General features: G+C 42.7%; 1 protein-coding gene across 1 annotated transcript; it reads left to right on the forward strand.

Annotated features, from left to right (window-relative positions):
- Window positions 1-30,124: 30,124 nt before the first annotated feature.
- LOC146829778 (nicotinamide N-methyltransferase-like) lies at window positions 30,125-82,171 on the forward strand. The gene is made up of 3 exons (XM_085608490.1): window positions 30,125-30,288; window positions 43,655-43,862; window positions 81,472-82,171. Exons 1-3 carry the CDS (start codon window positions 30,141-30,143, stop codon window positions 81,905-81,907), a joined length of 792 nt encoding a protein of 263 aa, XP_085464616.1. The 5' UTR covers window positions 30,125-30,140; the 3' UTR covers window positions 81,908-82,171.
- The last annotated feature ends 62,008 nt before the right edge of the window (window positions 82,172-144,179 follow it).

The raw sequence follows: 144,179 nt of genomic DNA on the forward strand, positions 1-144,179 counted from the left end.
CCCCTGCCCTCCGATGTCTTTGTGTATGCCCCTGCTCCATCCTTTTTGCCCACCATGTTCCATGGACCTGAAACTCCTATCTACTCTGAGTGTTCTGTTGAGCTGCCAATCCCCTCCCACCTGCCTAGCATTGTCAGATGACTGTAACCTGTCCCTGCCACCTCCACCCTGCCTGTCCACATGCCATACCCCTATCCTCTTCCTCCTGTCCTACATGGTCCATTGTACTGCCACACCCTTCTGCCCTCCCTGGTCTGTTGTGCTGCAACTGCTCCTCCTGCCTGCCCCATGCAGTCTGTTGTGAGGCCCCTTCCCCTGAACTTTCTTGTCTGTGCACAGGTCCTGACCCTCCCTTCTATCCTCCATCGTCCTTTGTGCATGCCCCTGCACCCTCCTTCTTGCCCATCATAGCCATTGTGCTACCACTAACCCTCCCACTTGCCATGCATGGTCTTCTGTGCTGCCATGGCCCCTCCCACCTTCCCTGTGTGGTCAGTTAGCTGCCCCTGAACCCCTCCCACCTTCCCTCCATGGTCTGTGTGTATGCCATCACAGTCTCACTGTTGCTCTTCATGGTGTGTCTTGCTTCTAGTGCCCATCCTGCCTGACCTCGATGGCTATCTTGCTGCTCCTGCCCTGCCCCCTTGCCCCCAGCCCTCTGTGTACATGTGCAGACCCCTACTCCCTCCCTCCTGGCTTGTCTGTTCCATTGTAATGCCCCTGATCAATCCCTCCTGCCCTTTATGGTCTGTTATGCTGCAGCTTTCTCTCCTGTCTGTCCATTATGGTCCTGCCTCTTGCCCCTCTGTTCTCTGTTGTCCATGTGCATGGTCCTGTCCCCTCCCTCTTGCTTTCTATGGATTGTTGTGCTGCACTCCCGTCTCACATGCCCTGTGTGGTGTATTGTGCTGCTGCAAACCCTGATGCCTGCCCTGCAGGGTCAGTTTGATGCACCTCTCCTTGTCCCTCCTGTCCTCTGTTATCCAAGTCCATGTCCCTACCCCATTTCCTTCATGATCCAATGTACCATACTTGCGAACATTTTGAACTTGGTAAGAGGGAGATTTTGAAAAAAAACTGGGGTATTGATTTTCCCCTTTGAGTTACATTGAAAAAGAGGAGATTGTAGACAGGAGACAGATAAAATAAAGCCCATTTGAGCTTAAAAACATCGGAAGTTTCCTGGCTGTTGGCATGTATGGTTGTACTACCATTGCGTCTTCCTTCTGCCCACAATGGTCTATTACATTGCCACAGCCTCTCTTGCAAGTCCTGTATTGTTGCTTTGTTGCCCCTGCCACCCTTTCCACTGCCCTCCATAGTCTGTTGTGCTGCCACGGCCCTCCCTGCCTGCTCAGTGTGGTTAAATTGTTGCCTTTGCACCCTCCTACCTGCCTTCAATTTTCAGAGTCCGTGCCCCTGGCCTCTGCCTCTCAACAGTATCCTAATGAACAACTAGATTGCTAACATTCTATATTTATTACAAAAGTGTGGAACGCCTGACGTCATCTTGATGTAATCAAAACTGTAATACCTAGAGCATTTCCTTTAGAAATTACATATATGAGAGGGTCTTATTGGCATCAAAATGATGGTTAGTGCTCTAAATGACTAAAATAAGGACATATTTTCTGAGTTTTCAAATAGCGAGAAAGCACTTTTAAATTATTTGTTACCTTTATGTTTTTTTATCCAGTTGACCACTTGATTAAATGTTGCACTTAGGGGAGAGGATGTGATGTTACTTCCAGAACTGTAGACTTTGCAACTGGGGAACCAGGTTGGAGTTTCTGCTTCAGCTCGACATTCTGTGATTCTGGTCAAATCACTTAGTCTCCCCATGTCTACAACCAAAATGAATTTGTTCTTGTCTGATGTAACCAATGCTCATGTAAAGCACTCCAATACCTGACAAGTCTGCACTATATAACACTGCAAAAACACAAAATAATAAGTGTTTTGCACACTTCTGTCATTGGGCTATATTTGGGCTACATCTGGGTGATTTTGGGCTACATTTGGGCTCTTTTGTCTCCGGTGGCCATCTTGGGAGATTTATTTGTTATGAAGTTTCCTAATTTCCTCATGTACTGCAGTCTCCTCAGTAGGAAATGCATTCAGTTTTTTACTTTGATTCCATCATGAAGGTATTCAGATATGTCACACATTTGCCATAAATTCTGAAAGTTAGCACTCTAGTTGCTCATTAGATCACTGTAGTAAAACTACTGTTCACCATGGAGGTCTGCTCCTGGTAATAAAAGTGCATGTTTCAGTCTGCATGTCAGATTTTTAATGAAATAGAAGAGGATTTGAGAAGTCACTCAAAATGTGCCCTCATTTTCTTCAGCATTAATCATAATTTCTATGGCAAAATGAACCCCCTCATTGTGTTCCTTTTTAAATTAAATGTTTTAAGTGTTATCAGTTTATTCCAATCAAGATGGCTTCAGGTGTGCCATACTTTTGTCATAATGAAGACAGTAAGCGCTCTAGTTGTTTTTAAGAACACTCTGGGACATTCTGTCATTGGGCTATACTTGGGCTACATCTGGGTGATATTTGGGCTCTTTTGTCTCTGGTGGCCATCTTGGGAGACTTATTTGTTATGAAGTTTCCTAATTTCCTCATTTACTGCAGTCTCCTCAGTAGGAAATACTTTCAGTTTTTTACTTTGATTCCAAAGGCATTCAGATGTGTCACACATTTGCCATAAATTCAGAATGTTAGCACTCTTTTTGCTCATTAGATCACTGTAGTAAAGCTACTGCTCACCAGGGAAAACTGCTGCTGGTATTGAAAGTGCATGTTTCAGTCTGTATGTCAGAATTTTTTAATGAAATAGAAGAGGATTTGAGAAGTCACTCAAAATGTGCCCTCATTTTTCTTTCTGCAGCACTAATCATACTTTTTATGGAAAAATGAACCCCCTCATTTTGTTCCTTTTTAAATTAAATGTTTTAAGAGTTACCACTTTAATCCAAGCAAGATGGCTTCAGGTGTGCCATACGTTTATCATAAGTAGGACTGTTAGCGCTCTAGTTGTTCTTTGGAACACTCTGGGAAGCTGCAGTAGAACACAAAGGAATCAACTGACAGTCTCTGCCCTTGTTGGATGTACATGTTTTACTGAGAATGGCAGACTTCATTCTCACATGACTGAGAAAGATAATGTGAATTTACAGAAAATAAGCTCTCAGTTTAGCTTATAGATCACCTTCCAAACCTCTGTGGGAAAAGCATGAGAAAATATTTTTCTCTCAATCATGATATCCCAGCAGAAGGCTTTTTCACATGATGAAATCACCTTAGAACATACCACAATTCCTAAAATGAGTATGGTACCATCAACAAATGATTTATAATGTAACTAAAGTCTTAAAACCTTCTATTAACTGCAATGCTTTTTAATGAGGTGCTATCATGTATATTGGTCCCAAGATGGCTGCCAACACTTCTTGGATGAAGTGCTGACAGCCAATCAGATCTCAGGATGAGATGTGTGGTTAGGCTCTGCCCACATATATATATGATTTTACTTTTGATTTTCTCAGGAACTACTGAACAGATTGACACCAGACCTGCAAAAGGCACATCCCTGTCCTGAGGACTACCTCTCTGCCAAATTTCAAGTAATTCTGATCAGCCGTTCGGGCTGTACCATGGACTAAAGGTCCCTATGGAAAATTGCATGGGGAAAACGCGTTTTGGGACCCCCCTTTTATCTCAACTCCCGCTTGACGAATCCCCCCGGGACTTTCAGGGTAGGAGTGGAGCGGAGCGCCCCACCTATTTTGAAAATTTTGCGAGGATTCGTCAACCGGCGCCAAAGTTATTCCAAATAGAATGTTGCGGATTTCCTATGGAAACACGGTCCTAACTATAACTATATACTGGCGACCGCCAGTAGATAATATATATATATATATATTACCTACTGGCGGTCGCCAGTAGGTAGTTATAGTTAGGACCCCTTTTCCATAGGAAATCCGCAACATTCTATTTTGAATAACTTTGGCGCCGGTCGATGAATCCTCGCGAATTTCTCAAAATAGGTGGGGCGCTACGCTCCGCTCCTACCCTGAAAGTCTCGGGGGGATTCGTCAAGCGGGGGCTGAGATAAAAGGGGGGTCCCAAAACGCGTTTTTCCCATGCATTTTTCCATAGGACCTTTAGACAGAGCTACAGCCCAAACGGCTGAACAGAATTACTAGAAATTTGGCAGAGAGGTAGTCCCTATGTCAAGGAAGTGCCTTTTGTAGGTTTGGTGTAAATCTGTTCAGTAGATTCTGAGAAAATAGCCTTTAAATCAATATATATATCTGAGCCCGCTTACGGTACGCTTACCGTACGCTTACCGTACGCGTAAGGTGGCGTGCGCGAGAGCGATTCTGATTGGCTCTTAGATCTTAGTAAACATTCGAATCGGCCGAAACCAGGAAGCGGCGTCCGCCATTTTGTCTCTCGCACTGAGTGTTATTTATCAAACATGATGCCCAAAAACATGTTACGGGGCTGTTTTGACAACTCCCTCCCACATAGTCATGTTGAGGGAGTCCCCAAACATCCCCCAAGAACAAAAACGGTTTTATTTTTTTTTCGGCAATTTCGCCGAGTACGCTTACCGTACGCTTACCGTAAGCGTACGGTAAAAAATAGAAATAAAAAAAACACTATCCACACTTACCCCACCCCCTGTGCTTTTGGTGGCCGTAGGCCACCAAATGTACAGGGGTTATTACATCATTAAAAAAACTATATTTTGGCAACATGAAATTATAAAATCGAAATAAAAAAAACACTATCCACATTGACCCCACCCCCTGTGCTTTTGGTGGCCGAAGGCCACCAAATGTACAGGGCTTATTAAAGTTGATAAAAACCGTGCACGGAACGCACTGCGTTAAGTGGGCGCGCACGCCTCGAATGGCGTAAAGTAACTTAGCATTTAAAAAAACGTACAAATTCACTGAAAAAACCATAGGTTTCACACACGTTATAGTTAGGAATTAGCATTTAAAAAACCTTGCAAATTCACTGAAAAAACCATAGGTTTCACACATGTTATAGTTAGCGGAAATTTTACTGATAAAAAACCAATGAAATTGCCCCGTTATAGTTAGTGCTGGCAACTATAACTCACGCGACCGCAATCTTCTGCTGATGACATATGTGTCTTTATAAAAAAAAATATTTGTAATATATGTATAGCTAAAAATGTATGGAAGAAGACATGGGCAAATAAGTGTCTAAATACAGTATTAGCATCAGCAGAGGATTGCGGTCGCGTGAGTTATAGTTGCCAGCACTAACTATAACGGGGCAATTTCATTGGTTTTTTATCAGTAAAATTTCCGCTAACTATAACATGTGTGAAACCTATGGTTTTTTCAGTGAATATATATATATATATATATATATATATATATATATAATACCTACTGGCGGCCAGTAGATAATATATATATATATATATATATATATATATATATATATTACCTACTGGCGGTCGCCAGTAGGTAGTTATAGTTAGGACCCCTTTTCCATAGGAAATCCGCAACATTCTATTTTGAATAACTTTGGCGCCGGTCGATGAATCCTCGCGAATTTCTCAAAATAGGTGGGGCGCTACGCTCCGCTCCTACTCTGAAAGTCTCGGGGGGATTCGTCAAGCGGGGGCTGAGATAAAAGGGGGGTCCCAAAACGCGTTTTTCCCATGCATTTTTCCATAGGACCTTTAGACAGAGCTACAGCCCGAACGGCTGAACAGAATTACTAGAAATTTGGCAGAGAGGTAGTCCCTAGGTCAAGGAAGTGCCTTTTGTAGGTTTGGTGTAAATCTGTTCAGTAGATTCTGAGAAAATAGCCTTTAAATCAATATATATATCTGAGCCCGCTTACGGTACGCTTACGGTACGCTTACCGTACGCGTACGGTGGCGTGCGCGAGCGCGATTCTGATTGGCTGTTAGATCTTAGTAAACATTCGAATCGGCCGAAACCAGGAAGCGGCGGCCGCCATTTTGTGTGTTTCACTCAGAAAAAAAAAGAGTGAAAACAAGAAAAGGGGGCAAGGAGGAGAGTTACAGACCCCCTTACATTTGTGAGGGGGTCAAAGAAGGACTGTAAAGTACAAAGAAAACATTTATTGATTTTTTAAAAAATCACGGGGTACGCGTACGGTAAGCTTACGGTAAGCGTACGGAAGAAAAAATAAATTAAAAAAGAAATGAAATGCAGATTTAAGAGTTTAGATATTAGGGAGCTCTAAAAAGAGCTGTTGTGTTTATGAAGTCATTTTTTTAGTGGTACCTACAAGTAAGTACCGATGCAGAGTCTAAGGTTCAAGAGGAAGACTCTGTTCCCTTCATCATTGAAGTGCACACCATCTCCTCTATAAATGTCTTGCATGTCATAACGCAAGTTGTTGTGGTAAATGGCACCCATACCATAGTCACGGAGGAAAGCAGAAACAGATTTGTTGACGTGCTTTCTTGCTTTGTCAATCTGCGGACAGAAATGATTGGACCAGTTCCATTTTTGCCTTTGGCATATGTTGGAAAACACAAAGGCAGTTTTAGGGAAAAGTGAAAACAGTTGTGCAAAGGTGTCCTTCATAAGCATTTCCAGACCTACCCCAGTCAAAGTGCCTAGGTCATTGCCACCACAGTGCACTATTATGAGGTCAGGGTGTTGGATTTGCATGAAGGATTTCACCAATGGCATCAATTGGTGCCACTTTAACCCTCTCTGACCAATCCATTTAATGTCTACATTTGGCAAAGCAAGGTCTCTCACCATATCTGTTTTCTCTGCAAACTTTTCACTCCAGAAGACATAGCTGTGCCCTACAATCCACACTGTGAACATCTTCAAAGGAGAACTGGATGCACTCAGGAGGTGTCTTTCAGTAGAATGGCAATATGAAAAGAAAGACAGTTTGGAAATGGAGGCATACATATTTTTTTCAAAACAAAAAGAACTGATTGGCTGTTTCATACCATTCTAGAATAAAAACTAGGCTGTATGTGTAAATTAATAGAAGCATGTTTTGTATTGGTACAAAAAAATGTGTTACCAAAGAACAGTACTATGGATTTGCTGTTAGGTTTGAAAAGTCAAGCACTCTTGCTCTGTGGAATTGAAACATTGTGTGGCGAACTTCTGACCTAACTCCACACAGCAGTGTTCCATGAGCTGTTGCTATGGTAGCAGGCAGAAGTCAAGTTGGGGGAAGGGTACTAGGCAGAAGTCAAGTTGGGGAAGGGTACTTTTGGAAAAGGGTTGGTTTTCAACCAATAGAAATGTGTGATTACATTTGAAAAAAAGGGGGAAGCACTGAGATTTGAAACTTACATGTATATGTGTGGAAAAATAGAGGGAACGTTTGCCATTATCTGGTTCTGCTGAGAGGAGAGAGGTGAACAGAACAGAGATCCTGGCTCTGATAATCTGCTGTTTGAGTGCCACATTTCTTTCACAACTAACTAATTTTAAAGGTGAGGTTAGAGTTTGAGAGGAGATGTATATGGTAAATTAAGAAATGAATAATAGAAATGGAAATCCTTTTGTTGAAGTTGCGTTTATCATTTTCTGTTTTGGGAGAAATTTAAATGTGAGGAACATGTAAAATAATATGGACTATGTTTTCACGATAAATTAAGGTGTACTGGAAAAAAAAAGAATAGTTTAAGGGTTTGAGGTTGGACTCAGTAATGCAAATACATTCAGCATCACTAAGGCTGGTTGCCCTTGCTGGAATGTAGGCAGCCACCCAGGTTACACATGGTGGTGGTCTGAAAAAGCAGTTTGGACATGTGCATTTAAAAAAATCAAAAAAGTGGATTCATAATGTGTCAGTCTGTAAAAGTGATTTTCACTTGCCAAAAAAAAGAGCAGTAAGTGTGCTTTCAAATTGGCAAAGAAATTTCATTTTGGGACTAATGTGAAAACATGACTCTGTGTGGAAATAGGAATTACAGGCAGAGATTTATTGCGTTTTGCTCTGGTGATTTCACAGTTGCATTAGTAGGAAAAAGGGGGAGCGATTTTTTGGTGCAGAAGCAGACTCTTAGCACACACCCAGCTGCTTGCCATGTATAATCATGCACAGTATTTACAAGCGAGTGGGGTTTTCAGGTTTCAGTCTGTAATGCAAATACATTCAGCATCACTAAGGCTGGTTGCCCTTGCTGGAATGTAGGCAGCCACCCAGCAAAAATAAGGCAAAAATATTTTTTGAAAAATATGTAAATATGTGTACTGTATTATAAAATGTTTTAAAAATATTAATACTTTTTTCTTTTTTTTCAGATTGATATAGAAAAATTTCGAAAACTAGAACCATTTTTAAAGCAATTTTTGTTTAAAACAAATGAATAAATATTTTTTTGAGTGGGGATGGTAAGTCAATAATAATAATTGTAGTCTCTCTTGTACCTTGTAATGTGATAATTGATTTTAAGTGTTTTAAAAAAAAAAAAAAAAAAAAATTACGCATACGGTAATAAAAAAAAAAAAAAAGTTTTTAAAAACATATGTAAAAAAAAGATGAAAGATAAGGTTGGCTCTTAAAAGAACTGTTGTGTTCATGCAGGGACAGAGGAAAGAAAGAATGGGAAAATTAGTCAAAGCGACAAGTGTGCTGATCTATTTTGTTGTTCACTAGGGAAACACTGGTCTCCCTATGACAAATTAGATCATGACAAGAGGCGCATCGAATATCAACCCTCCGAAATCGAGGGTTAATTTCCAGAGGGCCAGCAAAAGGAGATGCTCCCCCCACAGATGAAGGGCTCACCTGACCTGCAGAAGAAGGAGTCAGCCCTGCAGATGATGGTCCAGGCTGAGCTGCTGTGGATGTACTTGGTTGTCTTTCTGAAGAGTTACCTCCAAAAAGATGACCATGTGTCCTTCTGTGTACATCCTTGAGGTGTCTCTTCATGGTATGATTCCCAAAGGAATACTTCCTGTCAGGATTACCTCTTGAAAGTACACGCTGACACAGCCTACAAGTTACTAAGGGCGCATTTACCTTTTGCTGGCCTTCAGGAAAAGTAAAATAATCCCATACATAAGAGGGCTTTTGTTTCCTCGCTCTCTGCCTCAAGGTAGTGCTGCTAGTGCTAGCCTCACTCTCAGAAGAGCTCTGCTGTTCTGCCATCGTATCACAAAGACAACCCAGCTCCTTCTCCTAAGGGATCACAAGCAGAAATGAGAGGAATGGGTGTGGTGTAGGAGAGTTCTAGAACTGAAAGTAGTTTCAACCAATCAAAAGTTGTGTTTCATGATCACATGACCTTCCGTACGCTTACGGTACGCTTACGGTACGCTTACGGCAAAAGTGCGCATGCGCGTAAAAAAGACACGCGCTTGCGCGCATGCGCATAACAGTCACTACCCGACACTTCCGCGTAACGTGCGCGTGTAGCGTACGCGCGCACGCGTCCCACGCGGAGTACGCGCGGCTACGCAAATTGCGTAACTATACGCAAGCAGCGTAGAAAAATTACGGGCGTTGCGTAAACCGTACGCTTACCGTAAGCTTACGGTACGCGTACTAAAAAAATAATAAAAAAAATAGAAAAAATGTCCTGCAAATAAATTTTACATGTTTAATTTAAAAAATATATTAAAAAAAAACATATTAAAGAATTTTAAAAATTTAACCATAGTCTTTATAAAAGGTAAGAAAATTAAAATAAAAATATGTTAAAAAAAATAGAAGAAAAAAAAAAAAAATTAGCATTTAAAAAACCTTGCAAATTCACTGAAAAAACCATGGGTTTCACACACGTTATAGTTAGGAATTAGCATTTAAAAAACCTTAGAAATTCAGTGAAAAAACCATAGGTTTCACACATGTTATAGTTAGCTGGACATTTTACTCGTAAAAAAACAATGAAATTCCCCCGTTATAGTTAGTTCAGCTAACTATAACTCGCGCGCCCGCAATGCACTGCTGATGACGTCACATATTACATCACTCATGACATGGTCAGTGACATCACTCATGACATCACTGATGTATATATATATATATATATATATTACCTACTGGCGGTCGCCAGTAGGTAGTTATAGTTAGGACCCCTTTTCCATAGGAAATCCGCAACATTCTATTTTGAATAACTTTGGCGCCGGTCGACGAATCCTCGCGAATTTTTCAAAATAGGTGGGGCGCTACGCTCCGCTCCTACCTTGAAAGTCTCGGGGGGATTCGTCAAGCGAGGGCTGAGATAAAAGGGGGGTCCCAAAACGCGTTTTTCCCATGCATTTTTCCATAGTACCTTTAGACACAGCTACAGCCCGAACGGCTGAACAGAATTACTTGAAATTTGGCAGAGAGGTAGTCCTCAGGTCAAGGAAGTGCCTTTTGTAGGTTTGGTGTAAATCTGTTCAGTAGATTCTGAGAAAATAGCATTTAAATCAATATATATATCTGTGGCAGCTTACCGTGCGCTTACGGTGCGCTTACGGTAAGCTTACCGTACGCGTACGGTGGCGTGCGCGAGCGCGATTCTGATTGGCTCTTAGATCTTAGTAAACATTCGAATCGGGCGAAACCAGGAAGCGGCGTCCGCCATTTTGTCTCTCGCACTGAGAGTGAGTTTTAAAATATAAAGCCCAAATACATGTAAAGGGGCTGTGTAGATAACTCCCACACACATAGCCATGTTGAGGGAGTCCCCAAAGATCCCCCAATGCCAAAAACGGAATTTTTATTTTTTCGGTAATTTCGCCGATTACGCTTACGGTACGCGTACGGTAAAAAAAAGGAAATAAAAAAACACTATCCACACTCACCCCACCCCCTGTGCTTTTGGTGGCCAAAGACCTCCAAATGTACAGGGCTTATCAGTGCTGACAAAAACTAAATATTGTAAACAAAAATAATAAAAGAAAAAAGTATCCACACTCTCTCCACCCCGTGTGGAAATGGTGCCCGAAGGGCACCATTTGTGCATGGCTTATAAAACTTACGAAAAATTAAAATATTACCGTGCACGGAACGAACTGCGTTAAGTGGGCGCGCACGCCACGAATGGCGTAAAGTAACTTAGCATTTAAAAAACCGTACAAATTCACTGAAAAAACCATAGGTTTCACACACGTTATAGTTAGGAATTAGCATTTAAAAAACCTTGCAAATTCACTGAAAAAACCATAGGTTTCACACATGTTATAGTTAGCGGAAATTTTACTGATAAAAAACCAGTGAAATTGCCCCGTTATAGTTAGTGCTGGCAACTATAACTCACGCGACCGCAATCTTCTGCTGATGACATATGTGTCTTTATGAAAAAAAAATATTTGTAATATATGTATAGCTAAAAATGTATGGAAGAAGACATGGGCAAATAAGTGTCTAAATACAGTATTAGCATCAGCAGAGGATTGCGGTCGCGTGAGTTATAGTTGCCAGCACTAACTATAACGGGGCAATTTCACTGGTTTTTTATCAGTAAAATTTCCGCTAACTATAACATGTGTGAAACCTATGTTTTTTTCAGTGAATATATATATATATATTATCTACTGGCGGTCGCCAGTAGATAGTTATAGTTAGGACCACGTTTCCATAGGAAATCCGCAACATTCTATTTGGAATAACTTTGGCGCCGGTCGACGAATCCTCGCGAAATTTTCAAAATAGGTGGGGCGCTACGCTCCGCTCCTACCCTAAAAGTCTCGGGGGATTCATGAAGCGGGGGCTGAGATAAAAGGGGGGTCCCAAAACGCGTTTTTCCCATGCATTTTTCCATAAGACCTTTATACACAGCTACAGCCCGAACGGCTGAACAGAGTTACTTGAAATTTGGCAGAGAGGTAGTCCTGAGGTCAAGGAAGTGCCTTTTGTAGGTCTGGTGTAAATCTGTTCAGTAGTTCCTGAGAAAATAGCCTTTAAATCAATATATATATCTGTGGCAGCTTACGGTGCGCTTACGGTGCGCTTACGGTGCGCTTACCGTACGCGCACGTTGCCGTGTGCGATTCTGATTGGCTGTTAGATCTTAGTAAACATTCGAATCGGTCGAAACCAGGAAGTGGCGGCCGCCATTTTCTCTCTCGCAGTCTGAGGGGGTGAAAAACAAAGGTGGATAACGTGAAAAGGGGGCAGGCTGGACAGTTCCTGACCCCCTAGCCTTTGTCAGGGGGTCTCAGAAGGACCCCCAAGGGCAAAAAATGTTTTTTTTTTAAAAAATAGCCGAATGCGCGGCGTAAACGGAGAAATTCCGCGAAATTCCGCGAAATTACGCGTACCGTACGCGCACGGTAAAAAAAATTTTTCGAAAAGGAAAGCTTAAAAAAAAAAAAAAATTGTGAGGTAAGGTTGGCTCTTAAAAGAGCCGTTGGGTTCATAGAGGGATGGAGGAAAGAAAGAATGGGAGTATTATGAGCGTCTACAAACGTGCTGGTCTATCTTATTGTTAATAAGGGAAACACTGGTCTCCCCAAAAACAATAAGACCACAACACGTTGTACACCTCATTGCAACCCTCCCAAATCGAGGGTTGACGTCCAGAGGAGCAGAAGAAGGTGATGCTCCCACCTCAGAGGAAGGGCTCAACTAAGCTGCCGATGATGTACTCGGCTGAGCTTCTGAGGCTGGGCTCTGGTGACTTACTGAAGAGTTTTCTCCAGTATGTCGAGCAAAGGTCCTGGGATGTCTTTCCTGCAGGTGTCTTTTCATAGAGTGATTTCCAAAGGATTATTTCTTCCTTGGATTTCCTCTAGATAAAACACGGCCACAAAGTGTGCAAGTGACCAGTGGAGCATTGACCTTTCTCTCCCCCTCTGGAAAAGTGAAATACTCACATACAAAAGAAGTCTTCTGTTTCCTCCTTCTCTGGATGATGGTGGTGCTGCTGGCCTCACTTTCAGAAGAGGTCTGCTGTTCTGCCATTGTATCCCAAAGACAATTTAGCTCCTGCTCCTAGAGAATCACAAGCAGTAATGAGGGGAATGGGTGTGGTGTGGGAAGATTCTGGAAGTGAAAGTAGTTTCAACCAATGAAAAGTGTTCTTTCAAGCAGTAATGAGGGGAATGGGTGTGGTGTGGGAAGTTTCTGGAAGTGAAAGTAATTTCAACAAATGAAAAGTGTTCTTTGTGGATCACATGACCTACTGTGCGCGCTCCGTGAGCTCACTGTACGCGCTCGTAAACAAGTGCGCATGCGCAAACTTGACGCTTACGGAGCGCTTACGGACCGCGTACGTCAGATGCACTCGCGCATGCGCATTACACGCCCCTGCGTAACCGCGACGTTGCTTCCGGGTGTATGCGTACGTCACGCACGTATCACGTAGGCGCGCTGTACTTATGACGTGCAGAGCGCGTAGCGTCAGCTTAGCGTATGCGTATCCTATTACGTATGCGCACCGTACTTATGACGTACGAAGCGCGTACCGTCAGCTTCGTACGGAAAAAAATGCATAAAAAAAAAAAACCTTTCCATAATGCAGGATATAGTACATATATTATTTTATACAAAGGTTTACAAAAAATGTCAAAAAAAATTTGCATTTAAAAAACCGTACAAATTCACTGAAAAAACCATGGGTTTCACACACGTTATAGTTAGGAGTTAGAATTTAAAACATCCTTGCAAATTCACTGAAAAAACCATAGGTTTCACACATGTTATAGTTAGCTGGAAATTTTACTGATAAAAAAACAATGAAATTCCCCCGTTATAGTTACTGTAGGCAACTATAACTCACGCGACCGTAATCCTCTGCTGATAACATATGTGTCTTTATGAAAAAAAAATATTTGTAATATATGTATAGCTAAAATTTAATGGAAGAAGACATGGGCAAATAATTGTCTAAATACAGTATTAGCATCAGCAGAGGATTGCGGTCGCGTGAGTTATAGTTGCCTACAGTAACTATAACGGGGGAATTTCATTGTTTTTTTATCAGTAACATTTCCAGCTAACTATAACATGTGTGAAACCTATGGTTTTTTAAGTGAATATATATATATATAGCCTTTTTTTCAGGCATAATCGGAGAAGACACTTCTGCTGACTCCGAGGGTTCCCTGCATGCTGAAGCTTCTGCCTAGCAGTTAACTCACATCCCCATGTCTGAAACAATAACAGGGTCAAACACTCATACCCACCAGTTAAAGTTGGTAGATCAAGGTGGTTTCTTGGTAGACCATACATTCACACCCTAGACACACAGGTTAGGGTTATCATTATAGGAGTACGCTAGACTGTTATAATATTTTATATGTACGCATGTATAAGATGTCTTAACAAGATGGTGGAACTCTTCATTTTATTCACTATTTTGACACTCATTATATCCTTTGTCTGCTTCGTTCTATTGATCATCGCTGCTCATATTTTTTATGCTAGAATCACTATGGTTCAATAAATATTTAAAAACGTCCCAGTCCGGATTTCGAGCCAACCACAGCACCGAGACCGCCCTCATCGCAGCCACCAACGACATCAGGACCCTGATGGACAACGGGGAGACAACCACCCTCATCCTCCTAGACCTCTCAGCAGCCTTTGATACCGTATGCCACCGCACCCTAACAACCCGCCTCTACAACACTGGGATCAAAGGAAAAGCCCTGGACTGGATCACCTCGTTCCTCTCCAACAGAACCCAGAGAGTCCGCCTCCCGCCGTTCCGCTCCGTGGCCACCAAGATCATCTGCGGCGTACCCCAAGGCTCCTCGCTCAGCCCAACCCTCTTCAATATCTACATGAGCCCCCTCGCCTCCATTCCATGCAAACACAACCTCAACATCATCTCCTACGCCGACGACACCCAGCTGATACTCTCCCTCACCAAAGACCCAGCCACCGCCAAAACCAACCTCCAGGAAGGAATGAAAGACGTCGCAGAATGGATGAAGCTCAGTCGGCTGAAACTGAACTCAGACAAGACGGAGGTCCTCATCCTCGGACAAACCCCATCCGCCTGGGACGACTCCTGGTGGCCCACAGCGCTGTGTACCGCACGGACACCCACGGACCACGCACGCAACCTGGGATTCATCCTGGACTCCTCCCTCACGATGACCAAACAAGTCAACGCCATCTCATCCTCATGCTTCAACATCCTGCGCCTGCTCCGAAAGATCTTCCGGTGGATCCCACCGAAACCAGAAAGACAGTCACCCAGGCCCTCGTCACCAGCCGACTAGACTACGGGAACACCCTTTACGCAGGAACCACAGCCAAACTTCAGAAGCGTCTTCAGCGCATACAGAATGCCTCCACACGACTCATCCTCGACATCCCTCGCCACAGCCACAAATCTGCCCACCTGAGAAACCTGCACTGGCTCCCCGTCAGCAAGAGGATCACGTTCAGGCTCCTCACCCACGCACACAAAGCACTCCACGACATGGGCCCCGAATACCTCAACAACCGCCTCTCATTCTACACTCCTACCCGCCAGCTCCGCTCCGCCAGCCTCGCCCTCGCCGCCATCCCACGTATTCGCAGAACCACCACGGGAGGAAGATCATTCTCCTACCTGGCCGCCAAGACATGGAACTCCCTCCCCGCACACCTACGACTGACCCAGGAACATCTCACCTTCAGGAAACACCTCAAGACCTGGCTATTCAAGCAGTAGCGGCCCCCCCTCCCTTCAGCGCCTTGAGACCCTCGCGGCTGAGTAGCACGCTTTATAAATGTATTGATTGATTGATTGATTGTGTATGCTTTGTATATTTCTCCGAGCAAAAGAGAGCATGAGTGACTGGGCAAAAAGTTCTGTCTATCTCCATGTTTCCTGTGGGAACAGAGTTGTCATGTGCAGTTGTTGTTGCTTGTTCCCTGTCCAGGTTAGGGGGGCTAACAGTGGCACAGTGCGCTAGCTGGTCCAAAGCACAACATATTCATCGGAGTGCATGGAATCAGTCTGGCACCATCCTAAATTTATGTTGCCATCACACTTGCAGTTCCTACTGATTAGTGGAAAGTTCATGCAAAGGCCATGGAATAAGTTTACAGCGCAGTGTAATGCAAGCAGTGATTTATGATGCGTTACCCCAGATTTATGAAGCTACTCAAAGCCACACAAGGTGGCCTTGCATGGCTTTATACATCACATGTTTTGCTTGTGTCGCACTTGCACCGCATTGTGTAGTAGAAGAGTGACACAATTCCGTTGTAAATATGACCCTCTGTTGCACTGCACTGTGGTGTGTGCAAAGGAAAGAGTATCAAAGTCTCAATATTAATGCATTCATCACATAAATGTAATGTTATTAGTCAGTCACAATTTATGAAGTCCAGTCAAGCCCTGCCAAGGTTCTCAGGTCCATGTTTGATGTGCTGCTCCAGTTCAGGTTGTGCTTTGAATCCTGAGATTTGCAGTGTGATGTACATTATTGACTAGACTACAACTCCCACAACACAGAGGAAAACCTAGACTGGAGCAATGCATCATGCATGGACCTTGTAAACTTGGCAGAAATACTAGTACCAAAGCATGTCCCCTTGCACCATGATGCAAGGGAGCTTGTCTTGGGGCTAGGCAGCCAAAAGTGGAATTTAATGTTGCTTAGCAGAGAGTCAACATGTCACCTCTGAGGGTATCCAGGTGCTGAGCATGTGCTCCAAGTAGGATAACTTGAAGAGCCAGGTGCACTGTAACTAACACATATCCACATTGCACGCAGTAGTCATGATGTGATGGGTCAGGTTTTCATAGGAGTTACCTGCAATGTAAGGGGCCACCCTACTGCCTGTTTTTCTCAGATGACGTTTGGGGTGGTGGTGAGTGCAAGCGATGCAAACCCGAGGCCCATGATTGTTTAGTGGAAGCATGGATGGTGTGTGAGCTATGTGGGTCCCTGCTAGTGAGAGAAACATTGAGAAACCAAATACTGAATACTGATTGTATTCTGAAACCTGCACTGGAATACTTATTCCAAAGGAAGTGCATACGGGTAGAGGGAGCAACCACACTGGGAGGCAACAGTCACGCACCAGAGAATTTGAGTACCCTCTATTATTGTGTAGTGTATAGCATTCATTGTTCTCTGTATTAACATACTTCTGTTTTCCAGAAATATGCAATGGGCTGGACAACATATTATTACAAACCTGGAAGTTTTTTGTGCTGATCCTCTTGTACCCTCAAACTTACTTGACACCACTATTATTGACCATTATTTGCTGAAGGAGCTGTATGGAGTCAAGTTTGAAGTGCGAAAGTATGATGGACCTTGGGACATCAGAAACCAATGTCTTAAGCCTCCTTGATTGTGACCCAGTAGCTCATACTTGAGCTGTGCCCCCCAATGAGGTCTCATCACAGTCCATCATAAAAATAGATAACTAAGCTTGTTCTCTCAATTAGATCCTGTTCTGTGTCTGCATATTGTTGTCTGGCTAGGCAGCCATACTACTGGTTGGAGGAGAAGTTTACTTTAGTCCTTCCCCAAACAACAGAATGCCAGGAGGCATGTTTGTAGAGTGGTGGAGAAAGGGGGCATGGCCTCCAACTCCTCTTGGCAATCCCATTATCTGGGACTTACTGAAGGTAACAGTAGGGATTCAAGGACCCCAGGGACCCTCCACATCTAAGGGGACTTCACCCCCTAACCACCACAGTACCAGGAGGCACATTTGCAGAGTGGTGTTATTTTTGTCCCTGGGGACTATTTCTCCTGGGGCAGGTCTTTTTTCAATGGGTGTGGTGGGGTGGCGCAGTCCCCCGGGTACCCCATCCCCTGTGGCCTGGCTTTTTACGGTGGGCACTCACTCTCCACTGGGACCGTGGAGGAGCCTGAAGGCCCCTTGGTCCCTGTTGGCTCCCTGCCTCCTGCAGGAGGCGGCATTGCTTTTAAACAACATGCAGCTCCCTGTGTGTTAAAGCAAATTGTGCTCTGCTTTGAGCAAGCAAGAGCAAAATATTATTGCTTACTAAAAGCAGAGCACTGTTTGCTATGGCTGCTTGGTAAGAGCGGGTCTCCCAGCAAGCCATAGGAAACTGTAATGTCCAGTGGATGGGCACCCCGAGACATTGCAGGAGACAGCCCTCGGGGTGGTGGTCCCAATGGCCATCTAGGGCTCTATTAGGGGGTCCTTGTTGTTCCCCTCCAATGCTAGTTTAACGCTGAAGATGTGTTGGTCCCTGGGGCTGTGGAGGGGGCATTTAAAGCTACAAAAGTCCCTGGAAAGTGGCAGACCTCAAGGCCCCCGCATTATATAAACACAGAGCCCGAGGCAGATGGTGGTCCCTGGGGCAAGGGGGTCAGAGTCCCACTATTTATAAAACAATAAGCCCCAAGGAGGTGGTGGTCCCCAGGGCAGTGGGGAGGTTGTACATTTAAAAAAAAGAAGCCCTGGAGAGGTGGTGGTCCTGGTGGCATTAGTAAGCAACAGGAGGGAAACCCATGCCCCCCTCCTATAATTACAAATGCCCTGGGACCTGGCTCACCCGTGGGCCTAAAATCAACCTAGTTTGGGAGCGTGCGCATAGTTTTAAAAAAAAATGCAGAGTGATTCACAGATCCCTCACCACTCCCGCTGAAATAAAAAAAAAAAGCTTTTTTGACCCCCAAGGCACCTAGTGTATCTACTCTGCCCTCTTTCCTTTTATTTTAACCTTTTTTCTGTGACCCAAGTCACAAGATGACTGTCAATACTTCCTGGTTTGAAGTATTGGCAGAAAATGAGATCTCAGCATGAGATCATGAAGGGTCGTGGATCCACCACATCCCTTTATATACAACTGGAAAAAAATATAATAACTCCAAACCTGCTGAATGGATTTACACCCTTTAACAAAAAGGTTCAACAGCCACCGTTCTGCAAATTTGGTGTAATTCTGTTCAGCAGTTCGGTCTCTAGACTTATCTAAAGTTCCTATGGAAATTAACAATGGGCAAAATAATTTTGGGACCCCCTTTTGCACACCCCTGCTCTTCCTATGTAAACTACATCCTAACTCTAACTACCTACTGGCGACTGTCAATAGATTGTACATGTATGTATATAGGTAATAGGTAGTTACAGTTAGGTCTTATATCTTTGCCACCACTTGGTGAATCTTCACAAAGTTTCCCCCCAAAAAATTGTGCTGTGATTCTTTTAGGGAATGGAAGGTTTTAAAGTGGGGGCCCAAAAAACGGGTGGGGCAAAAAATGTGCGTTTCCTATGTTAATTCCCATAGGAACCTCTTAGATAAGGCTATAGTTTGAACTGCTGAACGAAATTACACCAAATTTGGCAAGAAGGTAGATGTTGGGCCAGGAAAGGGCCCTTTTGTGATTTGCAGTAAAGTACTTTTTTAGATATTAACCAAAAACAAATTTGGATACATAGAGACGAGGATCTTCCCACGATCTGACAGTCCAGTCTGCAAATGTGATTGGTTGCCAACAGTTCAAACCAGGAAGTGTTGGCAGACATCTTGGGACATGGCTTCAGCTGAGTCCCTTAAAAAACATTTTTTAAAAAGGTGACAAGGTAGAAATACTCTAACCCCCTAGGCCTCTTGGGGGGCTCCCACAGGGACTCTGCAGTGCCAAAAAACATTTTATTTTTACATTTTCTGCAGGATCTGAGGATCCAACAGAAGAAAATACAGAAAATAGAGCACAGGCTCCCTTGCTTCTTTAGTAATCAGCACCAGGTGGGCCAGGCCCCTATGGCATTTTAAAAATAAAGAAGGGGGCACATGCCCCCTGCAGAGCTCATTAATGCCCCGGGAGACAGCCACCTCCCTGGGCCTCCCCCGCACTCATTTAGAAATGAATGTGAGGGAGGCCTGTACAGCCTCCCTTACTGCCTCAGGGACAACCACCTCCCCAGGCTTATTGATTTATAAATGGGGGTGCCTCTCAGATCCACTCAGCCCAAAAGATGCCACCTCCCTGGGGCTTTATCTTAAATCAATGTGGTGGGCCACACATAATCCCCCCTGTAGCCCCAGGAGCTGACCCTCTCTGGGTTTTTAAGTATAATGAATGTGGTGACACTGAGAGGAGCTTTTATAAATTAAATGTGGGGGTTCCGCACAGACCCCCTCACAGCCCTGGGGACCACCACCTCCCTAGTGCAAAATCTTTCAAATGAGGGGGCCATGCAGCTCCTGGAGCCATAGATGGACTTTGGAACCACCACCCCTCAGTGCCAGCTCCTGCTATGTTCCAGGGTGGCCTAGCCTGGGAAATTGCTGTTTGCTATGGGTTGTCAGGAGATTTACTGCACCTGCTCAGCCATAGCAAATGATCCACTTCTAGCAAGCAATAGAATAACAAATTCTCCTGCTTGCTTGAAGCAGAACAAATGTGCTTTCACAGAGAGGGAGCTGCATGTTCAGCAGCTCCGTCTCCATAAAATCAATGTTGACTCCCTCAGGAGTGTGGGAGCTAGCAGGGACAACAGGGGCCTTCAGGCTTCCCCCTCAGTCTCCAACAAATGTAAGTGGGTGTGCTTGGTGGGACCAGGGCTCCCACAATTGAGGCTAGACATGGGTGATATGGTCCCCAGGGCCAAAAGCAGCCCTCGAGGGAGGTTGCTTGGCAATCGCCATTCAATGTTCTAAAAAAATCCACAAAAAAGGCCTGGCCCCAGGGTATGGGGTCCCCTCCGTTCAAATCAGCCCAGAGAAGGAGTGCCACGTGGCACCCTCCCCATATGTAATAAAAATGACTGGCAAGTTGCCAATGGTCCCGCCCCCTTTCACCACCACTCTGCAACTGTGCCTCCTAGTGCACGACTAGTTGGGGGATGAAGTCCCCTTAGCTGCAGAGGGTCCTTGGGGGCCAACACCCCCTCCTGTTACATCCAGTAAGTCCCACACAGGGGAATTGCTGAGAGTTGGTCAGAGGCCCCACTCCCTTTCTCAATAACTTTATAAATGTACCTCCTAGTTCATTACTGGTTGGGGATGAGGTCCCTTTGGATGTGGATGGTCCTTGTGGTCTAGGAACCCCTTCTGTTATCTCCAGTAAGTCCAACACAGCAGGATTGCTGAAAGGTCTTTGGAAGCCACACCTCCTTTCTCCTCCACTCTGCAAACTCACCTCCTGGCACACTACTGGTTTGGGAATGAAGTCCACTTTACTCCTGATGGTCATTGGGGACAAATACTCCTCCTGTTATTAGGGAAGGATATGAGGGAATGAGAGTGGTTGTCAAAGGCCATTCCCCCTTACTCCACCACTCTGCAAACATGCCTCCTGGCACACAACTTGTTACAGGATGAATTACCTGTGGCTCTGTGGGTGTGTGGGGGCCAATTACCCCTCCTGTTATTCCAGTAAGTCCCATGCAGCTAGATTGGTGAGAGTTTGCCAGTGGCCTCGCCTCCTTTCTCCACCACTTTGCAAATGTACCTCCTGGCTCAAAACCGATTGGGGGATAAACTCTTTTTGGCAGTTGTGTGTGAATTACCCCTCCAGTAATCGCCAGTAAGTCCCATGTAGTGGGATTGCAGTGAGGTCTTTAGAGTGCACACCCCCTTGCCCCACCACTTTGCAAACGCACCCCTTGGTGCACTACTGGTTGGAACTTGAAGTCCTTTTGAATGCTGAGGGACCGTGGGGACCAAGAAGCCCTCCTTTTACCTCCAGTACGTCTTATAGAAGGGGGATACCTGAGAGCTGGTCGGGGGCCCCACTCCCTTTCTTTACCACTCTGCAAGCATGATTACTAGTTAAAAAAAAACACTTGAAAACCAAAGGTTACAGGGACATTAAAGATAGAAAATAGAATAACAGATTTCAATGGCTAAATTTGTCTCAGATGTTATGGAAAAGCAATATTTTTACCAACATTTCTTTTAGGAGAACTTTGATAATGGTGATGATTGGAAAACAATGTTAGCACATGATACTGTGTTTAACAGCTAGTTTTCTTCTTTGAACCGTAACATTTTATATTCAAGCTTGAGGATGAACTGTTCTCCTCTCGCCAGTGTAGCTGCATGCATGAGGAGAGTTAGGAGATGGCAGCTGAGTAGCCTGGAGTGCCCTGAATCAGTAGTTGCAGACCTGGGTGACAACGTGGGCCTGTCTCCCTGAGGGGTTGAGTGCAGGGATAGACAGCTGGTGCTGTATTTATGAAGCATGGTGCTTTCACTTCAAGATGATGCCAGAATTGAGGTTGTGGCAGCAGCAGATACCTGCCCAGAAGCCTTGGTTAGCTGAGCTTTGTGAGGGTGTCAGAGATTTGAACAGTGAGTCAATTTCTCCAGCACCTTACCCTCTGATTATGGGTGTGAGAAATTGCGTTGTTGGTTGACTTTGCAAAAATGCAGTCAGAGTTAATACAAATGTAATGTGTAAAGTATTTATGCAGCACGCAAGCAGTAATAAAGTGAAAACACAGCACTAGAAAAAGCTCACACCAATTTAAAAAAATAGACTTCATTTTAATGAATTATTTGTCACGAAACAAAATCCAATCAGTAGAGACAGAGTTATGAATTTAAAATGTTTTAGTACAAACTAGCACCTTAAAGAGCAAAGTACCTAATGAAGTCATCAAGTCGTGCTAGACCGGATCAAAGTAAGAAAATATGGCAAACCATGATGGACCATGGTTCGAATGCAAGAAGGGGAGAAAAATGAGGCGGTGCAGTCCAGTGGGGAAAGGTTGGAAGAGGAATCTGGGAAGGGAGAGTCATTGTCCAGAAGCCTTCGGTCGACGCCATGGTGAGGATATTCTTCATTCATACTCAGGGCCTAATTTAGATAACAGCTGACAGGTTACACCATAACAAGGATGACAGATACCCCAAGCACCGATATATAAATACATTTATATCCTACGGGATGTATATTTCGATAGATACCCCATCCACCGAAAATCTAAATCAGGCCCTAAGTCATTTTTATGGAAGTCAAAAATCTCCAGTGGGATGGGGCATGAGGATGTAGTCGAAGATAGTTCCAGAAGCTCGGATGCCATTTTGATGAAGACTCGCTGTAAAGGATTGGCTGCTGAGGAGAAGAACATAGAGTGAGTAGCAGCAACGTCAGACCGACCGGTTATGTGCCATGGCTAGATGGATGATCAAGTGGATCCGGATCTTCCCTCAGTTCTTAGAGTAGATTTTACCCCAACATTTTTAATGGTTCAATGATTTTTGTAACACAAAAAGTAAGGGTTCAGGACTGGTGGTACACCACTTGGGGTTCGGAGCTCACTCAGACTAGGTTTAGGTACAGGTTTAGAATCGCTGAAGCTTATGCCCTTGTGCCTCTTACCAGGAGGCAAGCAAACTAGGCCTTGGGTTCACTTTGGTTTAGGTGAAGATGCAGGGTTTAAAAAGCAGGGCTGGTCTATGATTATTAAGGCAGGCTCCAGGCAGTAAAGCAGTCCTTTCAGGTGCAGCAAAGCAGTCTTGTAGTGGACACACCAGGCCACAATAGGAGGCAGTTCTCTGAGAGTCCTTCTGTAGGTCTGGAAACTGAACTGAAGAGTGGGTCTAAGGGCCCTATTGTTTTATCTGGTGCTTCCTTTAAAGTTGGGAGATGTTTCTGGGGGCTTGAAACTTCCCAAATCCACCTTCCCTTGCTCAAAACTGGCAGCACAGACAGATTGGAGGTGACAAGTCCTTTGTGTGAAGACAGAGCACAGCCTTATTCCGTTGTAAGGGGGGCCGGGCCCAGCTCTGCCCCCATTCTGCCAGCAAATTTCCCAATCAGGCACGCCTAATTCCTCTATTGTGTGACTGTCTGAAAGGAATTTACAAAGTCTTACTGTCAGTTAAGCTCAGTCATGTAACCCAGGAGGCTGCAGGCACTAAATGTCTGATGGCAGGAAAATGCCAACTTTTTAAAACTAGCATTTTCAAAATTGTAATTTAAAATTCAACTTTACCATTGAAGAGAATTATTAATCACTATTTTGGAGATACCAAATATTAAATGCTTACTTGTCCCCAATCAAAATTTAGCACTTAATATCTGCAATAAGGCAAATCAATGTTAAAAACTTAAAGGTACATGCCTAACCTTTAAACTACAATGCACCATGCCCTAGGGGCTACCTATGATTTGCCTTATGGGTGACATATTAAAAAAAAAGAGCTTATATTGCCAAGTCAAATTATCAGTCTAGAACTGCATTCAGGATGCAATTTCAGGCCTGGGACATGTGTTAAAGTCTTTTTTAAGTGGGTGGCACAATACATGCTGCAGGAATACTGGTACCATTTAATTTACATGCCCTGGGTATATTTTTTATCACCCTACAAGGGTTGTATAAGTAAATTAAGGATGCCAATCAGGTGTAAACCAATTAAACCTTGTTTTAGGGCAGTGAGCACAAGCACATTAGGCTAGCACCGGTTAGCAGTGGTAGAGTCCGAATGCCAACAAAAACAAGTTTTAGCAGAGAAATCAAGGTAAGTAGGAAAAACGTTTGAGGGAAGAACATCCTTAGACTAATAGACCTAACAATGAGCATCTTTATTGTCAACATAGGTGGTATAGAATTAGATATGTCATTGCTTGGCTAGTTCACTGGGCCCATGTCTGCTCGGCAATATGCAGCTGCCATAGTCACACACAGAAAAGGTCATGCACTGGTGCAAAGCTTTGTGTTGGTGATTTGCCCAGAAATCTAGGCCTTCATTTGACTTGATGTAAGTCAGGGGCTGTGTGCCATACATCCCAACAGCACCATAACGAAGATGGTGCATCATCATGCTCAGCACATTAAATATGATACAATTCCCCTAATCACAAATGAAGTATTATGTGGTACATATCATTCCACAGGAACACCACACATAATCAGATAATTGGGCAAATGAAGTGAGGATGCAAGAGACCGACTCCCTTTAATTATTTTGGTCACATGACCTGGTGATGCCTGTTTAGGGATACAAATGCAAGTGTGTGACAGAAGAGGGGGCTGTCGAGAGGCTGTCGTTTTTGGACACACCAGCACAGGCAGACAACTGTAAATCTGACAGCTGCTGTAAACCACAACCTCATGATGATTCATACAGCATCGCAACTTAGTGAGACCCTCATTCTGAGTGGAATGGTAATCTTCTTGGGAAGCCTGCTGTGATAAATATTGTTATTAGTTGTGACGCCTGTGATTGCTTCATAAGCAATGGGTCTGTAATTGATTTCTTACTGGGCACCAAATAATTCAGTGTAGCACTTGGATCTCTCAGGATAGCAAGGAAGAGCTACTGAAAGGAGGCGTTGAGGGATAGTAACCTGAGCTCACTGTTACTCAAAAACAACACTAACTAATTCATTGGACAGTAAGTGTTTTTCTTTTGAAAAGAAAATGTACCGTTATTAGATACACAACTAAATACTGCACATTAAATTACAAATATGCACATCAGGCAGAGAAAAATACCTTTGGTGACAACCTCATACCACATTAAATGCCTAGTGAGTCCTACAACTGATAATCACAATACCCACAACTATAACACATGTAGCATCTGAAAAATAGGGGAGCCATTATCAATAAGGAAGACTGACTGGCTTTGTAAGTGTATCACCGCATCACCAAAAGCAGCTCCGTGTTACACATCAGCAATCTAACCCCTTGGAGTCAGGGGGGACAATATCAATAAGCAATTTATCTCATGATCCACTATTGAAGTAAATTGCATTCCAACAATAGATAGTGAAGATTATACTGATGTCCCCTTCACCGCTAAAGCTTTCCCACTACAATGCTGAGACTTTTTTTGCTATTTGGTTCAGTTGTGCTTACTCTTTCATAACTTTTTAGTTTTGACATAAAGTATCCTCACCAAATGAGTATGCTCTTTTCTACCATTTTGGGGATTCTAAAGATACCAACGGTTTGTGCTTTCCCTGGAGGGGACCTTGGAAATAGCTAAATATAGCTACATTTTCTTTGCGGAAATGGTAAAAAAAAAGGCGCTGAACAAGGAAGCAAAAGTTTAATTTTCCAAAATTGCATTAGGAAAATGTTTGCTGTACTCATACCTTCACCTTCCAAGCTTTTAGGAACAAGCACATTTGAATAATGGTGCAAACAGCTAGACGGAAAGTGGAGAACCAGCTGCACAATCACTGACAGTACTACCATAAGCAACTGAGAGACACCAAGAAAAGAACACCAGGTTAATGCATTAAAGGGAATGCCAACAGCTGAAAAGAAATGTTCTCAATCATCAAGGACTTCACTACACCCCCAGCCTTTAACAGTATCACCCCCCTCAAAAACACGGCAATGACCTATCAAACTGATTCCACAACAAAATCCCAAGCATCTACAGCAACTTTCCACACCAGCCAAATTCTGGCCATCTCATAGCCAGTCTGTGCATCACCAGCCTGTATACCAAAGGTATGGTTGTGTTATTAATGTTTGCATAAATAGTGTACATTTGTGCGGATAAATTGGAGAGTGGATTTAAAAGTACCATCCATCATCCAAATAGCACTATTCTCACGACTTACCAGGTTACGTGTGGTAAACAAGATTTTTTGTCTTTCTTTTAGGGTTTTCGGTATCATGCAGTAGAAACGTTTCATTACATAATTATAACATTGAGGAATGTTAATATCAGAAAAGGTCTGTGGGGTGACCTGTTGGGAACTACTTGCCTGTTTTCGCCTCTGTATCAACCTTCTAAGATTAGGTATTGCAGACATACTGGTAGTAAAATATTGCACATACCGTCAGTGACTCCTGACTCAGTCAATCTATCCTTTCAATAAAGGTAGCCACTATGTGTCAACAGTTAATTGCCCCTTCTTGACTTTACATACAAACCTTGTCTAGTTGCAGCCATGTTTGCGGATTCTTTGACAAAGAAGTAAGAGAAAAAAGTTAAGATAATGTGTTTTTACAATGTTTTTAGTTTTTGCTAATTGTTTGATGAATTCTGGCTTCCAAAAGCGAAACTACCAGGGTAGACAGATTGTTTGAAAATATAAAATTGCTTTGTTAATATGCACATAACATCCTAGAAAAATAATCCTAGAATAATAATGTTTAACTTTGAACCCCTCTCGGTGGAAGGCTTCCATACCTTGGTCATGGCCACTCCATCCGGTACCCTCACCTAGATATTCTACCAGTTAAAATCTGTAAGGATCATGCAGAAGTTCTGTTTCCCCTGTTCAAGCTAATTTGTTGTCAAACTTTACCATCAGGCATGATGCTCCCAAAGGGGGAACATACAGAACAATTTCACTCTTACCGTACCAGGACAAACAAGTCTAATACCTGGAAAACATCAATTACCTGGAAGAAGAGCAATTTGGGTTTAGGCCCCGGCACAAGAAGGAATCAACTCTGATTACAGCTATGGGTGAACTAAGGATGTGAGTCGATGAGGCGCAATCAGCGATGCTGATCTTACATGACCTCTCGGGCACAATCAATACTGTCCATCATACCAGGCTTTTAGATCATCTGGAGTCCGTTGAGTAGAGGTGGACAGTCTTGAATTTGTTCCTTTCCTGTCATTTGGCCAGATGTCAAGCGAGCACTCTTCCTCCATTCCGCTCCCAGGTCATATCTGTCAAACATGGAGTGCCACAAGGCTCCTCCATGAGCCCGATTTTGTTTAACATCTACATGGCTCTCCTGATTAGGATCATTACGTCCTACAAGGTGATATTGGTCAACTATGTTTACGTTACGTGACTCATTATTTATTTGGCAAACAATAAGCAACTTTCCATTTTTCATGACAGTATGAAGGATATCATACAGTGGCTCAATCTGAACTCCTCAAAATGTAATGGTGATAAGACTGAGCTGTTCTGCTGCTCCACCCAAAAAATTCCAGGTTGTACTTCTGTCATATTTGGGGCCTAGACAATTTGGGGGGCCAGCAGTTCTCATAAAATTGGTCTGAAATCCTGAAGTCATGTTTGATGACAAACTTAGTCTGGAGACTCACGTGAATAAAGTTGCAGGCACATGCCTCGTGCTCATGAGATCCTTGAGAAGATCTTCCCAGTACTTCTTTATTCCTCTAGTGTTTTAGTAGTCAATAGTGCCATTCTTAGTTGCCTGGACTATTGTAATGCCCTCCTGTTGGCTACAGCGGAGCACCTATTACATCGCTTGTCACGGGTTCAGGCAGCAACAGCTAAACTAGCCCTCAATAGACCTTGGAGAGCATCTACCACCCCAGCTCGAAAGGAGCTACATAGGCTACCACTCAAGAAAAGAATCTTGTTTAAATCTCTCTGCATTGTATTCAAACTATTTCAGGGGGTTGTCCTGCCCCTTTGCTTGAGAGGCTAAAAAGATATACTTCTAACAGAGCTCTCTGTTCTACATCAGCCTATCTTCTATGCACAACCAAGTTTAGGAAATCCAGGCAAGGAGGGCGGACCTTTATGGTCAGCACTGCCAATCTTAGGAACTCACCTCCTCTTTCATTGAGATCCATAACCGACTTGTTACAATTTGGGAGGATGCTTAAGACCTGGCCCTTCCCAACGTATTTGGCCGACTCTCATTTCTCATTTATTCCTAGGTGATCCTCTAATTTTTCTTTTTAGGGCTTTTCAATCTATTTTAGTTTCTCTTTTTTGTATTATTCAACTAGCTCCATTTGATATTTTATACATTTTTATAAATAAACACATTTTTTATAATTAAATATTAGAGATGGATAAATGGGAAGGTGAGATTTCCTTACCAGAAAAATATTATGTGATGTTCAAAATTCCATTTTGGCTTTATGTTTGTGCCTTGCAATGTTCTTGATGTTCTAGTTGGGGAGATAAACATTCAGTAGGATTAAGTATTGTGTTTTTATCATTCTTTTTTATGTTTTCCACACTGTTTGTTGTACTTGTTTGGAAGAAAAGACAAATTATTTGGTTAATTTTGCCTACCAAGAGAGAAAAAGAACAGTTTAAAACCCTGTTAAAATTGTGAAATAGCATTGACAATTTGTCCAGCACACCATAGAAAAAATGTTGCTTGCTACTGTTGGATAAATGGAAAGATGGCATTTGTTTGCCTGAAGTTTATTGTGCTTTGTTTTATTAGACAGTCTGTGATGGTCAAAATCTAGATTATCTTTGTGCTTTTCACCGTACAATGTTGTTTGTTTTCTTGTTGTGGAGTAAAATAGATAGAACATGTTATTAGCTTTGAATGCTGTACCATTGTTATGTTTTGGTTTGTGGATGACTTCATTGTAAAGGTTGGCTCACTTAAATATGTATGCAATGTCTCCTGTTGGTATGGGGTTGAAAGGTGAATACTTTTGGAGACTTCACATTACTTGCAGTATATTGTTTGACACTGCCACAATAGACAAAAATAATCTATTTCTCTATTTCTCAAGTTAATTTTGGCCCCCAGTTTCTGTCCAATACTTGCCCTGAGGGACATACCCAGCAGAGTTAGATTATTAAATTTGCCTCCAGTCACTTACCAGCACCTGCCCTGAGGGACGCCCCCAGCAGAGTTAGATTATTAAATGTGCCTCCAGTCACTTACCAGCACCTGCCCTGAGGTATGCCCCCAGCAGAATTAGAATAATAAATGTACCCCGGACACTGTCTAGCAGCTGTCCTGAAGGAATTCTTGATCCAAGATCCCTGGTAGTTTCGATCAGACATTTTAGATTTCCACGTCAACCGGAAATCTCCAAAGAAAAGTAAACCGATCTGCAGTGTCGTGTAGGATCTCACAAGTCTAATGGGGCAAGAACTTACAGTTACAAGTCCCACTGAAATTGAGTGCCCACTCATATTGAAGGGCAATTTTCTTGGGACTGTGAAGCATTTGCCAGTCTGCACTGAATTGCTAACTGTACCTGTTTAAGCCTTGTAAAAATTAGAGCCATTGGATGCTTTTCCATTTGGTCCAGGCAAAGAGTAGAGTTTTTCCCAAGGCCATCATTTGAGCCCATCTTCATAACCTCATAAGTTTGTGGACATATATTAATGTTGAATATGGAGTTGCATCATGCTTCAAAGTGCAATACTTGCAAACAGTCAAACCTCACAAACAGCCACAAGCTAATAATGTTATGACGGTTGAGGATCATTGTTCCTGAGGGTAAAAGTGAAATTTTATGGGAACTAACATAAGTTGCACATGCATGAAGAGTTCTATCTATTTGAAGATAATTTAAAAGTTAAATTTCAAGCCATATATAGCATAGGAGCAAGTAGCACAGCTTTAAAGTTGGTAAAGGTTTCACCAGAGAAATGGCTTCTACTATGAACCTGAAAGAACTCTTTGCGAAGTATTTTAATCCAAGAAAGTTCCTGGAGGCATATTTCATCCGAGATTCTGACTTTTTTGATGATCACGTTACTCTGGTTTTTTCTAAATTCCTCAAATGCTCCTCGTCAGGTATGTTCTATTCATGGTCTTACTTATGTTTTGATTTCTGCTTGCAGCAGATAAACTCAAAGTGTGGTACCAGAATAACGTCTAACATAAACAATGAGCTCAAACCATTGCAGTAGAGGATTGAGTATAAATGTTATGCAACAATAATGGTATTAAGAAACAAAATCTCTAAATTGTTGATACTATTGTCCCTTTTTTAAGAACTTGTGCTGTGGCCTCTATAATAGAACAGGGAAAACAGTAAATGCGTCAACAACAATACAATGATGCAATATAATTAACATCCGTCAGCTGGGGGGTCTGGCCAGGTCACCCATGGACCATGTGTTTAAAATAGAATCCATGAAGTCTGAAGCTACATGAATTTGTGCTCTTCTCCTCTCCTCCATGTTAAATAACTCTTGCCTTAAAAACTGAAACACGGTATACAGCCTGCATAAGGAGATCATTTATTGATATCAGGTGTATTGTGCACAGAAATGTAAGAAGATTGTTTAAAATAGCTTTTTTAATTGCTCAAGAATTCAAAATGCATTTATATCAACACTAAAGGCTATTTTCAAAGGTAAATTGGTTTGTGAGTAGTTTATGTGAAATTTAGCGTTACACTTTTAAGTAACTTTGCTTCAGATCTGGAGAAAAGTGAATCAACTTACTGTTGTCAGGTCTCAGGAGTATGAAAGTTTACAGAAAGCAATTTTATTACAAATGGTTGATAGATCTGTACTAATAGTTTTAACTTTGACTCAATAGACACAGATAACTGATCCCCTTCTATATGGAATTCTGATTGATTAAATATTTTCTGAACGCTTTTCTGCAACATCTTTAGAAGCAACTTTTTGTACAATTCCTCAGATACTCAATTCTTCCTCTGCTTTGATATTTCTTATTCGACGAACAGCTGGAAAATTACCAATGTTTATCTTTATTGCAATATTCATGGGTCATCCAATAATTTTACAGAGGTAGAGCATTTTTCTCATTTTTTCATTTTGAGAAAATGAGAACAATGCATCAATTTGGGGAATTATAGGTGAAAAGATCTGTCACATGCTCAAAATTACAGGACAAAGGGTTCAATGTTTATTGTTTAAAAATTTACAGGATTTTCTCTTTTGAATAATTGTATTACAGTTCGTCACTTTATAAAATGTCAAGCACATATCCAATTATTTTCCAGGATATTGTATGCACATTGAAATACACATGGGACTTGCTAAATACAGAAGAGGATCAGTCAGAATTAAACAATGTCTTACAGATCATGGCAAAGAAACCTATTGAATGTGTCCTACAAACTGTGCACCGTTTTTGATACTGTTGTATTATTCGGCATTCATATTAAGTACTCAGTCTTTGTATTCTCATTGTTTTATTCAAATATACACATAAGCTATTTGTTTAATGATCTTGTTATGCAATTCTTTCAGAATTTAATGCTATTAAATAAAAAATGGTAATTTTACTATTTTTGACATTCTGAGTATAACGTTCATCAAAATTTTTTACGTGCAAATCTCCACTCCCTGAAATTCATTTGAAATACGTCAGTACATCATTGAAAAAAAATTACTACTTCATGTTGTTTTCTTAAGGAGGGAATTCACTTTATTTAATTTAAACTTCAGTTAAAGATTTTTTATAATATTTAATATATTTACATTAATTTTAATTCAACTTGTGTTGTGGATTTTTTTTTAATGTTTTTGTATATTTAAATTACTTTATTAAGGTTAATATATTTTTTTTAAAATTTGCTTACACTTCACCAAAGGGAGCTTTCCAACTTGACAGTCGATTCTATCTATAGTAAAATATTTATTTTAAATGTGAAACAAAATAATACCGTTTATTTTAGTCAATTGAATAAAAACAAATACATTTTCTGAAGTTTAAATACAAAATTCCAACCTGAAATGAAAATATATTTATTTTCTGAATATGCATTAATAATTATTAAAGTGGTATAGAGAATTAACTAAAAGTAATTAAAACATATATTTTAATAAAAGTAAATTTTACATTAATGTATAAATGCAAAAATGCTGTGGGCTGAGTGCTTGTGCAGGGTACTGCATGTTTTGTGGTGGCTGGGGTGGCAGCTTATCACGGACGACCTGGGCTGAGACCAGTACTGAGAGGTGAGAGTTCCTGGGAGGGGTTGAGCTCTCTTCGCACAAACCCCTCCACTGAAAACGGTGCTTCTATTTATGTTATTTCTGGAAAAAGCCTGGCTATAATTGAATCACATTATTTAAAGACCAGAGGCCTTCAACTGGGCCGCTACTGAGTGCTGCGGCAATAGGTGGCAAAAAAGGAAAAGAGAGCTTCTGTCTTCACTTGACCAACAGCTCAGCCTAGTGTGAGGGTGGAGGTGGTGACCTGGAAGAACAGGGGAGGAGGGGAGTGGACTTTGTATTGCTTTTCATCACTTCATTAATACTACCTGCTATCATACCTCTCGCACAGACTTTGTGCTGCTTTTCATCCCTTCAATATTACTACCAACTATCATACCATACTTCTCGTACAGACCCTCAAGAGAGCGGGGACTGTCATCTGAGGACCATATTGACCTCAGGGGGTCTATTCCCTGCCCTAATTTATCCCAAAAGTAAGCCAGTATTGTTGGAAGAGCACTTCTCACCCGCACTGCTGGAACCTGAACCCTACATTTGTCTTCAAACACCAAAGAAGGCCCAGTTTTTTTAAATATGCATGGGGTTCTTCAATCTCCAGTGATTGTCTGCTGATTCCTGCAGCTACCTGCTTGCTTTTGTTGTACTGGGTCTGATTCTGGTATGGGACTGGTCTCCCCCCTCAAGTGTGTTGTGCCCTGCTGTAGTAGAAATTGTGAAGTCTGTCTGATTCCCTTGACCCTTTGCTTACTATGGGGAGGAGAAAGGCCTTGGAGGGAGGGCTGAGTTCACCAAAGCGGAACAAATAAAAAAAAAACACAGAAACCTGCTGGAGACAACTGTGCTATCAACAGAACAGATAACCTTTTATCAGAATGTGAGCAGTTTCTTGTTCCTTCCCCCTCTGCATCATGTTTAGGTGTTCACCCAGGAGGTCCTATACCTAATGCTGCCCCTAGCAATGTCCCCCACAACCACAGGAGAGTTCCCGGGATGTTTACCAGGTTGGGTAGAGCAAGCAAACCAGGAAACCGGGGTAATTCAGGGCAGGAACCCATTTGATAACCCTAGTGTAGATCCACCCTTACCATACTCTTCTGTTTTCCCTAGTCTAGCTCCACTTGATGACATACCTTCCAGTTGTAATTGCTGTGCTCTCATGAGTGATCCCCCTGTAGAGCAACTATCCATTCATACTACACAATCCCTACTGTTCCCCGATCAAATAAAAATAAAGCAAATAAATTGACCCATGCTGGTGACCCTAATTCACTCGTATCACCTGTATGACTCTTGAGGCCCCTGGGTTACTCCTTGAAAAACATCTGGATTGGTTCTTCGAGGTCTCACTAGAGAAGTTTTGAGCTATCCTGGCAGCCGGGCTGACCCTGTGCTGGCCCATTTCTATCATCTATAAGGGAAACTGTTGGTTCTGAAAAACCTTCCTACGACCACTGGAAGAGAGGGCCCGCCATCTAGCCAAGTGCTCTTCCCTACCAGGCCACTCCCAGTCTGTAACATGTGATTCAAGCTCTGTTGGCCAAACTCAACCACACGTACTTCTCCAGTTAAAGATCTCTAGTGACCAGAAAATAACGGGTATTTGGGAGGGTCAGGGTGGAGCGAGTAAAAGCAGGAAAACGTTTCCATCCCCCTGACATGACAACACCCCCCTAGTTTATTCACAACTTCCTTCTGAGTGCACCCCTGGGTGAAATTCCTGTGTTGTTGAGGAATAAGTCAGCACATTGGCTACAAACCAATACGAGGTGGCACTGTGACTTGACTCATGAGATCCTCTCTGTCAGACGTTCACTATGGTTTGGCATCCACCCTAAAGCTTGTCATGGGAATTGTGTGTTAGTGAATTTTAAGTCCCCTTTAACTGTTGAATCTTTATTTAGCCAGCTTGATCTGCTGGCACCCTGAGCAAGTCATATTAAAACACTACTGCTGGAGTACTTTTATAGGCCCTGCCATCATTTTTTCTCCATGACCGTTGAGGCGAGATCATACATTAGGTATGACTATTTCAGCTCTACATGTGTCAATTCCTATAATAAAAATCCCCCTCTAACTGTTTCCCTTCTAGATGCTCAGAACTGACGACTACAGTTGCAGGTAACTGGGGAATCCTTCCCTCTAGTGGCCATACATTCCAATTGGAACTCTGATGTCACACCCATCAGCTCTGAAACTAGTTAGTGACCACTGATCACCAGTGCCCTTTAAATTGCACCATCATTGTTCAGAAACCTGTTTTGTTTGGAACCTTGTCACCTGTGGTCTATTTGCAGAGGTTCCAGCTTTTACACATGGTTCTTCCCCTAGAAGGACAACTTTGGTTACCACAATTCCACTGCAACACCTCTCTCTGTTTTGCCATCTAATTCAAGGGGACCAGCAAAGGATTTGGAACATGTTTTCATAGAACTTAGCTGGACTTCAATCTAAGGTGATAGATCCAGACTGGGGGATTTTCATTGACAAGTATGATATTTGAATGTCAGGTCCGGGTTTACTACCTTTTTCTGTCCAGCATCTTCAGGTGGAAGTGGTCAACCTGCTGGAGGATTAATTCTGTGGTTAAAACATTCTTTAGATCTCCACATCACAAGACAAAATATAATTTCCACAGATGTTATGGGGCAATTCCTCGCTGGGGGTCCACCAACTGGTATGTTGTTAACATTTAAAACAGACCCAGTTGGGTAAACAGAATATCCAATACTCTGGGCGTCTTGTAAAAAGCCTTAAATTCCCTCCCACAGAATAATAGGGTAACAATTGTCGGAGACTTCAAAGTTACCTTTGTTCCCTTGAGCCCTGAGCCCTCTAAATTTACTGAAGCTGAAACTGCAGTTTGGGGGGTCCCTCATCTAGACCTAGGCCAGCCTACAAGATGCTCTCTCATTGCTGACCAAGTGATGAGCCTAACCCTTCATTTTGGTGTTAGAGCTTGTAATGGTTGGTCCCGTTCAGAATTTAGTGGTCCCTCACCTTCAAGTGTGTATTGTAAAAGAGCCGTATTGATCACATATTCCTGTCTCTTCCGCTATGGCCATCGCTCCTAGGCCTGGTAGTTGTTGAGCGCTATGAAAGTTACTATAATGCTCTCTACTTACCTCTAAGTGAGGGAAAAATTGAGTGTTTATCAATGTGCTGCCTTGGACTCTGGGATTGCTCTGTCAATTTGAAACAACAAGAGGCCTCTAAAATGGGGAGCTGTTTGTAAGGGCCAAAAAATGGTGACCCAGATATACCAACGTGTGACTGATATGATGGATGCACTGAACACTGTGGAACCATCTAGCATGGTCATAATTTTATTGCTAAATCGCATGAAAGTTATTTTAGCTCCATTTAAGTCATGATTAGCAAAGATGTCTGCAAAACCTAAACGTTTAATCCCGCTGTACCTGGTTCAATTCCAGTTGTAACAAATCAAGTGGTAACGTAATACAAAGTATGAAAAACGGAAATAGGCAAGAACTTATTTATGCTAGGAAAGAATATAAAGAAATTCTCAACCAGGCCAAAATTAATGTGGAACAGGAGATTTGGGAGGACCTAGTAGCTGCAGTAAAGGCAGGGGATATTACAGATTTCTGTGGATTTGTGGCTCATGACAGGCAGAACGCCACTGCCAGTCTAGAATATAATTTACAGCCTCAGACCTGGGTGGACCATTTCCAAAAAATGTACATAGCCAAACCCAACCTGGAGTATGCCTATTCCAAAAATGCTACAGGCCTGCTCCTAGATGAAGGCCTCCCCTTATCCTTCCATCTAAGGATGTAATGGCAGCAATAATGTCAGTCCCAGCAGCTAAAGCTCCAGGCCTCGATTCCCTCCCCGGAGTCCTCTTCCTTTCAGAACCTCTGATCTGGGCCACAGAGTTCCAGGCACCGTTGCATGCTATACTTGAAGGCAGCCCGACCCCAGTCCCTGGCTTACTGCAGAGAATGTCCCTATTTACAAAAAAGGGCTTGAAGATGACCTGGGGAACTATAGGCATATCAGCCCTATTGAAATCCTCACAGAAACTATTTTGCCACCTTATATTTGACCAACTGCTTAATTGGCAAACAGCAACTCTGTTTTCTCAGAGCTCCAGGTGAATTTCAGAAATAGGATCAGCACGGTGGATCAAATACTCTGTTTCAGTGCCCTATATTGGAAAACAGGCCCTCATTATGCGGTCTTTGTTGACCTAAAGACAGCTTTCAATTCTGTGCCTAGGAGCAAGCTGCAGGAAGTTCTGGAAAAGATGGGTGTCGCCCAGTAAATTTTTTCTGTCTTTATCAGGTTGCATGGACTCAATACTGCCAGAGTCAGGCATGGCAACTGCGGAGTATTCACAGACCATTTAAAGATTAAAACTGGTGTTTGGCAGGGCTGTGTGCTGGCCCCGGCATTGTTCACACTTTATATTAATGACTTTGTGCACGCGTTTGATTTCCCTGGAAAAGACACAAACTTGGCCCTTATAAAACTGCAACGCTACTTTTCGCAGAAGACACGCTCTTAATTTCCAATATCCCACGTGGTCTGCAGGCACAACTTTACCACTTTTTAATCTTCTGTTGTGAGCATGTTCTGGAACTAAACATCAACAAAATAAAATGTATGGCTTTTAATCCATATAAATCGGGTGCAGGGCGCTGAGCTGGTCCTCTCATATCAAGAGATATTCACTAAAACTTTAGCAAGAAGCTGATTCAGTAGTCAAACTGTGCAAATGGGCCTATGCATTCTCTAGAACGAGTTGGGGAGCTCTACAACATCAAAGCAAAAAGCTTAGCCATGAACGCGGTAAAATTATGGGGACATGTCAATGGAATGTTCTCAGTAAAACCAAAGAAAGGTTCATGAGGAGCATTCTCAACCTTCCTCAGAGACCCTCCCACCTCCCCCAACTGCTGGACCTGGGAATTATTCCTATAACTAAACTTATGCAGTGTCACCCTATCTTATACTGGCATTTGCTGTGGTCAATGGACCAACTAGAATCCCATAGAACTGTGATTATGCCCTAGATGAAGCTCCCTCTGCTTTGAAATCACCCCTTTACACACTATTGCAATTCTCATTTATTTTTTTCTTCCCTGATCTTATTGTCGGACAAAGTTTTATGAGATGTATTTATTTTCATTTGTGACCATTTTAAATAGTTTATTTATTATAGCACTATTTCCTATGAGATTTTATTTGCAATACCTATGCCATTATTTTCTGTGGGAGGGTATTGTTGTATCAGTGGTTGGTCCAGTGGTCTTAATTCAGCTAAAAGTTGAAGTAATTAGTTTTGGGTACCTCTGTGGCTATATAGAAAAGGGCTCACCCTTTTGAGGGTAGGCACATGCCCCTCTGTAACCCTCCTTAAATCACTACTCATTCCGCCCTACAATGTAGCGAAAGCACATGTAAGAATCTCCCAAAAGCAGATACAGGACAGTAGAGCTGGAGATTTACGCTTATACATTTTTAAATAGCTTTTTTGTACTTTAGTATTCCTATTGCAGTACTTCTACCTGTACTGTTAAATGCCGGTTGTCAATATGCCCACTATTTTTGCATTTCATAACTCTGCCAATTCCTCAAAAGGCTTGTTTGTCCTGAATTACTTTTGGGCTTGTAAAGTATCTTGTGCAGTAGTTAAAGTAAAGCCTAGTATTAATTGCAGTAATCTGACTAGATATCAATATAGATATAATTAATGAAATCCACTACAAAAACAAAAAAGCATAATAAGTGCAAGAATCATACAATACATTTTAAAATCCTGCACCCTAAAATTGCAATTAAAAAATGAATAGAATAATTTGTCATGTAACAATTCAATCACATTTATAAATTCATTACATCAATCCTCCCCAACAGTACTCATCATTCTTTTGAGGAAGAACATCAAAACAGTTACATTACCTAATCAGCTTATCAGTTGAGGATATTCTACCCAAAAAGATAGCTTTAGAAGTCGATGTTACACAGGCTGCTAATGTGTGGGGGCGGACAACCAATATGGAATAGGAATTTTCCCTTAAGCTATCGACAAAATTGGTGAGCAGAGTGCTGTAGGCCCCTTCTAAGTACCTGATCATAATCAGCTGTTTGGATTGCTTTCCAACCGACCCCTTCGGAAAGCCTCCAGTAATCCCTTTCCGCCCGAGGGATTACAATGGCAGATTCTCACAGCCTTTCTGTGCCAGCCTTTCTGACACAGAAAGGCTTTGGGAATCTGATTTTGGGGGTCCCCAGCAGGGCCTCCATGGGTTCAAGGCCTACGGATGGTGACCTAGGGAGCACAGATAGGCTGTGTGAGGAGGAGAAACTGTGCAAGATTTCTGCTTCTGACCGATACTGGGGGCAAGGACTGCTAGTCTCCCTGCTAGTGAATGGGACATCGTGCAAGGAAACCAAGAAGACCCTCTTTGGAGCTCGAATCACCATTCCCAGTCTGCTTGTCAAGATAAGCGTGTCCACTGAGGGAGAGTAATGCATTGGATGGGGTAAAATCATGTGGGGAGCCCAAGCGAGTGGACTCCCAGTGCAAGGTGTGTGGAGTCTGCAGTTGCATTAGTTGGCCATTGCCCAGGTGCAGATTCTAGCGGCAACTACTGTATCCCAGAGGTCTTCACAATGATTGCCATGAGGAGAGTGCCTTGTACGGTGAGTGAAGTCTCCACAATGCCCTGATGACCCTATAGGCCAGGATGAGCAGATGTGAAAATATTGCTAGAGTAAGTTGCCAACACCTGTGTGGAGTCTAGTAGTAACCCAGTATGCCAGGAGGAACTGCTGTGGTATGGACTACCATGTGGTGAAGGACAGCGCCTTGGCAGGTAGTGATAACAGCAAATCAGTTTGCCAGGAGGGGCTGCTGCTATCAGGGATTGCTGAGGATCGGGCATTCGTCTGACAATTGTGAATTGCTCAACCCGCGAGTCACTACCAAGCATTAGGATTGTGCCAGAGTTCCCTGTGAGATGAGGAGGACTCTGGGATTAATGAAATCCAGTTCAGCCCCCCATTGGGGAGCATCAAACCGTTCAGGAGGAGCACTAGATCACCTATGGTTACTAATAGATCCAGCGGCATAAGCTCTGGACACAGAGCATGCATGCAGCTGACACCTTCACCAGGACCAGATCAGTGTGAGTATCCATGGTCAGGGCAATAGCTGAGATCCTGCAAGCTTCCTTGCTGCTGGAACAGGTAAGACTGGTTAGGGGCCTATCATTGGACTTGCTGCTAAGGACTACTTTATTTAGAGTCAGAGTGGACTCTTGAGTTAATGCCTTCAATTAAGCAATCCCTGGATGTGGCTCCAGTGAATAGGGAATAACACCTACCACATTATGAAGAGTGGTTGGACAGGGATTTTTCATCGAAACACTAGACCCCCACCTCATTTTTCCTGCATGTCACAATTCTATTTGAATGTGTAGAGTTACAGATAAAATAGGTTTTTGACTGGACATCTATTTGTTGACACTGCTGCATGCTCTTTTAGTTGTGACTTGTGTTCACTAACCTGTATTCAGACTTGACGTGCAAGGTAGCTTTGGACTGCTCAGCTACAGCTACCATTGAGAGTCAAGTGCAGAAGGTGGACTTGGCCACGTTGCTCAAGTTCTATAGTAGTTCGGGACTAGTACATCAGGAGTAAGAGGCCTCAACCCCCTATATTGCATCTATTAACCCCTGCATGCCCTGTGGCCCTCTGAAAGAGGTTCTGCCACCTACTTTGGCATGTCTATATACTCCAACGTTGTTGCATATAGCAGTCTAGTCGATCAAGGTATCATTTTAGGTGCATAAGAAGGAGCGAATCAAAAGCACTCATTATCACACAGGTCAGGGAACAACATGCAGTGCAGGTTTTGGTCCCTCACAATGAGTCACTCCTTCTCTTGAAAGTGCCAACACAAGGTATCGTGGGGTTAACAACATGTGAGCAAGGAAAAGTGGACTGAGAAAGGCGGAGAAAAAACATGCCTCTTCTGCTTTAATTCACAGACATTTTGCTGGTATGCACCCATAACTTGGTCCATGCCTTGTACACTAAATAACATGGCACCAGAATATTGTTGTGTAAATGTAATCTTACATAAATAAAATGTCCACAATATCCTATTCTAAGATCTTGTTTCATATGGGGTGATAAAAGAAAATTATACCTAACGGAGCAATATATTTGTAAACAGCTGTATTGGATGTGATGTATTCAGTGTGAGATTGCTAAAGTGGAAAAGACAGCAGATAATTTAGCAATTAAGTTTAATGAAAGATTAGCCTGCATTTATAAAATCATCTTGGAAGTCTCCATCTGATCATATACTGCTCATGGGGCTGGTTCTGCTCTCTCTGTAAAGCATGGTGAGCAGAGCAAGCTGTCTATATTTATTGGTACTATCAACATAATAAAAACAAGGATGACATAGGCGTGTTAAATGTGATTAGGAAATCTCCACCTTTACCAGCACACACTAATGGTGAAAGGCATTGTAATTTTCTTTGCATTCACACATTTTTTGTCATGTGTCGAGATAAACACCTGAGATCTAAAATCACTAAAAAAGAGAAGCAGTGCAGATAGAATTTATTCAACATGCAAGGAACTTGATGAGTCTTGAATAGTGCACTAAAAGGCCATGTTCAAAATGCTGTAATACTAGGTAAATGTTTGCGGTTCATACACTAGACTCAAATGCAGTTTTCAGGTGTAAAACTGAATTGGAGAAGTCTAGACAAACACCACATGTAGATAAACTTGACTCAATTTGGTGGAGAGCTGTTAATCTCCATTTTCAATAATGGCAAGATAATAATTCATTAAACAAATGAGAGATGTGCACATTTAAAAAATAAATTCAAATTATCCCTTGAATGAGTTTCCCTACTCCCTCCCTTTACTAAACTCATCCCTGCCTAGGTCACATTACTTTCCTTGTGACTCTTTCGTAGTTCCTCTCCTCATCCTCGTCCTCCTCCTCATCCCCTTCTCCTCAGCTTCCCCATACAATTCTAAGGGCATCTAGACAGTTAAAATGTTTGTCCCACATCTACTACATACCTGCTGGTTAGTAAGTTCAACCAGAACAGGACACATATTCCTCTTCTGCCCCCCCCCCAGTTGATAGCTTTCTCCACCTAATTTATTTCCTTCCTTGGCACATTCCCCTACAGAGCAAATACATGAAAAGAGTCCATCATCAAGCTTTAACTGAAAAATATGTCGTAATATTTCTGAAGTGGAACCACTTTTAGAGTCCCATGGCCCTATTCACAGGTCTCTGGATTTGAAAACTTACTAAACTGTCACCCATTTCCCCCTATGACACGAGGACACCTTTGATCACCTATAATCAGAATACTCTTATCGACAATCTGCACCGTTTTCTCTCTGAAATGCCGAAATTTATCTCACCCATTTTATTATTGAAAATTATCCTGTCCACCCTTGAATCTATGTTCAATCTTCTCCTGTTCTCTTAGTGATCCTCTAGTACCTCTAATGGCCATCTCAAAACATCTCTCCAATCCAATTATTCTCCCTGTCTCAGAATAGTCCAACAAATTATCTTAAAGAGTGACATTCAATTCTTTGACTTTCTCATCCAGTTCTCTCACCTCCCAATCTCCTATTCATTCAGAAACCTCCAAGTCTTACTGTACGCTGTTCACAACTAATTCTCTTGAGGATAGCAGCAATACTCCTTCTGATATCATTCCATCTTCCCAAATTACCGGTCTACATAGTACTCTTCATAATTTCTTACATGACAGCCATCCACCTTCATACATCAATCCTACCTCCCAAAGTACAGCTGGTGCTCATACTTATAATCTAGGTATCAAGAGAGATACATAGTTTGCTTTTCTGTCTAAGAGAACTCAAACTAACACCTAAACTACCTTGGAAATTGTGAATAATTCCTAACTTAGAAGATCCATTTTAAATATTTTGCTCCACTGCAGATCAGAAGCAGACACTACATTGAATTTGTGGATTTGATCCAGTCCCACAACTAGACGCATTTTCTTGATGGAAACTTGACTCTCCGACTCTTCCCATCCTGTACTATTCTCCATAAATGGGACAATAACAAGTTAGATGGGTTGCATGTATTTACTGTTGTTCTTTGCCGGGCAAAACCCTTAGGGTATCTCAAACGTCTCTCTGTTGAAATTAAGATCTTCAAACCAGAGCCTTGAATATTAACATAATCAACCACCCTCCTGATTATATTATTCTGTTCGTTGAACATCTCATGGATAAAATACAACTCCATTAGCTTCTTTCTGTGTGACTTCAATTTAAACAGAGGAGATAATTCTGATTCCACTGTTTTACAACTAACCATCTTTCTGATCAACAATGACCTCATACAATTCTGTTCCAAACCTAACTCATTAGAAAAGGGTTTTTCCTCGACTGCTTCATTAGCAGAAAACATCTTATGGAGTGCCACCTATACTATAATGCACTGGTCTGACCAATTTCCTGTTTCTTACTCCCTGGGTCATGCACATCAACCCTTACTAAGATTAAATAACAAATCAATAAAATGTTCCCTGGTTGATTCACACGCAGAGGTTTTTACAGGTCTGGCATTGAATACACGCTAAAAGGTTATGTCTTACATGCACCCTGTTGTGTGGTAAAAAAAAAAAAGTGACACAACCATGTAAAGAATATGGCCCTAAGTGACCTGACATTGGCACAAGCAGTGTGATGGGCAGATGCAAGAGACATCTTGATTTCTAGTCCTAAGCACTTGAAAGGAAATGTTTCTATAGCCTAGATTTATATAAATCCAAGGCAAAAACACACTGCAGAAAATCTATAGTCTACAAGAGGTGCAAGTACCTTTGACGAAAGAATCAAAACCCACACACCCCCACTGAATAACACCTCTAAAAAAATGAAAGAAAAGGATAACCTTCCAACTTCCTCTACCACCCAGTCACAGAAGCTGAGTCCCAAATTAGACACTGCAGACTTCAAATTAGATCTGGGGTGGTTATGAGGGTCAAAAGAGAGACTGAGAGGATATATGACAGACTCATATGATGCAAGATGACCACAATATGTAACATATAAATGATAATGATGAGCCTACTGAACATATTTATTCATTCTAGTTTGCTGATGAAAAAGAGACATTTACGTGTTATAGATTCTTATTTCACTCAAGTATGAATGTTTTTGTAAACAGGGGATGTTAAAGGAGACTCCCTAATTGGACTTTGCCTTGGGCCCTATTTACATTACACTCTCCCACTTTGTGACAATTTCAACGAGATCACCTTTGCCTGCGCTGATGACAATTCCCTCCAAGAGATGCAGAAATGGTTGAAGAATGAACCTGATGCCCTGGATTATAGTCACGCCATGGAGATGATTTGTGAGCTTCAGGGCAGAGGGTATGTATTTGGCTCTGTATTAACACTGTCCTACTTTGTTTTCCTATCCATCTTCTCTTTGCATTACTCCTATAAAGAATGTGAGTGCTCATAGAGAGGAGCAAATGCACCAAGGGGGGAGTTTATGAAATTAAGGGTTAGATACCCCGATTAGAAGTGTAAAAGAAGGAATAATCTTCTGTACTTTATTCTTGGGCTTCCAAGATCACTGACTCAGTTACCCAGAATCACAGATAAACCAAATGCTCACCAAGCTACCCTGGATTCTTTTAGTCACACCTTTTTTGTAGAAAAGCTTTAATGCCATACCAATTTAATTTCAGGTCATGATTTTAATAAGTGTTGACTTAGTTCCTCACTCTGACATGTACCTGTTTATGCACTTCATGTCCTCAGACTGTTTAATGAATGTTGAACACAAGTAGGAAAGTGAGAGGATGTTGTAGATTGTTGTCGCCCTCATTACTTTATAAAGAACATGCAAAAAATGCACCTTCGCTAGTGGTTACCAAATCTTTAGTGGATTACCATCTCATGACTCTCATCTCATTGGTTGATGGCATGCTTCATCATTGGGTAGACATCTAGAACTTGGAAGCATCTAAACATTCTTCTGTCTTACAACCTACCTGTCCATCATTTTGGAATATGAGGGTCCCGTTGAGTGCAGTTTTTTTTTATCATCGGCATTTTCAAATGTATTTTAAATGCATGACATGGAAATCACACCAATAAAATCTTTTAGGGCCACTCCACAAACAATCTTAGTTTAGAGGTAAATGTGTTAAATATGAAACCTGGCAGTCTAAAATCTCCCAATCCTATCTCTCCAATAACATACCAATGGTCAGACTGGCTGATGGAGAGACCATCGTACATAAGCACATCTGGTGCAACTAAGCTCTATTTGTCAGTGTTAAGGCCACTCAGATCTCACCGTATGGTTTCTATAAAGGCACAATAAAGGTAAAAATATGGATTTGTGATAATATGGCCCTTTTAAAGCTACCACACAGAAAAAAAAGATCCAACGTAGAGCCAATACAGGGAAGAAAGAACTGGCTACAAGTCTCATAGAGCCAGTTTGTGTTAAATTCTAGACATTAGCATAAGCAATTTATGCAAATGTCATATACAAGAAGGGCTCCAAGGGAACTATTTCTCCTCTCAAGTATATTTAAATTAGAGGGTAAGCACATACACCTTCATTGGGTTGGCTTGGTTGCGCTATGACACAGAGTTTTGTTCAAGGAAGGAGGAGGATAACTCTTTAACTAGAACCAAGTTAGATATTGACTTTTGGCAGTAGTGGATGGCTTTAAAAGTAACACTTCCTATGAAAAATAATGCCTGTGCTTCATCTATTCGCACATTTATCCTCCACTTTCAGTCGAACAGCCTCAAGGATGGGTAGATTTATTGGCAAAACTAACACACTCAAACTGGAGGACTGCGCATAAGACAGAACAGTTTTAAAATTACTGAAAAATGTTTATAAATGCTGGTCTAGGATTTCACATGAAGGTCTGCAAAACTCCAGGTGGGATGGAAATTCTTCATCAATGTTTAAACTGTCTGGAGAAACTTCATAATTTTGCTACACAATTTTATTCCCCAAAAAGGCATAGGGGGAGTTTAGACTCATACGTAACATATCTCAAGTATATCAACCAATGATTTTTTTAAATGGCTGAGGCTGTGTTATCCCTCAGTATGATTCCAACTTTTTATGATGCATTCTTTCATCTGTCTCTAAGCTTCACCCTTGTCACCTATGTGTGTTCTGCCTTTGAACTGAGTCTGCCTCCTGCGAGAATGGCTCCACTTTACTGGTAGAGGAACAGTACCTATCTGCATGATTTTTCACTTGCGGAGAGAGGGTGTCATCCAAATTCATCCACACACAAAGAAGTGTGTGGTACCTGGAAAAGTCTCCTTATAGTAAAGAGAGTTGATACCAAGGTAAAAAAAAATTGGGCGATGTGTTCTTTGTGTGGGAGGTTGTTGTCCTTCTTGAATCCGGGTGACTTAGCATTGGGTCAACATGAGGGATCCAATATGTCTACTTTCATGACTTAGAGCCAAGTTTGGAGTAGTTGTAGCTTGTTGTTACTAGAGAATAAAAGTAATTCTGGTTTGGCTATGATGAGCTTAAGATAGGAGTTAGACATCCAGGTATGGATAAAGAACACAGGGAGATAATGGATGCTTGATGTGGAAAAGAACACCAAGTAGAATTATGTGTTGTTGCATGCATCTGGAAGTAAGCTTCTAAGTGCTTCCAGTTAGAAGTTGAAGAAAACTGTTATGGTTGAATGTCAGAATGTTGTTGTCAAAATATGGTCTGGCATACCTAGACTGAAAGTTTACAGATTAATCTGATTTAGTTCCAAATTAATTTTAAAAGTTTCAGAAGGCACTATGATGTTGACAGTGTTGAAAAATTAGTAGGTGAATTACTCCCAACTGTGTTGAGGAATTGTTATTAAAACATTTTAATATAATGATCTTAATCTTTAATCCATCAATAGTTCTGCAAATCAGATAGAGTCCTGATAGTGAGTGCAGAAAATAACAAGATGTGAGAAAGGGTAACAGGATGTGAGTGTAATTGTAGGTGGGAGGGCAATGCAAGCAGCTTCTCTTCATTAATATGTTTATTGCACACCCCCACATTACTTCTCATTTACATTAAATATTTGCTTTATAAAATTGCAAACAACACATTTTGTAAACATAAACAAGACAGTTTTGTCTATTTTGGGGGCTATGCAGCGGAATAAAAACAGATATCAAAAGGTTTGAAAAACACAGATAAAACACTCTTGATATCGACAAAATATAAGCACTGAAAACAGGCAACCTAACAAGCTTTAGGAAAATAATTTTTTACCAGGAGATATTTTGGCAACAAGTTTCTGGTACCAATACATGTGGATAATGTAGATGCATGGAGTTCTCTAAAGGTGTGATGCCCAATTGGGGTGGTTTAGGTAGGTAGGAAAAGAACTAGTGTAGGATGCTTCCAGGGATTCTTATTTGAGATTTAAAAGTGTGGATGAGGGTGAAATCGTAGTTAGTAGAGAGGTTGGCTGTAAGGTCCAGTCATATGAGGAGACAGGTATCAATCAATCGAGGAATTTGCAGAGCGCGCTACTTAATCGTGAGGGTCTCAAGGCGCTGGGGGGTGCTGCTACTCCTCGAACAGCCAGGTATTGAGTAGCCTCCTAAAGGTTAGTAGGTCTTTGGTCTGCCGTAGGAGGATGGGGAGGCAGTTTCTAGGTTTTGGCGGCGAGATAGGAAAACGATCTACTGCCGGAGGTCGCTCTTCGGATGCGTGGGATGGTCGCGAGGGCGTGATAATCTTTATCTGCGATCATGAGGGCATTGTTGATTATTTATAAGATAGGTGACTTTCTGCACTGTGTCTTAAGCTAGATTGGTTCAAAAATAATAATTGTTGGGCCTCGGGGTCTAGTGTGGGTTTTTAAAAAAAAATTGGGATTTTCTCTCATGCTTTCAGAGATACTGGGAAAAACAACATTTGATGGACAGAATGCAGAACAATGTCATACATTCACCCCAGTACAGAGATCTGGACCTAAATCCATCGTTGTTTTGCTCACCAGCCATTCCAGTTTGAACCCAGCCATATTGAAATCAGTCTTGACCCTGTGCCTCATGGGAACAGTCCCATCCGAACTGCCAAGCCAGGTCCTCCCTGAACTGGAAACAAGCATCATAGCATGATTCCAGTGGCATGGAGAACACGGGACTCACGTCTGAGCATACCCGTACCACACGGGGTGACAAATGCAAAAACAACAGTTGATGGTCAGAATGCAGAACAATGTCATACATTCACCCCAGTACAGAGATCTGGGCCTAAATCCTTTGTTTTTTTGCTCGCCATGCCATTCAAGTTTGATCCCAGTCATGTGGAAACCCTGAGCTTCATGGGAACAGTCAAGTCCTAACTGCAAAGCCAGGTCCTCCCTGGACTGGAAACAAGCATCCTAGGACCGGTATCGGGGATTCACCCCTCTTCAGCCAGGATAGCTTGATTCCAGTGGCATGAACAGCACGGGACTCAAGTCTGAGCATACCCGTCCCACTCGGGTTGACAAAATGGAAAAGCAACAGTTTATTGATAGAATGCAAAACAATGTCATAAATTCACCCCAGTACAGAGATCTGGGCCTAAATTGATGTTTTTTTGCTCACTATGCCCTTCCAGTTTGAACCCAGCCATATGCAAATGAGTATTGACCCTGTACCTCATGGGAACTGTCCAGTCCGAACTGCCAAATGAGGTCCTCCCTGGACTGGAAATAAGCATCCTAGGACTGGTTTCAGGGTTTCACCCCCCTTCAGCCAGGATAGCTTGATTCCAATGACATGGAGTGCACGGGACTCACGTCCGAGCATACCCGTCCCACTCGGGGTGACAAATGCAAAAACAACAGTTGATGGACAGAATGCAGAATAATGTCATACATTCACCCCAACACAGAGATCTAGGCCTAAATCCATTGTTGTTTTGTCCACCATGCCATTCCAGTTTGAACCCAGTCATATGCAAATCAGTCTTGACGCTGTGCCTCATGGGCACAGTCCAGTCCGAACTGCCAAGCCAGGTCCTCTCTGAACTGGAAACAAACATCCTAGGACCGGCTTCTGGGTTTCATCTCTCTTCAGCCAGGATAGCTTGAGTCCAGTGGCAAGGAGAGCACGTGACTCACATCTGAGCATACCCGTCCCACTCCGGGGGACACATGTAAAAACAACAGATGATGGACAGAATGCAGAACAATGTCCTACATTCACCCCAGTAGAGAGATCTGGACCTAAATCCATCCTTTTTTTGCTCACCATGCCATTCATGTTTGAACCCAGCCATATGCAAATCTGTCTTGACCCTGTGACTCATGGGAACAGTCCAGTCCAAACTGCCAAGCCATGTCCTCCCTGTCCTGGAAAGAAGCATCCTATGACCGGTTTTGTGGTGTCACCTCTTTTCAGCCAGGATAGCTTGATTCCAGTGGCAAGGAGAGCACGGGACTCACTTCTGAGCATACATGTCCCACTCAGGGTGACAAATGCAAAAACAACAGTTGATGGACAGAATGCAGAACAATGTCATACATTCACCCCAGTACAGAGATCTGGGCCTAAATCCATTCTCAGACATGAGTCCTGGGCTCACTGTGCCACTGGAATCATGCTGATCTGGGTCTAAATCCATTGTTTTTTTGCTCACCATGCCATTCCAGTTTGAAACTAGCCATATGTAAATCAGTCTTGACCCTGTGCCTCATGGGAACACTCCAGTCCAAACTGGCAAGCCAGGTCCTCCCTGGACTGGAAACAAGCATCCTAGGACCAGATTTGGGGTTTCACCCCTCTTCAGCCGGGATAGCTTGATGCCAGTGGCATGGGGAGCACCGGACTCATGTCTGAGCGTACCCGTCCCATTCGGGGTGACAAATGCAAAAACAACAGTTGATGGACAGAATGCAGAACAATGTCATACATTCACCCCAGTACAGAAATCTGAGCCTAAATCCATTTTTTTTTTGTCACCATGCCATTCCAGTTTGAACCCAGCCATATGCAAATCAGTCTTGACCCTGTGCCTCATGGGAACAGTCAAGTCCGAACTGCCAAGCCAGGTCCTCCCTGGACTGGAAACAAGCACCCTAGGACCGGTTTCGGGGTTTCACCCCTTTTCAGCCTCAATAGCTTGATTCCAGTGGCATGGAGAGCACGGGACTCACTTCTGAGCATACATGTCCCACTCAGGGTGACAAATGCAAAAACAACAGTTGATGGACAGAATGCAGAACAATGTCATACATTCACCCCAGTACAGAGATCTGGGCCTAAATCCATTCTCAGACATGAGTCCTGGGCTCACTGTGCCACTGGAATCATGCTTTCCTGGCTGAAGAGGGATGAAACCCCGAAATGGGTCTTAGGATGCTTGTTTCTGGGCCAGGGAGGACCTGGTTTGGCAGTTAGGGCTGGACTGTTCCCATGAGGCACAGGGTCAAGACTGATTTGCATATAGCCAGGGCTAAACTGGGGTGGCATGGTGAGCAAAAGAATGATGTATTTAACCCAGATCTCTTGACTGGTGGTGGATGTTGTGATTTGTTCTGCATTCCGTCCATCAATTTTGTATCTTTTGCTTTCAGAGATTCTGGGAACATACACTGATTGAGGAAGATATTGACAAGGGTAAGAAGATTTGAGAACGTCTTTCCAGTGAGAGTGCCGTTAAAACACCAGTAGAAAGCATCATCTTTATAGGCTATGGTATTGATGGATTTGAGGATATCAGTGAGGTCTACGATTGACAGGGCTTCAAAGGAAATCATCATGGAATACAGCACAGAGGGATGGGTGGCACAGTAATGTGTTGTCATATCATCTGCATTTTTCCATTGAAAAAGAAGTGAGTTTGCAATTGCCCATGGAGTAAGGTCCTAGAGGGTCATTCTTGGGGTTGGTAAAAAGCTCTATTTTCTTGAAGAGTGTTCTGCAACTTGTAAGAAATTGGTGTTGTGTAGTTATAAACACAATCCTTCTCAATGTGAACTACAGAAGCCACTAAATAAACATGTGCTTAACTTTCTGGTACCTCGACACAAAAGCATCAGGCTTACCTTAGAGGCAATGTGTAAAGTATGTATGTAGCATTCAATCAGTAATAAGTGAAAATATAAGACTAGAAAAATCCCAAATCAATTTAGAAAAATAGAGTTAAATGTTACACTTAAAATGACTCAATTCCAATAGTAGGACTGTAGTTATGACAAAAAGACCACAGCGCCACTCGTGGGTTTATGACTTATTTCACATATTGACCCAAGCGACTAGGGTCACAACACCACATGAGCATACTGAAGCATCATTACAACATTGGACTGCTGCATTTCGGGGGTTTCAGCATTTTTACTCACTTACGATTATTGCCCTCAAGTCTGAGAGAGGACGCCTGTTTACCTTGGATTCCCAATTGAATGTTCCAATACATTTCAATTGTCTTCTATATGCTACGTACTTATGCCAGTGAAGAGTTTACCTCTTCTGAGTCCAAGTCCACTCGAATGAACCTTAGCTTGAGCCGGGCTGCGAGGAGATCATTGTTGTTACTAGGACCAGGTTATAGCTGGATCTTCTCAAGCCGCGATACATGATCAGTTTTCGTGTGGCGTGAAGAACAGCTCACTGTTGAAAATACATTGATTGCTGCTGACGCAAGAAGCTCACTTATGGTTTTGATTTTCACCTGGACTTAAGTTTTTGGCAAGAGAAGTTCATACTGATGCCGGCCAAGGGTCCAGGAATTGGGACATCTTTTTGGGATGTCGGCTCACTGCAGTAGATGCCATAATCAACACTCAGGCAGGTCTAGTTAGTGCTGGTCAATTGGACAGTTGCAGACAGGCCTTTGGAAGTGTGTTGTACATCTGTAGCTCACACAGGAAGTCAGTCAATTTACCTTTGGGATGCTAGGTTCAAAGCAGTCCTTCTTCTGAAACTTCCACAGGCCCAGGAGTATTCTAATGAGGGGTTTTAATGGTGCTATTCGTATACCCAGTGTCAGCCTTTGTGTAGGGATCAGTCCTTGTGAATTCCCAAACAAGCCTTTATCCAGTTTTTCTCCCTATCATTTTGTTTGGTTCCAATCTGTATAGGGGGACAAAGGCAGGGGAAGGCCTGTTGTTAAGTTCCTTTGTGTGTACTGCAGGTCGGGTCCTTTGAAGTCTATTCAGGGTAGGGACTAACTTCATCCCATCCATCCTATCAGGAAAACATACTCTCTTAATTCAATATCTGTACAAATAAAATACACAGAAGAAGTACACAATTCACAGTCATATTTTTCTAGACACTGGCAGGAACGCATATTTGCTTTAGGCAGACAAATGCAAACTTTCTAAAAATGCCTTCTTCAGAACAGTAACTTAAAAATCACCTTTGCCATTAGAGAGGATTTTAAATTGCAATTAAATGAGTGGAAGAAGCATTTCTCTTTCTGTTCCCAAACTGCAGTTTTCTCTTAATGCACAGTTTTCTCATCAGAAATTGTACTGAAATGTTGCAGTGATGTTATCAATGATGTAATAGAAGATGTCATGAGTGATGCAAAATGTGGGGTCATTTGCAGTGCATGGTGAGGGCACGAGTCATTGTTACCTTAGGGAAGAGATTATGTTTACTTGACATAACTATATCTATGACTGGTGAATTGCAGAAGTTCTTAGAGTGCAAAAAAACCCCAATATGATGTAATCGAACTTTTATTATAACTATAAAGTTACTTTAATCTTCATTTTTTTCAGTGAAATTCTATTTTTATTTCAGTGAAGTAGTATTTAATTACCATCCATAAATCTAACACCCTATGATGCATAGACCCTATTTGTAGGGGGGTTGGCCACAAGGCACTAAACACAGTAAACCACTTTCCGGTGCACGCAGGGAAACCACTATGTCCTGGTGGTTGGCTCTCTGGGACCTAGCTAGTAAGCCAAGCCCATTGATGGGGTACCCAAAACCATGTATGGGCTCAAGGAGGGGGGCCCTTAAAGAATACATCAGGCCGTGGGGGATGGGGATTATTGTACTCCATCTCGGCTCTGGTCAACTGCTTGGAATGGTATGTCAGCATACTTGTTGTGCCACACAAATATTTCTTTGACATACCCGTGGAGAGGTTCTTCTCACACAAAGAGCACTTCACATACTTTGGCACTGTTTTCTTTTCTGCGGCGGGGCTGATGAAATCTTTCCATTGGATGGGTTTGGTGTTTCATCGGGAGTTCCTCCTCTGACAAATTCTCGTCCACAGGGTGAGGCTTCTGTTCTCCACTGCCACCAGATACCATTTTAAAGAAGAAAGCCAAAAACTGGCAGGTACTGGAATATGCACCTCCAATCTGAGCACCACAAGTGTAAAGAAAGAAAGACTGGGTGGGGGCTTCCTTTCCACAATAATCAAAAGAGTCCAATAAAATCCCTCTTTTCTGTAGTCATGTGATATTCGCAAACTCCAAAGTATTCCAGAATACAGGAAATATAATAAAATTACTAATAAAAACCTCACTGTACATTTTAATTTAGTAAATAGCTGAAAAACAACCATGAATTACAATATGTATCTATATATATTATTTACACCGATTTCTCAAGCAAGCGCAGTACTAGAATATACGTATCATATCTTTTTGCAACAAATTTGTAAATAGAAAATAAAACCTTCTGGCCACATGTGTTTCATCCAAGATAGAATATATCTGTGACATTCAAATGATTCTAACTTCTTGGGCTTGGTAAAGGAAAAGTAAGAGTGTTTTCTGCCAAATTCAACATTAAAAATGTTCACAAATATTAGGACGGGTGTGAAAACATCATTGATGTATCATAGTGCAAAATGTAGTGACTGTGATCAGTAGCTTCTTTCTTATCATCTTCTGGTGAGAAGAGAATATATGGTTCTCCCTTTATAATCATGGAAAATCACAAAAAGGCCTTACCCTTTTAGCCCTACCCAATCCACCTTAGAAGTACAGAGAGTTCTTCCCACTGCTAACCAAACGGCTACTCAGTACATTTTGGTTATTTTTTATTGTGTATTTGATGCCGGACAATATGTCTCCACCAAACAAAGATTCACTTAGTTTATGTAGTTGAGACGATGTACCCTTGTTTGTTGACAATATACCTTTTTGTGCTCATGTTGTCCTCTCTTTAGGGAAATTCATGTTTTCACAGGCTTTAGGATAAAGATGTATGAATAATAATCTCATTGCTGAAATGCACACCAGGTATTTGGAGACATGGACATGGGAGTATGAGTGGATGTGTGAGTGGTTGTGTGAGTGTGTGTGTTTTCTGTGGATGGTGTCATCTGTGATGTCCTAAGAAGTGTCATTTGATATGTCATCAGTGATGTCTTTGAATGATGTAATATGCACAGCCATAAGCAGTGCATCACAGGGGGCATAAGTTATAGTTAGCCCGGATAACTATAGCTGCTGAATTTCTATGGTTGTGTAGAAGTGAAATCGCATCCTAACACAACGTCCCTTTCATTTCAGTGAATTTCTAAGGTTTTTAATTCTATTTCCTGGCAATAATGTCTCTGTAACCTTTGTTTTTTTCAGTGAATTACTAAAGTTCGTTAATGTTATTTCCTTACTATAATGTCATGTAGTAGAGACGGAGTTCCATGTACACACATTGGTATGTTAGCATAAGCGTTTTAGATGTAAAACGCCATCTTGTCACTTTTGCTGCTTTTGCACACGACACTGCAGGTAGCTGTTATTATAAGAAAAACTGCTTGCTTGCTTTTTCTTCACATGAGAACAGTCTGTTGTTCACATCCCTAGACGTGCACCGCGACCTTAGTCTGAACACTGTGTACAGAAGCCATCAAGGTCAAATAACAATGTATGCTTTTGAATTCATGTTGATCGGCCCACGCTCTAGTCATAACACACACACAGCTGCAAATATCTGAAACTCAAGTGCCTTTAATATTGCATTTTGCATGCATGATTAGAACACTTTGGAGAAGACCTTTTCCAGACACAGAGCAGAGCTGATCCTGTGATGGTATTCACCTAAGCGGATATTTAAGGTATGGGGTTCTCCATTCAAGCCTAGAGACCTTCTATTAGTTTCATAAAACTAGTTTACTAGCGAAGGGAAGGTGGTTGCTTTCCACTATCATTTGTAATATGATTTCTCCCTTCATTTTCTATGGTATTGTAACAATGCTGATGGTTTCCTTTTTAATCATTTGTCTGCTTATGTTAGCCAAAGTACTGCATCTTTAGGGCACGTAGTTAAAAATAAACATTTTAAACATTACCGTGTCTCTGATTACTATTGTTGTGGACTGATATGAGAATAATAACGAAAAGGTGTTTCTGATTCCCACCATTCCTGAGAGTACTCTAAGTTGCTTGTTCTGGGTTGCCTAATCATTGGTAGCTTCGAGATGATACGGAGAACGAATGAGACACTGATGCTAGTCGGATAGGGATTCTGGATACTGAGGTGAGTTTTTTGTACACCGCAATTCACTGAGGTCCTGGTTTCCTGCGCATAGTTATGTGCATGAGCAGAATCCCTGCAACAATCCCTGTAACCTTGGCTGTGTGGGTGTGTAAGTTGGTGTGTGAGTGTCTGAAGAGTTGTGTGAGTAGCTGTGTGAATGTCTGAGTGGGTCTGTGGCTGGGTGTGTGAGTATCTGAGTGGGTCTGTGAGTGGATGTGTGAGTGTCAAAATGGGTCTGGGAATGGGTGTGAGTGTCTGAGTGGGTCCGTTACAGAGTGTGTGAGTTTCATATATATGGCCCATTTTGTAAGTCTTATACATCTCTGTTCTTATTTTCTCAGCACTCAGTTAGATAGGAAGAATTCAAACAGTTACAGTGCCATTTTCGTCAAACAATGCTTTATTGTTTTTTTTACTTGAAATGCCTCCTTGCTTTGATGGTGCATCACAAGTTGTTTGGTTTCTGCTCCATCTCTTGGTGTGGAGATGTTAAGGAGTAATACACTAGGAAACAGCCTCTCTGTACAGTGTACTAAAATGAAATAGAGTGCAACAAATCCCAAAAAGCACAGATAGAGATACAAGTAGATAATACTAACTCTCTTTTTGTGGTAGTGTGGGCAAGCAGTTAGGCTTATCAGAGGGTAGTGTTAAGCATATGTTGTAATCACAGATGAAATACATGAGACACACAGTCAAGAATAAATCTGAGACCAATTTATAGAAATACATTGATTGTTATATAATTTTTTAAGACCAAGAGCACAGTTCTAAGGTAAGCACCTTCAGAGATACAATTTTACAAAGCTCGATAAATATATCACTTCTATGCATAATTATGTACCATAGGCAATAATGTATGCATACATTACCAGGATCCAGAGAGCAAAGTTCTCCTGCTGTCTTTACATTTATGTCCTCAATATTTGAATTTGCCTCTATGAAAAGTTCATGTATACTCAGCACAACTAAGTGTAACAAACCAAGTAGGTGCTCCTAGGTTTCTCAACATGCATTTGAGTTCTCCATGAGGACAATACAACTACTATTTTTCCCCTTTGGCATGCAATCAAATTCATTAAGTTATATTCCCAGTTCACATGTTTTTCTTGAACTTTATCTACAAATTCCCTTGGAAGTACATTTTGAAGATTTGCTCCTGTCATCAAAATGATTCAAAGTAGAAGAAAGTCCAGACAAATGTTATGTTATGTTATGTTATTGGTTTTTATATAGCGCGACAATTACCCGGAGGCATCCTGGCGCTGTCTAGCAAGATCCTGAGGAGGCTGCGTCAAAGTCAGATGGAAGAGGAGATCAGAATTATTCATTACGGAACAGCCAAGTCTTGAGTTCCCTTCTAAAAGACAGCAAATCCGTTGCCGACCTAAGGTACAAAGGAAGTTCGTTCCAGGCCTTGGCGGCCCCGCAGACAAAATTTCTGCCTCCCCAGCGAGCTTTCCTAGTTCGCGGGACCTGCGCCAAATTGGCTTCTTTAGAGCGTAGGTTTCTGCCTGGCACATACCAGTGTAATCTATTCTTTAAGAAATCTGGGCCTAAGCCATGCAGAGCCTTAAAGGTCAGGGTCAGGGCCTTGAACTGAATGCGGCTATTGACTGGTAACCAATGCAGGGTTTTTCTTCCTGCGGATGCAGAGGCAAATTGTGAGGCGCCCGTGAGGAGGCGGACAGCAGCATTCTGTAAAATCTGAAGTTTACTCAGTGCTCTACTTTGCGCATTTAAATACAGACCGTTACAATAATCCAATTTGGCAAGTACCAGCCCCCTGACCACTGTGTGTCTACTGTCCGAGGGAAGTAGAGGTAGCATTTTCCTCAGCATCCTAATGGTATACATGGTTTTGGACGTCACCTCTTTAATATGAGAGTCAAAGGTCAATTTGTCGTCCAGGATTATGCCGAGGTTTTTTGCTTTGATGACCGGGACTGGAAGCGTGCCAAGAGAGTCCGGCCAGCAGGCAGGGTCCAGAAATTAGTAACATTTCCGAACAGAATAACCTCTGTTTTATCTGAGTTTAGTTTGAGGCAATTCGTCGTCATCCAGCTCCCCACTGCTAGCATACAGTCCTGTAGGCGCTTTACCGTGTCTAGCTCGCCCTCAGGTGTCAGAGAGACCACGATTTGGGTGTCATCTGCATAGGAAGTGATCCCAAATCCATAAGCGCTGATCACAGGGGCCAGAGCGCTCACATAAATATTGAATAGCGTGGGGCTAAGTGATGACCCCGGAGGGACGCCACAAGGAGTGGAAAAAGGTTTAGAATGGAATTCCCCCAAGGTGACCACTTGTTTCCTATCTGTGAGAAAAGATTTAATGAGGTCCCATGCTTTTCCACCAATTCCGCACATTTTTAGGCAATTCAGAAGAATAGAGTGGTGGACGGTGTCGAACGCTGCCGACAGGTCAAGCAGAATCAGCGCTGCTTTCCCTCCCTGGTCCACCGCCTCTCTAATTTCTTCTGTTGCTTTGATCAAGGCAGATTCAGTACTATGACCTGGCCTAAATCCGTATTGTGTGGGGTCGAATGCTTGAGTTTCGGCTAGGAAGAGACTAAGTTGCTAATTCATGGATTTTTCAACCAATTTAGCCGGAAAGGGGAGTCTGGCAATTGGGCGGAAGCTATTGGAGTCATCTGAAGGCAGGTTAGGTTTTTTTTGAAGAGGTAGGATGGAAGCAAGCTTCCATTGCTTCGGAAATCGGCCGGTTTCGAACATGAGGTTAATTATGCTCGTAAGCTTCACTCCAATCGGACCTGACGCACGTTTTGCCACTCTACTGGGACAGGGATCAAAAGGGGAGCCAGAGTTGATTTCCCTCATGCCAGTTTGAATGTCTGAAATGGGGATGGTCCGAAATTTATCGAAAATTGGGCTAGCAGCAAGCTCAGACCCTGGGCATTCCATCCACAACTCCAAAGTGTCATTAGATCCCTTGTTAAAGGGCTCAAAAATGCGTTCAACCTTAGTCAGGAAAAAGTTGGCCAGCTCCTCACAGAGTTGTTGACTAGGTTGGACAGGGCTTGACTTAGGTGAGGCCAAAAGTTTGACAGTCTTGAACAGTTCTTTTGCTGAATTTTTAGATTCTGAGATCTGTGCAGCAAAATATATTTGTTTAGCAGAAGCGATTGTCTGTTTGTAGGTATGAAGGCTGGATCTATACACTTTCCGCTCAGCCTCGTTATAATTGCTCCTCCAAGCACGTTCAAGTTTCTTGCAGATTGCCTTTTGAGTTCTCAATTCCTGTGAGTACCAGGGGGCCGAAGGCTGTGCTCTCTTCGGTCGCAGTTCTTTGGTCGGAGCTAAACTGTCACAGGCCCGCTGCACCCAACCCGTATAGTGTTGGCAAGCGCTGTCCACGTCGTCCAGCAGACAATCTGTTGGAGACGATAGCATTTTGTTAAATGGACCTTCCTTCAGCTTATTCCAGGCTCGGATTTTAATATAGTTCTTTCGATTAGCGGCTTCCTTGCCAGGAAAATCTAGCCGTATATCGAAGTTAACTGCGCAATGATCGGACCAGGTTAATGGGAGAAGGCCCCTAAAGTGGAGGTTACTGAAGTTGGAGAATATCCCATCCAGTGTATGTCCTCCCTTATGCGTAGGCCCTATCACATGTTGCCTGAGATCTCCTAACATCATGAGATCGTGTAGAGCAATGGAATCCGCGTCTCCTCTTAACTCAAGATGAAAGTTAAAATCACCCAGGACTGTGAAGGCTGGAGAGAGCATCTCCTCCTCCAATAACGTACCAACCGAGGCCAGGAACAGATTCCGATTCCCCGGTGGTCTATACACCAAACAGCCCTTAAAGGATTCATGATGGGAGAGCGTAAAGTTAAAAAATAGTGCTTCGCATGACTGTAAGAGGCAGGGTTGGAAGGATCCTTTAATGGAATGGTGATATATCACCGCCAGACCCCCACCTCTTCTTAGTGGTCTATCCATATTATAGGAGAGAACATCTGGGGGGGTGGCTTTCACCATATCCGGTCCAGTAGCCGGGTCGGTCCAAGATTCAGTGATGAAAGCTATTTTGATCTCCAGTTCATCCAAAAGTCTAGCATACTCCAGACTGTGCTTGACTAGAGATCTAGCATTTAGCAAAATACATGCTAGGTAGTTATCCTTTTTATTACTTATATTCCCCACAATCCCACGCTTGATGTGGATGGGGGAATCGAAGATTTTCGGGATAGGCGAGTTGCAAGCAGCACAGTAATTAGGAGGAGAGAGGGGGAACTCATGCGGCACCAGGCGGTGGCAGGCCGGGCTAATCTTTTTCCTCAGAGTCAGCAATGTACGAGCGTCGTAACTGAGGATAGTTTGAGTGCCCGGGTGGATCAGGCCAGAATTTCTGGCAAGGGGCGCTGAGCAGGCGCGGACGGGCGCAGACGGGCTTGCCTTAGGCGCGCCTTCGGCGCGCCAGCGGTGCGCCCGTCGCGCGCGTTCGCTGCGCGTTTGCGCCAGGGCGTCGCTTTATACACAGTCAGGGGACTAGCCCGCTGACCTGCGTACACCTAAAATGGCGGCTGCTATCGGGATCCGCCTCGTAAATCAGACGTGCCCCTTGCCAGGAAGTAACTCTACCGGTATCATTCAATGCAATGTAAAAAACAGTAGCAGCAAGTAGAATGTTAAAAACAGTAGCAGCAGGTGAATAAAAACGGAGTACAGTTAAAGTGCAAATATACAGTGTAAACGCTAATCTCACTCGTTACACAGAAGTGCTCCCGGCTCAAGCCTCAGGAGTGCTAGACGCTTTAAAAAAGAAATGAAATATGTCTGTAATGCACAGACAACATCTTGGGTTCTCTGAGTCTAATTGTGGTGAGCAGTATTCAGCTGCAGGTATCTGTACAGGGAGGTTATCACAGTGTCCACCTATTCCAGTGGGAAACAGTTGCGCAAAACAACAAGTAATTTACCAGACGCTTAAGGGACATAGTTTTGCTTGCTGCATTTGAAAGAGTTCAATAGCATCACCAATAACTTATTTTGAATTCATTGGATGGGTAATGTAGTGTTAAAATAATTCTTCTTGTCTAGATTGATCCACTTTTTCGATCTGTACGCATGATGATAAGGTAGCACTGTGTATGCAAATTCAAATTTCAGCATCAACAACATCTCTATAGTAGATATATTTCACAAGGTATAATGTAGTTTTTTTTTACTTTATTCACATCTACTAACTTTTGCCAGATTTTTCTATTCTTTGATGGAACACCATTTACCAAAATGGTAAGTGATTATTCTATTTCAATAACTACTCCTACAGTTTAAATATTCTTCTTAAAATCTAAAGACAAATACACAACACTCTTCTTTAGTCACCTGGATAGCTCAGTTTGAGGTGATTCCCCTGTCTTTGGATCCATACGAATGATTCCTGAAGTACGTATGTGTTGTACAAGAATTAATTCATAAACATTCAATGATTTAAGCTCTTGTGGAATGGATACCAATTCTATTTTTTTATGTATATCTCTAGCTGGCATTTTTTTATTCTCTAACTTGTCATAGCAGTTCCTACAGATAATTGTTAATCACCAAATAAGTGTGCACCATATTCTTGCCATTTATCATTGTCCTCTATTCTAATTTTAGAGTACACTACATTTAGAGTTTTTGTTTTGTAGTGAGTGAGTCAACAACAAATATAAACTCTGTGTGGTTTTTCAAAGGAAACTGTGTTACACTTTGCATTGATTTGAGTTGAAATTTCTGTATCTTCTACATCATCAGTAACCAACATCACATTTTCCCAATACTCCTTTTCTAGACCAAACAACTAAAACTGAGTATCTTCTTTAACATTTTCTACCGCTGCTAGTGTACCACACAATAAAGCTCTATTCATCAATCCTAAGCATAAAGCAGTAATTTTACATAGTAACTAACCAAAGTTCATTTTTTTGGGTGATGAACTGCTAACATACTAAATGATGAAACATGCTTGTGCAAACTTTCCTTAAAATGCCTGCTAGTGAATGTCGCTGTCAATTACTATATTTTCTAACTTTGCATGGATCTAAACCTTGCAAAATTGTACTTTTCTTTCTCAGACTTCTGCATAGAAAGTCATGTTTAAAATCTTTAATAAATCAATTGATTTCTGTCAAATACTGTAAATACTACTACAATTCAATTTGTATACTAAGGCTTGTCTACACCTTTCCTGCACCACTTTATCTATCACTTCCTCCACATTCTTAGAACCCATCTCCTCAATAGGAGAATCATAATTTACTTGATTACAACGACCACTTAAATCAACAGTTTCTAATGTATTCTCTTGGAAATAGCTTTCCTCCTTGAAATAAGTATTTATACTAGACGTATGCACCCATACGCCTTTAATAAGTTTCCAAAAATTAGTTTTATTAACATGCCTTTTTCTAGCACTTCTTCATACACAACATTGTTTTGTTTAATATACTCATTCTATTCAATATCAAAATAAATACTTCCCTCTTTAAATAAAAAGCTTTTTCGACAACACTTTCAGTATACTACTTTTGCTGAAATGCATCACTTCTCCTATTATATTTCTTTATTCTTTCCTGCAATTTTTGTATTACCTTTTTGCGAAACATTTTAGCTCTTAACTCCTTAAACTGTTTTTGTCTCCAGGAGAAATTCTATGATTTCTTAGAACATTTAGTACTTTGTGAAACACTTTTAGATAAAACTGTACTCTCATTCGGCATTTTACAATATACTTTTTTCCAGAATCTCCACCGTATTTTGCTTTTCTGTTTCACTTTGAAATGGGTAATACTGTTTCTTTCTTTTTTGTGTTTGTTAGGCATTGTAGTTCTTCTTCTTTTTCAAAACTGTATATCTGGAAAAGTATTAACCAATACATTAAGCTCCAGATTTAAACATCTAATTATTAATTCACTAAATAACAACTTTATCAATGAAACAATGTCACATATCAAGAGAAGAGGAGAGCGCCTGTATAAGGGTATATGAATGGGTATGTGTAGTGGTATGTATGTAAACAGACTTAGGTGTCACTAAATGGGTATGTCAGAGAATAAGAGTCTCTTTATGGTTGTGTTAATGATTATGACACTCCTTTTATGGCTATGTGAGAGTGTATTATATTCTATTTATAAGTATGTGGAAGAGGTGTGGCGCCGTGGCCAGGGCGACTGACTCCGGAATCTGGGGATCACGGTTCGATCCCCAGCACCGGCGGCAGATTAGTCCAGCACCATGTGACTCTGGGCAATAGCTTGCTTAATCTTCCCGACGGCCCCCAGCGCCTAGAGACCCTAACGGATGATTGTTCGTGCTTTACAAATGTGAATTATTATTATGTGACAGGGTGTGTGAATCTCTGTATGGATATTTAAATGGGTATAAGAGTGTCTATATGGGTATTTGAGAGGATGTAAAAGTCACTATATGTATATTTCAGAGGGTATATCACTCTCTGTATGGGTCTGTCAGTACTATATGTAAACAAAGGAGGGAGCGGGGATTCTAAGGAGGTATGTCCATATCCCAGGGATAAAGTACATGAAAAACAACGTGGACGAACCCACTAACACTAGTACTTTTTTGAGAGCCAAAAACCCATCTGTTTCTCTGTTACTGTATGCGTAGCTATATCAATATCTTCCTGTCAGATTTTACACCTGTGCTTGACCAAATTAAATCCCCCTCCCATTTGTGTCTGCTTCAACCCACCCTTTTATTATACGCCTCATTTAGTCAAACCAGAGTGGGATTACAACATCAGTGCACACACCATGCATGAGACAATGACCTGGAGATAAATATCAAGGATTTTCATTTAACATATTATTGAGTAAAGCAATCAACATAAAAAGTCAACATAAAAAGTGCAACAAACGACCATAATCTGGATCACCATATATTTATTTAAAGCAATTAGGTGAAGACCAGACAGTACATAATACAAAATAGTAATTTGAGGCTACTCCAGAGGGAGACGTGCAGTGAAACAGAGTGCTCGAGAGTGAGAAATATATAAAAGGTTCAATATGTCAAGGCAAAAAACAGGGGGACCGGTTGTGAATCACCGTCCTTAGGTAACCTGGCCCAATTATATTCACACACGATTGTTATATCAGTTCACACTAGAAATCAATTCTAGGGTAGCACGTGAAAGAACCAGAGGGTCCAGGTTAGGTGCATTGGGCGTTGACGTTTCGATCAGACTTATGGCCAAAAGGGCATTTGGTTCCTCGGCCTGGCGGATCTTCATCAGGACTAAAGTGTGCAACTTGAAAAGGGGGGGTTAGCTTAACCTCGAACGTGTGGACGATTATTTAATAATTGACATGTCCAATTTAAAAGTGCATTATTCTCCCGGGAACGCTAACGCAAGCATCACTAACCTGTATTTAGCCGTGTGAATTACTTTCCTAGCCTAAACAGATATTTAGCTTAGCCTTGAACATGTGGAAAAGGTCCCATCGGAGAAGTAACATAATTTAAGTGGACATCGTATATTTTCACGATGGTCATGAACAATAATTGAGCGCTGTTTTTTGCGTTATTTTACTATTAGGAGAGATAATTGGTAATCGTGATTTTAGAATCCCTTTGTTTCCCTGTGGGTGACTGGGAATCGCAATCATCTCCTTTGGCTCACTGGGGTGCATTTATTGAAACCAAGTGTGAAGGTATTGACCTCACTAATTCTAGTGTTTATTAAGTAACTCATGTGTCTTAGTTAGCACATTTTTTCAAGTATGATTATTTTCCTTTAAGATTACGTTTGGAGACGAATACCCCCATATTGGATCAATAAAGGAAACCATGGACTCCTGTTCTCACTTGTAATTGATGGGTGAGACTACTTTGTCATGTACACTAATTGTGTGATGATTTCAGTTTTTAATCTTAGCGCAACGACCTGACCTTTGGTCCCCTTTTCAGGTTGCCCAGTTTAGTCCTGATGAAGATCCGCCAGGCCAAGTAACCAAATGCCCTTTTGGCCATAAGTCGGATCGAAACGTCGACGCCCAATTAACCTAACCTGGACCCTCTGCTTCTTTCACGTGCTACCCTAAAATTGATTTCTAGTGTGAACTGATATAACAATCGTGTGTGAATATAATTGGGCCAGGTTACCTAAGGACGGTGATTCACAACTGGTCCCCCTGTTTTTTGCCTTGACATATTGAACCTTTTATATATTTCTGTTGAAGTTTCTCTCTTCACCACGTCACTCTTGAGCACTCTGTTTCACTGCACGTCTCCCTCTGGAGCAGCCTTAAATTGCTATTTTGTATTATGTACTGTCTGGTCTTCACCTAATTGCTTTAAATAAATATATGGTGATCCAGATTATGGTCGTTTGTTGCACTTTTTATGTTGACTTTTTATGTTGATTGCTTTACTCAATAATATGTTAAATAAAAATCCTTGATTGATTCAATTGAAATATTGGTTCAGGACCATTGTTTTTTGTACCACATAATACCCAGGTCCTTGATTACTTTGGGTTACCCCGTTCTTTATAATGGAGATAAATATAGCAAAAACAAAAACAATGTCACTGAATATTCCTCTGAGCCCTGCCCCAGATTCTTTTTGAATGAATCGTGCCTTGAATCAGTAGTGCAATATAAACATCTAGACGTATACTTAGACTAGAGAGGGAATTTTACACTGCAAAAATAGTATATCAATCTGAAGGAGACACCCCTAATTTACACTTTATCTCTTGGCAAGGAAACTGAACGGGCCATCTCTTCAGTCACTCTTAAGGGTAATGGCCTCCCAATTAACTATTCCAACAAGCACTTTTCCAAGTATGGCGATGTAAGACCGAGGTGACGAAATACTGGACAGGATATAGATAAGTGCATTTAGGAGAGTATTTAATTTACAGCGGGGTTCATCCCTGACACAAATCCATTTGGCCTTGTTAAGCAAGATCTATCAAGAAGAGTGACAGCAGTAAAAACCAGCTGTTCAACCAACTGTTTAAATGAGGGCTTATGGTCAGCACATCAACATAATCAGTTATCAGAGCACCATAAATACCTACATGCCTCCATCAAACAGTTAGATCTCACGCAGCAATGGACATCAGGCATGACCTATGACACCTTTAGAAGGGTAACAAACAAAACCACAAAAATGATCTCCACGTTCGGAGACAAAATCAACTTTAGTACCCAGTACCACATGCATGGAGGGTAATGAAATATTATACAGAGTTCTTTGCTGCCTTGTATATGACCATCCCTTTTTTGGCACATATCAAACAATGATTTCTTTCCCCATGCATGGGACACATACCAGGATTTGCAGCCTTGCCAACATGAAAATATAAGGGCCCTACAGCATGCACATACTGTAATAATAAGAGAGATAATCTGTACCTGCTCAGGTCTGCAAACAACCAGACGACAATACCTAACAAGCTGTTTAGTAAGAGAAACACATGCACCTGCAGGGAAGCTGTAATTGCCTGTTTTTAGCTTGTAGCACCTCAGTTAAACTGTAAATTCATGACATTGTTAGACATAGCCTGTTGAAACTTCCCAACAACACCCCTCACCTGCTGACAGAAGTATGAGACATCGCACACAATCATGTCATTTTACAAATGTATAGAATATACTGTGTTTCATAAAAACAATACACTTGACTTGACTATATATGGGTACCTGAGAGGGTGTGAGGCTCTGCATGGGTATGTGTGAGCATGTGAGAATCACTGTATCAGTATGTAAATGGTATTACTGTGTGTGTATGGGTATGTGAGAGGCTGTGACAATATATGTTATGTTATGCTAAAAAACATTTTAGTGCGCACGTGCACTGGTCGGTTTCTTGGCACTGAAAGTAGGAGTATCCGAGCCCTGTTGAGTTATTAGTACGCCTGAATAAAAAGCCATGTCTTAAGGAGTCTCCTTAATTTCAGCAGGTCTGTGCAGGATCTGATGCCTAGGGAGAGGGTATTCTAAAATTGGGGGTCCAACACTGCAAACCTGCTGATGCTTAGTCTCTTCTGGTTGATAGGTAAAATGACCAGAAGATTCCTGTGGCAAACTGCAATTTGCGGGTGGGTTTATGTCTCTCTATAAGATTGGAAACAAATGTTGGGTGGGCACTGTGCAAAGATCTGAAGATGAGACACCCGGTTTTGAAGGCTCAACTTTGTATTATGGGAAGCCAACGTAGCTTTCTGATAAGAGGGGAGGCATGTTGCCATGTCAGGTGATGGAAAATCAGTCTAGCTGCCTGATTCTGCACCAGCTGCATTCTTTTGACTAGAGTCATTGGCAGACCAAAATACAGTAAGTTAGCCTAATTTGTATGGAAAACGACCTGGGCTAAGACAACCTGGACCAGTGCTACTGTTCTAATCTGGGATTTCATAGACAGGTCACAATTGATTTGGCCCCGAGGCTCTTAGCTGAAGTAGATAGTAGATGGAGCTGGGGGGGGGGGGGGGAGCCCAGCTCAGTTGGCCAAAAGTGTGAGCTCCAAATATTCTGGGCACTGACTATCAGAATCAGTTCAGTTTTATCTGGATTTAACTTTACATGGTTGCTGTTCATCCAGTTACTGATTTGCACCATGGTAGGTTGAAATTCAGAAATGAAGTCGAGCGTGTTGTCAATAGTGAATAAAATATACATTGGCATGTGGGAAGATGTCACAGGTCTTAATTGATAAATGACAGGATGTGTATATGTATGTGAGAGGCTGTTCGAGTCTTTGGGTATATAAGAGGATGTCAGAGTCTCTGTTTCAGTTTGTGAATCAGTATAATAGTGCCTGTGGGTTTAACAGTGTCTGAGTATGAAAATGGGTGTCAGACTGTCTCTATGATTATAAGAATGGGAATAAAGGAGGTCTTAATGAGCATGGGAAAGGGTGTTAAAGTTGTGTTTAGCTATATGAATTGGTATAAGGGTGTCTGTATGGATATGTGAGAGTCTCTGTACGCATATGTGAATGGTTATGACACACACTGTATGAGTATGCGATAGGGGTTGATGGTATATGTATGGGTATGTGAGAGGATGTGACTATCTGTATGGGTATCTGAATGGGGTCAGACTGTATGGGTATGTGGTTAGGGTTAAGGAGGTCTAAATGGGTAGATGAGAGGATATGACATTGTATGTATGGGTACGTAGGAGGGGATGACAGTGTATGTATGGGTATGTAGGAGGGGATGCCAGTGTATGTATGGGTATGTGACAGGATGCAACTATCTGCATAGGTATATGAATGGGGGTCAGATTGTATGGCTCTGTGGATAGGGTTAAAGGTGGTCTAAATGGGTATGTGACAGGATATGACAGTGTATGTATGGGTATGTATGGGTACATGAGAGTCTCTCATTGGGTGTATAAGTGGATGTCAGTGTCTCTGGTTCAGTATATGAATGGGTATAACAGTGTCTGTATAGGTATATAAAGGAGAATAAAAGAGGTCTGAATGAGTATAAGAAATGATGCACACATCAGTTTCATTCTGACTCTGTTATATATGCATTACTGTAAACGTTTCTCTGTTAGTCCATGCATATCTATATCAATATCTGTAAAAAGTAAATATCTTTAATTATACCCTGCTCTCTTTGCAACAGCATCAGTGTGAACCTGCTCATCTTAATCTACATATCTGTGTATATCTCATTGTATAACTGTATACATAATAAAATCCTTAATATCTCACAGCATACATTAGCATTTCACTCCTTGTGTTACTCCATACATTGATGTATGCCTCTGTTTTGTTTTCCTTCACCTCTTTTTATTCATAGTTACTTATCAGTTCACTTCACTCTATTTTCATGATCTACTCACTTTCAAAATGTCCTTTGACATCCTGCTCAGTTTCATCCATCTTAATAATACTCAGACCCTCTGTATCATTTTCTTTTGCTATAGGTGGATACACATGCCTGTTAAATGTGATTGGTGTTGATCATGTTTGGTACTCACTATCAGGTTTTCAAACTTGTTTCAAGAAAGCATGCAAAAACCAAACAGAAGAAGAATGGTAAACCACTCTCATCTTCGGCCAGTTAAAGTGGCATCACCTGCTTCCATTGGTTGAAAGTTTTATGGAGAACCAACATCCTGACCTCAAGTTTGTACACAGTGGTGGGAATGGCCTGGGCACAGTGACTGAGAAAGGACTGGAAATCCCAATGAAGTGTACCTTTGAAAATGTAATGAAACTTTTCCCTTACACTGCCTTGGGGTTTTCTAAGATATGCCAGAGGCAGAAATGGAAGTTGTTTTCTGAATTCTGTCCACAGACAGAGAAAGCCAGGAAACATCTTCATAAAACTGTTGTTACATGGACTCTGGCAAAAATAATAACCTGCATTTCAACATTCATGGAATATACAGGAGAGATGGTTTCCTCTTCCCAGATGAACGCAACAGAGTGTTTCTGAACAACTTGAAACTCTGCATTCACTTGTATATGTAGTTATCATATACTCACAATTAACACAATAGCTCTTCTAAGAGGCACGTTATGTCCCAAACAGTATTTGACTCCGCAAATCCATAAACCAAAAGCAGTCATTCAATGAAAAAGAGCACATTTAATAATTCGAGAAAAAGCTTCGGAATGATTTTTCACAGTGGGTATAACATAGTCTAAATTGGTGTTATTTTAGGTGCAAAAGTGGGTTTGCCAATGGGTGTATAAATGTTGTATGGGTTTGTAAATGGGTGTGACAATGTCCCAAAAGGTTTGTCAATAGGTATCACAAAGTCTGTATGGGGTTGTCAGTATATATGAAAGTCTATGTTTGGGTATATTAATTGATGTGTCAGTCTGTATGGGGTTCTGAAAGGCTGTGACAGTGACTGTATGGGTTTTGGGTTTCATAGAGTCTGTATGTGAATAGCTCTGACACTGTTTGGTTAGGTACATGAATTGGTGTAACAGTGTCTGTATGGCTTTGTGAATGAGTATGAACATGTCTGTATGTGCTTGTGAAAGAGTGAGACATTGTCTGTATGGGTATATGCATGGGCATGACAGAAACTATATGGGTTTGTGAATGGCTGTAACATTGTGTGTATTGGTTTGTCAATGGGTGTGACAGTGACTGTATTGGAGATAAATGGGTGTGACAGTGTCTGTATGGGTGTATAAATGGGTATAACAAAGGTTATATGAGGTTGTCAATGAGTGTGACAGTCTCTGTATAGGTTTATCAATAGGTGTGACAGTGACTGTAAGGGTTTGTGAATGGTTGTGTCACTGTCTCTATAGGTTTTCCAATAGGCGTCATGGTGAGTAGACAAAATATCGGAAATGTAATATCGATATACAGAAATATCGAAGTCAAAATATCGATGGAACAATATATCTCTGTCAACAATATCGATGTAAAAAATGTCGAGATTGTGATGTGTAGTAAAATATCGAGGTATAGTATATCGAAAGACATAATATCGTGTAGTAAAAATATCGAAAAAGTATAGTATTAAGTCACTTTGTGATTTGTAAAAAATTATTGTTTAGAAGTGTCAGCAAATGTTTATTTAAGTGTATTAAAAATAACAATTTTCTTTCTATTAATATAATTTTTTAAATTTTGATATATAATTTTAGGAGCGGGATGTTGGGTTTATAGGGGATAAGGGTGGGGAGTGTTTTAAAAAAATATATTTGAAATAAAATATTTTAATAAATTTTTGTAGAATTTAAATTTAAATTTTGAACAAAATTCAATTATTTAAAATTTAATTGTGAAAAAAAAATTTTTTAGTGGGATGTTGTGTATATAGGGGTTAAGGGTGGGGAGTATTTTGGAAATAAATATTATATTTAATATTTTAGGATATAATTATTTAACTATTATTAATATAATTTTTTAAATTTGGATATATAATTTTAGGAGCGGGATGTTGGGTTTATAGGGGATAAGGGTGGGGAGTGTTTTAAAAATATATATTAGAAATAAAATATTTTAATAAATATTTGTATAATTTGAATTTAAATTTTGAACAAAATAGTAATATTTAAATTTTAATAATGAAAAAAAATATTGTTAGTGGGATGTTGTGTATATAGGGGTTAAGGGTGGGGAGTGTTTTGGAAATAAATATTAAATTTAATATTTTAGGATATAAATTTAGAAATATTATATTTAAAAAAAAATAAAAAAATTCAAATGTGTTTTTAAATTTTAAATGTGAAAATTGTAATAATAAAATAAATGTAATCAGTGGGATTTTGGGGTTATAGGGGATAAGGGTGGGGAGTGTATTAGATATATATTTAATATTTAATATTTAATTAAAAAAAAAAATTTCAAATTTGGTATGAAAATTTAAAATTAAAAATTTTAGTAATAAAATTTAATAATTTATGATATAAATTTTGAAATATTATATTTAGAAATAAAAACATTTCAAATTAGTTTTAAAATTTTACATGTGAAAATTGTAATAAGAAAATAAATGTAATACGTGGGATTTTGGGGTTAAAGGGGATAAGGCTGGGGAGTGTTTTAGATATATATTTATTATTTAATATTGAATTCAAAAAAATTTACATTTAAAATTTTGTATTAAAATTTACAATTAAACATTTTACTAATAAAATACATTTAATAAGTGGGATTTTGGGGTTATAGGGGATAAGGGTGGGGAGTGTTTTTGAGAAATATTTAATATTTTATAAAAAAAAAATAGAAATTTAATTTTTGAGTTTAAAAATTAAAATTAAATAAATTACTAATACAATAAATTTCATAAGTGGGAATTGGGGGTTATAGGGGATAAGGGTGGGGAGTGCATTCAAAATATATGTAATATTTTATTTTTGAAAAATATAATGCAAAGTTCTAATTTCTTAATAAAAGTAAATTTTAATATTTTTAATAATAAAAAAAATTTCATAAGTGGTATTTTGGGGTTATAGGGGATAAGGGTGGGGAGTGTTTTATAAATATATCAAAATTTTATTATTCATAAAAAATTATTTCCATTTAGAAATGTTATTTTAATTAACATTTAACAATTTTAAGAAGATAATTCATTTAATAAGAGTGATGTAGGATTTATAGGGGATAAGGGTGGGTAGTGTTTACAAATTAGTAATTGTTTGAAAAAATCTAACATATATAGTAATCCTAATTCAATATAGATTGGAGTGGGAATAGTAAATTATTTATGGTCACTGTCCAGCACCTACTGTAATTTTTTATAGACTGGAGTGGGAATAGTAAATTATTTATGGTCACTGTCCAGCACCTACTCAAATGTATTATAGACTGGAGTGGGAATAGTAAATTATTTATGGTCAGTGTCCAGCACCTACTCTAATTTATTATAGACTGGAGTGGGAATAGTAAATTAGTTATGGTCAGTGTCCAGCACATACTCTAATTTATTGTAGACTGGAGTGGGAATAGTAAATTTTTTATGGTTAGTGTCCAGCACCTACTCTAATTTATTATAGACTGGAGTGGGAATAGTAAATTAATTATGGTCAGTGTCCAGCACATACTCTAATTTATTATAGACTGGAGTGGGAATAGTAAATTAGTTATGGTCAGTGTACAGCACCTACTCTAATTTATTATAGACTGGAGTGGGAATAGTAAATTAGTTATGGTTAGTGTCCAGCACCTACTCTAATTTATTATAGACTGGAGTGGGAATAGTAAATTATTTATGGTCACTGTCCAGCACCTACTGTAATTTTTTATAGACTGGAGTGGGAATAGTAAATTATTTATGGTCACTGTCCAGCACCTACTCTAATTTATTATAGACTGGAGTGGGAATAGTAAATTATTTATGGTCACTGTCCAGCACCTACTGTAATTTTTTATAGACTGGAGTGGGAATAGTAAATTATTTATGGTCACTGTCCAGCACCTACTCTAATTTATTATAGACTGGAGTGGGAATAGTAAATTAGTTATGGTCAGTGTCCAGCACCTACTCTAATTTATTATAGACTGGAGTGGGAATAGTAAATTATTTATGGTCACTGTCCAGCACCTACTCTAATTTTTTATAGACTGGAGTGGGAATAGTAAATTATTTATGGTCAGTGTCCAGCACATACTCTAATTTATTATAGACTGGAGTGGGAATAGTAAATTTTTTATGGTTAGTGTCCAGCACCTACTCTATTTTATTATAGACTGGAGTGGGAATAGTAAATTATTGATGGTCACTGTCCAGCACCTACTCTAATTTTTTATAGACTGGAGTGGGAATAGTAAATTATTTATGGTCAGTGTCCAGCACCTACTCTAATTTATTATAGACTGGAGTGGGAATAGTAAATTATTTATGGTTAGTGTCCAGCACCTACTCTAATTTATTATAGACTGGAGTGGGAATAGTAAATTATTTATGGTCACTGTCCAGCACCTACTCTAATTTTTTATATACTGGAGTGGGAATAGTAAATTATTTATGGTTAGTGTCCAGCACCTACTCTAATTTATTATAGACTGGAGTGGGAATAGTAAATTATTTATGGTCAGTGTCAAGCATCTACTTTTATTTATTATAGAGTGGAGTGGGAATAGTAAATTGTTTATGGTCAGTGTCCAGCAACTACTCTAATCTGTCTGGTATTTAATTTAATTAAATTACATTGATATAGTAGTTATAAAAATATATTTAAGTGAATATTATTTGTATTGTATGTTTATATATTGGATTTGTAGTAATTAATTCTATATTTATAGTTTAGGATAATATATACATGTAACCTTTTAATTTGATATGTTTGGAATATTTAATATTATTATTAGGAAAAATATATGAATATTTTGTATTGGAATAATGGGTAATGGCATTCTGTAATTTTATAATATTGATTGATTTGTAATTTTTTATAAAATAATTATTCTATATGTTAAATATTCATAATAGAAGATTAATATTAATAATCAGAGAAACACAATTCATAAGACAAGAACATGGTTTTTATTGTAGTTTTTTAAATTTGTTATTGTTTATTCATTTGAGTAAGATCATTCAGAAATAGTATTATTTACATTGTAATTACATTCAAACATATTGAATATAGGTCAGAACAAATTTTATGTACATTAAGTATATTTTCAAACATTTTTAAGTAAATTATAAAGATTATTAATAATGTTGTACAATGTAGTGTTTTAAATTAAAATTAACATAGCAATAGGTTTTGTAAATCTTTATACAAAACTTTTAACAAATATTTTCATATATAAACATTTTAATATTTGTAGTACAAACATGTTATACCTTTTTTATTAATATTAATATGTAAAATATTAATATTAATTATTTTTACAATGTTTTCGAAACAAACATCTTTTTAACATAAATAAAATTTTAGCATTTATGCAAAAAAAAATTTAACAATTTTTCATACATTGTTCTGTAGTATTATCTTTTTAGAAATTATAATAATAAATATTTTAAATTTTAAAATATTTATTAATATAATTTTACAAATTAGGAACATTTGTTGACAATTTGTAGGTAAATTAAAAAAATAGGTATATTTTTACTAAATAATATAAAATATTTGTGTGTGAATTTACTGTTTTACCTGATTTATTTAGGGCTTTTTAGTATAGTTAAATGTTTTATTATGTTTTGGACACTCTATTTTGTAACCGGGTAATGTTGTTTTGGGTCATTTGGTTTGAAGGGAAGCTCGCGGTTGGGAGTTACTTCGCGTCGTGAAAGGTAAGGTTTGTTTTATGTGTTTTAGATGGTTTTAAATTTACTTTTGAGCCTAGTTAGATAATGTTTAGTGTAGCTGTACATATATTAGTTATATTTGGAAATGTTATGTGTTAGAGTTGCGTGTTGTGTTTTTACGTGTTTTTAACGATGTGTAGGCATGTTTCGAAAGTTAGGTTTAAGGTGTTTAATGTATATTTAGAAGTGTTTTAAATCTAGTATTATTGTTAGTACGTGTTTATGTGTTGTTTTATGTGGGTGGGAATGTCAGTTGCTTTGTTTTTACTATTTCTTTTCTAGGTTATTCGTTTCGGATGGACTCTTTTTTTTTTTTAAAGAAGTGTGTGTTCGTTTTATTGAACAATATGGTTTTTACACTACTTTAAATGTTTCGGTTTTCATGGATCGTTTTTTAATATTTTTAGCTATTTTCGGGTTTTTCATGGATTTTCGAAGGATATTTGGTGAATGGCTTATGGATTTAATCGCCAGTTGTATTTTTGCATTTTTTTTTGGGAACCATTTTTTTAATGTTTGGATTGTGTAAGCAGGAAATGGATTTTTCAGACTTTGGAATAAACGTGGTAAGTTAATTTATTATTATTTCTTGTGGGTGGGTATTGTTTAATATTATTGTTCATTTTTATTTTATTACAAATATTATTAATGTGTGTTAATATATTTTTGACAATATGTATAAATATGTTACACACAGTAATTATTTTTGTAATAAGATACATATATTTTATGTGTTTGATATTATTGAAAATGGGTAATTAGTCATTTATTTGTATTTGTACTTTAAAGAAGTGTTTTAGCTATGATGTTTAGGTATTCTAGGCCTTTGGTAGTAGGGTACAATTTTACTTGTTGCTCTAGATATTTATACATTTGTTTAGTTTGTTTTGAGGTTTTTGGAGTTAGCTGAGTTATGGATTGTTCCATTCGGAACTCTTGATAACTCTGTTCTTTTTGTAGGCATGATATAAATCTTTCTAGTGTTGGTTTTGTTCTGCCTGTTGATTGTAGGAAGGCGTTATGCCATCCTTCAACTGCGTTATTAGTTTTGGATTCTCCATTTAAGGTGCTTCTGTATACGTTCCACCAGGGAATTAAGAATTTAGGGTTTCTTCTGTGGCCAGATCTATGTAGTCTGCCGACCCATGTATCTTCGAAATAGTCCAATAGTGAACTTAGTTTTTCTTCATTTTGTTTGTAGAAGGCGCTGTCTATTAAAATGTTGTAATGTTCTGTTACGTCTGTGTCAGGTACATAAGCTAGTGCTATGAGTTTTTTTATTTGATATGCAAAAGATGAATTAGTTGCATATTCAATGCTTAGGGCTGATTTTTGCATGTGTCTCCATAGGCATTGATTAAAATGATAGTAACAGCCTTGTATGGAGGTATGGGGGTGTGTTTTTAATATAGAATTAATCATTGCATGTTCAAAATCTAGGATTATTTTTTGTGGGGAAAAGTCATTTGTTTTTTGTTTTATTATATTTAATAGTTCAGTGTATGTGGAGTTATGTTTGTTTGGTAATAATGTGTAAATTAATGGTATATTGCAATTGTGATATATGACATGTATTGTATATAGTTGGAAAAATGGTTTGGGACATATGGTAAAAGTCCCATCCATCATCCAGTTATGTGATTCTTGTAGTTTACAGAGATTTTTAGCTGTTCCAAATATTATTATTCTTTTGTCATTGTTTTTATTATCAAAAATGACAAATGGTTCTTTGTTGAAAGTTATACTTTGTTCTGGACTTAGAATAACTTCACTGTATGTGTGAGGAATTGGGGTTGAAGTAGTAGTGGTTTTTTTAGTACGTGCAATAGTTCTTTTGAGTGAAGTTACAGATGGCATTTGTGTAGTAGCAGTTTTAGGAATTTTGGGAAGCTGCTCTTTTAAAATTACACTGGTAGGTTTTTGAGAACTTGTGCTAGCTTCCTTTATAGTTTCTAAAGCAGATCTGACTTCGATTTCAGTAATGTTTGGTGGGTGGTTATGTTCTCTAGTGTATAGTACTGTTGTTTGTCGTGTTGTAGCACGCCCATAGCACTTATTAGAGTAGTATTTAGTGCATTTCCAGTTAACTTTTAAACCATACACTTTTTCCTGTGTGTAAGTGTACCCCATATAGCATAGTAACATTTTTCCCTTCTGGCTTGTTATGAATTCAGCTCCTTCAGTCATTTTGATGTAGCTTTATCTATGAAAAATATATATTATAGTTATTATATATGATGTTATATTAATTTTCAGTAGAAAAAAACAAGATTTAGTTACTATATACTTACAACGTTGGTTTTGATGTGTTTGAGTAGAATGCTCCTGATTCTTTATTTGTGGGATTTTCCTCTAGTATTTTCTTTGTCTGGAAAAGAAAAGGAAATGTGTTGTAATAATTGTTTCTATATTTTTATAGGGAATGGTTAGGGGATTTGCAATTGGGATTTAATTAGGGTGGTATTTTAATCTATTAGTTGATTTTTGGTTGTGAAATACTTACTTTTTAGTTGTATCTTTTTTGGTGCTGTTCTGTATTTTCTTAGTTTCTTTTGGAGTTTCCTGTAGTGAAAACATGAAATAGAAAGAAGACATTAATTTATTTATAGTGTATGTATATTGTAATTACAATTTATTCTATTTGAGTCTTCATGAGAATAATATAGTTAACTTACTTTTGATAGTTTTAAACATTTCCTGTATGTTGATTTTCTTATATCTGTAGTTGCAATCCAGTCGATTTTCCTCTTCATTCAATTTCGTTTTTTTGGTTTTGGACTGTGAATGAAGTTGAACTTCTTTTTATAGTGCTTTGGATGTTGTAATATGTGTTTTATTGGTCAGTTTGAATTCGGAGTGTTTTTATTGGTTAGTTCGAATTTTTTTTTTTTTTTTCTGGTAGTTAGTTTCCTAATAAGGAAAACGCTAATTAGTGGTTTTGTGGTGTATTATTCTATATGTATTTTTCTAAACATTATATTATGTATTGGATGCATGAATTGATAAAGTATAATTTAATAATATAGTTGTTTAATGTAGGAATGTTGTTAATAATGTTTTAGTAAAGAGTTAATTATTTAAATCCATTTTTAAATGTAGTAAATATATAATTGTTTAATAATAATTTTGTGTAGAGATAAAAGACATTATTTGGTGTTTATGTAGTTTGATTTTAGGTTTTCATTAAATGTTATATAGTCGATATTAGTAAAATGGAGATATTTTAGTGGTCGATATTTTAGTTTACGATATTTTGTTATGAAGTATATGTATATTATTGAGCATCGATATTTTAGGATTTCGATATTTGTGTTGCCGATATTTTGTGTACCTATATTTATGTAGTTCGAAATTGTGTGTTCGATATTTTTGTAATGTTTTAAATAAGTATATGATGTCGATAATAATGTGATCGATTATTTTGTATCGATATATTTGTAGGTCGATTTTTTGTCTTTCGATATTGTGTCAGTGATTCAGGCGTCATAGAGTCTGTATGGGGTTATGAATGTATATGAAGGCATTTCTATGGAGTTGTAAATGGGTGTGACAGAGTATCGACAGAGTTGTGAATGGCTGTGACAATGTCTGTCCGGATTTGTTAGGAGGTATAACAGTGACTTTATGGATTTGTGAATGGATGTAATTTAGTTTCTATGGGTGTGTGGAAGGGTATAAAAGTCTCTCTATGGGGATTTGAATGGGTATGACAGTCTCTAAGGGATTGTGAATAGGTGTGACAGTGTCTGTACAAGTTTGTCAATGGATGTGACAGTGCCTGGTTAGGTACGTGAATGGATGTGACAGTGTCTATATGACTTTATTAATGGGTGTGACAGTGTCTGTATGGGTTTAGGAATAGGAGTGACAGTGTCATTATGGGGTTGTCAATCAGTGTGACAGTGCCTGTATGGGTGTAACACTGGATGTGTGAATGATTTTATGGGTATAAGAGTGGATGTAACATTATCTGTATGGGTATGTGAGTAGCTGTGAGAAGAATAGGATACAAATATGTATATATTTTTTCAGCTACTTTAATTTAGCGGATCCCCAGCATCGCCTCATGAGGAATCCACTGATTAAACGAATGATCCCCAAAAAATTTGGAGTCATATTTATGGCCTTAATACACCCTAACTCCTAATTGTAAGCATTCACAAGGGGTCAATAAACCTCTCACCTGTCCCCTTCACTTAATATTCACTCTATGATTTCAACAACTACAACCGTTCCATGGCAAACAAAATGGCCTTTTCTGTCAAGGGGCAGCCAGCCAATCAGGAGTTCATCAGTGAATTTGAATCCACATCCCCTGATATAAAAATGTTTTTTCCAGTTAATATCTTCCAAACTACTGAACAGATTTACGCCAAATCACAAAATACATGATCTGTGAACCAAGATTTAGCTTTCTGCCAAATTTGATGTAATTCCGTCCTGCAGTTCTGGCTGTAGTCGTGTCTAATGGTCCTATGGGAATTAACATAGGGAAAACACATTTTGGGATCCTACCTTTTTCTCTGTCCCTGCTACACAAAAGCACCGCAAAACTTTCCAGACCCCATGTGAAGTACCAGCATTTCATGAAGATGTATCAACTGTTGCCAAAGATATAGGCACCTGAATATGAATGCCCACTATAACATTATATATATATACATGTATATTGCCCAATGGATGCCACTTGCCCAAGGCTAAAAATCAAATCAATGGGGGGCCTGCAGGGAATCTCCACAGCCCCAGGGACCACCACCTGGGGCAATATACCACAGTGGAGGAAGGCTGTGCCACCTCCCTCCTGAAGCCATAGATTGTCTGGTGATAGCTACCTCCCAGGGCCGGCTCCTGCTATGTACTGGGGTGCTCACCCTAGGATATTGGTGATTACTGTTGCTTGGCAGGAGATTTAAAAGCTCCCACCAAGCCACAACAAATTCTCTCACTTGCTGGAAGCAGAGCATTTGTCTGTTTCCTTGCCCACTTTCAAGCAAGAAGGGAAACAGACAAATTACTTTCCCATACAGGGAGATGTATTTTCAGCACCTCCCTATGTGTGGAAGCAATGCTGGTTCATGCAGGAGGTGAGGTGCCGACAGGGACTGCAGGTGCCTTCAGGCTACTCCTGCAGTCCAGGTGCAGACTGTGTTCCTGGGGAACCCCAGGAAAACATGGCTGCGCCCCAGGGATTGGCGTTCCGGGGCAGAAATTGACTCTGGGAGAGCGCCACATAGTCAATCTCCATGATAGTATAATGGCCGGAACACTGGGGATGAGGTTCTTAGGGGAGAAATTGGCCGGGGAGAGGGCCATGCAGACCACCACCCTGTACTATAATGGCCGGGCCCAGGGGGATGGAGTCCCTGGGCCAAAATCCTCCCAAGGAGGAACACCTCGCTGCTCCCCTTCTCCATCGCAAAAAGGCCAGGCGATAGATCCCAGGGCCAAAATCAGCCGGTGTAGAGGGGTCATTCATCCCCTCACCCTATTGTAAAAAAGCCAGGACCTGGGGGATGGGAGCCCAGTGCCAAAATCGGTTAGGAGAGGAGAGGGGAGCTCCACGCCCACCCCCCTATTAAAAAAAATAATTAACGGCTGTGCCCTGGGGGATGTGGTCCCCTAGTCCACAATCGACCTCCTCCCCGGGTCCCAAATTGGCCCTAAGGTAACTATAACTCACACCCCCATGCACAGTTTTCTCATAAATATTTTCACTTCAAATGTTGCAATAATATTATCAATGATGTCATAGAAGATCTGATGAGCAATTTAATATGTGGGGTAATTAGCAGTGCATGATGAGGGCTTGAGTTATAGTTACCTTGGGGCACATATTATAGTTACTTGAGATAACTATAACTATAACTTTTGATTCAGTGGTTTTGTGTGTGTAAAATCTGAACCTAACTAAAATGTCCCTGTAACCTTTGTTTTTATTCAGTGAATTTCTATGTTTTTTCATTGCTGTTTCCTAACAATAATGTTCCTGCATTTGGGTGTCTGAGGGAATGTGAGTGTGTGTGTAAGTGGTTGTGTGGGTGTGTGAGTGTGTGGTGGCTATATGAGTGTCTATGTGACTGTCTGTGTGTGGCTGTGAGTGGGTATGGGACTGGCTGTGTGGGTGTGTCAGTAGGTATGTCATTGGTTGTGTGTGTGTGTGTGAGTGGGTTTGCGGGTTTGTGAGTAGGTGTGAGAGTGTCTGCATAGGTGTGTGAGTGGTGTGTGAGTGACTTCATGGGTGAGTAAGGTGGTGTTGGAGTATGTGAGTGAGGTATGAGTAGGGGTATGGATCTCTGAGTGAGTGTATGTTTTTTGCTGTGTTTTGGATTGGTGGATCCACCTTAATCCATGAGTATCTGGGGAGGATCTGCGGCTTCTCTGATGCTGAAATCAAAAAAATGTTGGACATTTGTGGCCCATGAGGGATCCCTCACAGACCCCTCCCTTAGTCCCATGTGGTTAGGGTACCTTTACCGTGACCCCTTCTATCACCTTTTAACTTTATTTTCCCCACTAGGACCGTATATGAATGAACAAAATGGCAGCACCAACTTTCCTTTCAGGTGTGGCCAGATAATCACTACATTCCAGTTGGCATGTTGATTCAGGAATACGAGGAGGATCCGCAGAGGGACAAACCCTATAGATACACATTTAAATTTCAGTTAATATCTTGAAAACTACATAACTGAATTTCATCAAATTACAAAAAATGTCGCTTACTGGACCAAGAGCTACATTTCTACCAAATGTGGTGTAATTCTGTCCAGCTGTTCAAGCTGTATTCATGTCTATAAACCCTAAGGGAATTACAATTGGTAACTCACTTTCTTACCCCCACTGGATGGATATACTGAATTGCACTTACAATCTCAATATTTTTGGCCTTATTTTTATGGACACAATATTATAATCTATCAGTAAACCGAGGAGACATCTAACCAGGTTTCTTTTAGGAATAAAATAAAATGTTGAGGTTTTAGTTAAGGTCTTGTCTTGGGGCCAGCAGCATTTGTGTGGAAGACATTTGAGAAGGATTGCTTTGGAAATCAGTGGAAGAGAATGGGGTTTGAATGAGGTTAAGGTGATGTGTTTCATTGCCAGGGTCTGAGGACACCAGTCTTCCGATATATCAGTATCTAGAAAAAATCTCTCTGGGGACTACTGTGAGTTGTGTCTTAAAACCCAGGTAGAAGTATATATATTCACTCAGTGGATTTTCTGGAAGTGAGGGTTTTACATTTTGCTGTTTCATGCGCTGGTGTGGGATTTGAGTTGATGGGAAGGTTTATTGATGCCGATTAAGATGATTGATCCCACAAAGTGATTTTAATAATGTGTGATGTAGATGGAAGGATCACCGTAAACGTATGTGGTAGTGACCATATTTTAGAAATCATCGATCTTTTCCCATTGCCTAGGAACAGAATGCTCTTTTACGTCAAGGAAAACAATAATTCCAAAAAGATGAACTGACACCAGCATGTCTAATAGGAGTCCAGGGAAGGCAGAAATGCAATGATATGTGTATGTGAATGTGCTGTAGTTAATAACCCAGTGACCCAGAGCGCCAGGACACTCCCGGGAGTAGCCGTGCGCTTAATAAATACCTGTTAACATAACATAACATAACATACTGATAGCTGTAGCAAAGTGCAAGACAGAAAGTGAACTGCACAGGCAGTGGAGCGGCCATCTTGAAAAGGTTTATACATTTTTCCATTGCAGCTATGAAGATGGTCCCATTGCATAACAATTGTCAGTCAACAATTAAAAGCATATTAATCACCTTGTATTTCTTTATTCCAGTGAAACATTGACTGAGAAGAAACAGATGTTGCGAAAAAAAATTAAAAGAGCTCTGAAATATGACGTCATGAGCAGTAACCCTTTGTCTCCCGTCATCCACTCCCAAGCTGACTGTCTGCTCCTGGTGCACTGTCTGGAGCACTTTGTCTCAGACGAGAAGTCCTACTGCGAAGCTCTGAAAAATGTCTCGTCACTGTTAAAGACTGGAGGACATCTGATAATGATTACAAAATTCTGTGCGACATTTTTCATGTGCGGTGACGTCAAGATGCCTGTTTTCTGCTTGGATGCAGATTTTGTGAAGGATGCTCTCAAGGGGGCTGGTTATGTCATTGAGGAAGATTACATTTATCCTCGAAAAACAGAAAGTTTGTACAATGTAGCAGATTTTAAATATTTTGCTGTTATAAAAGCACGCAAAGAAAGAGAACTGTAATCTTTCAGTAGCTAAAGAGTAAACTTTCTGGAGGTAAAATTATGAAAAATTAAGCTCACCTGAGCATCAAATTTCTTTCATTTACATTTTCTCATTATATCTATACTTTAAAATTATAATTATTTCTTTAATATTATAGAGAGCTGTTGATAGAACATAAAAGTAGTCCACAAAGCTGGGCAATGTTGAGTAACCATGGTGAGTGAAACCATTAGTGAGTAGTTGGTTCATAAATACAATCAATAAACAATGATGTCATCCTAACTCCTGGACATGGCTTTCTTTTCAAGAGCTTCTCATTTCTGGTGTTTTCTTTTTAATTGTAAACCCCAAGGACCTGGATCCTCTTTCAGGCAATTATATTCATAACCCAGAAGCCTGACAGTACTAGTGCCCGGTTTTCAGGATCAATTCATCAGTTGTACAGAAGTCGACCACTAATTCCACTTCATCTCTGAAAATGAAATGACACTTGGGAAGGTTGACCATGCACTCATGATTTCTTGATATTTATTTTGAAAATTAGGAGGGTAGTTTATTTTCCTTCATTCCTTGGCACTTACTGAAATTCAATATTTTTAAACATTAGACTTTAAACAAAAGACCTAAAAGGTTATAGGAAAGTGGTGATGTTATGGGTATGTTTTCAAGAGTGAGCCAATTGATAATTACATTGGTGCGCATTCGGCTATAATCGAAGATTGCTGCTTCTAGCCCTTGAGCACTCTGGGTGCATTGGAACTTGCCACAGGTGATGGAGAGGCCATGTACATCAGATCTTATCATGATGATACAGATTGGGAGCAGAATAACACAAATTGCCATACTGAGGGACTTATTTAAAAGCCATGTGTACCTCCAGATATCACTTTGGTAACATTCAGCTGGTATACAGGGCTTAGCTATATCTACAAGGCCACATAAAACCACCCTGTGTGACTTTTCATTGACTTGTAGATATGGAGTAAGGCAAATCGGTGCATATTGTTGCCTTGCCTTACTCTGCATGAATGAGGCCTTCCACAGGTGTTGATGTTGGTTTTATCTCTGAACACCCATGGAATTTGATATTGTCCCATCTTAGCAGCATCAAGTATGCATGTGGAGTGTGGCCTGGTGCCAATGGAGTGAACAGCATTGCTCAGAGCTCTGTTTGGCTGACCTGCATCCAGCTCCAAATTGATAAACTGAGACCAGCTCAAGAGCCCCAACTCCCCCCTCCATATTGGCATGCTACTGAGGGTTCTATATCTGCTGTATTGCCAGCTGGAGACTGCTGAAGATGAGGAGGTACTCAGAGGAACCTGCAAGGAAGAAAAATAGTGGGGCCTGTGTCACACAGTGTAGGCCAGATGTGAGTGCTGGAGCACAGAGGCATACCAACTGAAAAGCAATGTGAGAGATGTGAGGTATGCCAGTACTAGAGGCTGCTGGGCCCCCCTGTGTAGATGGAGGCACCGAATTCTCCTTTCAGACATATTGGCCCTAGTCCTTTGAGTTCAAGGGACATCTTGCTGAGCATTGCAAGGAGACCTGGGAGATTGCTGGGTGCTCTTCCTACCCCTGGGCCATATGGCTGCATCGGTTGAGGACCGCAAGATTGACTTTGACCCGGGTCTGAAGGAGTGGCTTGGATCTGAGCAGCGCATTGCCATTCCAGTGACGGCTAGAAGAGGCTGTAAAGAAGAGGCCCTGTCTCAGAGATAACCGATATAAGTACGACAAAGGAAACAGACTAAAGAATTGCTAGCACTTTTCTACCAGCATCTCCTTGGAAAAGGGGGTAAGTAATATGACCAGGAGGTGATTTACAACCTATATCATTTCAGAGAATACTGTGAGGCCTGTGTCTGGGGAGTCTTTGGCTGACAAGATGTGTTTGGGCCCTTGTTGTCCTTAAGCAGAATATTATCATGAATGGGTTATCACCCCCCTGCTTGAAGCTCTTTCTGACTATCAGTCTGCACTACTAAGGGGGTGGTATGTATGGCCCCTGCCAGATTGATGGCACTGTAATTTATCAGGTGCAGGTGCAGGAAGAGAGTATGTCCGCTAGCATTAGTCTAATATTGGGAATTATGGGCAAGATTACTCACAGAAGGGACCAGGGTCCTGAGAGCAATGCTTACCTGCCAGAACGGGCTGAAGGCAAGTCCCAGCCTGCGGGGTCTCCTAGAAATCTGATGTTACAGGACATACTTCAAGCTATGATAGCTTCCTGTGAGATACTGGAATCCAAAATAGATACTATTAGCATAGACTTGGGCCTCTTATGAGATGATCATAAGAACCTTGTGGAGAAAGTCACTATAAACTAACAGATTCTGAGGGAAATACCCCCTACCAATTCTACAATGAAGGCTCAATTGACAGCGGTGAAATCTAATGTTCGGAAAAGTGGAAATGTATAAAATTGTTCCCCTGACAATAATATCCGAGTGGTCAGACTACTTGAGATTGTGGAGGGCGCCAACATGATGAACTATCTTGAGAATTGGTTATATACAAAGGTTGTGCTTGAGGACCTCTCTACATTCTTTGCAGTTGAGAGGGCACACCAAGTGCCATCGCAATCATATTTTGATTAAGGCCAGTCGAAAGAAGGAGCTCCAAATTGATAATACAGTTATACAAATGTTCCCTGACTTCTCCAGAGACATCGAAAGACAAAGCATTGTTTAATGATGCTAAGAAAAAACTATGATAACTGGACCCTAAGTATGCAAGGTTTTTCCCTGCAAGGCTGATGGTGGCGACCTCAGACGGGACACAGTTCTCCCACTCCCCACAGGAAGCCTGGGATTGGCTGGACTGCCAACAGGCACCGAGAGCTGACAAGAGCCCTAAACAACAGTGAGTTACCTGATTTTGACACAATTGCAGCGAGGTATTACTGCCCCTTCACAGGCCATAGTTTAACTTGGGTGGCAGAGCGCAATGGAAGTCGTAGACAAGACAAGTGGGAGAATGATGGTATCTATGACGCCGGAGCCGAGTTCTCCTACTCGCGACTCAGATTCTGGACATGGCTCTAATGCTTCAGAGGGCTCAAGCCTGGAGATGCACAAGGTATCACCAAAATCATTGGATGACATTACCTGAGCTATACGACAAACTGGTAACATGTTGGGGGAATACTACAAAAGAATAGCATGGTTGTCACTCACGTGGGACACCTGCGAAAGATACTGATAGCTGAATGTTAGACCTGGCACATTGGCGTGGGTCTCCCTTCCATTTCTTGCTGTTGCCTCATATGTTTTTGCTGCTGTTAGTTGCTCAGGGCACTGTGCCACTGCTGTCCAGTGCCACAGTGCAAGTGCTCCCTATTGTAAATTGATGTATGATTTGTGATTCCGATTGGTTGCTTTGGTTTACTTGTCAGACCCTAGTACAGTGCACCAGGAGTGACCAGGGCTTGTAAATCCAAATGCTGCTGGTGGGCTTGCAGCACTGGTTGTGCCACCCACAGAAGCAGCCTGTAAAAATGTGTCTAAGGTCTGCCATTGCAGAACCTGCGTGCAGTCTGGTACTGTCATGCAGACTGGGCAAGTGCACCCACTTGCCAGTCCCTAAATCTTCCCTTTTCATATCAGACACCCCTATGGTAGGCCCAAGGGCAGGGTGCATTGTAAGGATACGGTAGGGCATGGCCTGGTGTGTGTGGCATGTTCGAATAGTGAATTACAGCCATTTTCATTTTTCACTATTGGAAGGCTACCTGTTCTCCATAGACCAGCATGGGCAGTTTGGTTATTACATCTTATAATCCTAACTGACTGAGGGAACATGGTAGAAATTTGAATTTAGTATGCCTGAACAAAGAATGATAAAATACATCATTTAGTAAAGTTGGTTTTAACATTCTGTGTTTGAAAATGTCACTTTTAGAAATTAGGTATTTTCTTGTCTAACCATTCAAACCTGCCTCTGCTAGGCTGTCTATTCCCTGCCTGGAGTTTGAGTGACAGGGCTGAGGAATTCCAGGAGACAGGCTGAGGTGTCCCAGTGGTGAATAGAGAGATCTGCATCTAGATGGGTTGGAGGAGTTGCACCTGGGACCTGAATAGGGCTGTGCCTTCCCTCCACAATGCTGGCTCCACCTCATGTGGTTCGTCTGAGGTCTCTGCCCTGCACTCTGAAAGGAAAGAAGGAGTCAGATAAACAAAGTTCTCCAGGACTGACCAGAACTGGCTTGAACAAGGCAAAGGCCCCTCTGCCTTCAGAGGACAAAGGATTTTGGGGTATAAGTATTGAGACCCTGATCCCAAGAATTTAGATCACTTTGGGAAACAAGAAGAACCTCTGCTGAGGAGAGGAATCAAGAAGAAACTGAGGAGAGACTATCCCTGAAACTTGGGGATTGGCCTGCAGGGGTTGCCTACTGCCAAAGAAAGGAGAAAGGAACTTTGTGTGTACTTTTGCTCAACTTGTGAAGGATCTCCAAGGGCTTGGAAAAGAGCTTGCCTCCTGCTGAAGTCTCAGGAACAACAGACTTCACCCCCCAGCTCCCCAGAGTCCTTTGGAAGTGCCTGCTACTGTTGGGCCTTATGAGGGACTGCGCGTCGCAAGGAGCTGGAAGCGCAACTCAAGAATGAGAAGCGTGACGCCGTCGAAACTGTTGTCGTCGCATCGCGTAAAGTGTGTCGCCACTGCAGGATCGCATCAAGCGGAAGCGTCTCGCATCATCGAAGAAGTGTCTGGCAACACCGAAGAAGCATGCCGCCATCGCAGAGATTGTAGCTGACGTATTGAACCGCATCAAGAGAAGAGTCTCGCATCGAGGAAGAAGCGTGTCGCCATCGCAGCCATCATAGTTGTCGCATTGCACCGCATCAAGAGAAGTGCCTCGCATCCACGGAGAAGCGTGCTGCCGTCGGAGCTGCTGTCATCACATCGCGTATAGGGGTGTCACCGCTGCAACATCGCATAGAGCGGAAGCATCGCGCAACGTCGGAGAAGAGTGTTGCTGCCAAGCCCGATGTCGTCGCATCGCGTAAAGTGTGTCGCCGCTGCAGCTGAAGCATCGAGTCGAGTCTTCTCGCAACATCGGAGAAGCGTGCCGCATCTGGAAGATCTTCACATCTTTATTTCTTTGCACCAAAAACTTCATCGCATCAACATCGTTGCAACACTTTCGTTGCCCTGCGTGTCGCATCTAAAAGGTACATTGACTTAAAGTGTCGCATCTAAGAACTTAAGAGAACTAAGTTAAATTCTACCATCTAAAGTAACAGTATTGTGTGTTTTTGTCCTTTAAAGGTCTTGTGGTAAATATATATAAAGAATACTTATTTTTGATATAAAACCTGTGTGGTGTCCATCTGTAGTGTTGTCACTTGATTACTGTATGTGTTCACAAATGCTTTACACACTGCCTCTGAGATAAGCCTGTATGCTTGTGCCAAGCTACCAAGGGGGTGAGCAGGGGTTATTTTAGGAGTGTAGCCCCTTACCCTGACTAGAGGTGAGGGTCCCTATTTGTCACAAGTGCATACCTGTGCCAACTAGAGACCCCCAAGTCTAACACTAAACAATGGGCTGAATTTACAATGCTATTGAAATAAGCTGAACGTAAGTTCAATAGCTTGGGCAACTCACTGGCTAACCCTCTTACTCATACATAGCATGGAAGAACTTACATTACTGGCTCTGTTTTATTTTACTGTTTGGATGGGTGGTGTTCCTCGGCTTGTCCTGGGGATGCGGAGTTGGGACACTAGTTATTGTTTTAAAATCTTGGGGATTGATGAGTCGTAAAACATTGTATATTGTGCCCATACTGTGCTTATTGGGGTTGCGGGACAGGAGATATAAAGAGGACTTGCATAATGACTTTTCCTTACATGGCATCTACTGCAGGGCAAATGACATATAAATGCTTTTCGTTATAAATTGTCCTCTTACTTGAACAGGAGAGGTGTACATTAACCCCTTCCCAGCGGGGGTAATTCCCCCGTGGTGCGGGGGCCGTGGCACCGCTGTGCTCGTGACGACTTAAAGTGTCAGGCATGCCGTGTTAACTTGCACGTATATGCCTAATGTACTATAAAAGAGGAACTGGTTACCTTTAAAAATGTCTCAGATATTACCTCTGAAACACATGCAATACACATGCTATCTTGGAATATAGCTGGAGCCAGGCGACTACTTAATGAAGGCCTTCCACTTAACGAGAGGCAGATTGCGATATAATAGCCCTACAGGAACCCTGCCTCATTGCTCCTTAAAGATCCAGCTGACTAGTCAAGAGAATGTAACTTGATACCAAAAAATCTAACAGGATTTAGAAAGGACATCGGAACTATCACAAATATCCTGTCCATTTCACTGATTGCTGAAAGATGCAAAAGCTGAAAACAGGATCTTCACCTGTATTATATAGACTTAAAAGCTGCCTTTGCCAGCGTAGACCGGAAACTCATGTGGTCTAAATTAAAATCCTGGAATATACCAGAGAGACTATTGAAGGGTCTATTGCTGTTTTATACAGCATCCTGGGTAGGCGTGAAGCTCGGAAATGGAGCTAGAATATCCAGAAAAGTGTATACCAACACGGGACTGAAACAGGGGTGCGTGCTGGCTCCGCACCTATTTAATTTATTCATCTCAGACCTCTCGAGAAAGCTTGATGGAATTAACTCACTTTCACCAAAGTTGGGCAAATTACAACTGTCGCATCTACCTTATGCAGATGATATTGTTCTGTTAAGCTTAACTAAGGTAGGCTTAGCAAGACTACTAAATGAACTTTCTGATTTTCTGTCTGTTAATAAACTGGAATTAAATCTTTCAAAAGCAAAAATGATGCTCATTACAAACCGTATAGCCTCGAATCACAAGATTAGACTAAAACGTAATTTGCTGGAGAATGTATCATGCTACAAATATTTGGGATTTTATGTTGACAACAAATTATTATTTAGAGACCAGAAAAAATACATGACGCAGAGAGCAGGGGCCCTAACATTTGCCCTAAAAGCTCTTGCAAAGAAACTGGAGGGTCCTTCCTTAACCCCTTCGCTGCTGCGGACATTCCGCTGCAGCGCTGGGGGGGGCAGGGGGGCAGCGCGGCGGGCCTGTGCTCATGACGGAGCCGCTCCGTCATGAGCCACGGTTGACCTGTGCTCATGACGGAACGGTTCCGTCATGACTCCGCCCATTTGCGTTGTCCCCCCGCACAGGCGGGGAAACAGCGCCGCGTAGGCGGAGCGGCCGCCAACGGGCGTGTCATGACGGAACCGTTCCGTCATGAGCACACGGCAACCGTGGCTCATGACGGAGCGGTTCCGTCATGAGCGGGGAAGGGGTTAAGACCATTATTGATGGCAATCTCTGCTAAAGCACTGCCAACACTATCATACGCCAGTGCTGCAATGTACGGGAAGGACTCAGAAATTGTAAACAAACTAATAACGAGTATCTACAAAAAGGTTCTTCAGCTTCCAAAGACTGCTTCACCAGCACAGATGTGCTCAGAGTTTGGGCTACTGAACGAGGTACTGGGCAGACTTTACACATACATAAACGTTTGGTATCAGACAAAACAGACTGTAGAGGAAAATAGTCTTAACGAATCATTATGGCAGGAAATGGAACAGGATAAACATTTGCCAGCCTATACATTTTTGGAACATGCGCTAAAGATTACCTGCACTGAAGATCTTTGGAATAAATATATGCCCTACCAAACCTTCAAATTAACATTAAACAAGGCTGCAAAGTTCCATTCGCGGCTGGTTGATAAAAGTATTTTTTCTAAAAGAACTCACTCGTGGACAGTGATCAATACTTATAAAACATTGAAACAAGCAGCCTATTTGGAGTCCACTTTTCTATGTGTGTTAAAAGAAAATAAATAACCCTGCGTTTTGGACAGTTCCCTACTCTTGCAGACGCCCCGCATTGGATGCATAAGGAAAACAAAAATTGGAGGCATTGTGGCTATAAAAAGGAGAATTCGGTTCATCTGGTATGCCACTGTCAGATACTGCAACCAACACAGAGAGAGTTCCTGGATAGAGACATAAAGTAATGTAGAACAGCTATTATAAGAGATCTGGATTCCACCGACCCCCAAAGGTGGGAAATTATTGATATTCAGTTGGGTAGATTGCACCCTCCACTACATGACTTCCAAACTGTTCGCACAGCCTATGCGTTTAAAGACTGGCAACAGCATTGGGGGCTCATTGACTCATAGGGATGGCTATAAGCGATGGGGGGGGACTACTCCCTCTTCTCTGGGGTTCATGATGTTCATGTCCGATTAGATCTATTTCTCTGTACCCCAAGTCTTCATAGCCTAGTACACACTGTGGAGTATCTCTCCTGCACCATATTGGATCATAATCCTGTCCTATTACATTTACAATGGGCTCAACCCCGACACACAATCGCTACGTGTAGGCTTAAACCAGAGTTGCTGGAAGACTAGGTCTTCTGCAAGATGATCAGAACCAAGATAATCCAGTAGTTTACCGATAAAACTGCTATGGCTTTGTCTCCTCAGGTAGAATTGGACAGTTTTAAGGAGGTTCTTCTGGGTATTGTTTGGCCAGATTGAAAGGTATCAGGCACAAACTTTTGGGTGAAGTTCAAGCTGCTGAGAGAGCCTTAAGAGAAAAAAGACCCAACGACCGGCAATCCTCAGCTATAATCTAAACTCCTGGAAGCTAAAGAGGAGGTTTTGTTGCAGGTATAAGGACTTAGATGCTTCAACTACAAGCAGTATATGGATAGAATCCATTGTTGAGTGAGATAAATCTGGTTTTTACTAGCTTTGCTAGTCAACCCAGATAAGTATAGTTCAGCAATAATGAATTGAAAGACAAAGGGTGTAACAGAATTTACTTGCATTAGGTTATCAATGACATATTTACCTGTTACTACTCCAACCTTTATACAGGCTCTACCTTACAAGACACAGCAACAATACATTGCTGTAGCAACAACTCAAGGTTGCAAGAGATCTTGGTGGGGATATTACTCCAGACAAAATAACCTCTGCCATTAATCAAATGGCATGTACTATAACTAGGCCTGGGCTCAAATTCCGTTCCGCTCGTGGAAATTGCGATAATTTGATATTTTCGCGTTCCGCGGAGAGCGCGAAAATGTAAAAATTTACGCAATCCGCATTTTACCGGAAATTTTTTGCTTGCTTGCCCTGTAAAATAATACATTCTCACGTGCGCGTGATCGCCTTACCTGAATCCCTATGTTTGCCGACAAGTTTTCCCGATCCGGTTGCGTTCTCCACGAGTTGGATTGTTGGTAGTCATTTGCGCTGTCTCGCGACAGTTCGCGCCCGCAGTAACGTCATTCGTCGCGCGATCACATCTTTCTTCTCGCGATCATGCACCGCGAGACAAGTGAAAACAAGATGGCTGCGCCTGCGAGCAACCGCATGGGTAAGTTGGGTAGCCGCGACCACGCAGAAAATACCACGAACGGGCGGGAAAAAAACTTCCGCATCTTCGCGATATTTCCATATGTTTGCGGAGATTTTTTAAAATTCTGCGATAATTTGCGAAAGTGAATTTCACAAATTCCGCCCACCCCTAACTATGACCCCGGGCACAGATGGTTTCCTGTGGAATTTTATGGCCCATACTCTGCTGATATAATACCAAGATTGGTTGATCTATACATGACAGCCAAGGCTACCGGATCCGTATCGGACACTACTATAGAAGCAGTGATAACCCCCATCCTAAAGCGGGGTAAACCTGCCTATGATCGATCAGCCTATTGACCGCTATTGATGCTCATCATCAATTACAAAATTCTGAGTAAGATTGTAGCAGCTAAGCTCTAGCCGTAATCCCTACATTGATCCACACAGATCTAGCAAGATTTATCCCAGGCCGTAATGGCATTATATGTATGAAGTGATGACTAGGTGAAGACTTCATAACATGGACTATGTTACTCAACATAATACTAGATGGCATATGTTTAGGGTCATTTCTGCTGGTTATCTGATGGGACAGGGAACACATCAGTGATATCCACTATTCCCCATGCTGTTCGCCCTTGCTACGGAGCCCCAGAGGCTTTGGCTAGGTATGGGCATATGTATAGGGGATTGTGTATATGATGGCATCATCATCGAATTGAGCTCTATACAGATGACTTACTCCTCTTTATGCTAGATGAGTTTGGTCTATTGTCTGGGTTGTGAGTCAGTTGACAGAAGTCCAAGCTATTTCCTGTTGTACAGAGTGAGAATCCCCCAGAAAGCCTAACTGAGCTGCAGTGGGATACCCCGATACTTGGCTTACCCTGAAGTTAGGATCTAGCACAACCGGACCGACTTGTTGAAGGGAACCTGGGGTGAGATATTAGATCACTAAGGCCTTTCATTATTTTCTGGAGGACACAACCGCTTTCTGTGGGAGGCAGAATAGCACTCATGTAAATGCTGGCTGTCCCACTGCCTCCTATAAGTTTTTTGCACACCTACAGTATGGGTCCTGAATTCATTCTTTTAGGCGTTGGACTCATTGGTCACTGTGTTTACTTGAGGGACAAGCCACAGGTGAGTGGTTCTGGCAATCATACAACGCACTACAGCAGCGGGTGGGTTGGCAGTCCCTGATTTCAAGACGTATTATATTGCAGCCCAATAGAAATGGCTGATCCAAGGACCGACACAGAGACAGAATCGAGATCAGACCCCTGGCCCCATTATGCCACCACTGCCTGACTTCTTCTGTGAGTGAGAAAATTCTCACAATGACTCGCAGGAGTTCAGAGTGTAGGCAGAGTGAACAGAGGTTTACAGGAGGTTTGAAATAAAACTCCTTACTCATCAGAATTGCCTCTAGAAAAATTGAGGGCACTTCCACATGGCAGCAAGTGGCAGGGCCTTGAACTCTGGGTTGAGGCTGGGACAACAAAAGTGGGTGATCTTTTTAGAGATTGGGAAGTCCTACCATTTGAGGAACTCCATGCAAAATTCGACCTACTCTGGGGACACATTCTACTACACTGATCGCTCATGACAGCAATTCGCAAACATTTTCACAAAGAAACCACTGACCCTCTTTATATCGCTGAGCTGTAAATATATGGCTCTGCCCTGCAGGCACCATTAAACGCTGCTTATATAGAGAGTTATGCACAGACCAGCAATAACTGTTAAAACAAGCTGTGATCTAGGAGGGAAGAAGAGTTAGCCTCCCTAATACAGCAAAGGACTCGTATAATATCTTAGACAGGTCCTATCTGACCCCGCAGAGCATAGGCGTATATTTCCAGGTAACTGACGCAACATGTACTAAATGAGGAAAGGGAGGGGCACACATCCTTCATATGTTCTGGGCATGCCTCATACTGAACACATTCTGGACTGAGACCTTACACACTATTGCTAAGGTCATCAAAGGAGAGGTTCCCCATACCCAGGGGCATTGTTTTCTGGGATGGTTTTCCCACACATCAAGACGAAAGTTGCAAGCAAGTTCCAAGATCTAGTGTTTATCCTTGCAAAACGGGAAATCGCGAGGAATTGGAAGACAACTGGGGGTTCTGAGTGCACATGTTGCGAAGAGAAATAATCAAATGAGCAGGTTGTGAGGGGAGAATACGCTTAAGAAAAAAGCCTGAAGAGACCAGGTAAAAATTGATGTTACCTGCGCCTGGGGAGTCATGGTAGATAGCTTATCCAACCCTGAACCGGATACACCCAGAAGATCACCATGATTATTTCTCTATGGGGAATGTCTCTGCTACTCTGGCTTGTACTGCGCACCCTTAAGTAATTGCTAGGATGGATGCCTAATTGTAAATGTCTAATGTCTCCGTACCTTATATGTGGTGTACGTCATGCTGTTTACTTTCATTACTGTAATACTTTATTTACTCATGGGAGGGATCTTGGGGGGAAGGCTAGGTATTGATTACATATTACTTACATGATTTTTCATAAGTACTTTAATTATGTAGATCTGAGTAGATAAGTGATAACTTTAATGGTAACAACTATATGGTTGTATGTATAATGTATATATGAAAACCAATAACATCTATTTACAAAAAAAAGAATTAGGTAAGCCTGGGGCAATGGCAAACACTTTTGCCTCCTTAGAGAAGGCGTACAAGGAGACATTTTTACACTTCTCCTATTTTTGCCTCTTTCCACATGTGCTGCATTCTGCAGCACATGTGGAACAATGAGCTGTATTTCGTGATTATTTTTGTGTAGGAACGAGCCATAGTGCAAGGGGACAATTGTGCACTGGCTGAAATGACAGCAATACACCATATCCTTTAAATACTGTTCATTCCTGCCCTTTTAAACTAGTGTAGGGCAGCACAGCAGGAAGCATTGCCCTACACAAATTTCATGTAGATAAGCCCCCGAGGGTGGGGCCATACCCTGCACTGACATCTCACAGAGCACCAGTTGTACTCTGCAGGATGGATCAAATGCTGGATGTGTATGAGGACTCATCACAGATAATGGGCATCCCACATACTTCAGATCCTTTCTTCATACAGAAACCGGTGTCCAAGCTGACAGATGAGACCCTTACTGTGTTGTCTCAATTACTTTAGATTCATTGACAATCATTCTGTTCAACCACCGCATTCATTACAGAAAATGGAAATCTTGACATAAAACTTGTGATAAAAATGAAGAGACACACATTTTGAGCTATCCCTAAAATGGCACTAAGAAAGTGAATGAAAATGAAGGAAGCTTAACCCTCATTAGGTCAGTGGTGAGAGTGTTAAGAAGAGCTGTTCCTCCATCTAGAGAAATGTTGAAAAATATGTGACCAAATGGTATATTTTTCACCTTAAAACTTAAAGAAATTGGCCCAAAAATAGCGAACTTCTAGACAGCTTGAGTGCAGGACCGGACTGGCCGTAGCGGGCACCGGGCAATCCCCCGGTGCCCCGCACGGGTGGGGGACGGTTTTGGGCCCCTGGGGGCCCTTTTTGTTACAGGGCCGTTTTTGCAGCTTAGCTGCAAAATCGGCCCTGTAACAAAATCGGCCGAAAACAGCCCTGGCACAGTGCTCGGCGCCACCCCCAAGCCGTGGGGGGGGGGGCGGGCACTTTGCCAGGGCCGGTTTTGGTTCCCAGTCCGGCCCTGCTTGAGTGGTGTACGCATGAAATATTCCAATTTACCAAGGGCTTGCAGCTGTGTTAAAGTCCTCTGTCAGAGATGTTTAAGAACTCTCTCCTTTCAAGGAATATTGAGAAAGAAGTTAACATTTCACAGAACCATTTTTAAATACATTGACCAAAAAGGCATTAGGTTTTTACAGTCAGCACTGGCAGAACACTTCTGAGCAACAAAGTTCCTATAACCCAATGAAGTTTAATGGTGTGAAATCCTCCACTGTATCTTTCTATGTTTATATATTTCTCTCATGTTTCTCATGTCATTCTTTCTTTCCATTTTATTTATTCAATCATTTTTGCATCTATCTTTGCTTATATCTTCTTTCTAACCATCTTTAATTTTCTCCTTTCTCCCATCTGTATTTCCTTCTCACAATATTGACTTCCATATATTTATCCTTCATTCAAACTTTCAATTTTTTCTGGTCATATTTAATTACTTTTTCATCCTACTTGCTTTCATGTTTTTTTTTTCTTTCTACCTTTTTTCACAGTTTCAGTCTTTTCATAGTGATGTCCTTGTCTTATTTCTGCTATTTTTTGCTATTCTATTTCTTTCACTATCTATCCTGTTTATCTCTCTTCTTAATTTTGTCTTTGTTCCCTTGCTTTTCCGTATCCATTTTCCATTCTTCGAAATGTTCCTCATCCTTTCTTTTCCTTTTCATCTTTTTCTTTGTATCATTCATTCTGTATATTTCTAACATTCATTCAGTTATTTTACCTTCCTTCTACCTAGCCTTCATTTTTCCTCTTGTTCCGTCTTTCCTTCTTTGCTTTATTCCATTTTTCTGTCTGCCTATCATCCATACTCCCTCTGCTCCATATTTATGTCTTCTTTTTGTCTATCCATATATCCTTTTTACCATCAATTCAGAAACCTATTCACACATAAATACATCAACTGATCATTCATTCACTACTTCTTTCTCTTCTTTCATCCATCTTGATTATTCTTTTCATTCTTCCTTTCCTCTTACAGCTTTCAGCCAAGCACAGATGCTCATGAGCTGTGTGCAGTGGTAGCTGGGCACTGCTCATGACCAGTAGCCCATTGAAAAGGCTCTGATCTCAATCCTACGTTGGCAGACAAACCCCCTGATAAGCACATCTTTTAGCCCTTCCCAGCTGTGACCAGTTGGAGGCTGGTGTCTATATCTATCTATCTATCTATCTATCTATCTATCTATCTATCTATCTATCTATCTATCTATCTATCTATCTATCTATCTATCTATCTATCTATCTATCTATCTATCTATCTATCTATCTATCTATCTATCTATCTATCTATCTATCTATCTATCTATCTATCTATCTATCTATCTATCTATCTCTCTCTCTCTCTATCTATCTATCTATCTATCTGTCTGTCTGTCTGTCTGTCTGTCTGTCTGTCTGTCTGTCTGTCTGTCTGTCTGTCTGTCTGTCTGTCTGTCTGTCTGTCTGTCTGTCTGTCTGTCTGTCTGTCTGTCTGTCTGTCTGTCTGTCTGTCTATCTATCTATCTATCTATCTATCTATCTATCTATCTATCTATCTATCTATCTATCTATCTATCTATCTATCTATCTATCTATCTATCTATCTATCTATCTATCTATCTATCTATCTATCTATCTATCTCCATATATATGTGTGTGTATGAGTGAGTGGCTGTGTCAATGGCTATATGGGTGAGTGAGCGGATGCATGAGTGTTTGTATAGATGTGTACATGGGTATGTGAGTAGTTGTCTGGGAGTGTCAGAGTGAGAGTGTATGTGTTTGCATGCGTGAGTGAGTGACTGTGTTGAATGGCTATATGGGTGAGTGAATAGTTGTGTAAGTGTGACTGAGTAGGTAAATACATGGGTGTGTGAGTAGCTGTATGGGTGAGTTTGTGGCTAAGTCAATGGTTCTACAAATAAGTGATTCATTGCATAAGTGGCTGTATCGATAAGTGAATGGTTGTGTGAGTATCTCTATAAAGGAGTGAGCCAGTATATGAGTACTGGTAATGTGTTTGTGAGTGGTTGTGTGTGTGTGTGAGTGGGTATACAAGAGGTTTTAGGGTGGTATGAGTGGGTTTGTCAGTGGGTCACTGACAATGTCATCCGTATTATAATATGTGAGGTCAGGGGTAGTGCATTGAAGGGGTTCAGGTTATAGTTAGTGTAGGTAACTATAACTGCTAATTTTCACAGGGTTTGTATGAGTGAAATCTGAGCTTAACTATAACACCGCTGTAACCTTTGTTGTTTCAGTAAATTTCTGAGGTTTTTTAAAAACTACTTCCTAACTATAACATCCCTATAACCTTTGTTTTTTAAGAATTTCTATGGTTTTTATAACTAGTAGTCTTGTTTGCAGAGTGGTGGAAAAAGGGATTTGTGACCTGCGACCAGCTCTCAGTAATCCCGCTGTATGGGATTTTCTAGAGGTAACAGGAGGGATTCCTTGCCCCCAAGGACCCTCAGAATCCAAGAGGACTTCATCCCCCAAACAATAGTGCACCAGGAGGGGCATTTGTAGAGTGACAGAGAAAGGGGGCAGGGCCTCTGACCATCTAAAAGCAATTGTACTGTGTGGGACGTACTGGACATAACAGGAGGACTTGTTGACCCCAAGCACCATCAGCAGCCAAAGGGACTTCATCTCCCAACCAATAGTGCACCAAGAGGTATGTTTGCAGAGTGGTGGAAAAAGGGTGCGTGGCTTCCAATGACCTGCCTGTGAGACTACTATTTAGGATTCACTGGAGGTAATAGGAGGGGTAGTTGGACCCAAGGACCCTCAGACCTCAAGGAGTCATCATCCGCAAACGAGTAGTGCGCCAGGATGCAGATTTGTAGAGTGTGGATGAAAGGGGGTAAGGGCTGCTGCGTGTCCTTCTCCCGGGCCCATTTTGGCCCTGGGGACCCAATTCCCTGGGGCAGGGCCTCTTTTCTGGGTCCCCGGGTCCCACTCAGGGCCATTTGGGGTGGCTATCCCAGGGCCATCTGTGGCTCAAGGAGGGAGGCCCCCAGGAAGGTGGAAGTCCCTGAGGCCCCCAATACACATTGATTATGTCTCCAGGGAGGTGGTGGTCCCCGAGGTCAGAAAGCCCCCCCATCATCCACAAGGACACCCTCAGAGTCTCGACCAACACCGACGACACCGTCACCACCACCGAGCACATGCACTTCCAGATCCACACCGACCCCAACACCACCCTCAGAGGAACACTGGTTTACAGACCACCCGGACCCTATCCACAGTTCAGCGACACCATCGCCGACCTCATCATCACCCACGCCCTGGCCTCCACGAACTACATCATCCTCGGGGACCAGAACTTCCACCTCAAGAACAACAACGACACCAACTCCACCGCCCTGATCGACAACCTCACAAACCTCGGACTCAAACAGCTCGTGACGACACCAACCCACTCCGCTGGCCACACACTGGACCCCATCTTCTCTGCCAGTCCCCACGTCTCCTTCAACCACACCACCAAACCCCACTGGACAGACCACACCCAACAGCTGCCACGCCGCCGCTGGAACAAGATCACCAAGGACCAACTGACCTCCGCCCTCGTCCCGGAACTACCCGCCGACCCCACCGACCCAGACACAGCCGCCATCAACCTCAAACAGTGGATCAACAACTGCAAAATCACCCTAGCCCCACTCAAGACCTCCGCAACCAATCACACGAACAAGAAAGCCGCATGGTTCACCGAAGACCTCCGGACCTCCAAGCGCACCTGTCGAAGACTGGAGAAGAACTGGCTCGGTGACCGAACACCAGACAGCTACACCGCCCACAAGGACGCCACCCACAGACACCACCAACTCATCAAGACCACGAAGAGGACCGCCTTCAAGGACCACCTAGACAACAATGCACACAACAGCAAAGAGCTCTTCAACATCGTGAAAGAACTCTCCAACCTCAACCCCAGCTCCAACACCAACAACATTCCACCATCACAAGACCTGTGCGACTCACTGGCCACCTTCTTTCACCTCAAGATCACCAACATCCATGACAGCTTCAACACCAACACCCCCACCTCCGCCACCGAGACCACCACCCCTGCGACCCCCACCCGCATCAGTCGTCTGACCACCTGGTCCAACGTCAGCGACGAAGACACCATCAAGACCATGAACTCCATTCACTCCGGATCCCCATCCGACCCATGCCCTCCCCACGTCTTCAACAAAGCCAGCACAGCCATTGCACCCCATCTCCGGAAAACTATCAACATCTCCTTCGAGACAGCAACCTTCCTGAAGAGCTGGAAGCATGCCAAGATCAACGCCCTACTGAAGAAACCCAAGGCGGACCCCAAAGACCTCAAGATCTTCCAGCCCATCTCCCTGCTCCCCTTCCCGGAGAAAGTCACGGAGAAAATCATCAACAGACAGCTGACCCACTACCTCGAAGACAACAACATCCTGGACCCATCCCAATCCGGATTCCGCAGCAACCACAACACTGAGACCGCCCTCATCGCCACCACCGACAACATCAGGATCCTCATGGACAAAGGAGAGACAGCCCCCCTCATCCTCCTGGACCTATCAGCAGCCTTCGACACGGTCTGCCACCACACCCTAACTGCACGCCCCTAAGATGCCAGAATCCAAGAGAAGGCCCTGGCCTGGACCACATCCTCCCTCTCCGGCAGAACCCAGATCATCCTCCTCCCACCCTTCCGCTCCAAGACCGCCGAGATCATCTGCGGCGTTCCACAGGGATCCTCCCTCAGCCCAACACTGTTCCATATCTACATGGCTCCACTCGCCCACGTCGCACGACAACACAGCCTCAACGTCATCTCCTACGCCGACGACACCCAGCTGATCATATCCCTCACGAAGACCCCCACACCACCAAAGACAACCTCCACAGAGGCATGAAGGCCGTCGCTGAATGGATGAAGGACAGCAGGCTGAAGCTGAAATCAGACAAAACAGAAGTCCTCATCCTCGGCCCCACCCCATCAGCCTGGGACGACTCCTGGTGGCCTACATCGCTAGGAACAGCCCCAGAACCCACCGACCACGCGCGCAACCTGGGGATCATCCTCGACTCCTCCCTCTCCATGACCAAGCAAGTCAACGCCGTCTCCGCGTCCTGCTTCAACACCCTTCGAATGCTCCGCAGAATCTTCAAATGGATCCCCTTCGACACAAGGAAAACCGTCACCCAGGCCCTCGCCACCAGCAGACTGGACTACGGAAACGCCCTGTACGCAGGAACAACAACCAAGCTCCTAAGACGGCTGCAACGCATCCAGAACGCCTCAGCACGACTGATCCTCGACGTCCCCCGACGCAGCCACATGGCACCCCACCTAAGAGGTCTACACTGGCTCTCCGTCGACAAGAGGGTCACCTTCAAACACCTCATCCACGCACACAAGGCCATACACAACGCCGGTCCGGCATACCTCAACGACCAACTCAGCTTCTACACCCCCGCCCACAGCCTCCGCTCTGCCAGCCTCGCCCTCGCCACAGTACCACGCATCCGGAGAACCACCGCCGGTGGCAGATCCTTCTCCTACCTCGCCGCCAAAACCTAGAACACGCTCCCCACCGACCTTCGGCAGACCCAGGACCTGCTGGCCTTCAGAAGACTCCTCAAGACCTGGCTCTTCGACCAGTAGCAGCCCCCCCCAGCGCCTTGAGACTCTCATGGGTAGGTAGTGCGCTTTACAAATGTTATGATTGATTGATTGATCCCCTTGGCCAAGAGGATCCCACATTTTAATTATGGCATCTGAGCCCAGGATGTCGATTATCCCTAGGGACCAGGGGGGTCTGAGAGGACCCATGTTTTGAAAAAATAAGCCCCAGGGAGGGGTGGTCCTCTGGGCATTATTAAGCCCCATGAGGGGTCCTGTGCACCCCCACCTTATTATTCCAATGACCCCGGGACCTGGCCCACCCAGAGGCTGATTGAAAATGAAGCTCAGGAGCCCACACTTGTTTTTTTTTAATTCATGGGTCCCACTGAAAATAATAAAAAAGTAATGCATATTGTGGGTCCCTGTGAGACCACACTAGAGGCCTAAATGGTCAGGATATTTCTACCCTGACCCCTTTTCCTTTTTTTAATGTTTTTTCTGAGGCTCGGCTCAATTTGAGACCCAAGATGGCTGTCAACACTTCTTGGTTTAAATCTCAGCATGAGATAGTGAGGGGTCGCAGATCCTTGTATAAGTTAGATTTTCTTTACTAATTCAAAAACTACTGAACAGATTTACAGCAAATCCCAAATTTGGTGTAATTCCGTTCACCAGTTCAACTGGTAAATTAACATTGGGAAACATGTTTTTGGGATCCCCTTTTTCTTAGCCCCCGCTTGACGGATCACCCTGAAATTTTCAAGACAGCAGATGTAGCTACTCACCCCTACAGCTTCTCACAGATGTACTCTCTAACCCATTTAGACACAGCCTCACCTACTCTCTCATTCCTGCAGGCAGTCAGACACTCCCTTGCCCACCCGCACAGACATTCATACACCCATACAGGTACTCAGACACCCAATGAGTCACCCATATAGCCATTCATGTACCCACTTACCAACTCACACAGCCACTTTGATACCTACTGACAGACTGATACAGACATTCAGACAACCTAGTCACTCATCCATATATTCACTGAAACACCTAATCTCTCTTTTATTCAGTCAGTCACGCACCCACTGAATCATCCATGCACAGGTACCCATATACCCACTAATACATCAGTACACCTTTGTATACATATTTAACACTCACAAACATTTTTGTAAACACTCACAGTCACTGGATGATGTGATCATTGATGTTCTCAGTGATGCAATTTGAGATGTCATCAATAATGTCACTGACCATGTACTGAATGATGTAATATGTGATGTCATGTTATGTTATGTTAATGATATGTTTAATGTGCAACGGTTACCCGGGGGTGTCCTGGCGATAGTTACAACTCCTTAGGACAGGAAACGGAAGAAAAGAGTATTTATTTAGCAAATAGCCAGGTTGTTAGGCCCTTCCTGAAAGTTAAGAGATCCGTGGCATTTCTCAGGTCAAACAACTCACAAAGGGCAAAACCTCTATCACCCCACAAAGCTTTCTTTGTGTGTGTTGTACTTAGACCAGTTTGGCACTCAGTGAGTGAAGTGTTCTTTTCGGTATGTACCAAGTGAACTGCCATTTGAGATAGTCTTGCCCTATCCCTTGAAGTGCTTTAAAAACCAAACAGAGGGATTTAAAAAGCACTTGATTATTTACTGGGAGCCAGTGCAGTTTTTTTTTTCCCTTAGATATGGGAAATAACTTGGATGTGCCAGTAAGTAGTCTGGCGGCTTCGTTCTGCAGCAGTAAAAACTTATTCTGGATCCTTTGTTGAATATTTAGGTAAACACTGTTGCAGTAGTCCAGCCTCGACATTACCAGAGCCGTTACCACTTTTTGCCGGCTACCTGGGGGCAAGAACGGCAGTATTTTTCTGACTGTTCTAATCACATAAGCTGTTTTTGATGCCACTGAATTTACTTGGTCACCAAAGGTAAGTTTCTCATCCATTATTACTCCCAAATTTGTAATCTTTTTTGAAGGCATAGGGAGAGTGCCCATCGAGTCCGGCCACCAGTTAGGTGTCCAGAAGTTGGCATCATTGCCAAACAGTATGAGTTTGGTTTTGCCTGTATTGAGTTTTAGGCAATTCTCTGCCATCCAACTCCACACTCATACCACCCAGTCTTGAAAGCATTTATCCAATCCCACCTCCTGGCCAGGTAGCATAGACACCACAATTTAGGTATCATCAGCATACGAGGTGAGACCAAATCCAAATGCACTGATAATGGGGGCCAATGATTAAACGTACACATTAAAAAGCTTAGGACTCAAGGAGGAACCTTGTGGGACCCAACAGTGCAATTCAAAAGGTTTAGACTGATATTCACCTGAAACAACGATTTGTCCTCTGTCTGAAAGAAAAGATCTTAAAAGATCCCAAGCTTTCGATTGAATCCCACAAGCCTTTAGACAATCCATCAGGATGTCATGATGGACCGTATCAAAGGTGACGGACAGATCCAATATGATCAGAGCTGCTGTGCCACATGATCAACAGTTTCCTTGATCTCCTCTGTGGCCTTAAAGAGAGCGGATTCGGTACTATGTCCCTCTCTAAAGCCATATTGCGAGGGATCCAAGGCTTGTGTCTCAGCTAAGAAGGTACTTAGTTGTGTAATCATGATTTTTTTAATCAGTTTTGCTAGGAGTGGAAGACGGTATAAGCAGTGCATTGCAGGGGCACAAGTTATAGTTAGCTTAGCTAATTCTAACTTCTGAATTTCTCAGGTTTTGAGAAGATAAATTTCAGCCTAAGTATAACATCCCTGTAATCTTTCCTTTTTCCATTGAATTTCTAAGGATTTTCTAATTATATTTCCTAACTATAACATCGATGTAACCGTTGTTCTTTATGGTGAATTTCTAAGGTTTTATATACACTATTCCTAACTATAACATCCCTGCAACCTTTGTTTTTTACAGTAAATTTCTAAGGTTTTTTAAACACTATTCCTAACTATACCATCCCTGTAAGCTTTGTTTTTTATATTATATACCACTCATATTTTAATTTTGTATGTGTCTATCAGAAAGTACATTAATAACTGGTTTTATTTAAAAAAAATTATTTGAGTCGGTACAGCATTGTCACATTTACTGTGGAGAATCTGTGATCAGCAAATGTATTTCACATACTGAAAAAGACACCTAAAGATTTTTTTTATATAAAGGTTAAGTCTAAATATTTAGTAAAGTATTGTTTTAACGTTTATCTCTATGATCAATTCATGAGGAATCCACCTGTACAAAAAGAATGTATATTCACGACTAACAACTTTATCGGGATGACTTTGGTAGACACGAAGAGCGTGGTTGTACAAAGTATAAAACACATATATAGACACATTCTACAGTATATTTACCAGTAGAGCCTTGTCATTGTACTTTTCAAACTCATATTTTTGTAGTGAATTTCCAGAAAACTCATCTTAAAAGAATTCGAGGTGACGTCGGACATCACGGCGATGTCGGTAGTCGGGGACATTGTGTGTTTTTCAGAAACTCTAAAACATATATACAGATATTTTAATTGATGTTTGATGCTAGTTCTTTACTGATCTCCTGTTAAAGTTGTCTGTCTTTAATCATTTTTTAACAAAATAATTTTTACTTTTTAATTTGCATTGTGGTTGATGGGACAGCGGAAGTCGTGATGACCTTATTCATTGCGGATACTGCGTGTTTTTACAGAAACTATAAAAACACATATATACACCTATTATAGCTGCTATTTGACACTTGTTGTTTACTGCTCTCTTGTCTGAAAGTGTCTGCCTATAGTAATTTTTTAACAAAATCTTTTTTATTTAGTTCCCGTTTTCGCCAACAAAGTGTAAAGTCGCGATTATATTGGTAATCGTGGATACCGCGTATTTTTCAAAAACTAATAAACATGTATATAAAGATTTTATGAACAAGTCTCAGTCTAGCTGTTCACTATTATGATATTAAAAGCTCTACTTTTGTTTCCATTTTTAAATAAAACTACTTTTGAATTTCCACTTTCAAGCGGTAACTGCGAATATGTCATTAACAGCGACTATGTTGGTCCCTGCGATTATCACATGACTGGGAAAGCAAGGAATATCATTGGGTAATATGCTTTTTGGCAAAATGAATAGGAAGTACACACCCACTCCTCCTTCTTGAATGTTCTATTCCAGAACGTTATTGTGAGCAGGCGGTTAATTTTCCCTGGAGACTTTTTTAGCAGGAGCCGGACAAGTGTGGCATGGGGTTTGTTTTTAAATCCCTTCTGGGGAGTCAAAAACTGCGGCAAACTGTGTCAAGACCCTCTTTAGAGGGACAAACAAAATATATTCATGTGGGGCGATCTGCATGATTTATCATCCTAAAACCTATCCTAGAAAACTTTTCTAACTGGCAATCAAGAAGAGGGCAGCTGGAGGACCCTCTACATCAGTGGCATCAGCAACAATTTCTGGCCAGAAAGTCCCTTACGAGATGCAGACTGCTACAACAGATATGGCTTCAGAATTTTCAAGAATGGCCATGTATTTCACAGACTGTAGTATTGTTATTAGTGCTGGTGAACAGTGTGCTACCGCTATTCTTATTGAGCAGGAGTTTTTGCATAATAAAGCAAAAATTCTCATTATTGAATGGTGCACATCTAAAATGTGAAAGCGCTTTCATACACTTTTTTTGACAGCCAAGCTAGTGAGTGTCCTTGTTAATTAGTATGTTCTCTTACTTTGCACGGATTTAATCCTTACAAAGTATGGGGCATCTAAAATGATGCGTCACTTTCTTTGCGCCACCCTAAAAAATGGTTGCGCCACCTTGTATGCGCCGTATTTACAATACATCGCACCATGGTGGATGGATTGACAGATGCGTCAGAAATTCTGAAGCATCAGTTGGGGCAAATGTCACACATTGCTGGAGTCGTGTTGCAAGCACGACGCAACTCCAGCAATGCATTTTGTAGCCTAGTCCCACTACACTGCGTCACTCCTTATGCCTGCTTCAAGCAGCCGTAAGGTTTTGACCCAGTGGCATCCTAAAAGTGACGCAGTGAAATCTGGTAGATTTTACTGCGTCACTTTTACGAGGCTTTCCTGCGTAGGAACGCCCCCTGCATACACAATACCTGGCGCAGGTATAATGTGACACAGGGCTTTACAGCGTGACGCATCTCCCTAGATGAGTCACGTTGTAAATAGGGTAAATTGTTTGCGCGCCATTGAGTCAAAAAAAGAGACGCAATGGCGGCGCAAAGAGGCGCAAGGGGCTTGTACATCTGCCCCTATGTATTTTCTGTTTAAAACGTCTGCAACATGCAGAGGGAATGTCTCAATATATCAATTGATTGTTCATGAATACTACAAACACTACTACAATTCCATTTGTACACAGGGTCCTGTCTACACCTTCCTTGCATCTCTTCAGCAATGTCTTCCTCAACATTTCTAGGTACCTTTGAAACAGGAATATCATTTTTGTTTCTTATCTCATAACATCATCTAGATTCATCAACTGCATGCACTAATGTGCTGTCTTGGAAATAGCCTTCTTCATTAAAGAAAGTCTCAGTACATGAAGTATGTATCTATTTACCACTGAAAACTTTGGAAAAGTTACTTCTATTAACTAGTCTTTTGTTTTGGCTGTGTCTTCTCATAGACAGCACTATTTTGTCCAGTGTATTCATTCATAGTTTTCTCTTCAGAGCAAATGCCTTATCAACTACACCTTCAATATAGTTTTTTGTGTGATTTCTTGTGTTCTTCTTTTATATTTCTTCATAGATGCTAACAAGTTCTGAATTACTCTAGTATGGAAAATCCTATTTCTGATTTCCTTGAACTCTTGCCTTCTGTTTAAAGTCTGCTTTTTTCAATGACTTCTCACTTTTTACATCAGTGACTTTTGTGCTTTAGTACTCAATGTTATAGTTTTCATTTTCTTTACTTCTTTTTATACTATTTCCATTTCTACACAAAAGATTTTAAGAAATATCTGGGTCCTCTTACCAGCAAGCTTTTTCTCGTTGACTATCATTTTTGCATTTCACCCCTTTTGTTTCTTAGTTCTAGGGATACGCTCTTTTTGCCGCTGCTTCTTCTCTGAGTTTTTGTTGGCATGGTAACTCTGTGGAGATAACTAGATATTGATATCTGAAAACAAAATAATAGAAAAGTACATTCATCACTTAATTATATAGTGTCACTTTACATATGTTTAACTACTCAAACATTTTGTTTAGATGTGGATATGTATATAGCTTAGGCATTATTCAGACTGCATGTGTTCACTTTGAAGAGAGGTTGATCATACAGCAACTCATGCAAACACTTACTCACTCATAGAGTTAACATACCCTATCACTCATCCATACACCCACTTACACATTCATTAACTTAACGGGCTGTGATTACATGTGTAAATGTAGTACATCATTATGTGTTTCACTGTCTGTCTGCTTTTGTACTTAGGTATCTCAAATTTAAGTCTGGGTGTAGGCTGGATGTATAATTCAGCACATACATTTAACCCCTTGAGTGCCCATGACGAGATGGTCTCGTCATGGGCCGCGGTTGCGCTGTGCCCATGACGAGACTATCTCGTCATGAACCCCGCCCGCTAATTCAACGCCCGGCACAGGGCGGGGAAAGGGCGGGGCACACAAGGGGTTAAATGAGTACACATAGCTCACTGAAACTTCAAAATGCATCTTTTACTTTTCAAGCAAATAGCTCCCTGCAGTATGCCTAGCTACAGCCGACCTCAAAGTTCACGTATATCTGGCAAAACAACAGATTACACCTTGTGTAACACTTTTAAGTGATAAGACAGCTCTACCAGTAAAACTACATGCCCAAGCTCAAGTATGCCAGGTGTGAGACATAATGCAAGCACTACTTGTCTGCATGTTAAACTTGAAAGTGTCAGTTGTTTAGGAGATATCTCAATGAGTGTTTCAGTTCTTATCTGGGACTGTGATTCCATGTGTATGTAAATCATGCACAAAATCACTGCCTCTCTTTATGTGGTATGTGAGTGTCTAAATGTCTCTGTAAGAGCCTGGATAGATTTGCTCCTGGGTGAACTAGTAAATATTGGGTTATTTAGGTTTGTAAGAAACTGACTTTCTTACCATAAAAAATGCACACGAGTTGTGCCAGTCTGTGTGAGTCAATCTTTGTGTGCTTCTCTAAGTACCTCACTAGGTGTTTCAGTGTCTGTCTGCTTTTCTACCCTATGCTATCTCAGATTTAAGTGTGGGTGTACACTGGATATAAAATTTGCCACATAGGTTTCTATGAATGCATATATTTAGCTGGAACATCAAAGTGCACCTTCTTCATTTTTAAGGTAATAGCTCCCTGCACTGTTGCCTAGCTACAGACGAGCTCATTGTGTACTCAAATGTGGTACAAGGACAGTTTTCATCTTATGTAGCACTTCTAAGTGATAAGACAGCTCTACCAGAAAATCTACTTGGCCAAGCTCAGCTATAACATGTGTGAGACATAATGCAAGGGATATTTCTCTGCATACTAAACTTGAAAGTATCAGTTGTTCAGCAGACATCTGAATAAGTGTTTAACTTCCAGTGCTGTGATTCCATATGTATGTAAATGTATTAGTATATCTCTGCCTCTCTTTAGGTGATATGTGAATGTGTCTGTAATGGCCTGCATAGATTGCCTCCTGGGTGTACTATTGAATATTGGGTTATTTAACTGTGTAAGTAACTGCTTTCCTTATCACAAAATATATATCAGCTGTGGCTGTCTGTGTGAGCGAATCTTTCCGTGCCTCTCTAACTATCACACTAGATGCTTCAGTGTCTGACTGCTTTCCTACTTAGGTAGATCAGATTTGAGTCTTGGTGTAGGCCGGATCTATAATTGGGCACATAGGTTCATATGAGTGCACATAGCTCACTGAAACATTTTCTGATGCATCTTTTACTTTTTAAGCCAATAGCTCCCTGCTCTATGGCCTAGCTATAGCCTACCTCGCTGTTCAGTATATGGTTTAAGAAATATGTATAAGTTCTTTAGCAGTTTTAAGTGATAAGACACCCCTACCAATAAACCTCCATACACAGATCCATTCAGATTCATAATTCATATACAGTTATAGTGCATAAATCCCACTTTCAAAAATGAGTGTTGTATTCATCTTTTATAATGGACCAAATATGACTATAACTCCCGGAATTCAAATACAAACATTAGTCATAAGCAGCACATCTTATATACACATATAAAATCTTGATATAATATACTACAAGATAACATATAGGTTTAACGATTAGTGTGCAGTTTTTTTTCCAACCACTTCCAGAATGCATTAAAGCAATACAAGTGCAAGATTGACTTCAATGGAAACACATTCTAAACTAACTTGACAGACATCTAATCTGAACGTGAGACAAACTATTTCTTACTTACCTATTAATAGATATATAACAAAAACGTACAATTTGATTTATATAGCTTAAATAATAATATATATTAAAACATGTTCTATTTCAATATGACAAAATTATATTGCTTAGTAATAATTTTTGTGACTTTCAAAAACATGTAATTAACATCTCAGAAGATTGAGTTTGTTTATAAAATCACTTTTCTATCTTATTGTGTAGATGCATTATTCTAAGGGTTTGTAAAAAAAACCCTGAGCAGGCCTTGGGGGTCAGTGTATTTCTACCGTGCCCCCTTTTCTTATTTTTCACCTTCTTTTTTCTGTTTTCTTGTGACTCGGTTACCGAGTCACAAGATGACTGCCATCACTTCCTGGTTTGGAGTGTTGACAGCCAATTAGAATGAAGCTCGTGCTCAGGAGGAGTTGTGACTCCTCCTCGGTGATCAGATATATAATTTCTTTATTTTTGAATTTCTCTGAAACTACTGAACAGATTTACACCATTTAAAAAAAGTAGCTTTCTGAACCAAGAGCTACCTCTTTGCCAGTTTGGTGTAATTCCGTTCAGCGTTCGGACTGTAGCTGTGTCTAAAGTTTTCTATGGAAATTGGCATGGGGAAAACATGTTTTGGGACCCCCCTTTTTTCTCCGACCCCACTTGACAAATCACCCGGAAACTTCCAAGATATGAGCTGACCGGAGTACCCCATTAGTCTTAAAAGTTTCGCAAAGATTTGTCAAACGGCATCAAAGCTATTGGTAAATGAAAGAACGCTTTTCCTATGGAAACTAGGGGGCATATCAACAACAACCGGCGATAATTATCGCTCAGCGCTCTTAGCGTGAGGATAATTATCGCCGGCTAGCGTGAATTTTTATCGCTGAGATAGCGTGCTATTAGCAACGCTTATCTCAATAGCGATAAAAATCTACACGCTAACAGGCTAACGTGAGATTATCGCTGGAAACCCAGCAATAATGTCACGTTACCTTGTTGATAGGGACAGACAAACTTAGCCATGATATCCACCATCCATAGGATATCATGGCTAAGTCAGAAAAATACCAGACGTAAAAAAGCAGCGTTAACCCCGGTTAGCGCTGCTTTTTTTGTCTCTAACAGGGTTAGCGACATTCTTGATAATAGGAGAAATGTCGCTTAGCGACATTTCTCCTATTATTTTACTCTGGAACGCCCCCTTTGCATCTCATTAGAGATGCAAGGGGAAGCGTAGAGTAAAAGGGTGCTAACATGCACATTTGCATGTTAGCACCCTGTTGTTGATAGGGCGCTAGTTTTATCACTGCTTTTTTGGCTTTTAAAGCCAAAAATGCAGAGATAAAGCCCTTGTTGATATGCCCCTAGGTCCTAACTATAACTACCTACTGGTGACCGCCAGTAGGTTATATATAGTTATGCATAGTGAAAGTGTGTCTAAAAATAGCTATGAGTGTCCGAAGATCCGTTATTCTCTTCATACTGATGCTGTGATTATAACCGACTATGAGAGTTGTGGCTGACAAGGAAAATTAAATCTGCTGCAGCTCAAAGTGAGGGCTGAAAAGTGAAAGTAGTCTATAGGTCGACTTGTTTCATGCCTTGATTCCGGCTGGAATGCACACTCCCATTGTAAAATAGGAGGTGCAGTTCATCCCTGCACCCGGTGGCAGGCAACTCAAGGTGCCTGCTACAGGATGCAAGGATCTATAGGGTGCCCCTGTGGCCTCAAACAGGAGAGCGTACAACGAAGGGGGCCCTGCTGGGGCCCCTAAAGTTGAGTTTGGACAGCCTTTCTGTGTCAGAAAGGATGGCAAAGAAAGGCTGCCGAAACCTGACATCATAATCTATAGTGCAGAAAGAGCCACCCTAGGGATTACTGGCTGTACTCCAATTTGCGAACGGGCTCTCTGAGACCTTCAGAATGACCGTTCAGATTCCTTTCGGACCACCTCCATAGCAATGAGGCAGTCAGAAAGGAATCCAGCTGGCATATTACGTTGCAGATGGAATGGCTCCGGCCAATTGTAAGAGCTGTTTCTAACTGCATTGAAATCATCCCCTAAGTCTCTCATTCACTGTATAAGCATTTGAGGGGATCTGTGAGATGTTGCATCAGTCTATCAAAACTTCTGTACCAAAATGCATGATTACCACAGTAAATCAATGAGTGGATACATCAGTGTCACAGTGGGCTTGTGTTTGTGTGTGTAAGTCTCTCACTCAATCTGTGAGTAGGTACATGAGTGTCTTTGTCCATTTATAGGTAAATATATTACTGTCTGACTGGATCTGTGAGTGCTTACATGAGTCTCTAAGTGGCTGTCTCAGTTAGTGAATGAGTGGGTGCATGAGTAGATCTGTGACTGAATGCATGAGTCTCCCAGTGTGTCTATGACTGACAGCGTCTGAGTTGTTCTGTCAGTGGGTGTGTGGGTCTCAGAATGCAAATGTGAGTGGGTATATGAGACTGAGTGCATAACTGATGAGTGCATAAGTCTCCAAGTGGGTCTATGAGTAGATGTATGGGTATGTAGGTACCTTAGTGGGCCTGTGAATGAGTTTATTAGTGTCTGAGTGACTCTGTGAGTGGATGTATGAGTGTCTCAATTGGTCTGTAAGTGAGAGCATAAGTCTCTCAGTGGGTGAGTGAATGGGTACATACATTGATATCTGAGTTTCTGGGTCAGTCAGTGGGTGAATACATGAGCCTTGAGTGGGTACATGTAGCATTTTTGTGAGTGGGTGTCTGAGTTTCTGAGTGTATGAGTAAGTGTTGAGTCCATAAGTGTCTGAGAGCTTCTGTAACTGATTGTGGGAGTGACTGTATTGGTGAGTAGGTGGGTGTATGAGTGTCTGAGTGGATCTGTAAGTGAGTGTATGAGTGGGTCTGTGAGTGCATACATGAGTGTGTGATTGGATCTGTAAGTAGATTTGAGTCTCTGAGTGGGTCTATACATGGGTGTGGGACTCTCTCAGTGAGTATTAAAGTGAGCGCAAGAGTACCTGAGTGGGTCTGTGAGTGGGTATCTGAGAACCCGGGTGGGTCAGTGAATGGGTACATGAATACCCAGGTAGTTCTGTGAGTGGGTGTAAAAGTCTTTAAGTGGGTATCACACTTTACAGATGAGTCTATGAGTGTGTCTCTAAGTAGGTGCTTGCGTCTCTGAGTGGGTGTGTACAAAGGTGCATGACTCTCCAATTAAGTCTGTAAGTGGGTGCATGAGTATGTGAGTAATTCTGTGAATTGGTATATTAGTCCCTAAATGGTTCTGAGTGGGTGTAAGAGTCTCTAAGAATGGGTGAGAATGTATATATGGGTCTATGACTAGTCTCTAAGTATGTGCATGAGTCTCTGAGTGGGCCTGTACAAGGGTACGTCACTCTCTGCATGAGTCTGTAATTGGGTGCGTAAAAGTACCTGGATGGGTATGTCAGTGAGTGCATGAGTATCTGAGTGGGTATGTTAATAAGTGTCTGAGTGGTTTGTCAGTGCATACTTGAGTGTGTAACAGTGACCCGTGAGTATGCACAAATATATATATATATATGTTTTATTATATTATTACTAATATTCATGATGCTTTTGTGATGTCCCCACAATGGTACACAGGAGGTCTGCATTGGAGGCAGCAGCATCGTTGCATATAGCACGTGCGATTAAAGAAATCAATTCTGAAAACATTACTTGTGTCACTATCACACCCATTAATCAAGAATGGCATCAGTATATCTCCACCCTGACCCCTCATTTTAGTTTTTAAACAAATGTTCAGCCCCGGGAACCATTCACAAATCATAAAATGGAGGACACACCTTTCTGTTGATGTTGCATTCATCCAATCAGAGCATTCCCGTTGGCACGCACATTTGTGATTCATCACAAAACCGCTGCAAAATATCCACAGCCAGAGATATATCTGTAATTTGCAGCTTAAATTTCTCAAAACTACTGGATGGATTTACAATAAATAACAAAAAGCACAATCTTCATAACAACATTCACCTTTCTGCCAAATTTGGTGTAATTTTATCCAGTGGTTCAGGTTGTAGGTTTAACAACTGGTTTCTATGGAAATGAACATTACAAAGGCACCCTTTTTTTGTGGGCCAATTTCTTGGTCCCCACATCACAGATCACCCCCAAACTTTCCATCACACAGAACCTACTTTGACACTTTTTTGGGAAAAATCATGAAGATTGGTCAAACATGCCAAAGTTATAGGCACGCCCCCAAAACACTTTTTAAACTAGTTCCTAACTATAACTATCTCCTGGCAGCATTTTTCAAACTTGCCTTGACCCCTCTATTTATTTTTGTGGGGTATAATTATCTACCATCCTCCTGGGTCATCAGGCCCCTGGGCCTCATCATTCTCTGACTTAAATACTCCTTACCTTCTTTAAGCAGCCAACTTTACCATTCTGTGTGACCTTAATCTTCAGGTTGATAACCCTGAATGCACAATCAGCAGTACGCTGATCTTGGATCTTGCAGCGATGAATTTGGTGCTCTGCAAAACCGGTGCTAATCACATGGCAGGCCACTTACTGGATCCCATCTTTTCCAGCTTCCCTAACATTCTGTGTCTGCCTGTTCTTCCCGTTTGCTGGTCAGATCATTTTGCAGTCAATTTTGTTGCACAATTCCGATGAACTTGCCTACAGCTGTCTCTGGAACTCAGGAAAAATGTAGGAATCGGGGAAAATTAGATATGTAACTTTTTAATAAACTCCTGTAAAATAGTGTCCCCACCATTCATAAAAATGTCGACCACGTCACAGGGCATAATCCAAAATTGGATTCTTAAAGCTATTAATGACTGTCTTCCACCTTTAGTTAAAAGGTCTTATAATCACTGTCTCCCTGCCCCTTGGTTTACAGAGAAACTAAAAACTGAAAAAACTAAATGTAAAGCCCTGGATAGAAGTTGGAGGAGGAATTATGCAGCAGACTCCAAACTTAAATAAAAAAGGCCTTAAAAGATTACCAAGCCCTTTGTAAATCAGCTCGCTCGGATTTTCTTTCATCTACTATTTCCAATGCACAGTACTGTTTCCGCACCCTGTTTACAATGGTCAAAAAGTTGTCTGGTTCTGATACTTAGCCCACGCCCCAATCACTGATGTGCTGCAATGTGAGAACCTTGCTAATTTTTTCCTGAACAAAGTGAAGCAAATTCACTTTACATTATGCAATACTCTGTCAGTTGACTTTACTGAGTTAGCCTTCACCTCTGGGTTTACTTGTATGGCTGAACCCTCTAATAAACTGGAATCTTGGTCACTCCTAGACATTCATTTGTTTAAGAAGATCCTAGGTAGCATTAAATCAGGCTCTCCCTGAGATCCTCTGCCTACCACTGTGCTACAGCAGCTTGAATGACCATCTCTCATGTTAATCATGGAGCTACTTAATGCTTCCTTGAAGGAAGCTATTGTTCCATCTGAGTGGAAACACGCTATGTCCTCCAGCTCCTGAAAAAGGCTAATGCAGATCCTGCTCAGTCTTCCAATTTCAGACCAATTTCTTTACTTCCGATCTATTTCAAACATTTTGGAAAAGCACATACATTTTCAATTTTTACAATTTACAGTTTTTTGAATCCTCTAATTTCTTACACTCCTCCCAATCCGGTTTTGGAGCCTGTTTTTCGACCGAGACAAACCCTAGCTCTGCCAGCACCTATGGAAACCTAGCAAACCTACACATTTTTGAAAAGTGGACACCCAGGGGAATCCAGGATGGGGTGACTTGTCAGGCTCTCACCAGGTTCTGTTACCCAGAATCCCTTGCAAACCTCAAAATGTGTCCAAAAAAACACATCTTCCTCACATTTCTGTGGTGGAATGTTCTGGAATCATACCATAACAAAGTATTTTACATTTGGGTTATGTTTCCTACAGTGTATGCAAATGATGATTCTTTCCATCTTTACACTCCAGCTGCTGGTCCGCCTGCTTAACACCCTTAGGCGCTGATGTTGAAGTTACTCAGATTTGGTTTAATGGCACTCTACCCCATCCTCTTTCTTTTGTTCATTGGGCCCTTAAGTATTGATATTGCCACATGGTCTCTTTTGGTCGGTTTTACTTAACATCCTAATTATCCTATGCAAATGTGGTGGAAGTTTGTTTATTGTATTGACAGGTGGTTCGCCTTTATAAATGCTGTAGGAAAGCAGGATCTGCCTTTATGGTTACCCCCACTCTTTGCCTGGTGCTATGCTCACTAGTCTGACTGACTGGTATCCTGCTAATTAGGTCCCCAGTCTCTCTTCTTTCTCCCCTAAATTGGTTATGATAAGTACTTAGGTAGATCCCAGATTGGGCAAGGGGAAAAGGACAAGCTAATCACAAGCATGAATGTTTAAAATTATGACAGGACATCTTACACCCAATCAAACGACATAGTGCTTACCTATTATCAAAAAAGATATTTTTATATTGTTTTGCATAATATTTTATCATTTTTTTCCAGAATATCAAAAATATATATTTCAGAAAATTTTACAATCACAATGCAGCAACGCATATTCCGATATATAAGACATAGTCAGATAGATAAGAGATTAGAACATAATGATACTGTTCTCTAAAGATACAATATTTTTTCTCATATATTTAGAACAGGGTCCAGATCATATATGCACAGAAAGGAGGGTCAGCGGTAGATGGAACTACGCGCGTTTCAGCAAGTTGCCTTCGTCAGGTCCACCGTCTCAACTTTCACTGCATTGGACACACAATTAATGACATTTCAATGGTTACGTGCACTTATGTCAATTTTTCATTACAATCTTAATGTCCTGTAATATATATGTTTAACTTGTTTACAATAAAATCAACAAGGGTGCTAGAGGTTCCGTTGTGTTTAGGGGATCTATAGGGGTTAAAACCGTGCATTTGAGTGAAGTTAAAAACAGATTATAGAAACAGAATGTGTGATTTGTGAAAAAGGGTAAAAATCACCTCCCTGTGACATTCTTATCTGCCTCTAACGATGGTGCATTCTGTGACCAAGTTCTTAAAAAAGTATTCTTCTTGGGGCCACTGCATGCTCAAAGGAGTGATGGTGTATAGCAGAGAATGGTGACAACTATGCATGCACCAACGTTGACAAGAAAACTCAGAGCTGATTAGTATTATCGTCATCTATTGTTGTTTGGATACGCTTGAGGAGTCATTCAAGTTTCAATGTTTCTCACAGATAAAATGCACAGAGTCTCATAATGCATTGCCGGGCCTTTGGTTGGCATTGTATTTTTGCCCAATATTTGAATTTGAAAATTATAGTATCCAATATCAAAACATTCCTCAAGGGGCAGGCTCTCAGGCTCAGCTGAGAGCTAATACTATAATATTCACTGCACTCTAGAATCTCGTCCCATAATACTTTGCTGGTCCTTTTGTTAGCATGGTTTTTTTGCCCATAACTTTGCTTTCGGTGGTCCTAGGAGGATGGGACCACCACCGAATCATTTAGCATGATATGCTCTTTGTGTTTAAGGCATCTGCTTGCCCTCCCAAAAGGTTAGGGGTCACCCCAAAATCATCACCTCTCTCATTGCCTGATATTTTTCAGAGTTCACTTTTCTGAATTTGTTATATGCTATTTAGCACCTAAAGGTAAGGTTATTTTATTAAAGGGTTGTGGGTGCAGAAGCTAACTGTGCTACGTGGCGGAGTCGGAATTATAGCATGAATTCTGTGTTTTCAATGTAATGCGTAGTTAACAAATCTCCGCAGCCTCTGCTAGCGGAGTGGCGTTTATTGCCCATGGTTAGTACTGAGGTACTGTTAGTACTGTGGCTTACACATCGGCCACATTGCTGCGAGCGCGCTGGACTAGCGCTGTGTGTTTTTAACTCCCTTGCGCTTTTTATTTAGGTTTCGACTTTTTTTGCACTTACCTTGCTTTTAGACTTGGCTGTCTCCAGCCTGCGCCCCCTCCCCTCACTGCACTTAAAAAGGGCACCTCTGTGCCTTAAAGCACCACCACTTTGGTGGGTCCGGGGTCCTGGGCTTCCACTGCGGGCGCCATCTTGGTTTGGGGATCGGGATTCGGCGGTGGCCGCCATCTTTAAGCGGACTCGCGCGCCAAGGACTCACTGGAGAGTCTATTTAAGGCGGTCTTTGTTTGGGAGGTGGTCTTACACATCGGCCACATTGCTGCGAGCGCGCTGGACTAGCGCTGTGTGTTTTTAACTCCCTTGCGCTTTTTATTTAGGTTTCGACTTTTTTTGCACTTACCTTGCTTTTAGACTTGGCTGTCTCCAGCCTGCGCCCCCTCCCCTCACTGCACTTAAAAAGGGCACCTCTGTGCCTTAAAGCACCACCACTTTGGTGGGTCCGGGGTCCTGGGCTTCCACTGCGGGCGCCATCTTGGTTTGGGGATCGGGATTCGGCGGCGGCCGCCATCTTTAAGCGGACTCGCGCGCCAAGGACTCACTGGAGAGTCTATTTAAAGTCGCTCCTCCACGCGCAGCGTGACGCGCAGGTGGACGCCCTCGCTTAGCCTGAGTCGTGCCGGAGTCCTGCCCGTCTGCGCCCGTCTGCGCCCGTCAGCGTCCCGGAGGCGCCGGGGCGAGGGTGGACTGCGTCTAGGACCGGTGAGGGGGAGGATGATCACCTATACCTCCTCGGTGCTGCGCGCCATGCAGAACCATTCCTGCTCCTGTCGCGCGGTTTTTCCGGGGCGTTTTAAGGGTAAGCGTCGCTGTCCAGCCTGTGGCTGGTCGCCCACGTGGACTTTGGTTAAGGTCTGCAGGCCCGTAGAGACTCGGGTGAGGCACCTATGTCTGCTTCTGAATACGAGGTCGCTGGGATGTCATGCCCTGCATCTATATGATCTCCTTGTGAGGGAAAACCCCCTGTGTCTTCTCCTAACCGAAACTTGGCTGGGTGAAGCGTCGAATCCGGATATCTTCTCCGCTATTCCCCCAGCCTATAACATCTTTCGGCAGGATAGAGAGAAAGGCAGGGGTGGTGGTGTAGCTGTGGTGGTGAGGAAGAGCGTTTCCTGCTCTGTTCTCCCTCTTAATCCTATTGGAGGGTCGGAGTCCATTGCTTTTACACTCAGACTGTCCTCGACCCAAGCATTCAAGGGACTGCTGGTCTATAGGTCACCAGGCCCGATGGGCTCCTTTTTGGAGGATTTGCAGACAGCGATTTCTGAACTGGCGCTCACGACACAGCATTGTGTAGTGGCGGGTGATTTCAACTTCCATCTAGATGTCACAAGCGACCCGGACACTATCAAACTGTTGGACATTACATCTCCTCTGGGGCTATTACCTTGCGTGTCAGGCCCTACGCATGAGAGAGGGCATACCCTCGATCAAGTTTTTTCATCAGTTCCGCTTGACGATGTAGAGACTCTGTCTGTGCTCTGGACGGATCATAGGCTGATCAGGTTCTCTGTGTGTGAGAATGGGCGGCCGGATAACATCGCCCCCATGCTACCTAGATCGGCCTCGAGAGCGCTCCATAGAGTGACACCTGATATGCTGGAGCAGGCGCTCGCGGAACATCCTTGTGTTCTCTCGGGTGATCTGGATAGAGACACGGAGGCTCTGCAGTCGTGGCTGACTGAAAGGCTTGACGATCTTGCCCTAATGGCAGCCCCTCGGCCTACGGCTGTACGGCAATCTGCGCCGTGGTTCACGGAGGCGCTGCGGCTGGCCCGTAGCCAATGCAAGGTTGCTGAGCGGGCCTGGCGCCGTCAGTACAACGAGGTGGACAAACTCGCCTACAGGGCGGCCATTAAGGCCTATCATCGGGACATCTTAGATGCCAAAAAAGAATACCTTGCTAAGAGGATTGAGGTGGCGGCGAACTCCTGCAAGGAGATCTTCACGGTGGTGAAGGAGTTCACGACCCCAGGTCCTACTCAGCTCCACTAGTGCCATCGGAGACGTGGGCGTGTAATCTCGCCAGCTTTTTCACTAATAAGATCAAGGCAATTCAGGCCTCCTTCTCGGAGAGCACTGAGGATGGTGGATGTGGCCCCGGAGCGGAACGTGAGCTACCGCCTATGCCTACCGCAGTGCTGACAGATTTTCCAGCAGTCACCTGCGAGGCGTCACGGGCGCTGCTTACCAGCCTTAAATCCGGCTCGCCACTTGACCCATGCCCTGCCAAATTCTTGGCCGGGATGGCGGCGGTGGTGAATCCCCTGGTTAACCCCATCCTCAATGCCTCCCTGAGGGAGGGAAGGGTGCCTACCACCTGGAAGAGGGCGATGGTGATCCCCCTCTTGAAAAAGCCGGGCCTTGATGCCGAGGTTTTGGCCAATTATAGGCCAATTTCACTTCTCCCGGCACTGGCCAAGATTACCGAGAAACATGTTCATGGCGTCTTGTCGAGCTTTCTTGAGTCTAACCATCTGCTCCATCCTTCCCAATCCGGCTTCCGTCCCAATTTCAGCACGGAAACGGCATTGTTGGAGGTCTCCGAGATTATCAGAGAGACCTTGGATGTTGGTGGCAAGGCCATGTTAGTCATGTTGGACCTGTCGGCGGCCTTTGATACCGTCCCCCATGTTGCGCTCCTCGCTAGGCTCCACGACATCGGCATTAGGGGGACGGTGCTCAAATGGTTTACGTCTTTCCTGGAAGGCCGCCGCCAGACGATCTGGGTTTCCCAGAGCTCCGCCGAGATGCTGCCTTTGGAGGTTGGGGTTCCACAGGGCTCTGTGCTGAGCCCATCACTGTTTAACATCTTTATGTCCCCCCTGGCGGCGGCGGTGGAGGCTTTCGGGGCCCAGATTGTGTCCTACGCCGACGACACGCAACTTCTCTTCACCTGTGGTAAAGATCAACCATTTGATGGAGAGAGTATTCGGGGTTGTTTGGGCAGGGTATTCGACTGGTTTCAGCATAACAACCTGAAGGCCAATTCTAGTAAGTCGGAGGTCCTTTTTTTCGGCTGTGTCACCGACCCTGAGTGGCGGCAATGGTGGCCATCTGAAATGTGCCCTCCGGCTCACTCATCTGTGGTCGCTAAAAATCTTGGCGTCAAACTTGATAATAAGTTATCACTGAAAGCGCACATCCTGGGTCTGGCCGGAACCTGCTTTGGTATTCTGAAGATGCTCCGCAAGTTTCTTCCATTGCTCTCTGCGGAGCATAGGCGGATTACAGTACAGGCGCTCATCGGGTCCCGGCTCGACTATGCCAATGCCCTCTTTCTTGGCCTCCCGGACTACCTGGTCCAACGCCTGCAGGTGGCACAAAACTCTGCTGCCCGCGCCATCTTTGGCTTGCATAGGCGGTCACGAGCCTCTGGGCTGCTGCAGAGGCTTCATTGGCTGCCTATCCGTAAGCGGATTATGTTCAAATCCCTTACGTTGATGCATAAAGCCCTGTTTGGCTTAGGGGCTGGGTATCTTCGGCGTAGATTGAACCTTTATCGTCCTGCCCGCTCACTGCGGTCCGAATCTCATTTTACTGCCGTGGTGCCACGTGTGCGGAAGGCGCGGACTGGGGGCCGTTCCTTCAGCTTTAAGGCACCCCAGTTGTGGAACTCTCTGCCATTGGCGCTACGCAGCACCTCGAATCTACTCCAATTCAGGAAGAGCCTGAAGACTTGGCTTTTTAATGTTTAACTGTTTTTCTTTGCGGGGTCTGTCTCTTTTCTTTCAGCATTCGTTTTCTTTTCTTGTTATGTTATCACACACGGAGCCGCCTGTGGAAAGCGCCGGGACACTCTTTTAGAGTAGCTGTGCGCTATATAAGTTTATTTTAACATAACATAACATAACATAACATAACAGGTACCCAGGGCATAGGTACACCAAGGGCCGCACATGGACAAAAGCATGAATTATGCCACCCATGGGCAACTACTCAAACTGTAACTACAGGCCTGACATTGCAAGCTGCATAAGCTGGTGTTAGGTTTCCCTATATCTAATGTCACTGTTCTCAAAACCTATACGTCACAGGTGTGGTCTGGCCACAAACGAGGATGGTGACCTAAACGGAGAGCTCTACTCTGAGGGTGTCTCCGAGTAGTGACAGCGGCCTTCCAGAGGTGGGTGGGGCCAATCTTTTGCCGCCCGCATGCTGCCTAACCCTCCGGACACCCCGGTTCATGGTCTGCGACTGTTGTATGCCCCATTGGAGCGAACTCACACTGGTGATGAGGTGGGAGTGTGGGGCCATGAAGCGTGACTGAAGCCTTGGCCCTTCCATTGCAGCTTGACCCTGCCCTCTGCACCTTGCGCATTGCCTCGCCCTGCTGCGCCTGCCTTTTGCACTGCAGACCTATGAACATCCCGCTATCAAGAAGGGGGCTGTCCCCCACAAGCGGGCCCAACATGAAAACCTCCTAGAAGCCCTTCTCAACCTCACACTCACCTCAATGTGGGACTGCTGGGCTACTCTCCATCAGACTTCTACCTTGAGCTGGCGGGCCTGAGTCCGAGGACCCGAGGGGCTCCCCTGCCAGTGCTCAAGAGCTGTGAAACTGGCGCAGAGGGGACAGCACCCCCCGAGTAGCATAACGTCCCCTCCTGCTCCTTCCTTCTCTCACATAAAAAGAACAATTGATGGACAGAATGCAGAACAATGTCATACATTCACCCCAGTACAGAGATCTGGGCCTAAATCCATCATTTTAGGTGGGACTCAAGCTATCCTGGCTGATGAGGGCTGTAAGTCCAAAACCGGTCCTAGGATGCTTATTTTCAGTCCAGGGAGAACCTGGCCTCGCAGTTCGGGCTGAACTGTTCCCATTGGGAGCAGGGTCAAGACTGATTTGCATATGGCTGGGTCCAAACTGGAATGGCATGGTGAGCAAAAAGTCATTGGATTTAGGCCCAGATCTCTGTACTAGGGTGAATGTATGTCATTGTTCTGCATTCTGTCAATCAATTGTTCTTTTTGCATCCTTCCTTCTTTCACGGCAGCAGTGCACTAGCCCTGAAACATCAGCTGTTGTGTGCAGATTTAGATTCCGTATATAGGTTTCCCGATGTATTCCCTTATATAGGTACAATTCACATTGCCCTTATTTGGACATAGAAATCCGGCCCTTATTTAGACATTTTCCATACAAACTAAATACAGGCATGGCAACCTACATCAGCCCATCCACGTCACAACAAATTCTTGGAAAATCAGACCCTTAAGCCTTTAGGAATTTCCCTCAGCTTGAATATTGATTTCTCCAAGAACTCATTAGGTATGCATAAACATCTATTCCTTAGGGGTTCATTTATGACGTTCCTCTTGCCGACATTTACGTCAATACTCGCATTCCTGGACACCTTCAAGGTATAAATTTACCAGCACTTGCCCTGGAAAATTGCGGTTCCCGGAGAATTCGATCCAACCCAGACTACGCGGTTCACCACGGCAAGTTCAGAAGGAAATCGAGTTCCAGCCTGACGCACTGACCTGACGCTGCCATCCTCCTCGCAGAGAATCCAGCTCCAGTGCTCTCTGACTTCCCTTGCGGGGGTTAGACTATCGAGTCCAGAAAAGAGACTCCAACCTCTCTCATTCTCAGGTATGGAGCTGACTAGAACTTAGAGAAACGTTTGGCAACTCTTGGCTAAACTAAAATATAACTAGCTGTACTTCAAACCTCGTACTGCACTTAGGTTAGGTACACTGAGGTAGAACAATTTAGAAGCATCACATGAGTATCACATTTTAGCATTATGTTATTTAGGTATGTATTTTGATTAATATATGTAATAGCTACAAACCATGCTATTGCAGTATTATTTTATCTTACTGCTAACCTTGTACATATTGTCTGCCTTACGATTGTAGCAACTCATATCTCTTGCATGAGATATAAGACTGTTCAATAAACCCTTTTATTGAAAGGCCCGTCTCTCTATTTCTGTGCAACTCCGTAGAAACGAAGCATGCATGATTGACTGAGTGAAACTGTTATCTATTGTTTCCACGATTCTGAGACTGTTCAGATTCTAAAGGGAAATAAAGTTGTCATGTTTATGTGGTTGTCAGAGACTAATCCCTTCTTGTATATTCGAGAAGTTTCTAGTGACCTCTGATTTAGCTGGCACACACAAGTAATTAAGTTTATCATACTCCATAGAGACATACTGACCTTAGTCCTATGTCAAATCTATAGTGTATGTTATTCCAATGCACAGAGCCTATCAGGGATATAGGAACTACACTACACAGTGGGTTGCACTCCTGGCAGACCAAGGGCATGCTTGCTGCAGTGACGATGTGTGATGCTTCCTGGGGCCTCCAATTGAACAACTACACACTCTATGTCCCATGGGACACAGCGGACAGTGGGAACTACCCAAAGGGCAACAAAACGCAAGGTTGATCACCCCCATCCTCCTTCTCCCTGACTAGTGAAAGAACACATGGGGGTGTAACCAGGAAGCATATCCTAGGGGGAGCGAGCCAAACACGGTCCCCCAGATCACCATGTCACCTCATACACCACGCTTAAGTGAGCATTGACCTGTTCTTAATATGGATTCCCTTAATCTAATTCTAACAAAAATAAAATCAGGTTCACCTAACGACCCTTTACCGCCCTCTATCTTTAAACAGTTAGAGTCCCCCCACATGCATATTGTCCTAAATGCTCTTAATGCATCTCTCAGCGAATCCGTAGTTCCTACTCTCTGGAAGCATGCTATGGTGACTCCTTTATTGAAAAAGTCTTCTGCTGACCCACTCATTTTGTCCAACTACCGTCCGATTTCACTTTTACCTATTTTCTCCAAGATTTTAGAGAAACACATTAATTCTCACTTCACCCATTTCGTCGAACAGAATAACATCTTTCACTCTTCACAATCTGGCTTTAGGCCCAATTTCTCCACGGAAACCACTCTCCTAGGCGTCACACAGAAGATCCGCCATCATCTTGACTGTGGAGAAACGGTGGCGCTTGTTTTGCTCGACCTCAGCGCAGCGTTCGACACCATACTCCATTCTACTCTCATTAAAACCTTAAGATCCCTGGGCCTAGTGGGCTCTGCTCTTGATTGGATTGTCTCTTTTCTGAGTGGTCGTACTTTCCAAATGTTCTCAGCCACTCACAAGTCCAACATTCACTCCTCCCCTCATGGAGTGCCTCAAGGTTCAATACTCAGTCCCCTGCTTTTTAATCTGTATGTAAGACTTCTTGCTGGTATAGCCGATCAAGCTGGCCTCACTCTTTTTTCCTATGTTGACGACTCACAAATCATTTTTTCCCTCTCTTCTTCTGATTCTCACTCAACATCTAACCTCCAACTTGGCCTGACAAATATCGCTGCATGGATGGCCAAGCATCACCTTAAACTTAATGGTGACAAAACAGAGGTTCTAATACTTGGTAAGGAGAAAGATCTTTGGGGTCCCTCTCATTGGCCTACTGAGATGGGCATCCCACTGATACCCTTTAGTCATGTGCGTAACCTAGGCGTCTATATTGATGACGCTCTGTCTTGGCACCAACAGGTCGTCAGGGTCGCAGCAACATGCTTTGCCATCTTGAAATGGCTGCGCAAAATCATCTGGATGCTACCCCCCACTACCCAAAAAAACGTGATCCATGCCCTCATAACCTCAAGGCTGGACTACGGCAACATCCTATTACTTGGTGCAAATAAGAATGTCATTCGCAGGTTGCAGCTTGTGCAGAATGCTGCAGTCAGACTTCTATGCAAAATTCCAAAAAATTCTCACATTTCTGGCTACATTCGTGATCTGCACTGGCTCAGAGTGACTAATCACATAAAATTTAAAGCATTAAGTTTTATGTTTAAGATAAGACAAGGCTTTGTGCCTCCCTATCTGCGCTCTCTTGTCAGCCCTTACATTCCAACACGCCACCTCCGCTCCTCTACGCAAGAGAAGTTCATGATCCCTCGCTTTCGTCTTGCCAGAATGGGTGGTAGATCCTTTTCCTACCTAGGTCCTTCCCTCTGGAACTCATTGCCACTCACTATTCGCTCAGAAACCAACTACTCCTGTTTTCGAAGATCTATAAAGACTTGGCTATTTAACCAATAATCTCCCCCTTATATCTCATCAGTCTGTTTCGCAGTTGTCCTGGCGCCGGGAAACCCTTGTTGGGTAGCTGTCGCGCCTTATAAATTTAATTTAATAATAATAATAATTGGCCACTGTTCATCTACTGGTGTCTCTCCCTACCATGGGCAAAGTGGACACCCGCATATATCCCAGATGGCCCCACCTCATCTTTGCTGGGACTCGCAGAGACTGACCCTTGTGTGACATTGAACCCTTGGAGGGTGCACAGTGTTAACTGTCCCCATTTACATTTTCTTGGCATCCCAGATAGGAGCTATCCATCACGAACAATGCAGCGAGTTGCAGACGAGCCCATAGGACCCTTCGCCTGTCACCTCCGGGGCGGCCCAGTATGCCACAGCCTAGGCAGAAAATGCAATAAGGCAAGCTCTCCTGGGCCCCTTCAGGGGTGAACTAAGGGGCAACTTACAGAGGTGTTGCAGTGGGGTGGGCACCTACCTTTAACCTTCAACCACAGGCCACTGAGGAGCAACCACCCTAGATACTTTGCTCCCGCTTGCTAGCCCTTCATTGGAACGCCACTGGTCTTGCTGTCTGGCTACCAGGCAGTCTGGCACGACATTACCAAGCCTCACCCTGTGAACAGTAGCGAATGCCCACCAATAAACACAGGAGTAAACCCTCAAGGCAGCTCCTATTCACGGAGGCATTCAAACAACCTCGCACCCTGGCCATGTAGGGAGACGCCCTCCCTGTAAGCCATTCCTCTACACCTCCAACAGCCTCTGCAACAGGTGAGACCATGGACCGCATCCTGGAGGGAATCTCCAGAGTCAGCTGATGGCTGGAAGGAATGTGTTCCAATATCTCTAAGCTTACTGATGAGGTGAAATCAATAGGAGCAGTCATCGTGGGGTTCCACACACAAGCGAAAGGAGGGACCAAAGACTAATGGCAGTGGAAGGCCATCTCAACACCATGCAGGATAGGGATCAATAACTTCTCTTCCTCCGTAGCAAACTGATTGACCTGGAAGACTGCAGTCAAAGGGACAATGCCTGTTTCTTTGGCTTCCCAGAAACAATTGAAGGCCCAAAGTTACACGTGCTGCCTTTGATCTTCCATTGGAGAGACACTGTACTCATCGCATAGGCCTCCCACGCAAGAACTCTAACACATGACCCCGTCAGCTCAGTTCCTGTTTCCTATGCCACAAGCAGATGAGGCAGATACTGGCTGCGGCGTGTGCCCAAGGGTTATTCCCTTAAGAAGGCCATGGTATTCGGGTGCATGCTGATTTCTCCAGAGAGACTAATGAGCGCCACAAGACCGTTCCCTCCCTGAGGCGACCTTTGACCCTGTCACCAGGCAGGTCGCTCCCCCCATCTGCCACGCAGCCCCCTGTGGGTTGAACCTCCGTTGCCGCTTTTGCCGCCTGACTGCTCGCTCCCTTTTTTATTCTGTGCTTGGCTTCTGTGCCACTTTGTTTTTTCATTCTGTGTCCCTCTCCTGCCGTCTCTTCCCGCCGTTTTTTCCCCGGGTTTTCCCCAGGTTTTCCCCCGCCGCTGAGCCCCTGCGGCCCTGCCCCCTTCACTCCCATTAGCCGCCCCGCTCCCACCTCCAAGCTGCTCCTCCCTCCCTCTGCCCCCATATGGAGGCTGCCAGCGGGCGCGCCGCTGGCACGCCGAAGGCGCGCCTAAGGCGCGCCTAAGGCAAGCCCGTCTGCGCATGTCCGCGCCTGGACCGCACCCAGCACCAGAACCCCTGGACCCCGCACCCCCCACAACGCCAGACTGCACTACGACGCAATCACCCTCCACACACTCAACACCAGAGAAGACCACCCCTGCTACCAGGCCACCCCGAAACGCACCCATGGGCCTTTCACCTGCCGGAACTGCAGATTCACCAGCATCCAACCCTCCACATCCACCAGCCAGAGAACCCAACCACCTCCCCTGCATCCTCCGCAACACCCGCTCCGCTTGCAAGCACGCCATCGAACTCTGGGACCTCCTAGACTCCACCGCCCCTGACGTCGCCTTCCTGACGGAGACCTGGCTGAACGCCACCTTAGCACCAGACATCGCCATAGCCATCCCAAAGGGCTACAAGATCTCCCGCAGAGACCGCACCAATGGAGTGGGAGGAGGAATCGCCATCATCCACAAAGACTCCACCAAAATCTCAACAAACACCGATGACACCCTCACCACCGCCGAGCACATGCACTTCCAGATCCACACCGACCCCAACACCACCCTCAGAGGAACTCTCATCTACAGACCTCCTGGACCCCGCTCACAGTTCAGTGACACCATCGCCGACCTCATCAGCACCCATGCCCTCGCTTCCACGGACTACATCCTCCTCGGGGACCTGAACTTCCACCTCGAGAACAACAACGACGCCAACTCCACCACCCTGATCGACAACCTCGCCAACCTCGGACTCAAACAGCTCGTAATGACACCTACTCACGCCGCTGGACACACGCTCAACCCCATCTTCTCTGCAAGCCCCCACGTCTCCCTCAACCACACCACCAAACCACACTGGACCGACCACAGATGCGTCCACTTCACCTTCAGAAAACCCACCACACACCACCACACACAACAGCTACCACGCCGCTGCTGGGGCAAGGTCACCGAGGACCAACTGACTACCGCCCTCGCCCTGAGACCACCCACCGACCCCACCGACCCAGACACCGCCGCGACCAACCTCACACAGTGGATCAACGACTGCGCAAACACCCTCGCCCCTCTCAAGACCTCTACAACCAACCACACCAACAAGAAAGCCGCCTGGTTCACTGAGGGCCTCTGGATCTCCAAGCACACCTGTCGGAAGCTGGAGAAGAAATGGCTCCGCAACCGAACACCAGACAACCACACAGCCCTCAAGAGCACCACCCGCAGACACCACCAACTCATCAGGACTGCCAAGAAGACCGCCTTCAAGGACCGCCTAGACAACAACGCACACAACACCAAAGAGCTCTTCAGCATCGTGAAAGAACTCTCCAACCCCAGCTCCAACACCAGCGACATCCCGCCATCTCAAGACCTGTGCGACTCCCTGGCCACCTTCTTCTACCGCAAGATCACCGACATCCACGACAGCTTCAACTCCGACCCCCCCGCACCCACCACCGAGTCCACCACCCCTGCGACTACCACTCGCACCAGTCGCCTGACCGTCTGATCCAGCGTCAGCGACGAAGACACCATCAAAACCATGAACTCCATCCACTCCGGATCCCCATCGGACCACTGCCCTCACCACGTCTTCAACAAAGCCAGCGCAACCATCGCGCCCCACCTCCGGAAAACAATCAACTGTTCCTTCGAGACAGCAACCATCCCAGAAAGCTGGAAGCACGCCGAGATCAACGCCCTTCTGAAGAAGGCCAAGGCAGACCTCAAGAACTTCCAACCCATCTCCCTGCTCCCTTTCCCGGCAAAAGTGACCAAGAAGATTGTCAACAAACAGCCGACCCGCTACCTCGAAGTTAACAACATCCTGGACCCTTCCCTAACCGGATTTCGCAGCAACCACAGCACCGAGACCGCCCTCATCGCTGCCACTGACGACATCCGGACCCTGATTGACAAAGGAGAAACAGCCGCCCTCATCCTCCTGGACCTATAAGCAGCCTTTGACACGGTCTGCCACCGCACCCTATCAGCACGCCTCCATGACGCCGGTATCCAAGAGAAGGCCCTGGCCTGGACCACATCCTTCCTCCCCGGCAGAACCCAGAGCATCCGCCTCCCACCCTTCCGCTCCAAAACCACCGAGATCATCTGCGGCGTCCCACAGGGATCCTCCCTCAGCCCGACACTGTTCAATATCTACATGGCCCCCCTCGCTCACGTCGCACAACAACACAACCTCAACATCATCTCCTAAGCCGACGACACCCAGCTGATCATATCCCTCACCGAAGATCCCCACACCGCCAAAGCTAACCTCCAGTGAGGAATGAAGGCCGTAGCCGACTGGATGAAGGACAGCAGCCTGAAGCTGAACTCAGACAAGACAGAGGTCCTCATTCTCGGACCCACCCCATCAGCCTGGGACGACTCTTGGTGGCCCACGTCACTTGGCACAGCCCCGGAACCCACAGACCACGCACGCAACCTGGGGGTCATCCTCGACTCCACTCTCTCCATGACCAGGCAAGTCAACGCCGTCTCTGCGTCCTGCTTCAACACCCTCCGTATGCTCCGCAGGATCTTCAAATGGATCCCCCTCGACACGAGAAAAACCGTTACCCAGGCCCTCATCACCAACAGACTCGACTACGGGAATGCCCTCTACTCAGGAACTACAAACAAGCTCCTGAGACGACTCCAACGCATCCAGAACGCCTCGGCCCGACTCATCCTCGACGTCCCCCGCCGCAGCCACATCACACTCCACCTGAGAGGCCTGCACTGGCTCCCCATCAACAAACAGATCACCTTCAAGCTCCTGATCCACGCACACAAAGCACTGCACAACACCGGACCCACCTACCTCAACAACCGACTCAGCTTCCACACCCCCACCCGAAGCCTCCGCTCAGCCAACCTCGCCCTCGCCACAGTCCCTCGCATCCGAAAAACCACCGCCGGCGGCAGGTCCTTCTCCTACCTCACCGCCAAGACCTGGAACACTCTCCCCACCATCCTACAACAGACCCAGGACCTGCTGGCCTTCAGAAGACTCCTCAAGACCTGGCTCTTCGACCAGTAGCACCCCCCCTCCCCAGCGCCTTGAGACCCTCTCGGGTACGTAGCGCACTTTACAAATGCAGTGATTGATTGATTGATTGATTGAGGCCTAGGATGCGCCAGATGAATATCAAATATGGTCTTTTTGAACCCTCATGGTTCTGTATAATGAGATGGTGACTCAAGGGATTTCTATGATCCAGAAGACTTACACCGGTCCTGGATAACTTAGGAACACAGGAAATGGATAACCAACATTAGGCCCCTGAACAGTCCCATATTAGTGCCCCCAAGCATCAGACAGCAGATGGCGGATTACCAGCAGATCACGGAATCATGGAAGAGAACATGACAGGACAACCCACACCCATGAGGACAAGGCCTCCGCCCTCCAAACCGTGGCTGCCTTCGTTCATGTTTTTTCTATTCCTTAAGAAACCCTCATTCACGTTTAGGTGGTTCGTAGTGCGGTATATCTTGATTCTCCGCCTAAGAAACGTGACAGTATCATCATTAGGTTTTGTTTATGCTTCCTTCACCCGGAGGGAACCACTGGATATTAACAGTAGTGATCAGAAATAAAAATTGTGATAAAGTGCTTGTGTTGAGTGAAAAAAATACGTTTAAAAAAAAGGGGTTTAGTCCCTCATGCTACCTGGACTATGTTTTTATTGTTGTCTGGTGCATGGGGAAAGAATAAAAAGGGGAAGGTTGTGCAGAATGGGCATTTAGTGAGTCCACTGCGCAATCAGTCCGAATAATTGGTCGACATGTTTCAGCCCTTTATTCGCCCCAAAGGGTCGGGGGGGCTTTCGTCAGGACCTTGAAGGTGTTGAAAGGGTGCTGGGATAAAGGGATAATACCCAGAATCAAGAAAAGGGGGAGTTCAAATGTCAATCTGTAGAACTCCTAAAGAAGGTTATTTGCCTGTGGGGGAGAAAGAGTACAGGGGTAAAAAGACATCAAAGTCCTTACATATTTGGTAGGACATACGTCGAAAAACCAATGGTGATGCAATGCTAAATTAGTGAATCTACCAATGAAGCAAAATAAATGGCAAATCTTCTAGATACAGTTTAAATAAAATGCAAGTGGTGTTCGAACACGTAGCTAGTAGTAGAACAAATTTCCAGGCAAAAGCAAGTATAAAAATGGCAACTCTTATTCCAAGATAACTGTATGTATATATGGTCAATTTTCATTAGGCTCATTGGTGTCAGTTGCGTGGTAGTGAGCTGAAATAGACCATTGTCGATATGTTAGTTGATACAGCCGTTTTTCGTGCGCGGCCGCACCTTTGTACTGCTAAGCTTAAAGTTTCCTAGCCCTAACAGGAATTGGCACAATGTGGTGCTTAAACAGTGTGTTAGTGTGATCATAACAGTTACGAGGTGCAAACCGACAGAGAGATAATAAGTAGAAGACAAATCTTACTCAAAGATATATGTTTCTCGTTACCAATATATACATGGTGGAGAAATGCGCCATTGTTGGTTTGTAGGTCGCTTATTGTGCAGGATAACACTGGGCGTCTTTAGCCCCAACACGTATTTACAAAATATGGTGCTTAAGTCGCGCTTTTACTGTGATAGTAGTAGGGGGTGAACAAAACAGAAAAGTAAATAAATAGTGTCGTCCGTGTACCTTCTGGTGCTTCTATTCAAGGCTTCAATAAATAGGAACGGACGCGGTTTGCTGCTGTAAATAGTGGGAGGAGGGAGGGGGGGAAACAACAAGACAAGGTTTACAAGTGAGGATTAGCAGTGAGACAACGTTACGTGTCTTCTCTGAAGGCGGTCATCTGCAGGTTGTTCCTACCGGGTTTTCGCAGAATGCACGACTTGTGCTGACGCTGTCTTCCTGTTTGAATGCTGCAACTCGGTTAGGTGTTTATAAAAGGTGAAGTGTATGGAGGGAAGAAAGACTACTATTTTAATGATGTTAACAGCGAACAGAGTGTTATATTAAGCAGTGTGTTCTCTAAAAATGGCCACTAATTCTAGTTGTTGAATTGCGGTCAAAAAGCTGAAACATTAGGTTTATGCTAAAAAGAGCCCTAGGTACAATCAGTCAGAATTTGAGTTCTAGTTCGTATTTGGGAGACAAGTGGTGTTATGTTAATCACAGTTTGTAGTAGTAGTAGTAAATCTTTATTCGGTTATAAAAACAATACCCATTAAAGTACATAAAAACAAGTCATACACAGTATACACTTTATAAAAAGACTAATTGGATTGATTAAAATTCCTTCATTCAAGATTTACTCTATGTTTAAAGATGCATTTTAAAAATGTACTAACACTTTTAGTAATCAATGTGTTATTCAAAAATTGCAAATGCAACATAGCAATGCGACACCTTCTAAATCCTAGGGTTCTCAGCAGAGGGATTAGCCATAAGTTGCGATGTATAGCATAAAATTTACAGAACAGTAGCGTGTGCATTGTTGATTGTTCTGACCGCTCATCGCACGGGCAAGCCATTAGGGCCTCTTTCCAGTTATGATTTTTAGGAAAGGCGACAAGCCTATGAAAGATATTCAGTCTAATTCGTGTTAACAGAAAACGTTCAAATTGTGACTCGACGTAGGTCAGAAAAGGTTCCATTTCTAATGTGGTCGTGACTAACAATGAGTGCTGAGTAGATTTTTTATTTATCTCCTTACTTAACATTAGTTCTTCCAAATGGCTTAAAGCCCTTATTTTTAAGTCTTTCTTAGAGATTTCAGCAATTTGATTGGGGTTAGTGTAAAATTTATTTAGCCCCAAATCAGTAAGAAAGGTTTTTACGTAAAGCAGCCACTCTATTTTCCCCGCATGTTCCAGAGACATACAATCCGCCACTATCTCTTTTGTAAATTGATTGTTTGTTGACGTCCAAATACGGCGCCATAACAAAAGAGGTTGGATTTTGGCCAAATCTTCAATGTGAGGAAGACCAAGTTCTGCATGACAAGAAAAGGTAGATGCTCGCTTAGGCCATCAAGAGAAATCTCATGAATGTATTCTCCGCTACCTGCAGGGAGTTAATATTTTTGTGTCCCCACAGGCCCGCCCCATAAAGTGCAATAGAGTGACACTTTGCTTTGTACCGGAGGCCTCTTTCCTAGCTTCTGGGAAAATTTTATAAGGGCAATAATAGCTCGCAAAAGTTGGTGTTTACGAGCTTCGATAGCCGCTTTCCAGTTAAGTTTATCATCTATCATCACCCCTAGATATGAATATTGAGTGGTCAAATCCACTTTCTCTTTGTTAAGGTAAATGGGCCTTTCCGTTTTTTTTCCTTTTCCTGCCACCATCATATATGTTTTTTTGACATTTATTTTGAGGTCCAGGGTGCCCATGAATTTTGAATATCTTTCTAGGGCTTTCTGCAACTCTCGCGGAGTACGTGCCAATATTACTGCGTCATCCGCATAGAGGAGGGCAGGGCCAGCGTGGTTTTTCGTTCGTGGAAGGTCCTGGGCCCCTCTCAACATCTCGGCCTCAAGGCCGTTAGTATAGAGGAAGAAGAGAAAGGGGGCCAGGACACAGCCCTGCCTCACGCCCCTCTCCACATTAAAGAATTCAGATAGTTCACCCTGCGTACCGAAACGGACCCTAGATGAGGCGTTGGAATATAGTGCCCTAAGGAGATGTACAAGGGGTATGTCTATGCCAATATTAATAAGCACTGACCACAGCTTCGAGTGGGAAACACAGTCGAAGGCTGCGGACAGATCGACATAGACCATGTAAAGCTTTCCTTGCCTGGCTTACACGTATTTGCCCATCAATAAAGCTAGGTTCAAGGCCTGTTCGATTGTTCCAAAACCCTCTCGGAAGCCAAACTGGATATCAGATAATACATTGTGGTCGTCTGCCCACACCTGTAGGCGCTGAAGGACCACTCTACCTAGGGTTTTGCCAAGTGAGTCCAATAATGAGATTGGCCTATAACAGGTCACATCTTCCCTGTTTCCCCTTTTAAAAATGGGAACCATAATCAATTGGGACCATGTTTTAATAAGACCACACTTCATTGTTGCGTCGAACACTTTTTTTAAAATTGGGGCCCACAGATCTAACTTGGATTTAAAAAAGTCCACTGGTACGCCATCTGGGCCAGGGGCTTTTCCGCTTTTACTTTTTTCAACCGCATTTATGACTTCATTTAATTCAAAATTTAGAGGGATCGGGAATAAACTTTCTTGTAGACTCTGTTTACCCTCTTCTAATGGGTCAACCCCTATTGCTTTGCCAAAGACTTTAGAAAAGTGATTTACCCATATTGGGCCCTCAATCACTACGTCAACTTTCGGCATATCGCTAGTGTCTGTCAAAAAAGGAGTCCTCACTACCTTCCAGAATTGCTCACTATTCCAATTCCGGGAGCTCTCATATAGTTGGTCCCAGAGCGCTTTTTTCAGGTCTTGTTTTCTAGTTTTACATGCTAAGCGATAGGACCTTCTTAAACCACGTATTTCATCATGGTCTCTTACAGGCTTCGTCACCGCTTTTTTTAGGGATTTGTGGGCCAGGGTACATTTATGATCAAACCACCTTTTTTTCCTGCCCTTATTCCCTTTCATGTTACGAGTTAAACAGTCCTTTGCCTTCTCCATGATTAGGCTAAAGTTGAGTAAGATTTCCTCTTCGGTGGTGTTATTGTCCAGGCACTTCACAATAGCAGGGTATGTCTCATGAACCACTTGATTTGTCATAGTCACTGGATCAATCGTTCTCCATCCTATAGCGTAGCCATTTATTTTTGTAAGATAAATGTTATTTTGGGCATCATCGGATACGATGTATATTGCCCCTGGTCTATGACCAGATCAAAGACCAATGCAGCATGGTCACTTAGGGTATTGACTATCAGCCTAAAGCTCTTGGCCTTGCTTTCAATTATTGCTGAGACCAGTATATAGTCTATTATTGATTCCCACCCCCTACCCAAATAGGTGGGTTGTGCTTTACCAGATTCGGTGTCGACTTCATTCAGAATTACTAATCCTAGTTCTGATAACATTTCGTTTAGGAAGTCACCCACTTTAGAGTGAGAGAAGTGGGTCAAGTGCTTGTCTGTTTCTTCTGCCATACCACAGATATTGTTATTTTTTATCTCACAGGGGTGGTGGTTAAAGTCGCCCCCCCAGACAATACATGATACATCGGATCCTTGCATTTTTTTTGTCAGGATGGAGAGTTTATTTCGGAGAGACCCAAGTGAATTTACTCTCTCGTTTTCCGGCAGGTTATCGTATGTGTTCACTAGGATTATTATCCCATTCTTCGGAAATGAGAGTTTCAATATCTGGTAGTTGGAATGTAGGCTGAGGGGTGTTACTTTTAGGCCAGGTATGGTGTTTTTTATATATACCATTAGGCCCCCCTTAGCCCTGCCATGAGGGCCTGCCACTGCCGCTGTAAAGTAGGTTTTATAGCCCACTAAATGCTCTTCATTGGTGGTCCATGTCTCCTGCAAGCAGACAATGTGATAATCTTGGATAAAATCCAACAGACTCCCGTTCCTTATTTTAGTTCGCAGTCCAGCAATGTTCCAAGACATAATTTTTATTATATTATCATCCTTGCTAGAGTCTGTGCATTTGTTTTTGCAGGCTACCTCTGCTACTGATACATTCTTTGGGGTTTTTTGCACTTCCTCAGCCATTTGCTTGGATCGATTACTGCAGATACTCCCAAGAGTAGTGGTATCAGCTCCTATATGCCCTATTAGAATACATGGTGGGGAGGGGTTACTGACTTCCATTACTTGTGTTTCTACCATTTCACTTAGGGGAGTAATATCATTACCAGTAGGATGGTCAAGCGTAATGGAACTTTGAGGTCGTGCCTGTTCTACATTAAGTCAATCTACATTTTCCAGACCACCCAGAACTGAAAAACGATTAAAAGTAGGTATATTAAACCTCTGATGTTGCTTTAGATAATCATTCTGATATATTGGTTTTATGGTCTGGAGTGGATAATGATTATTATTCAAACTTCTCCAGGACTGGGGATTGGGCAGATAATTATAAACATTTTGGTGAGAAAATCGATAGTCTGCCTCCCTCCAATCCTGGGGAAAGTTAATTGCGGGTTGAAGTCTAGACTGGGAGATCAGTTCTCGCGGATAGAAATAATTAACATAATGTGTAGAGATAGCATCTCCTCCTCTAGCTTCATACCAGTCGCCAATACATCTCACGGCTCTATGATCCCTAAAGTTTATAATTATCACATCCCCCTTTCTTTCTTTTGGTCTCGTGCCCACCCAACTAGTTCTTCTCACCATTAGAATTTCCCCATTTATATGAGCTGGCAGAGGGCGATTTTGATGGTTTTGTTTTTTAAGGCATAATAATCCTCCCTAGAACCCTCTTGGAGTTCAGGGACCCCTGTCATAATGATCGTATATGGGGCTGATTCTGGGGGTAAATCCACTCTTCTAATTGGTGGAATAAATTGTTGATGGGAGGGCTGTTCTTCATTACCATTTTCCCTTAAGTGTTTTGATGAAGTGCTACATTTTCCCATAGAAGCATTTAAATTTTTATTTTTAGTGTCTTCAACATTTCCTGTCGTTTCTATTGTGAGACTACTGTCCGGCCTTATCTCCCTATCATTCTCTTTGTTGTTCAATGGACAGCTAATTTTACTTCTATTCACAGTATTTTTAGGTATTTTTCCCGAAGGTTCATTGCCCATAGTGGTATGCATTTTCCTTGAAGTGCCATTAGTTGAAGGTTGTTCTGATTGAATAGGGGGGAAATTGGGAGTAAGGCTTTTAGTCTGGGATTGTAGATGATCAGTTAGGGTCAAATTGATCCCATTCATTTGTTTGCCCAAGTCATCCAGATGTAAACTTATCAGTCTGGTCCTTTCAAGGAGGGGGAGTAGAAGTGACTTAACCATTGTCTCTATTTTTGTAAGTAACTCACCCAAAGAATCCTCATCAGCTGATAGGGCCATTGTATCGATACATACAGGGGGGTTATTTGTTGCTATAGAGCCGATAGCGATTGAGGAGTGAGCTATAGATTTAATCTTCTCCTTCTTAGGGACAGAAGGTGTCACAGGAGATCCTTGTCTTTTTCTTGAGTTGCGTTTAGTCTCGGTATACACTGATGGGAGTGGCAAGGATATTGCTAAATTCGGGGAGTCTGATAACCCTGATATAGATGAACTAATTGTATGGTCAGCTGAGCTAGCCATATCTAAAGGATTTGTCTGTAGAGTAATGTCATCATTACCAGGCATAGAACCTACGCCCTCTTTCGTCATCTCCGGAGAGAGTGCTTTTCCAATATGACCAAGTGAGGAGCGTTTGCCAGTTAACAGGTCAAGGGATAGACGTTTCTCCGTGTCCGCAATTTCCTTTTCTAGAACAGTAGTTACTCGTTTAAAAAACTGATCTATTGTGCCAGAAACTGGACCCTTAGATGTAATGACAGTTAACGTACGTGATTTACCTACTTCCAATGGCATGTTTATAGCCTACAAACAGGTGCTGAGGAAACTCAACAGATACAATACGTAGGAGTTAACAGTAAATCCGAACAGTCTAGGTGTTAGAGGCGAACATAATATGCAACTCTTACCGAGCAGTAGAAATAGGGGGATAGCCCGTCCCGTCCTCACTCGCCCTCGAACGGCCTCAAACGGCCCGCTCTTTGCCCGGTCTTCACTCCGGGCGCGTTCCGCTGGCGCGTGAGGGCGGGACTCTGATAATAAGTGGAATGTCAGAAAGGAGGCGGGGCCGGGAAGAGGAGACAGGTGTGCCGGGTCAACTCTGCAGCAAGCACCCTGGTCCTCGCAGTCCCGAGATACGCGCCTCTGCTACAGCCTCGCCCATTTCAGCGCAGCGTCCTTTTTCTTTAAAGTGACTCAGGCAGGTAGGAGGCAAGCTCAACAGTGTCCTTGATCCAAATGCGGCGAGCGGCCCCCGTGAAGCGGGGGCCGCGAGAAGCCAAGTGGCCGATGGAGGCGGGGCCGGGAAGAGGAGACAGGCACGCTGGGCCAACTCTGCAGCAAACACCCCGGTCCTCGCAGCCCCGAGACACGCGCCTCCGCCACAGCCCCACCCAATCCAGCGCAGCGTCCTTTTCCTTCAAAGTGACCCAGGCAGGTAGGAGGCAAGCTCAACAGTGTCCTTGATCCAAATGCGGCGAGCGGCTCCCGCGAAGCGGGGGCCGCGAGAAGTTAAGTGGTTGATGGAGGCGGGGCCGGGAAGAGGAGACAGGACTGCCGGGTCAACTCTGCAGCAAGCACCCTGGTCCTCGCAGTCCCGAGATACGCGCCTCTGCTACAGCCTCGCCCAATTCAGCGCAGCGTCCTTTTCCTTTAAAGTGACTCAGGCAGGTAGGAGGCAAGCTCAACAGTGTCCCTGATCCAAATGCGGCGAGCGGCTCCCGTGAAGCGGGGGTGAAGTACTGGGTAATTTAGACCCAGCGGTGCAGGGACACACACCCTATGACTTCTGGGTTCACCCTGTTCCGGACCTACAGAAACACAGAGTCTTCTGGGTGAAGTCAAAGAATCGTTTATTGGCTGCAGACCAATGACAGGTATCCTAGAAGTACAACAGCGTGTATGTTCTCAGGAGACTGCTGAAAATCATAGGAATGGACTTCATCTTAAATACCCTTTTTCCTGCCTCAAGCATACATTCCTAGGTTTTATGATACGGCAATATGCAAGTGTACATTACAAAGAAAAGGCAGAGTCATGATGACCATCCCACATTCCAGTTCGGCCAGCCCACAATGATTTACACAACAAGGTTCAGATCCCACATTACATGTAAACAGATCCCCCCAATAAACATGAGCATCTCCTGTTTTGGGAACCAAGTCATAAAGCAGGAACAGCCAGGTGCGAAAGAGATTAGCCAGGGGCTTGTGTAGAATGAAAGGGTTTTATGACGGGTCAAGCCCTGATGCTAATCACAGGTGGAGAGAGGAAGGGGAGCTCGTGAGACCAGTTTGACCCGGGGCAGCAGAGCCAGCTGCCCAGGTCACAGAGAAGTCAGAGAAGAAGCCCATGTACTGTGAGGCCCGTATTTGCTCCATTATAGCCTATGTGAGGGCAATGACAAGATGGCCACTGCTTCCAAAATGGAACCCGCGTAGTGCAGCAGAATAACGTGTACACAGTGCATTCATAGCTAGAACGATAAGTAAAGCACTCGTACATGCCGCATTTACCATTTGCGGTTCGCTAATACCAAGATAGACAGGGGTAGGGCCCTGTTCCCTATGTGGTCCCGAATATTAAAGTACGACAGACCCTCCTTTTGCCCTTACATAGGCAATCACTATACTCATCTTAATCCGAGTCTAGGTCAATGTTCACGAAGTCATGGAGATGTTGCTGTAGCATCATCCTATTACTTAGCTTGTCCCTCGATACAGGTTTCCTTACACATAAGGTAGCACAGAGGCCACATATCGCAGGAACACACTGTATACACAGACAGAACAGGAAAAGAATGGCTAAGATCATTCCAATGACCATCAGAACTTTCCAACCCCAGGCAGATATCAGTTCCCAGAACCACCCCACCAGTGACCAATCTCCCTTATCCACGTGTATGGATTCAGATATTTTATGGAGTTTGGAGATGGCTTGATACACTGTTGGAGCATTATCTGGTATGAAAATGCAGCAACTGGATTGGATAACCCTGCATACCCCACCGCGGTCTGCAAGAATAACGTCTAGAACCATGCGGTTCTGCAAAGTCATAAGGCGATCCGCTTGGAGCTCAGCTGTCAAATTACCAAGGGCACCAGCCGTTACATTGACGGTGGATTCAACCACACGAGTCAGCTGTCTCAGGTTCCTACTATTGACCATAGGTCCCCAAAACGGCAGGAAACCCAAGAAGAAGTCTCCCGCTTCCTGACCGGCAGTGTCCTCCTTACTAATCACACCTCTCACAACTCTGGTCTTGTGATAGTCGGAGGCGGCAGTAAATGTAGGCGGTAGCAGATTCGCAATATAACATGTGCCCGAGAAATCAGGGGGCAACCATGTATATGCTCGGTCATTACAGATGAAATATGTACCCTTGGCAGTTAAAAACGCAGGGGAAAACTGTGACGGGAACGTGTACGTTTCAGTGCAGTCACTTCTTCCCAGTTGAGCTCTAGGGTTCTGACCATTACCCTGTAAGCAGAACCGACCCATGTGGGGTACGACCCAGATTGGAGATGAGATTTTTCGCTGTCTTTCACCCAGACTAATACTATACCCCGTCGCGTTCCATCCTACATAAGGTCTCAACTCTTCTTTGGGAATGGATGAGTATGCATCAATATCCCTACTCATATCGGCAATTCCTCTCACTAAGGCTTTATTATTTGTACCAGGTCTGATGGAACGCGGTTGGCGAGGGGAGTATGTCTCTAGGGCGTAGAGAAACATGGTCTGGAATGCCCATGACGATCCATTATAACTATATGGCAGCACCAAATAAGGAATACCCTTGTTAATGGTATGTGGCATTAACCCACACACCCAGCAATTGGTCGTATTCACTACTAGTTGGTGCTGGTGCAAGAGCTGGATAAACGAGTTATTTACAAACTCCGATCGTCTGGTCTGTTCGTGTTCAGGCAAAGGGTGAAAAGAGTGAGAGGAGGCAGTAGAAAGAGGTATAGGCTGTTCAGTGGGTGCAATGGGCTTTTGAGTGGAGAAAAACACAAATCCTACAATAAACATCATAATACTACACAGTGTAAAAAGGCACAAAAAGACAAAACATTTACTTTTTACAATTCTACACATTCTGGTTTTAAAGTTCATTTCCTCAATCGGTCTCTCCATCTTAAAAAACTCCATCCTCTACTCGGGCCGCTCGCGGCGGATGAGTTTCTTCTGCTAAGGAGTACGCCTGTCAGTCCAGGGAAACGCCCTAGACCAACCAGAACCGTTGACCTAACGTCTTCGGCCTGTACCCCAAAGTCTTGGCACCGCGACCCTGCGGCAGAACCCGGATGGTGGTTCGAAAAACAAAAATCAAGAAAGTCCTTCAGATGGGAGAGCAAAAAGTGTCCAAAAAGGAAATAGTAAGGAAATCTTTATTTGTCCATGGGCCTGGGTCTCAAATTATAGCGGAGATGGCCAAGTGCCGTTTGGTCTTTGAACAAAAGTTCAGGCTCAGTGGTGTCCAGTCGATTTGATGGCGGCACAGCTTCCTGCAGAATATTGTCACTCTCTTGGACTGAAGCTGTGTCTTTTAGGCGTGCGTCACTGAATGGTACAAAACGAGGTACAGTGTCTGTCTCAGTGTCGGCGATACCTTCCTTGACCCACTGGTCATATGGCAGAGGCAAGGGGACTATTTTGCAGTGGGTACCATGTATCCAATGCTTCCTTCCTTTTACTCGCACCGCTGATCTCGTCGACAGGAGCACAAGATGAGGGCCGATCCAGCGAGGCTCGTCGTTGCCCTTACGCTGGAAATTCCGGACCAGGACCCACGAACCAGGGTTGATAGGGTGTCCAGGAGGTTCAGAAGCTTGGGGAAGAGTATCATGTACCTGTTGGTGCAAAACACGCAGTTTAACAGTCAAATCATACAGGTAATCGAGCAGTACTGGATGCTCAATCTCACTGAACTTCGTAGGCCTTGGCACACCCCATACGTTGGCCGGGCGGCCAAAGACTACTTCATAGGGACTAAGTCCCACTCGTGAGTGTATGGTCATTCTGGTGGACAGGAGTGCTAAAGGCAGGGCGTCAGGCCATTTAAGACCGGTGCTCGCCTGGATTTTGGCCAGCTTGAGCTTTAAGGCTCCATTGTAGCGCTCTACTAGTCCAGCCGATTGGGGGTGATTTGCAGCGTGGAACTTCTGCTTTATCCCTAGCCCTTCACATACATTCTTCATCACTTTACCCACAAACTCACTTCCGTTATCACACCACACCATTCTTGGCATTCCAAACCTGGGGAAAAACTCCTTCACAAGGGCTTTGGCTGTGGATAGGGCAGTGTTATCTTTCAGAGGATAAGCCTCTATCCATTTTGAGAAAGCACAAACAACCACCAGTACATATTTCAGGTTGTTGCATCTTTCCATGTGAATAAAGTCCAGCTGTAAAACTTCGAATGGACATGATGGGGGTGCAAAGTGACCGGCTGGAGTTGGGGTTCCCCTACCAGGGTTGTATTTCAAGCATACCATGCAATTCTTGACCACATTCTCTGCACACTTGGGAATCCCAGCATTCTGCCATACTGGAGCCAACAACTTACAGATACCTTTCGTACTGATATGTGCCATTCCATGTGCCATAGTAACCACTGGAAGCACATATGCATCAGGCAACAACCATCGCTTATGTTCTGTCAGATCAATCCAACAACCATTCTCATCCAACTTACCCATACTCTCTCTCCACTTGCTTAACTCTTCTTCTGTAGCTTCAGCCTGAAGCGACTTCACACTCTCTATTGTGTTCTCACACATTCCAACATCATTAACCCATCTTGCGGGGCCTGCAACATACATTCTAGTCTTCACATTTTGTGCTGTTTCTTTCGCGGTCTCATCAGCAAACGCATTCCCACGTCCAACATCATCTGTAACTTTCCTGTGCGCACTGCATTTCATGATCGCAACTTGCAACGGTAGGGTCAGTGACTCAAGGAGATCATTCACCAACTTGCCATTCTGAATTTTAGCTCCATGTGACGTCAGGAACCCACGCTCTTTCCACAGTCGTCCAAAATTATGAGCCACGCCAAAGGCGTACTGGCTATCTGTGTATATATTAACTCTCATTCCTTCAGACAACACGCATGCTCTCGTGAGGGCAATTAATTCTGCTGCTTGGGCCGAATTATGTGGCACTCGTGCAGTTTCCACGACCGTGTATAAAGTCGTGATAGCATATGCAGCAGTCGTGTCACCATTAGGGAGTTTAAAACATGAACCATCCACCCATAAAGTACCATCACACTCAGTCAGGGGAGTATCTTTTAAATCTACTCTCCCTTTCGTCTCTTCTTCTGTTCTGAACAGACAATCATGTTGCTCAATCTCATCTGAGTCTGCTGGAATTGGCAATAACGTAGCTGGATTCAGCGTATTACATCTTTTTATGTGTATATGATTCGCTAACAGTGTGAGTTCATACCCTGATAATCGCGCACTAGTCAAGTGTTGTGTCTTGGTCCTATTTAATAATGTGTCTACAGCGTGTGGGACCATAACGATCAATGTGTTGTCCATTACCAGACCAGCAGATTGTCGGATAGACATTGCTGCAGCAGCTGTCGCTCTCAGACAGCTTGGCAATGCCCTCGCTACAGGGTCCAAGGTGGATGAAAAATACGCGCATGGGCGCGGTCTGTCGCCAAAAGGCTGTGTTAACACTGACAACGCACATCCATCTTTCTCGTGAACATACAATGTAAAAGGCTTGCTATAGTCAGGAGTGCCCAACACAGGTGCTGAACACAATGCATTGCGCAATTCCACAAAACTTTTCTGGCACTCTTCAGACCATGGGATAGGATTCGGTGTGTCTTTGCATGTTAAGGCTAACAAAGGTTTTGCCAACAAAGAAAAACTAGGGATCCAATGCCTACAATATGAAGTGATGCCCAAGAAAGCACGCACTTCTCTCTGTGTCCTTGGCACACTCAACTGTGCAATAGCTTGAATTCTTTCTGGGGTCAGTTTCCTTCCCTCCTTCGATAAGAGATGACCTAAGTAGGTCACTTCTTGTCGACAATATTGCAGCTTAGAGAGAGACACTTTGTGATGAAAAGCAGATAAATGGCGCAACAGTGACAATGTGGCTTCTTTACAGATCTTCTCAGTATCCGCGGCGATTAGTAGATCGTCCACGTACTGAATCAGGATAGCGCCACTAGGTAAGACAAGTGCATCAAGCTGCGCTTTCAAAGCTTGACTGTATATGGATGGACTCTCGCAGTAGCCCTGGGGAGCGCGTTTGAAGCGGAAGCTTCGGCCTCCCAGACTAAAACCAAAAATGTCTCTGCTCTCTTCTGCAATTGGGATACTAAAGAAAGCATTTTTTAAATCAATCACTGAAAACCATGCAGCAGAGGCTGGAATCATCGTTAACAAGGCAGTTATATCAGGGACAACCGGAAACTGTGGCACAACAATCTTATTAACCTCTCTAAGATCAATCACAAATCTGTAAACAGGTGGCTGTGAAGGGTCCGTTCGTTTTAAGACAGGTAAAATCGGACTATTGCAAACGTTGCCTCTTGTCTCTTCAATCACACCCTTATTAATCAAGTCGCCGACAATGTCTAACAATGCTTTCTGGCCTTCATTAGAGATTTTGTACTGGGGAATACGTGGCAGTCTGACATTAGTCTTTAAAGTCACCACGTATGGCGGTATCTCCAAGAGGCCCACATCATTGGGAC

Source organism: Triturus cristatus, chromosome 5_2, assembly GCF_964204655.1.
Source record: "Triturus cristatus chromosome 5_2, aTriCri1.1, whole genome shotgun sequence".
In the NCBI taxonomy this organism is placed as follows: domain Eukaryota; kingdom Metazoa; phylum Chordata; class Amphibia; order Caudata; family Salamandridae; genus Triturus; species Triturus cristatus.

Bases quoted from the DNA above. Each gene is read 5' to 3' on its own strand.
- LOC146829778 (XM_085608490.1), top strand. From the start codon at position 30,141: ATGGCTTCTACTATGAACCTGAAAGAACTCTTTGCGAAGTATTTTAAT. The intron at 30,289-43,654 runs GTATGTTCTATT...TTTTGTAAACAG, and splicing joins CCTCAAATGCTCCTCGTCAG to GGGATGTTAAAGGAGACTCC. The intron at 43,863-81,471 runs GTATGTATTTGG...TCTTTATTCCAG, and splicing joins TGTGAGCTTCAGGGCAGAGG to TGAAACATTGACTGAGAAGA.